Here is a 144,179-nt window from a genome sequence, read left to right as displayed (position 1 = left end):
TTAAGAGGAGCTCTAGAATTTAAGAAAATCAGGATAAAAACATCAATTTCTCAAACCCCTCTGCAAAGACTAGATTTAAAACCTGGGCTCTGAAAGTGCCCAGGTTTAGGATGGCTCAGTTACAGTCCCAGAAATGAAGTGTGCTGCTTAAACTCATGTCAGTTCCCCCCTGCCTGCCCCAGAAGAGTTCTATATTTTTTTTCTACTTGCAAGTGCTGAAAGGATTGTTTTACAATGTTTTCAGTCTAGTCAGTTCAGTAAATCAGTAAATGTGATTACATTTATCACAGTTGCAAGGCAATCTTTAGAAGCAAAACTTTTTTGCTCTTTGAGGTTATAAAGGACCTGTGTGGCTTTAGAGTGAAGGACAGAAGTAAGAATACTCAAGGCAATGTTTCAAGTCTACAAAGACGCTAATAAGTTCTTGTGGGGTTGTTGAAGACGACTGCCCTCACACAGGTATGACAAGGAAAGAAAATTACCTGTCTGAGGTAAATATAAATCACTGAAGAGAGAGTAGGCTGAATCCAAATGTTTTCCAATGTGCTGCAAAGATATACATTACAAAAACATATCTAATCAATCTGTCTCATTACATTAGAGAGAAGTAAGTCATACATTCAGAGACATTCAAGGGCTGATGGAGAATTTGTCCAATCCGACAATTTACCATGGATTAATACCCATGGTCCTTGTGGTCCCAGAATAACCTAATGATTTATGTCTGAGGTATTTTTTGCACATGAAACAAGTCCAGTGGTACTTCTCCTAACAAATGGCAAATATGTGAGAGGATAGAGTCCAATTGTTTTGCCAAAGGAACTTACACTGACTTAATATCTGTTTTGTTGGGTTTTTTTCAAAAGGAAAGCAAGAAGACTGCCATGTTAGAAGGCTTTTGGGGAAGACAAATGCTTGTATTAAAGGGAACTGCTGGAATGGTTAGCAAAGACAGGACTTGGGCTGTCAGAAAACCCTGGAGTTTGCCTGAGGTCCGTTCAGCTGGTCACCTTGGACAGTGCCACCATTTGCCCTGTGACCCTTCCCATTCTCCCAGGCAACATCAGTCCTGGTGAGAAATGGGTGTAAATCAGTGTCCTCTCAAAGAGAAAAATGCAAGGAAACAGGCTTCAGGCACAAATTAGTTTTAATTTAGCTGTTGTAACCCATTGTTTCAGAGAACATGGGAACTGCTGTGTTACATAGAGACCTGATCTATTCTGATCACAGCCTGACTGTATAATTCACACTGATAAATAGCTTCTTTTATACTAAACATCTGTGGGAAAGGCTGCTTCCCATGCTGGCCACATGCCTGCTAAATAAAACCCAGAGGAAATTGGCCAGGCAGTTCTGCATGCCATTGTGAGAGAGGTTAAGGTTCAGCAATGACCTCTGGTCCCTTGCCCCTTGCACTGGTGGGGCTAGATGCACCATGAAGTTGGCGTACTAAGCCTTCGCTTTGCTGTAGGAGTGCCTGACCAGTTAGGTTATTCTTTAAAGGGATTAGCTATCACAACTTTGGAAATGTGTCTTAGATGGACAGAGTCCTGCTCTTCCTTCTCCATCAAAAACAGGGGTTACAAAAATGCAGAGTAAAAAAAAAAAATAAATTAGAAATGTTAAAATGCAGAAGCTAGACTGAAATATTTTTTCAAGCTGGTCGATTTATGGAAGGGAGTTTTATTGATAGTAACTTACCAGTTACATAATTGATTGCATGCAGAAATCTGCAAAATTATAGGCCAATAATCTTTTTTAATAAATGTATTCATCCCCATAAAATAACCAATGATCAGCTGTGAAGCAAATACTAACTATGCTCTAAAGACAGATTTCAGTGATGAATGACCCAATTAACCAGACTGCAGAACTCTTTTAAACCCCTTTTTCACTCTTGGTGAAGTATCTTGGTGCTTTCACAATGTGTCCCATAACAAACCTATCAAAGGGACTGCAAATAGAAAAGTCACGTTGCAGGATGATTTTGCAGTTCAGTGTTTGACGATGGAGAACAATGCATGCTGAGACACATTCAGTGTACCAGAGAGGACAGAAAGAATTCCAAAGAAGGAAAGAAGTACTGTTGTGAACTTAGTGGCAACTCAGACCTCTGATTCTTTAAGTGTTTTGGGACCCATTTACCTTTATACACAAGTAAATCCATTGAAGACAAATATGCAATAGCTAAAGCTAAACTTTTGCATAAGTTTTGAGATGATTGGGTGTATATCTCTATGTGGTTACTCCTGAAGTGGAGTACTTGGAAGTGGTAAGTGAGAAATTCTGTTTCATTCAACTTGAAAGATGTAAATCAAATTTAATAGCTTATGGGTCTTCAAAGAAAGGAGGTTGAAAATTGAAGGAGTGTCCTGTTTGAACAAAACAGAGATTTCCTTTGCCTGCCCTTGTGCAAATTTTCCTTAATGCTTGATATTAGCAAATTGTTTTTCCTGCAGAGAAGTGCAAAGAAACAGAAAATTTTAAAGAGGTTATTTATGGAAAGTAAATATTGAAATCCTTGGTATAAGAGCTTGCTGAGATGCCCGATTTTAAATGTCACTCAGCTCTTAAAAGAAAAGAAAAAGCCTGCTTTATATGTTAGCTTAAATGCAGACCAAAGAGGGTTAGGGGTACTGAACACTTATCATTAGTCATTGTAAGTAACCTAGTGAAAACTGTTTGCTTGTGTATAATTGCTGATGAATTTTACCTATGTACGCAAAAAGTGATCCTATTCTAGGCAAAAAAGTCTAACTTGAGCAATTGCAGATCATCACTTGTTCAGATGTCAGTAAGTGTAATGCTTCATTCAGCAATGTTACCCAATTCATAAGACATCAGAGAATGTACAGAAATGGGAGTTCTCATGTCCTTCTCTGCCTGTCCTTGTTTTTGCGGGTACTTGTCAGACCTTAAACAATGTTTGTGTTTTTCATCAAAGATAAGCTCTCAGGCAAACAGGAAGAGGGTGTAGTAAAAAGTGAACACAAACCATAAACTGGAACTGCTGGCATCCAGAGATTTTTATCAGCCTTTTCTTTTTTATTATGTCTGTATTTGCAATATACAGCTATTGTTTTTTCTTTCATTGCTGTCTCTTGGAGCTAGTAAATATTATATAACACAGGGCATCTTCATGTCCAGACTGAAAGTTGCTACGCAGCAATTCTTTCGTTTGCATGTCCTCTATGAATTTGCACAGTTTGTGTGAGGTACAGTTGACGCGCAAGTGATGGCTTCAGGAGAACGAATATCATGAGGAAAACTCAGTCTTTCTCTACACTTATCCAGCCAAATAAGAACAAAATTTTTCCTGTATGTGTGTTTCATGTACATTCTTGGAGTAAAAAAGCTCTACAGTTAATATGTGTGATCTGAGGATTTGAAAGCAAATCAACTGATACAAAAGCAACTATTTCAACTTCAAAAAAAGTCACTGATCTGCAGAAGCATTCACTGAATCCCTCAGCGAGGCAGCTTTTAACTGTGGCTTTCTCATACAGAATATGGATACTGTAGAGTAGACCAAATCTCCCCAGAGGCTAGAAATAATTTGGCCCTCTGAAGAAATTGCCTGAGTAAGAGATACATTCAGCACTCTGCCATCTCTTAATTTGTCTCTAATTTTGGCTCACCCTATTTCTCTATGAACAAAACTATGCAGTCTTCTGGAAGCTTTTTAATGTAGATGCAAGACAGGCTCTGTCACAGTCCCTTTCTGGAAACAAGGCATTACTAGTAATACTTTTTTTTTGCCTTATTTGTTCAGATTTACAATTTATTCTAGGTTTGGTTTTGTAGTGTGTTCAGCACAGTAGCTCCCCAGGCTCAGTTGAAGCCACCATATAGCGTTGTCGTATAAACAGAGTCCTGCTCCTTCGTCTGCATAGTGCAATTGCAAACAGCCTGCTTTTGGCTGTACCAGCATTGGTACTTGGTTAAGTTACTAGCACCTCAAAAATCATATTAAAAAGTTTCCCAAAAAATATTGCCCACCTTAGCTGGCCAAATGCTGTCTTCCTGTCCAGTTTTACATGTGTCCTTTTTACCTCAGTGGGAATTGCACTCTGTGACATATTGCGCTCAGAAATGTCTGGAGCAATTTACCTTGATTTTGTTGTGCTGAAGATGATTTTGCCCTCAAGGACGTGAGATATTTGCAGGGCAACAGAGCCGCGCTAGGATAAGTCCTGAGGTCAGACTTTGCGTTACCCTTCATTTTCTAGCAGACGCTTTGTTGTTTTCTTGAGGTTGCTGCTACCACTTTAAAAACAAGCATCCCAGGAATTTTCTTTTGAAACAGGCTTCTCCTCTCCAAATCCAATTACACTCTTTCAGCTGGGTCATTTTCAACCCCTACTGCATTTTTGGGTTTTTTACTGAATTTATTAAAAAACGTGGCCCTGCGGTGGGGAAAGCGAGGGGAGTTTTCACCGCGCTGACTCACGGCTCTGCTCCAGCGACCCTCGTGGCTCTGGAGTCTGGCGGGTTCCTTTTGGAAACCGCGGGCGGGTGAGACAGAGGCAGCCCCGCAGGGGCCAAGAGAAGGCGCCGGCTCCCCTCGGCCGGCCAAGGGCTGTCCGGCTCAGCCCACGCAGGACGAAGAGCGAGCTGGGCAGGCCTCGGCCACCCAGGGATGGAGAGGAGAGGTAGCGCCCAGGAAATCCTGCACCTCCGTCGAGCGGAGCCAGGCTGCACAGCCCGTCGGGCTGCTTCCAAGGGCACAGGGAGGCAGGGACGACCCCAAACTGCTGGACTCGCCATCCATGACTCCGGCAGCGCCTGAGCCCGAGCTGTGCTCTGCATAGGGATAACGGCTGGAAGGACTTGACAGAGCGGACGTGGGGGGAAGTGCAATAGGACGAAGGAAAAGGCTGGAGGATGTGGAAGTGGGAAACTGAACTTTATCATTCATGTTAGTTTAGATAATGGGGTATGTTTTAGTTTAACAACAGGAGAAAAAATTCAGCATGCCAGATGCCCTGGTAACACTGCTACTACCCCACCATCTACACATCTTTAAATTAGCAAAAGCAATTTGAAGTTAAGGTTGACAACTAGTATTGCCCTTTGATCGCCTTTGCATCATTTTTGAGCGGAGGGCGCGGTGTCAGTGCAGAAACTCCAGCGTCACAGATGCCATGAAACGTGTCCCACAAGCAGTGACTCTACACTGCGACTGTAAAACGGCACACCTGCTCGCTTCAGGTGCATGATCTGGGAGAAAGTACCTTCAGAACTGACATCGGAATTTTGTACAAAATCATTGCAGTTTAAAGGGAATAAATATACAAGACTTTATTAATTAAAAAAAACCTCTCTGAAGCACTTCCATACAATTTCCCCCTCTAGCAGTGTTACTCTCAAGTGTCAATTAGCATTTGTGTTGTAGCCATGTATAAAGACCTTCTTGTTATGGGAAGTGATGAGGACAATAATGGACCGTGTAGCCTTCCTCAGAAAAGTGGACATCTGTTCTTAGAAGACATTAGGAAATTTTCAAATACAGTAGAATTAAATTTATTCCCTAGCTTCAAATTAAAGTATAACAGTCTTGCGCAATTTGTATTTTTGCTATCTCCAGAGTGCTGTTATCCGGGTTTAAATGGGGATTATTTAACATGGATTTTTTTTTTTCTTATGAAACTCTCAAATTTGTCTTTCGAAGACTTCTCAGTCTTTCCTAATTTAGTGCTCTGGGCAGCCACAGTGGATGTTGCTGCGGCACTTCATGCCACCGGGCGTGAAGTCCCTGCCTATCTCCCTGAGAGCTCCCAGCTACGCCGGGTGACAACAGGCGCTGCGCAGGCTGAGATACTGCAGGAGCCTTTCGGTAAGGCTAGAGGCGCCAGGCGGTTCCTGCAGAAGGACGTGTAAATTGGGAGGATGCCATTTCTCTACTTAGGTGTCTTTTTGTCAGAGCACTCGGCAAATGGCTTGTTGTGTAACATTTTGCGTTGCAGCACGGCTTTGCAGTCAGCACTGCCTTGCTCGGCAGAAACAATGAAACAAATCAAGTAGAGAAGCTTTCAGAACCCGAACACACGTTCATTTCTGTTGTGAAATCCCATATAAATCTCCGAACAGTTGTGCCACACACAGTGAGGGAGGGCAAAGGCGTCTGTTTCTGACAGCTATCGCTGTTTCTTGCTTCAGCACAGCGTTTTATCTCTACAGCTGGAAAGAGGCTCAAAGTTTATAAAATGCCTGAATCTGGGTCAGGAAATAGTTCTGCTTATTGTAAGCTGATTTCCCCATCTGATGTATGCTGGAGGTGTTGAGAGCAAGATATTGCTGCACAGCTGCTGAGTCGTTGCTCTCTCTCCTGATAATGAGCTGTCTGGAGGCCAAGAAGAAAACTCTGAGGCAAAACTGCCGGGCAGGCAAGCAACCCACTCTATTAACTGATAATTCCCTGTGCTCCTGTTGTCATACAAGTGTTTAACCTGAAGGAAAATAACACACATCACGAACTCTTGCATCTGAAGGGGCACCCACCAGCACACAGGCGGGGAGAGGGACACTGGGCATGTGACTGATCCGTCAGCTGTGGGTAGGGTCCCCTGGCATCCCGTATCTCTTATCCCCTTTCTTCCTTTCATACTACCATGTGGCAGCATGGTAAGATCCTGTCCCCACCAATGCTATATTTCTTACACCACAGAGAGATGGGGTCAGTCTGACCGCTGGCAAATCCTGAAAAATGGTGTGTTAAGCCCAGCTGGGGATTGGGATGGTGGGAAGGAGATACAGGGTCAGTTGCAGCTAGTGTGTGTCTTAGAAACACCCTTCAGGTCATAAGCTCTGTCCTTAGAGGATCCGGCATTCTCATTGCCAGGGAAGATGCTCACAGTTTCACCCTCTGAGCTGTGGGGAATAATTCCTGGCAGTTTCTCCTGCTATTTTCCCAGAGAAAACCACAAGGCCATTTTGCATCTCTGTTCCTGAGCATTTAATCCCTCCTAGACCTCACCAGTGTTGGAGCCGGGACAGGCATTAGATGAAGAAGAAGATTTAGCGGTTTAGAGCCTCTGCCTCTACACTGCCAGCATTTCGGGTTAGTGTTGGGCTTAGCAGAGTTGTCCTCAATTCTGTACCATGGAACCAGATCTTACCACAGACAGCATTTAGAGTTTCCCCATCCCTGTTGTCCTCTGAGGTTTGTTCTTCTTGTCCTGATCAGCATTTGTTGCTTCCCATCCTAGAGGCAGCTGTATTTCACTACTGAATGAGCTGCGTGTTTTTATTTCAGTTCATTTTGTACAGCATTTATCTCTTGAGATTAAAAATATACCACAAACTAAGATTTGTAATGTTGTTGTGATTGTTCTTCTTTTTATAAATTGCAAACAGTAAATCACTTAGTCTCGTTTAATAAATCACGTCATCTAAGCATCTATTTTGTTTGTGCTGTTTCTTAGTTCACCTTGGCTCCCTTTTGATTCCAATCATATGAAAATGCTCAAAATCGTATACTGGCTTGGAAATGGGACGTTTTTCAAAGAGAAATCTTTACTGCTGAGTCTAACAAGAAATACTGCTGCATATGGGTGTTTGGTTGCAGATATATTAGAACATCATGTTGAAACAGACATTTTGAACATAAGGGAGTTGAAGTCTAAAAACTTTTTTTACTTTTTTATTATTATTTTTAAAACCAAATTATCTTTTTAAAAGCTGTGGCATGGAAATGCAAGGAATCTTTTTTTTTTTCCTCTTCCTTTTACGACCCTCACTCTTGGATATGGTAACACAAAACCTGACTTTGGCTCAGCCCTCTTCACCAATCTAGTGAGGTTAAAATATAACACAGGTTACCAGTGCAAGCCAGAAAGCTGTGCCTCAGAACGGTCAAAAGACAGTGAGGATGCTCTCTAGAATATGGAAAACTCAGATGTACCAAATGTGAAAGGGACGTTTGAGCCCAAACTTCCCAGCTGCCCTGCTTTAGGCTGTGGAGGGTTGCCTGCTATTTTGTGAATGGAACATGAACCGTGTGCGTGTGTCTGTGTGTCTGTGTCAGGGTTTTTGTTTATGAGCTCGGTCACTGTTTCCATTTCAGAAGAAATAAGATAAATCCTTTTGACATTCCAGCCCCTTCTCTTCTTGGCTGTAACTCATGGTGAATACTTCAGATTTGGCAAAGAGTTTTGTCTGCCCTAAAACTACATTTCTCGACAAATAAATTATTTGCTGGTAGAAGTTTGCCAACTCTAGTCAGGACTGCAAAGGTTTTTATGCATTTCAAACCTGAAGAAGAGCCTGTGCGGGTTTTTTCCAGCTCTCGATTGTTCTAGTAAAAGATATGGCCTCTCTCAACAAGCCTTTCTTACCATCATAGAGCATCACGGTTCTGTATCTGCATATAAGTAATAGTATGCATGCCTTTATTTCTGTAATGTGACTTGAAAATGTTTACCACATGCTTTTCTTCATCATTTTAGAAAAGGGGATTATTTTTTTTTTTAAGATTTAAGGACTAAATAGATGATAGTTTATTACCATAACCTGTTAGCCTCGGTAAGCAAATGGCTCTTGAAAAATCATTCCTCTAGGATGTATATTCATTTTATGGTTTTCTGCACACTTCGGGAAGTTAATGTGAGAGTTGCTCTTTGCATCATTAACAAGTCAGGGCAGGACCATCCACTCACCACTGTTAAAACGTTCTACTTTGGGCAGCAAGTTCTTCAGGCAGGAACACAACAGGGGGAATAGATCTGTTACCAATTTCTCATGTTTTTTTTTTCTTCTTTCTTTTGGGAATTCTCATCAGAGTCTTCATCCCTTGACAGATGCAACATTTTCCACCTCCATTCTCTGTGAGGTGGAAGACATTACGCATGTGATAGGAGTAAGCTTTCAGAGGGGAAGCTTGTTAGTTATGCAAAGCTGCGGAATCTGTGGAGAACGATGATGTATTCTCTGTTAGCTGAGAGAAGCCAGAGGTTGACTTGCTTCTGCCAAACCATGTCATGTAGTAGGCACTAGGATAGGAATGTGATGGAAGCAGTACAGCACACAGAGACATATCTTTCAGGGATTTCAAAGGAATGTATGTATGTATGTCCTGCATCGTCATTTTTTTGTTTTAATTGTGACAGACTAATGTCTTGCTCGCTGTAAGCTGGATGAGGCTACCTGCAGTTTTCAAAAGGAGGACCACTACAAGCTTGTTTGTGAAAGAAAACAGAACTGGAAGACAAGAAAAAATGAGAAAGTAAAAAAGCTGAAGTGCTGACACCTTAGATCTGTTGAGAAATACCCACACATGCACTCACGTTCATTCGCTGTTTCTTTTCCTTTCTAGTGCAGTAACGGGCTTCTTCCAGAACAGCCAGTTTGCTGAGATTGTATCCAGGAGTTTTTTCTGCTGTTGCCTGAGAAACCTGGGCTCAACAGTAGCAGCAGCTCTTAAAGGAATGTCAGGTAAGGTCCTTAATTTGGTTGTCTGAGGTTTGGGTTGTGGGGTTTGGGGTTTTTTTTGTTGTTGTTGGTTTAAGTGCATCTTAAAAGGATTCTATCTTTTACAGTAAGAGCCTTGAGAAATATGTTTAATCTGAAAGGCAAAAATGCATCTGTAGAAATCTGACCAGTGTTGTATTAGATTTCTCTTTACCTGCAGCCAATATGTACATTGTGTATATTATTTTGGATGTGAGTATCAAGAGCTCTGAAAGAGCAGAATAGGACATTGAGATGATGATAGCATTGAATGTTTTGTGGGGTTTTGGTTGTTGGGGGTTTTTTACTGGAAATAGATAGAAATCAACTGTTTGAGTCGACGCTCTGAGTTCTTAATTTTGTAGGTATAGATACTTACGCATCAAAGAAAACCAAAGTCAACCCTGTTCTCTTTTCAAGAGAGAAAGGTGGGGGGGGGGGGGGGAAGAACAAGGGCTGTACCACAGCGTTGTGGCCATCCCTGTCATCTCAGTGCTTCTGCTCAGTGATGTTTGATGGCCACATTGCTGGGTAGTGAGCAGCGAGGGAGGCAGCAACACCTCTAGAACAGAAAAGCCCAACTGGCGTAAAGTAATCTACTCACTAACTAATGGAGACTGGGGTGTGAGTTTTTCACCCAGGTCAGACTGATGGAACATCTGTAAATTGTAGATAAGCAGCTTGCAAGTCCCTAAAGTCATAGGTGGCTCTTCGTTCAGGTGTGAAACAGGGAATGAATGCCTTCACTTTTCTTTCTGGCTTCAAAGTACTTCTCAGAAAAAGTGTAAACAAACTGCTCAAAAATTAGATAAAGGCACAGAGATTCGGGTGATTGTTTTGGATTTTCAGACCAAGTGTAGATTCAACACTTACTTACTATGAACTTCAATAGAACTTCAGTGGCTTGAGCTCATTACTCAAAAGCAGGTTGAACAAATTTGAAAATGTTGGTTGGTTTCCCCTCAGCAGCGCCGGGACAGCAAAACCCTCCTTAACTAATCAATCAAAGTGCAGCATGGCCATCGTTAGCTGTTTCTGTACAGCACCTAATTCAGTAGCGCCTCGGTCTCGGGTGCGGTTAATAATAACGGTGCTGCTGCGGAGAGGTTTGCAGGTTGTGAAAGGACCATCTGGGCTTTCTGAGGCAGCTTCACCAGCCGAGTAGGGGGTTTGTCAGACTAATCACGACCAGTGATGGATGCTCTTCCTCTGTAGCTATTTTTAGCAAAATAATCTGAATACAGCATATTTGGTAAACGTCAGCATCCGATGTTTATTTTGTCAAAATAAAAGCTCCTGCATGATTTGTAAAACTGTAAATAAAGCAAAAGGTTCCTCTGCATTGAAATTTGAGTCATTATTTGCTTGAATGACTCCACAAACAGCACAAAAACCCCGGCCATGAATATGAAGCATATGATAAGAAAGACAGATGTTGTATTTGCTTCTGCTCATTGGCATCTAATTACTGAGCTGGTTGCTCTTCAGCCTCTGTTTGAGGTAGCTGCATGGGAAGTTAATGGTAGCAGCACGGCTTTTAAATCGAATATGAAAAAAATGCTTTACTTGCAAGGTGGACATCTACATTTTCCTGGTTAATTTCCATCTAGGCCCCTCAAATTGCTGGCTAGTTGTGTATTTTGACTATTTTACTACAAAGTGATGAAATATCTGGTCACAATTGCATTCTGTTATTTTGACATGTAAGCAATAAAATACGTTAGTGCAATCTCCGCATGGCAAAGAGTAGAAAAGGAAGGTCCAGGGGAGTGCTCAGGACAGACAGGCAGTGCACAGGTAAGAAATTCCAGCCGAAGGCATCCAGATGCCATGCGCAGAGCGCGCCGAAGCGGGCCCAGACGGTGCCTGGTCCAGGGTGCAAATGGCTGCAATGCATTCAGCTGTAGGGCAACACCACTGCAGGAAGACACACACGTGCACACAGAGCTCTAGTGGTGACGCGTTCGCTGCTTTAGCCTTCTTTAATCTGTAGCATCAGCTAGATGTTACAGCAAACCGCATCCACTCATTCCTCTAATTATATCCAGTACAAATGTAAGTAATCATAAGAAATAAATACATAAATACAACATTTGAGTATTGAGCAAACCGAATCCATTTGAGTACAGAAAAAACCCGAACATTTGAGTATTGAGTACTGAGCAAACCGAATCCACTCATTTCTCTAATTATACCCAGTGCAAATGTAATTAATCATAAGAAATAAATACATAAATACAACATTTATAGGCACAGAAGAGACTTTTCAGTAAGAGTTTCCACGTAGGAATTTGACCGGGTTTTTGCACCAGCGACAAAAGAGTGCATATACAGCATTTTGACGTCGCAACAAGAAGTCGCTGTAGGAGAAGGATACCCGTTCAGAGCTACGGCACTGACGTCCCCGGCTCCCCAAGTCCTTCGTCACAATCCGTGTAGAATTGTTAGCTGAGGCGAAAACAACGTCACAAATCCCGAAGGGGAAGGCGTCACTCGGATCGCGCATGACGGAGGAGGGCAGGCAGAAGCCCCCGGCCCCCCCCCTGCCGGCGCCCACGCGTGGCTGCCGGCCCCTCCCGTGGGCGGCGCCGCGCGGAGCGCGCTGCGGCCGGCGGCCGCTGGGTGGCAGGCAGCGCGCGCCTTGGGCGGGCGCCGCGCGCTGCCGGCAGGGCCGGGGCCGGGGCCGGGTCCCGGCAGCCGCCGCCGCCGCCGCCGCGGGGAAGCCGCTGCATCGGCTTCGGTCTCAATCCTGTACGGCAAGTCGCGGGTGAAGCGTAAGCCGCCTGTGAGTCTGTAATTGAAATCTGCATTTCAAAAGCCTTTGGAATAACGGCTACAAGTAATTTTGAGTTCAGCTGATGTAGAAAATGGTGATAAACGTCACGTGCGTTGAGTAAGTTTAAGTGCGCACTTGCAGCGGGTAAACAAATTAATTTGGGCTTTCAGTTGCATTGAAACATTTAATTTACTTGATGGGAAGGCAGTCCGTTCATATATTTTTCGGTAAATCTTTTCCCACAATACTAAAAATCTGTGAATTAGTTCTGGTATTGCTACTTCTTTGGGGCGCGATAACAAAATCCATTTTTCTCTTACTGTGTACCTAAATAGAAATGAATTCAATCACTTTTATTGGTGGTTGCCTGATGGGAATGCACTGCCCGACTTTGCTGGAGCAAAGCTGGGGCCCAGGCTGGAGGTCCAGGCTGCCCAGTGGGGCACTGGGGTTGCAGCTGGCCGTACCCACCCGTGCAGTGGCGGCCGTCCCAGTACGGCCCCGCTCTCAAGCCCGTCAGCTGTAGTGGGTCTCCCCCATCTGCTGGGCTCTCCATCCCCTGCCGGAGATGTCGGCCCTTTGCTGGCAGAGAAGTGGATCTTGGGCTGCTCGGCAGAGGCGGCCCGGCCCCTGCCCCGCTCACTGGGTGAGCAGAGGAGGAAGCCCGTGGCCACCCCAGGCAGCTCTGGGCCCAAAATTCCTGGGTCTGGAGGGGTTTGCCCTTGATCTCTGCAGGGTCCAGGTTTCAGCTTGCAGTGGTGTTGAGGAGCTACGCAGGGCAATCCTCCTCCATGTCCATTAGTCCCTTCAAGCCCTCAGCCTACTCTTGGCCCCAGGGCTGAGGGCTGCTGCTCCCCTGTTGGGGATACAGCCCACGGGGGCTGGAGACTTGGCATGTGGCAGGGCCAGGCGGCAGCTGGCCACCGCCTTGGCTTCTCGGGGATGCCTGCCCCTCCTGTCGTGCAAGCACTAAACTAACATGGATGTATCTGGGAGCAGCACAGTCATGGAGAGACACCTGGTTCGCTCCCTGGCGCCTTTCTTCCCTTTGGCCTTCCTTCTCCAGTGCCACTAAGTGACAAATAGCTACCCTTTGGGACAGGGGCTGCCTGTCCCAGCAGCAGCCAGGCATGTTCACACCGCGCTTGCATCAACAGGGACCCACCAGGCTGCAGCTTCAAAGAACTGGTTCGAGGAAAACATTAAAAATAGAATAATAATGCTAAATGTCGAAGTATATTGATTTAAGATAGATTGAGAGATACGCATTTTTAATACCAGTGAGGACTTCTATGATTAAATAACATGGCCTCCTGTTTAACACAGCCACTGAATTCCCCTGAATTAATTTGTGCTTCAAGTTCAAAATGAGGTATAATGAGCTATAAAAGTGCATAATTAGGTGGCCCATTTCATCTTAGAGAAGCTGGTGATATCAGCCTCCTTAGCCCAGCTGAGTGACTTGTCTAATTAGGTATAATAGCTGATCAGCAGGCATGGACTTTTGTGGGTTTAGTTTACTCACTCTGTAGGGTCATGCACAGTAAAAACTTCGCTATTCCATACTCTTTTCAATATTTTTCTTTTCGAAATGCTAAAGGTACTACTGCTGGGGAAAAGAGGGGGTTTTAAAAGAATAACAAGAGTAAAACATTTAGCAGTAGCCTTCTGGGAGATCGAAAAGGTGTATATGAACTTTGAGGGGGCTCCTATCTGAAGTGTTGGGACTGCTCTCTGTAATGTGGATGCTTAGGAAAGCGTTTAGGGTGAAAGACCTCGAAAGCTGAGAGACAACTTTTCCCCCCTTTCAGTTTCAGAGTAGATTATGGGTTTATTTATTTTTTTAGTGCATTTGTACTGCAAAATAATGCATGGGGGGCATGTTCTACGGTAGTTGTGGTTATGTGAAAGGTTATGCCTTTCTGCCAGTTTAGATACACTTTCCCAAGCTCGCACTTCAGGAATAGCGTACAGAAAGAGGCAATTCCTTTAAGATTTTCCCACGAGGAAATTAAATCCTAAAACCTTGTGTTCTGTCCCTATTCCAGTATTTTATCTATATTTTCTGATCTAGTGAAAGATGTCCCTGCCCATGGCAGGGGGTTTGGACTAGATGATCTTCAAAGGTCCCTTCCAACCCAAACTATTCTGTGATTCTATAATCTTTTTTTTTCTTTTTTTTTTCCTTTTTTTTTCTTCTTAATGGCCATTTTTTAAATTATACTTTTCCTGCTCCTTTAGACTCAGTTACCATTTGTGCTAAGTCCTTATTTTGTGTGAGCATTCTTCATTGCATATAGACTAAAGAAGTTACAAGATGTTTGATAAGCGTTCTCTACCCTTGTTAGCAGTTCAACGTTACCCTTCCAATACCTTCCAACAGGTGACGGACATCCTGTGACATGGTAGTTAGCCGCCAGACATAGTTCATGGCCATCTTAGGTGCCACTGCTTTTTTTTTTAACTGAAGTAAACAAGTAATTGTGTGTATTGAGACCACTTCTTCATTCTAAAAAGCCTGCAGAACAGCAGTAATGCTTTTTTTCTGGAGTCATCTCATCCTCAGTCTGTCCCTAGCTAATGTATGAGCTGGCTTTTGAACTATCAGTTATTGTCGGGAGCAAAGAGAACTGAGTAAAAAACACATACATATCATTGTGTAGCAAATTTTTCTTGTCCCCCATCTCCCAAAAAGTATTTCATGGAGACTTCAAATATTTCTGTATCCAAAGGTGGAAAGGAAGGATTTACCGTTTGCTTTGACAAACTGAATATGAAATATTTTGACTTTTCAGTTTGAAACAATATTTGGTAAAATAACCTTGCAATGTTTTATTTTCACCTTCCCACCCTGGCTAACTGGCTGGTAAGGCTGCCCACCAGTCAGTCCCCACCTTTCTCCCCTAGCATCTATGCTTCTCTGCAGATGATGTTCTTTGGAGTTGTAGGAAAAGTGACTGAGTGATAGATGAAACCTACTCTCTTGCTGGAGTGGTGATTTCTTCCATACAAAGACATTCAGGAATAATTTAACATTTTACTAAACAACTAATCCATCAAACTCCCAGTCATCAATCTACATAAGGGCTGTCAGGACCATCGCCATGAAGGAGCTATCGGTGTTGACACAAGGGAAACTGAGAACTCCTTGCTGAAATAGAAACTTTGTCAATAGAGCTGGGTGTCCCTGGTATATACCCAGCAGTGGTGATATTCAAAGGACTAATGTATTCTTTCTGCAGTGCTACAGAAACTTTCAGAAAAAAGTTAGCAATAGGGAGGATGGCAGTGAAACACCTGAAAATGTTAGTGGTCTATTGGGAGGCACCTTTCCCCTGTCCACCTCTCCACTGCCAAGAGCAACACTAGTATTGATTGTCAGTTTCAAGAAAATTGTGTAATGAATTTAAGTATATTCATAATTTTCTAAATATTTGATAATTATAGCATCCATCTCCAAGCTTATTACATAGGAGATGTGCCTACAGAAATAAAGTGTGTAATAACTTACATGGAACTATACTGACAGGCAGATAGTGAAGACTGGGGAGTACGAAGCTGTTTCCTTACTTGCCACCCAATCAAGAAAGTTTGGTGCTTGTTGTGTACTCTCAAATGCTTGGTCCATTCTGTACTGAGATGACTCTGGTAATGTGTCTGCCTCTTCTTTTTGGGAAACGGCTCTACAGTTCGATAAGATGTTTTAAGTTTTCTTATAATAATTGCTTTCCTCTTCTGGGTACTCCAGTTGTTTACATCAGCAGAGCTGAGAGAAGTCCTTCCGAACGTTTTTATAACTTGGCAAGTGCAAAGAGGCAGCTTTGTTCCAAACTGGGAGGAGAAATAAATGCATCGCTTAACCAAAATCTCTTTGCTCAAGGAAGAAATTGGCAGTTTGAAACTGTCAGGTCACATCTCGTCCCATTTAATATTTCGGAGGGTTGCTTGTATGACTGACTTCTAAACAAGTGGACATGTAAGACTCCCAGTATAAAATTCTGATGTATGAGAACAGATCATTTTAAACATAATGAGACAGATGCTAAAGATAAAAATGTTTTTGAAAGAGAATTTGATAGGGTTGTGGCAGAGAGAAAGTTAAAACTAATTAATTTGATTCGACTAATATTGAAAATGAATGTAAAGATATTTTCCACAGCTGTTTGTTAGTAAAATGGCTGATTAAGTTGATCAAAAGGGAAAGCTTAGGGAGGGGAAAGGAAATGGGAAAAGTAGCATATACTTCTGGGGGTACATTTTCAAAGACAGCTGTTTCTCATGGAAAATCCTGCAAAACTCCCTTGTTCATTTCTGAAAATCTTCCTTTCTCATGGTTTCAGATGAAGGTTGACTTTGCTGTCTTGAAGCTTACACACACACAAAATGATCCTCATGTTACAGCAAGGTTATTTTTATAAGCTGAACTGTTCTCTCATATTCGGCTGATCACAAGAGATGCTGTGCCAAGCCCCACGGCCTCCCCTGCAGAATGTCTAATATCTGCAACTGCTTTCTTCTGGCAGAGAAAAGCACAGTGGGAACTGTGGGTTTAGTGCTTGCTGAGACTAATGAAAACCCTCTCACTGATATCGGGACTAAGGACGAGGCCCTAAATTAGTTCAATGCAATAAAAATGAACGCATATTAGTAGGCAGGTATGGTAAATTTCATGCCGTATCAGTGGAAATAAACAAAAATCAAGTCTCTTTAATTTCATCTGCTTTCCTTCCTGAAGAGTATACATTTGCCAGCTTCACTGCAGCAAGGCTGATCTCCTACATTCAGTGTATTACACACACCAGTGGATCCAGGTATTTGAGCATTAGGACCACAATGTTCAAACTCGGCTGAATGCAGTGAAACAGGATACTGTCCCTCTCCTCAGAGTGAGGCCTGTTGCTGTAGTGATCAATAGAGCATTAAATATCACCTCTTATTACAGTTAAAGCTGAATAAATACCATGAGTCCAGAGCAACCTCAGCTGGTAAATATTGACCACTGAATGCCTTCAGGTGAAATGACTGATCTGAGAGGCTCTTTTAATTATGGGATCTCTGTCAGTGGTCAGGGGCAGCAGCATGATGGCTAAATTGGAGATGAACGGAGTAGGGAGCTCTGCTGAGTGTGGGTACGGCAGTATGTATGTGTGCAGCGTGCGCCTGTGTGACCAGTGTGGGCATGGCTTGGGACGCAGGCAGGGATGTTATGGGCAGATTTCATGCTTACCTTCCATGCCTAATCAGTGGTTATGTGGTGGAAGGTGGAGGGTACCCCACATTTTGGTTTGTTGAGCCAAGTAGGAAATAACTTGAAGGCTCTGATGTTTGTAAATGTTTGCCTTTCCTTCTGGGATGGGTTAGCTATAGAGGCTATAGCCTAACGGCCTTATGTGAGCAGCGGGAAAGTATGCCTGTCTGCCTCGGCCATGTTAGCATTTCTGTACAGGCAGTCTGCATGACACAGCTTTATCCCATCTCTCTCTCCTGCCTTGTGAAATAGAGAGATTTGCATTCAAGCTGGCAGAGCGCTGTTTTCACTGTTTCTACTGCTATAGTTTCTCTCTTTTAAAATGGTCTTTTCTGAAATTATTGTAATTTCATTTGGAAATCATTAGATTGATATTATCAGTAAGTACTAATGTACGTTTGGATTTGGATATTCACTGCATTAAATGATAGCTGTTAACATTCTGTTGACTGTTTCTGAAGATGCAGCTATTCTGTACAGCTATTGCTTTAAAAGAGTGTGTTTCTCTGTTGTCACCTCATACACATATTTAACAGTGGACGATAGCCTAAAAGTAAACACATGTGACAGTTTGTGCAATAATTATTGGTATATAGCAAAGACTTTTATTACATTATTCATTCAAAAATGTTCTTACAGCTACAAAATTAATCCTTTATAAAATGTGAATGTATTCTTCCCCCTACTGAAATATTGCTGAATGCTCAGTGTTACCTGGCATCATGCTCCAGTGGGAAGCTATTGGACATTTCAGAGAGACTGGAATTTGTCTCTCTGGGTTTAGTGCTTTTGAAAAGCTTCATTGGAAAAGACCCGCATGCTACTTTAGCCCATTTACAGCTGATATTGTTTTAAAGTTTTTGTTTAGAGAGGGGATAAGCAGAATCAAGTTAGATCCACTTGGTTTAGGTACCTACCACCGAACCAAGGTATTTACACACCTCTCATTGCGTATGTATTGTTGGAGTTATTTCATTTTCCATGTGCTTCACTTTATTTGTATTGACTGTCATCTACCCTACCCAAAATAAAATATAAAAATCTATTAATCTTAATATTGGTACAGTTCTGAGTGATTGGTGATGTTAAGAGAGATGATCAGGGCACTGGAGCACAGCTCTGACAACCGGTGCTAGCTGAGAAGGTAGCCCTGAGCAGAGTATTGCTCCACAGAGCTTCTCCAGAGATCACTTCCAACCCAAATTATTCTATGTTTTTGTGATTCTTGTGTTTATTTGCCCCATGGACACGTTTTATTCTGACCTCTGATTTAGGATTTTTGTTTGTATTTAGGCATCATGATTACTAGACCCTTTTTATTTCTTGCTCAGTATTGCTGATTTCCTACAATTTAAGGAGAAGATAAATGCCTTCTACATATAGGTAAAATTGACATCTTAAATGTAGGAGTTATCAATAGGAAACTTAATATAATTCTTAAAGTTGTTAAACTGTAGCAAAACTACATTTGAAAAGTCCCAGCTTGCATCTTAAAGTCAGACATTTCTTTGTGTCCTGTTGTATGTTAGAAAACCAAATGTTTTTCTGCGTATAGAGAATGATTTTTACAAATCAGATGGATTATACCAGCACAATGATGGTCCTTGTTTCTTAACAAAGGAATCTGATGCTGAGACTACAAGTATCTGAAAATTTGCCCTGGTAAACACTGGGAATCTTGTGCCAAGTTTCTCCCACCTTCCTGCTTGGGAAGGTGAAACTACCTGCAAAAAAAACCCTGAGGAATCATAGAATCATAGAATCGTCAAGGTTGGAAAAGACGCTTAAGATCATCGAGTCCAACCATCAACCTATCACTGCCAAGTTCATCTACACCATGTCTTCAAGCACCGTATCTATCCGTTCTTTAAATACCTCCAGGGATGGAGACTCAACCGCTTTCCTGGGCAGCCTGTTCCAATGCTTGACCACCCTCTTGGTGAAGAATTTTTTCCTAATATCTAACCGAAGTTAGGAAGTAAGGAAGTAACCTAAGTAAGGAAGTTTTTACGGTCTGCTGCTGCATCGCCTGAGAAGGCAGACAGCATGGAGCTAGCCTTTCTAGCTAGGAGAGAACAGCCAGAAGAAAGATATCCCAACTGTTATTCATTTCCTGGATGTCCAGCAGGTTGTTTCAGGGTCCTTTTCTTTCCCTACACTTTCTCCCTTGCCAGGAGTGCTGAAGGGTAGGTGCATGAGGCTGAGGACCCATGAACCAGAGTAAATCGCCCAGGGAGATGGTCATTCTGAACCCATGCTCATTACTCTGGGTTACCTGCCAAATCTCTGGTGAAGGCACTGACTTTAAGGCCAGGTATACATCTATGCCTGCAGGGAAAGATGTGGCTTCCTGTCTTGCAGAGGTATTTTTCTGTAGTTGCTAGTAAGCATCAAGTACGGGAAGGCTGCAGAGCAGAACGGTATCTATGTTGGGTTGCATATCTGATTATTTTTAGAAATTATTTGGTAATTACATTGTAGTTTCACTGGTGCTCCCTAGCTGCTCTTGTGACTTTTTTTTAATTCCATATTCAATTTGCCTGTATCACCTGTGAGTTTATAGGCTTTTATCACATCACCCTCCAGTCATCTCCCCTCTAAGCTGCGCTTCCTCTCTCCAACAATGCAAACAGTAGCATAGCAGTGTCCCCTGGTTTTGTTCTCCATTCCTTCCTAAAATTTTCTGATGTTGTGCTCATGTTTTGGTCAATGTGCAGCAATGAGATATATTTAGAGAACGATCTGTACCATCTGTAAGGTCTCCATGAAATGACTATTTCTTTCTTGAGGACCTATCATTGTATATGTACTGTTGGAGTTACTTCATTTTACATGTACTTCACTTTACTTACATTGACTGTCATCTGCCATCTTTTTAAATCACCATGCTATGAGCTTCCTCTGCTGCTCTTTAACTACCTTGAAGTTGATTTTTATATCCTTCATGAATATTGTCAAAATTCAATTTCTTTTCAGGCCACTTATGTCTATGTTGAACTTCACAGAGTCTCTGCATCTGTGCTTGCTCGGCTCTGCTGGCTACAGGGCACCTTGTGGAGGAGACTCCATTTAGGCTACCTGAAGGGTAAAGAAACGTTTTAGTAAATTCACATTGAATTTAATAAAAGAACAACAACTTTTCTCGCCCTTTTCTCTGTTTCACCTGAGCATCAATGTCCTGGTTTCAGCTGGGATAGAGTTAATTTTCTTCTTGGTAGCTGGTACAGTGCTGTGTTTTGGGTTTAGGATGAGAACAATGTCGATAACACACTGATGTTTGGGTTCTTGCTAAGTCGTGCTAAGTTCTTGCTAAGTAGTTGCTAAGTAGTGCTTACAGTGGTCAAGGACTTTTCAGCTTCCCATGCTCTGCATGGTGCACAAGAAGCTGGGAAGGGGCACAGCCAGGACAGCTGACCCAGACTGGCCAAGGGGCTATTCCATACCATAAGATGTCATGCTCAGTATATAAGCTGGGGGAGTTGGCCGGGGGCCAGTGATTGCTGCTTGGGGACGGGCTGGGCATCGGTCAGCGGGTGGTGAGCAAATGTACACTGTATCACTTGCTTTGTATTACTATTGTATTATTAATATTTGTTATTATTATTGTTATTATTACTATTACTACTGTTCTATTTTTATTTTACTTCAGTTATTAAACTGTTCTTATCTCAACCCACGAGTTTTCCCCTTTTACCCTTCCAGTTCTCTCCCCCATCCCACTGGTGGGGGAGTGAGCGAGTGGCTGCGTGGTGCTTAGTTGCTGGCTGGGGTTAAACCATGACAATCAACAAAATGAGTTTGGCAGCTTCGTATTTAAAGGGGATATAAACATTGTAATCTGCAAAAGTTTTGAATATTTGGTAACAGGGAAAGTGCAGTGGTTGTCTCATGTTGCTCCCTGAGAGTCATCAAACGCACCTCTCCAGTGACAAGGGTGCATCCCTTTATCTTGTCTGGCTGTGGGCCTTGAACCACCTCCCCGCTTACTGTCTGATCCAGGCTGGGCTGCACCTTCCTTCCTCCCCACCTGCAGCTTCCAGCCATGATGAGTTCAGCTGGTCCAGCCTCAGCTGCATGTCCTCCTTTTGGAGCTATGACAGTGGGCCAGGTGGTGTAGACAGCTTCTTCAAAACAAAGCACAATAAAAGCAGCACGAAGTGAAAGACCAAGGTTAATATTTCTTTTTCCTAAGCTGAACTCCATAGCAACAGCTGAGGCAGGTTTGCCTTGTCCCACCTCTGTCTCCAAGCTTGCCACCGTCTCCCCTGGCAGCCTTCTGGATTACACCTGCAGCCTCCTCTTCTCTGCAGAGCCAATTTTTAACAGATCACTTTGACCTTCTTTTTCTCAGGTAAATCAGGACTGTTGCAGGGCAAGACTGAGGCCTTCTCGGTGGTTATAAACATCGGGTATTAGACGTATAGGAATGCTCCTCGTGGAGTCCGTTGTTTTACCTTCCCTAGGGGTGCACTTAGGTAATCCTGCACAGCCGCCTTTCATTTAACTCTGTTCATTTTGGCAAAGGGTTCTGCAACACTTAACAGTGTAATCAGATTAGACACGTTATTCCTAAAAGCACCAGAGATGTATAGCACACTTTTTTGGTTGACGTCAGTTCATTTGGGAAATCACGCTACTTAGTTTTGTAAGCGTATCTGCTGCTTGATTGACAATGTTGTGACTGACCACCAATTTTACTGAGTTTTATGGCTTCACTTTTTGCTTTGATATCATGCCTCCTGAATCATGTGGATATGAGAATCTCATTTATAAAAATAAAAATTTTCAAACCTCATGAGTCTGGAAGGAAACTGGAAAGTAAGAACACATTTCAATGTGTAAAGGGAAACAGAAAGACCAGAAAGTTACTAATATACCTAAAATAACCACATTTTCCTTTTGAAGGCAATAAGGGCATGTGGCCATAGGAATGTACAAATTCATAACTTGGAATACCTGGAATTAGCAAGACTGAAATAAGGTGTTTCTTCTGTTGGGCTTCATTTGCCTGTTCAGAAGACACAAAGAAAGTGAGATATTTGGCAATGCAAAGCTTTAGTATGGGAGGGGATTTTGTTTTGTTTTTTTTTTACGGTGCATGTCGGTCTTATGCAGGCAGCCCAAGATGAATTAAACATAGGTTTACTTTTTTCCCTTTAGTGAGAGATGTATCTGAGGAGACTGGAATGAGAGGTATCTCAGAAGGCTATAGAAAGAGGACATTGCAGTGTCTATTGATTGATAACCAGTCCAGAAAGTAATTGTATTGAATGCTCGTAAACCCCCTCAAAATATCACTTGAACAGAGGGAAGAGACAATAATGATTAATATCCTGTTTTCCAGACTACTATTTCACTGTGGCTTATTCAGTATTTTCTCAAGAGGTCTTACCTGTATTGGCTTAAGTTAAGGTATTGAAAATGTTTCAGATGTGCAAGTTATTACTTCTGCTAAAGGAAAATTGACTCTATTATTTGAAGGCTTCTTCCTATGACTTTTTTACCAGTCATTAAAGAAAAATGCAGGCAGAAGAACAGGAAGAAAAATACTTATGAATGCAGCTCCAAAATACACAACTGAATCTAAATACTTGAATGAACAGAATTAGATGTTATGATCTCATTTTTTAGCTGTATGTGGTTTTCTCCATAATGAATAGTCCATCAAACTATATTCAAACCCTATCCTTTTTTACAAGCATTGTAATATGGATTTTTAAAAAATGATTGTGCTAGCACTGCTATATAATAAAGTGCAGAAATACGTGCAGATTATCAAAGACTTTTCATAACTGGGCATAAATAGAGCTTTTGGAGAAAGTCAATGGTGTCACAGCCATGTCAGAATTCACTGGTCTGTCTCTTAATTTTTATCTAAAATATCAATTTTATAGATGATAAGAAAATCTTTGCAGCATACATTTCTAGTAGCATATGCACTGTGCTAGTGGCAAAAGCCGGCCTCTAGTCTCGCAGTAGGACAGTATCAGAAGTATTATTTGATTTTTCAGAAGTGCCTCTGTATATCATCCCTTGATGTCTAAATCTAACATTGCCATTTATGGCATTGCACGCTTTTTCCAGGAGATACTTTTCCTGCAGGGAACTCTCTCTGGCATTATAAAGCAATGATGGATTAACCATCTTCCGTAGTGTTTCTGCAAGTAGCAGTCAATGTGGTTTCAAATATGGAGAACTGGTATTATTCAACCACCCCCTTCTTTTCGGTTTGGGGAAATTTTGCTATTGCTTTTTTATGAATACTTGCATAATGAGGGTGAAAAGGAAAGGAATAGAGTATGTGTGTGAATGCAAAGCAGGAAGATAAAGTATTAGATTTTCACTGAACTCCACCTGTGAAATGATGTACAGCAAAGGGGTAGTCACATTTTAGTTTGTGATCAAGGTTCTTATATGCCATGGCTTTGGCAGTTTCTCTAAGTAGGGTTGTACATACATCCTGCATTTCGGATAGCAACCAGTCACTTTTTGAAATTTGGAGGGAAGGAGGAGGTTGTTTCTCTACAATTTCTTCTTGCTTTTCCTGCCATGCCTCTTTACTTTTTCTTATTTTGCTATAGAAGTGAAGAGAAAGCGAGGTAGAAGGCAAACAATAAAAATGGACCTATGCATAGCTAGCACAAAAAAACTTGTAATTCATTCTGCAGGAGTATTTGCCTCCCCAAAATGTTCACAAAGATTAGATTAAAAATGATTTACTTACAAAGCTATAAAAAGTTGGCACTCTTAGTTCTGTCTACTGTGGTATGCAGTATTGATATTATGAACTTGCTCCAAATGCTAGCTTTTCATTCCTATGTTTTTCTCAACCCCTTTTGAGAGGGGTTTTGACATACATTCTTTAACAATCTACTGCAATCAAAAACTCAGATCTGTTCAGAAGAAAAGGAATAATGCAACTTGCATGACATTGTTATGTTCTTACATTCTCAGTGCTCTCCTCTCTGAGTGATTCACTTCCATTAAATGAAGAAAGTAAAGTTCAAATGAGTGAGGTGATGTGGAGTTTCAAGCCACAGATGTCCACGTCTTTTTACCCGTTCCCTTCAAAGGTCTAGTGTGGAGGCATGCTGGAAATCATAAAAAGGCCTGAATGGACCTATGAACCCATTTATTAGCCCCCAGAGCCACGTAGTAACTCTTGATATGCTCCAGATCTCTGTCAGCAGTATCACTGGTGTCCACATGGATGAGCACCATGTAATAGCAATGGGCAAGCCTCAACAACATCCCAGATCAGAGCTCCCAGCAGCAGCAAACCTGCCAAGAGAGCAAGCCAGGTCAGTAAACGAGTGCCTGTGAGTGCCTAACTGTTACTAATTTACATGACTGAAAACATATAGTTCCCAAAGCTTTTAAAAAAGCTATGGAAAGAGAAAGACAGCATTTCTAGACATTTAACAGGAGTCGGGAAGGGAAAGCAAGTTTCCTTATGCAACAAGGACTTATTTTATTTCTTACTTTTGCTTACATTATCTTTAAGATAGCCCCAAAACTGGGACTGTTACACAAAGCAAAACTATACAAGGCCACCACAACACAGATAAAAATACTAAGGCAGTCAGAGAAAATGACTTTTTTATCTGATTACTCTTTTTTTCCTCAGCTGGGTCAGGTTTTCGCTATAATTCTGTTTCTCCCTTTCTCAGTCTCAAAAAAGGGCTTTGCTGATCACATATTATAGGATCATCAAACTTGTGAAAAAGAATTGTGTGAACTTATGCTATCTGCTGATAAATTTTACTTGAACCTGAAATGCTCCTTAAACAACTTCAGAAAGTCAGTAGGCACTGGATACAGATAGGTCAAGAAATCTCTAATAAGAGCTTAATAAATCATTGTTAGCTCATAGATGAGCCTTGATCTCAGACAAAACTCTTCTTCCCTTCAAGTAGAATATTTCATGCTAGTCCAATAACACTTCAGTGAAAATCAGCTCTTCTGCTTCTTAGGTGTTGTTTTGTCCTAAAAGCGAGGCCATGTTGACAATGTAAATTTTCTTTTCAAGTTCTGCCATGAGCACTTCTCAAGTGGTGCGGTTCCAAGGAAAAACCATCATGTTTTACCTTACAGCCTCACTATGCGGACTCATCAGTGCTTGAGAAAAAGAGGAATTGATTTTAAATTTACAGGTAACAAGTACTTAGAAGCAGAGCTGAAAGCTGATTTGAAGCTTCCAATGCAGTTTCTTAAGAACACAAACTTTGAGTGAATGCCAACTGGCTTGCAGGAGTTGCTCATAAAATCTATAAATCACTGATTAGAAATAGATAGGGTGGGGTTTTTTGTTCTTCATATCTGCACCTCATACTCAGAAATTTTCATGTTCTGTCTGTCTGGGCAAGTTGAAATATCTTTGTCCCCTGTAAAAAATGTTGAAGAGATGTTATAGAGCCTAACTTCTCTTCTGTTCCTCCCACTCCCAGTCCAAAAAAAACGAGAAAAAACAGAGAAAAAATCATCACATCAAATGCCATAAATGATAAAAAAAAGAATTTATGAAGAGGGATTGATGACCCTAATGTGAAACCACGTGCATCTAAGGCAATTTGCAAACCCAGAACAAGCAAACAGAAGGATCAGTTGAGTGCCATTTAAAGTAAAACAACCTGGTTCCACATTGCTCAGTATGGTGCCATTTGCTTTGGATTTTGTTTTTCCAGCCTTTAAATAGTTCACATGTTCTCTTTGAATTGTCTAGGGTTCTTGTTTTACTTTTTCTTTATCAAGAGCTTTTAATTTAGGTCATTCAGTATAGCTTGTACTGAAAAAAAAAGACACTAGGAAATGAAATGCTTTGTTGCTGTAGGCTAGTGCTTGCTGCGTGATCTTTTCTGAAATTAGTACCATAATTATTATTTGTGGTATCATGCCATGTTCAACAAATGAACATGTTTTAAGGCTTAGTCATCTGCACGACAGTGGCATAAATGAGTATCAGGCACTGTGTTCTTTTACAACTTACATGAATACAACAGAAGGGTAATGAGTATAACCAGGGAAGAAAAGACTCAGATTTGAGGCTGCAGCATTATACTGTTTCTTCTTTTTTTCATTTTTCTTTCAAAATCACTGTGGCAGAAGTTATAGCACCAGCAGATACTCACACAGCTATCTAGCCTATGCAAGGTAAAACTGTAAGCTAGACAAAATTTTGCATAGGGTCATAATAAGAAATAAAGATTAGTTGCTTAATGTCAAGTCTGTGCAAATCGCTAACTCTCTGCTAAAGAAATAATTTGGCTGCTTAGAGACTGGGTCTGCTTAGCAAGAAAGAGAAACTGATAAATAGGCATTACTGTCTTATTCCCTGCACCAAAAATGGCACACAGGAAAAGCAGTGCTAAGCACCCTCCTGCTGTTCCTCTAACGTCTTCCTCAGAAGTAATTTCTTTCACTTCTCTTTCTTTCCCCTACTGCCCTTCCTTACCCCTGTGCCGTTATTGTTTTCTGTTGTTCTGCTTTACTCTTACAGCGGCCAGCCATGGGCTGTAATTGGTAGTAGGACCTACCATGCTGGGCACAACACGAATACAGGTGAAGACCACTAACAAGTTAGTCCTTGCACTGAAAAAATTCCGGTGTGTAGAACTACCTGTTCTCTATTTATCTCCCTGACTTCATTCACTTCTTTGACAGTAAAAGTGATAGGCTGTTAAGGATATGTGAGATGAGTTCAGCCCCATATCAGCTATAAGAGATTTTGGAAATTTCTAATACGGTGCTGGAACTATCCTATGAACACAAGAGTAGAAGTAGCCTTTTCGAGCAGCCTTTGTTTTACATTAAATAATCATAACAATAAATCATCTTCTGCATCTTCTCCCATACACCTTTCCTTTTCTAGGCTGTCTTCCCCGTTTTTTTTTCTGTCTGATATGGCTGTCAGTTTTCAAGGTATGGTTAGCATGATTGCATAGGGGGCTGTGTGAGGTGCTTTGCTTATGTAGCATGGAACGGATACTTGTGAGTAATAAAGTTCATGGCATAATCCATGGTCAAAAAGAGCTAGCTTGATGATTTTCACAACAACGAAAGGAAAAACCAGTTAAAAACAGATTTTGCCACAGCATGTTTTTTAAAATATGTATTCAGGCATTGGTAAATACATGTGGAAGGCAGGCATGGCCAAAAGAATAATTTCTTCATTCTCCAACTCTACAATCAAAAAGTTAGTCCGAGGGGAAAACCACTCCTCTCAACGGGAAGTTCACAGAGGGTAAGTGTCCTTATCTGTATCTCTCTGCACTCAGCCTATGGCATCTCAGACACATCAAGCAGCACACGGGCCTCATTGAGCCAGTAGTTAAGAAAGCAAATAAAAAGCAAATGATTAAAATTACTTCTAGTTGTGCCTGATGCCCCAGCTGAGAGAACAGGGTTCCCGTTGTGGCTAGCTCTGGACCACTATGTGGCAAAGAACCAGGACCCACACATGTACCCCCAATGACATTTTCTGGCATTTGTAATGCCTTTGACCTGGTGGCCATGGACAATTTGCTGGAGATGCTCTGGTCAAGTCTCTCACACAGCAGCAGTATTTTGGGACCACTTTCTGCTGGTTGGGCTTCGCCCAGCTGGGACACATGCCAAAGCTCCTGGCTGAGCTTGCCATGAGGCAACCTCACCTTTGGCTGGGAATGGCCAGGACTCCTCTCAGGCAGGGATCACAGCAGAAGCAGATGAAAGTGTGCTTAATTAACACTACCTTTTGGTTCCCTTTTCTTATAACCAGCCCCTTCTACCGGAATGACCTTTTTGCGACAGGAGATCAGACAGACACCCTTACGCTAAGGCATCTGCCCACCTACACAAATGTCTCACTTGGCCAGGGCTGTTAGCTTCTGTAGGGCTTCTTGCCCTCCCTCCTCAGCTGCACATGCATCAAGAGATGTTGACTCTTTCAGATTTGCTTTTTTCCAAATAATCAAACTAACTTTAAAGTAACTTGCACAAAATGTCACACAGAACCAAAGAAATTTGACCACCACAAAGCTGAGACACAGCAAGTGAACAAAATGAAGGGGCAGGGACAGAGGAGCAGATGACATGGCAAAAATACTAATGTGTTAATCAGCAAGAACAGGTATGGCCAGAAAGTGGCTCTCCTCCCACCTTGCCCACGGGAAGCTCTCCTTGAAGCCATGCTTTCACACTGCTGCAGGACCAGCTCATGCCTGCCTTGCTCTAAGGTTAGAGACATTCAGTTCCAAGCTATTAAGTAGGATCTTTTAAGAGACTGTAATATTTTAGCTCTTGTGTTTCCTAGATAGTTATTAAAATTCCTGTAACAGAGTTAATGAGAAGAGGGGGTCATCAACCGTAATGTTTGGGTAGAAGATGCTGACTTCCCTCCCACCTCTCCTAATGCTGTGCAGTGCAGTGATTGGCACAGTTGACTTTGTAGAGAGGGCTGCTTTCCAGTGATAGGGAGAGATTAGCCAATGGCAATAGTCTGGGACCTTCTAGGATGAATGGCAGGATTAAAATGAAGCATTGTGAGAGATTCATGACACGATTCCTAAAAAGTAGATATGACCCTTAATAATTTTATCAGATTCATCAGTAATGTCATGGAGGCCACTGATGTAAAAGAAAGAAAATTATATTTGTAAATTACATATTATTTTCTAAAAGGTATCAATACTTAACACTGTTATGTTACAAGGTCTGTGGCGAAGTTTGTGCCAAACTAGAACTCACCTACAAAGTTGACAAAGATGACTAAAAAGAAAGGAAATTTAGTCAATTTTACAACTTTCCTCAGTCAGAAACACCATAGGATACATTCAGTTGTTTAGTTTGGGGGCAAGGGGTGTGAAATAGCTTTGAAACCAAAAGTCATCCTAGCACTGACTGCCTGATACTCAGATTAATTTCAGTAAACATAACGAGCCTGTGGGAGAAGAGATGAAGTCAGGTATGACTAATCTGAATGTCTAGTGATAATAACTTGTCCCTAGTTAGAGGAGTGAGCTTTATCCAGTCCTGCCTACGTGATGTTTCTACATCCACCATTACAATTTATTGGTATTATTATTATGCTTTTATATGTCTGGAAATGTATGCAGCACCTTACACTATTAAACCTATGAGTTGCTGCTTCTTGCCAATTCAACTGTGAAACACAGAGCAATAATATCAGTGATATAGAAATTATATGATGTTTTCTATAATCTATTTATATGGAAGAATAAAAATCTTCATATAAAGTATTCTGCTTAGTTCCTTCAAAAGACAATGAGGATTCCTAGCAAGATGAAGGAACTTGCATTAATCAAACAGGAGAAAGAGATAATTTTGAAGATTTACTATTTTAACAGTCTAATTTGGTTATTTTTGAAGCGAGAGAAAGGAAACAAGATATTGAGAATGGAAGTAAGAATGGAGTTCATAGCTCATGAATTGGTTAATACAGCTTTTAGATGTTTTTAATGAGGTAGCGCCTTTGGAGATATGGCCCCTGTCTTCCTTCCTTCCCTCGCATCCCCCACATCCGAAAGAATCAGCTTTTCCCTGACAGCTGCGGCCCTTCCTTGCATAACAGCAGTGCATCTGAGTGTGGTGCAGGCCTGGAGCCTTGCCCAGCAGAGGGATGTAAGGAGAAGGGACAGGAGGCATTTACTCACCGCTCTCATAAGCTGGGAAGTTCAGAAGCAAATGTGGGACGCAAAACTTTTGAGTAGATTAACAGCACCAAGCCACTTACCGATTGATCACTTTCGTTTTCCCATCTGTAGGATACCAAACATTTTGGTGTTTATTCATTGACAAACTACTCAATAGAAGACCTGGGAAAATGCCTTTTGAAAATGAAATGGCTTTACCTGCATTCAGACATTTGCAGCCATGAATTTTCTAGTAAATGGGTTTACAAGTGGGAACAGTCACAGCAGCATTACAATTATATGCAGTTTAAGAAGATACTCATGAAAATGATGTTTGAATTCATAAATATCATTAAAAAGTCAAAGAATTACACTTACCAAACACATGAAGAGCAAAGACTCCCTGAGGATATACATCCAGTCTGGACCAAGCAGTGTATGCCTTGATCCTGCATTCAAGTCTCTGTGGCCACAAATGTTCACCCAAGTGGTTTCAGTAGTGAGATCCAGCACAACTGATTGAATTTTGATTGTAAGAGAGTCACAAGAGACTGCTTATAAACTGTCTGAGGGAAAGCTGAATAATGAACAGATTCAAGCAAATAGCATGCTGCTCTTAGGAAAACGAACCATTGCCTCCAAGCTAAGGTACCCTTGTGGCCAATGTTGCTTTCCATTGGCTCTGCAGAAAAAAAGAAGACAGAAGGAGCTGGCCGCAGATGTTAATTAGTTAAATTACTCCATGTTATTTTTACAGTGCATTATCAACAGCTTTTATTATTTCACAGACATCAGTATTTCTAAAACAATATGAGAGCTCTTTCCTTCATCATGTTTTTGTAACCTTCCCCATTGTCTCCCCTGTTGTACCTCCAGCAAAATTGTCATTGATTTCAGTGCGAGTCCCAGCAAGATCCTCCACATTTGGCTTTTATTACTTAGGGTTTAATCTGTGCTCTTAGAAATAAATATGTTCATTTGCCCTTCATGTAATTAGCCTCACAGATTCAAAGTTGCAAGTAATTTTGAACTTACCATAAGTAAATGCATTTAACAGTATGATTACCAAGCTGTTAAATCTGAAATACTAGAACCTGAAATTTTATAACATATGCGTGATTCATAGCCTTGTCATAGCCTAGAAGAAAGATACGTGTTATTTCATACCAATACGATGCCCAAAGATGCTGCAGGCTTCTGGTGTCATAACTCTGTGAAAAGTATATTATCCGGCTGTTCAGTTGCACAAATGCAACAAATTAATGCTGTATTTGATCATTGAGCATTTTATTGCTTCCTTCAGCAATGAAGAAGTGTCAGGGTTTTTTTTTTTGTTAGGCATAGCCATGCATGCAAACTGATTAAGAAAACAGAATATAATGGAAATATATGACCAATATATGACCGACTCTGAACTACCAAATTGCAAGCATTTCTGGCATCCTGATGTGATCACACCTGAGCCATGTTTTCCAGTCCTACTCAAGAGTCCCATGCACGAGGGATGCACTCCCAGCCTGAAGGAAGAGAAAAAAGTCCAGCTGCTAAATATAGCTGGCCCTGTCTCTCCCGCCAGCTGTACTCCAGTCCCAGAGCCTCGCCTGGCCTGGCATGACTGATACAGAAAAAGAAAGGTCCTCACTTCTAATTCTGATTCTGCAGGAATGCTGCAGCTGAACAGAGAAAGCAAACGTTATGAATATAGTTGACTTCTTTAACAAAATGATGATTCTGACCTTTGTAAAGCTCTCTGTGATTCTAGGATGAAAACTGAAACACCCAACAAAAAATGGCTAGAGTGCCACTAACGCTTCTGTCCTGTGCTCTGCCTCCACCCTGGTCTTCCTTTTGAGATACTGATAATCAAATCCTGCGCACATACGCTAGCATCTGGTTCAATGTACAGTAAGGAGAGGGTTAGTTTAATTGCTGTTCAAACCCCTTACAATAGCGCTTCGTCATATTTCTCAGTGAACTTGATCCAGCTCTGCCCATGCTAACCATGGAGCTGGGCGTCCAGGGGAGCAAGAGGCCATGATGCCTGAAGTTACTAAATATGATCCAGTTCAAGTCCAAGCAGACATTTTTATTTGCTTCTTGGTTCAGTTAAGGTGCCACATTGTGTCTTAATTATCACTCTTTCACACCACAGGTTTTAAAGGACAATATTTGCCTATGAGAAGAAATAGCCTGGAAATGATACTGAAGTAGTCTTTCAAAGTAAAGGAATCAAACATGTTATGTTATTTTAGTTGCGAAGCATAAACATACAAGCAACAACACTGTGCTGTCCCCAGTGTCCTGCTGCTTGCCCAGTTATGACAGCCCCTCAGTAGGGACTGTGTGGGGTGTGTACAGTGAAGCGATTTTTTGAGAAAGATACATTATGACGGTTTTTAGGTTCATTAGGTGGCATGTGACTTTGAGATGTAGGGAAAAGTGAAACTGAAGAAGTGTCTGCAATGGAAGCAGTAGAATGATTCCCATAGGGTGCATTGCAATAAAGAAATGTCAGAATACTTTATTGTCTGTCCTTATTCGGCTAAGCTAGTTGATTTAAAAGTTTATAGTTAAAGCTTGTAGGCCTGGTACAGCTTTATGTACTCACAATGTCGAAAAGACCATGAAGGGCGTGCTTTTTGCCATGGCTATTACGAAGCCTTCCCAGCCTCAGTCACAGAGTCTTAAAATATAAACTAAAGATCACGATCATTTCAGCTGAACTGATGCCTGCACGTGATGCCTGTTCAGGGTGTCAGCTACTGTCCCCAGAGGTGGGGCCCAGACCAAGATGTCCACTGCCTCTCTTGGGCAAGCAGCACCTTACTCTGACTATGGCAGAGCGGCATTTCCTTGTCTTTTTAACGCCACCTACTTCTTTTCAACTCCTAAACCTCTCTGACATAGATGAGAGTTAACAGGGTATGACCACACTGAAAAAAGTCATTCTCAAAAACGATGCTGATGGAGGTGTTAAAAATGTAATGAAAATGGGCTGAACACAGAGAAGCAAAATGAATGAGGTGGACAGTTTAGTATTTTTATTTTTTAACTAGTCAGTCCTAGATGGTTACGTTACAAACAAGCCCAAGTTTGATCCTAGGATGGGCAGACCCATGAGCTCTTCTCCCAAGGCATTAGTTGCAGATCGCTTCCCTTTGAATGCACCCAGAGGCACATTTTGTAGGGACAAACTAGCAGGGCTCTGGCACTCTTCTTCTGTGACGGCTGGGTTCTATACTCTTTACTCATCCCAGTAGTCCCAGTGATGGATCAGGGCTTTAAACATTTTGCTTCACCTAAAGGTTCATTGGGCACCTAAAAGACACATTAAATGACTAATGTATGCCCTTCTCTTCATGTCTTAAGGGGAGCAGTGCATAATGTTATCAAGGGCCTCTTTGACTGTACCTTATTAGCATGGGTTTGTAATATTAAGTATTGTTTTAACTTTGATGGACTTGTGCCGTTAACATTTAGTGGAATATTATAAGCACTTTATCAAATCATATACAGGAGGGTGACAGGGCCGTTTTACACCCAGGCCGACATTTTTAACTCTATATTTCCAATGTTTTTGTGTCGCTCACTGACCTTGTAAGCACAAGTAATGTACAGAGTCCTCAACTGTGAACAACAAACAATGTGTCAACAGTTTCAGCAGGAGAGTGGCATTTTTGTTGGACAGTTTGTTTCTTTCCCTCCATAAAATATACGCTGTTAAGCTTGGCAGATTTGGATTTGCAGTCACAAACAAAAGAGAATGAAGAAAAAAAGCTCAGGCATGGTAGTAGGCAATGACTTTGGGTTAAAAAGCAGGTGGGGTGGCAGGAAGCCTTAGATTTCTTTCATTTTATGGCTTTCTTATTTTTATTGCAAGGTTCAAGGCAAGCAGGGGACATCAAAAGCTGTATTTTGTTTTCATATAGTAAATTTTAACAATAAGAATCTGGAAAGTGCCACAGAGCAACATGTTGCTTCAGAAAATCCTGTATTGGAAGTAGCAGCTGAAAAGAAGACTCACCTGGCAGCTGGAGTTATGAGAAGGGGGCTGGGAGGATTAGTTCATTTCTAAGGTGAGGCATAAAACAATTTCACCTTTTAAGATTCCTTCTCCTTCCTCTTCTTTCAGTGAAGAGCAATGAAGAAGATAGGAGGAAGCGGAGAAAGGAGATTAATAATGTATTTTTTGTTGCTCTTGGAACCAGATAGAAAAGAATGCACACTGAAAGTACATACTTTCTATGCTTTGCTATATTTGCTCCCTGGTTTTCAAGCAGAACGTAGTGCACACAATTTCTGTCATAATTCATGTGACAGGAATAAATGCAGCTGTGACAAGCAATCAGAAGGCCTGTGCTGTACTGCCATTCCTCCCCACGTCCATGCTCAGCATGAGCTAGTCCTCTCTTTTCACCAAGGCCTTTTTGTTCCTTAATTCATTTGACTAAGTAAAATGTACAGCTTTATTTTTTTTTTCTTAATTTTATAAACAAGAGCTTTTCTCAGAGCGATATTTGATGCCTGGATAGTGGAAACAGAAACCAGAAGGTGAATAAAAATAATGCTGTATTTATTTTATTTTTGAACTCTCATATTCTTGTGGAGGTATGTTTATGATGCTTGAATAATTGTGTTGGCAAAAGCTAGAAAACTCCAATGATTTTGAGTTCTAGTCTATTGCCTTTAGCCTGACTTCCCAAGTACTCTCTACTTGCCAGGTACAGTCTATATGACAAAAGATTGCAGGACCGAATTGTGACCTGACATGTGTGGTACGACCTGTTAATTCAAATAGAAATGTACGCAGGGGAATTGTGGAGGGAGCAGGATTCTTTGGGAGCCCTTTTCTCTGTCGGTCCTGTAAAGGGTAGTAATTAAAAGCCAGACTGAACCACATGGATTCTCCAGGCATGAGCCATCTCCTCCACTCTCATGGCTGAAACTAAGGGAGGTGCTAGCCTTCATTTCCTGGTTGTTGACCTCCTCAGAAGTGGCAAACGCTGACCCATATGAATCCTAGTGCCCCATCCAGACACTGAGTCTGCTGTAGTGAATATTGCACCCTCCACTTCTGGCCTCATCAATAAGTTCTTCCTCCCTCCTCTCTTCCCCAGCCCTTCCTCAGTTTTAGTCCCAGGCTCCTTCCGTGCCAGTCTTTCCCTTCGCTTAGTTCTAACCTCGCTCTTTGTGGGTCATTAGGTGAGCGTGGCTGGGACCAGGGTGAGGACTGCTGAGAGCACAGGGCAAACACTCGTGTAGCCTCCAAGTTGCGGTGGGGAGTTTTGTGCAGCCCTTGGAGGAACTACACTAGGGCATAATCCACAGCAGATGGAATGAACAGAGATTAACAGCTGCCAAATGCTCTGATGAGCAATATGAACTGAAGTTTCCAAATGCACATAATTTGACCAAATTTAAGTAAGACTTTGCAGGGGACAACCCACAGTGATGAAGCCTTCTCACCACATTTGAACTTGTAGCTCCAAAATTACTAGAACTGTCACATGCAGTATGCTATAGGAAATTTTTAGTATATGACGGGCAACATGTTTGTTCTTAATCTCCTTAGAAATAACTGAGTGATTCTAAATGATCAGGTGTAGGTGTCAGGTAGACAGCACAGCATGTTTCAGCCCAGGAGATTTAAATATGCCAATACTGTGATGCAATATTACCTTATACTTAAAAATCTACCTACCTCCAATGCCTGGACTACTGAATTCAAGTTCTTTACTTAATTACAAACTTTATGTTGTACAGACTCTTTCTGCAGATAAGAAGTATTAATGTTTAGGAAGCTGATCCAGTCCCTTGGTGTTCCCTGGGGTGGGATCCATCTGTTCGACTGTCTAGGAGTTAGGCATTGAATCTCAGTTAGTCAAGGGAGAAACGGGGAGACAGGCATCCTCTAGCAGTATGCTATGTCTCCACAGCCAGCATCTCAGTCACATGGAGTAAATCATACTTAAGCACTGCCTGTCTCTATCAACTGACCACAGTAGGAATTTAGGCAGTGGGTACAGTTAGACATCTAATGTGTAAGTATCTGAAGTGAGGTAAGCTAAATCCTGGCAGAGGAAGCTTTCTATTAACAAATTCGAGCTGGAACCAGCACTATAATACATTCTGGCTTTTCATCTAAGCTTATAACACTTTGAATCTCAGTCTCATAACTAACCACAGTAAAACCCAAAGCAGATTTTAAGAGGAGAGTGGGGGAGGCAGCCTTTCTGTAGCAGAAGAAGCCTGATACCATCTTGTGTGATGATAAACCCAAGCCAAGATCTGTATCAGTCCTGACGGTTTGGCAGGGGAAAGTGTGGAGAGGATGTAGAGGCCTGTTTTTCACTCTTCCACTAAAGAAGCTAGTGTGGCTGAACCAACAGGAGATGGTTACAGCTTTCTCCTGGTATAGGGCCAAAGCAAATTACCTTTGCTCAAGCAAGTGAGAAAGCAAGAAAAGAAGTTTCGGATTAGCTCCAAGAAGATAGTCACCACCCTTCCCACACAATTGTCACTGTGGAAAATGTCACCGGTCTGTAGGACTCCAGGGTTCAGGTGCAATCAGGATACTAAGATGAAAAAGACCCAGTAGGTTGACACATATTCTGGGTGAATGCTAACATCCTTTTTCTCAAAAGAGTAATTTTTGTATTTTGGATTTTGATCTAATTTTGAAGTTCAAGGCATTACGAAAGAACATTAATTGAGTCCAGAATGCTTAATCTCTGCAGGAGGGTACATGAGTCATGTTTATTTCCAGCTAAGAGAAGCTCAGTCTCACTATGACCAAAGATCAAGTGGTCTCAAATGTAGTGCAGGGATTATCATCTTATTCCAAGCTTTTTGGACAGGTGAGATTAAAATTCTTTTAATATGTAACATTTTTTGAGTATTTGAACACTCCCAAAGACTATGAGGGGTATTTTCTTTATTCAGATTTCAAGAGATTGAACTGTAAGCATAATGGATCTATAAAGGTTTGTGTTGGACCCTTCAAAAAATTCAGCCCCACATTTATGCCTTGTATTGTAATGAGCAGTGACTCAGCTAACATTTAGCAGAACAATTCTTTCCTTTAGATTTATTATAATTTGAGAATTAGAGGCCATCAGCCGCTGACTGCTCATGTGCGACAGGCTGAGTGTCTTGCTGATGTTTAGTGGCAGACAGTATCTTCAAATAGTAAAACATGACGACATCAACATTACTGTGATACAGTTGACTGAGCTGAGCACTTCAGCATCGCAAGCTAGAATCAAGGGCACACAGTTTTCACTGCAGCAAGGTCAATTATCACTAATAATCTTCCCTGGAAGTTTATGTGTTATAAACTGTTTCATAGGGATCCTGGGGTTTGGGTCAGAAAGATCCAGCATTACCATCCTGAGATATTTTTTTTTTTTCTAAGGTGAGAAGCTAAGATCAGTGCTTTGGGTATATTCTCTGCTGTGCCTCGTATATATGTGGCTATAAAGCCAGTATAAATGATGCCCTTGCTGCAGTAGTGATACTAAGTAAGGTAGAGGGACTGGCTGGAGTATGGGAGATATACACTATCCTCCACTGCCTCTGGGGAGTAATTTCTAAAGGAATATAACATTGGCCGTGCTCTGGGAATGCAACAGAGAGGAAGCTCCTCATAGCTCTAATGATTTTTCTCCTGTTCTCTTGAGGAGCTCTGAGGAATATGTTGAAAAGTAGAGGGCTGTTGTCCTTCCCGAGAATCTCCCCTGCACTCAAGCAGATTGTTTGAATTCTTGCCTAAGGAAAGAAATAGTAGTAGTTAGTTCTTTTCCTCTGTGTGTGCATCACTGACTGGGTATGGGTAGGTTATGTTTTATTTGTTTGGGGTTTTTTTTTTTTAATATACATATTAAGTTCTTTCAAATTCCCAAATTCTGTTTTACTTTATTTTGTAGGACAGACTGGTTCATCTTTTCCCTGCTGTGTTATTGCTGACCATGTCTGAATGGACTGTTTTGTATTTTGAACATCATTACATTTAAAGTGTACAAACTTAACACTTTCTTTTATCATTTATTTTACCATTTTGCAAGGAAATACTCAATTTTGAAGGTAACTGGTGTGACTCCCCCTGCAGTTTTCAATGGAAGAGAGGATTTACAATATCCTGCATTCACAGCATTAATACGGTAATATTACAGGTAGTTTTTAGTAAGGTAGGTCAGGTTCTGGAAGCAGGCAACCATGGTAGCACAGAGGTCCATGTGTTTCAGTTTGGTTGTTTCTTGTTTAAAAATAGCTAGTGTGTCTCAACATTATGCTGCAACTTGTACAGACACTTCGTTTAACATCTGAACTCTTTGCTAGACTTCTGTATCTCAAAATCAGATACAGTAAGTCTATGTTTCCTTATAGCTTTTAGAATTTAGTTCTAATCTATAAAATCAAGAAAAGGTTGCTATCTTAACACAAGATATAGGATGTGTTAATAAAGCAGTTGATGGGATGCTTTGTTATACAGGTTGGAATAGAGTTTTGGTGTTGTTTGGTAGGATTTTTGCTCCTCAGTTGAATTTTGGAAGTTGTGGACTAAGAAACTGTATTGTTTTCTAGGCTGGTTTTAAAAGAAGAATTACAGGGAAAAGAGTGTTAAAAATAATTAATCTAGACCTATATGTCTTACATGTAATCCCTGGAGTTTCAGAACTGAATCCGAGAGCAGCGAGTCCAGACAAGACAATTTAATATAATGAATTCAAAATATCATTATTTTCTCTCCGGATTACAGCTCTATACTTCAGCAGATTAATAGGAAATATATAACCAAAATTAATCTCAAACTATTAAAAATGGATTATAAATTTTTATATCCAGTAAACCTTACAGATTTCCATTTTAATCTGACTTGCATTTTGGTGAAAGCCTGGAATCTTTTACAATTTGCTAGATGTCAAGGGATTTGGGACACTAAGTATACAAGTAATCTTTTGGACTCTTCATCTCCCTTCCTATGATAATTAATAAATTTATTATGTTTTCATTTATATTCCATGAGGGAATTTGATCATCCACATGTATAGCGATTCTTTTCTTGTTTTCAACCAGTCAAGGAGCATTAATCAAAACTATTCGGAATCTCTTAACCTGCAGCAGCGACAAGTGTTATACTCATAACGAGCCAGTGGACATCGGCAGATCTCCCCATGACAGCACATATGTGGGTGTTTTGGCAGGACTGAGGTTTGCACGGTCCTAATTCTGTGTAATATACCATTTTAGGTACGGAAAAAATTTGAAACAGATTCTGAACTTTCAACCCTATCCATGCAAAAACAATAAGGCAGGAAAGAACATAAGATTCCATTCTTTCCTATTGAAATTACTTTAGCCCCAGTGTTGTTTTTGAGAGACTGATTACTCTTCCTACCTCATTTGGCAGATTGCCAATGCAGACTTACATTACTCTAGTCAGGGACAGAAAGCCAGAACAGGTGATTTTTGTACAAAACACCTATCAGGACCTGTCGTGGTTTAACCCCAGCCAGCAACTAAGCACCACACAGCTGCTTGCTCACTCCCCCCCGGTGGGATGGGGGAGAGAATCAGAAGAGTAAAAGTGAGAAAACTCGTGGGTTGAGATAAAGACAGTTTAATGGGTAAAGCAAAAGCCGCGTGCACAAGCAAATCAAAGCAAGGAATTAATTCACTGCTTCCCATGGGCAGGCAGGTGTTCAGCCATCCTCAGGAAATCAGGGCTCCATCACGTGTAACGGTTACTTGGGAAGACAAACGCCATCACGCCCAATGTCCCCCCCTTCCTTCTTCTTCCCCCAGCGTATATACTGAGCATGACGTCATATGGTATGGAATAGCCCTTTGGCCGGTCTGGGTCAGCTGTCCTGGCTGTGCTCCCTCCCAGCTTCTTATGCCCCTGGCAGAGCACAAGAAGCTGAAAAGTCCTTGACTAGTGTAAACTCTGCTCAGCAACAACCAAAACATCAGTGTGTTATCAACATTTTTCTCATCCTAAATCCAAAACACAGCACTCTACCAGCTACTAAGAAGAAAACTAACTCTATCCTAGCTGAAACCAGGACAGGACCTAATGTGGGGTGACGTTCACTTAGATTGCTTTTTACTCCAAATTTTGAAAGAGTGCGGAGCAAACAATTCCATTTTAGAGAGTGTGTTGAGAAAACAAGGTTGGAAGTTACAAATCCTGGGTTCTGTTTCTACGTCTGTTATTGATTTTGCTTATTATCTCAGTCATGTAATACTGAGATAATGGTGACTTGCATTTTTCTGCATGCTTATTTGAGATATTAAAGCATAACTCAGAAAGGTAGTATAAGGTTAGAGTACTTTTGAGATCCCTGCCTAGAAGGTGCTGAAAAACTGGTAGCTATTGTTAAGGCCCACTGGCCTATTCCTGCTTCATTACCAAGATGCTATGAAATTCCCATCTGTTCTTTTTTGGTCTAACAGTCTGTTGTTATGGTGGAGGTACATAGTAATGCTTTGGAATCTGTAGGGATGTATTTACCATTGTGTAATTGCCATTTCAGTCTCTGAGTAATTAATGAGAAAAAGGAGGAGAAGTATCATTTACACTATCTGTGGTCCATTCACTACTATCCATGTGCTCAGACTCAAAGGCAAGCAAGTCTCTGTGGCCTCCTAGGGAGGAGTTACTTGGATCCAAAATAATAGACTAGTGTTTGGTTTCCACCAGCACAGCCCATCAGGCAGCTTCTCTCATGTGCATGTCAATATTTTCTCCTCGTCTATGTTTCCCGCGAAAAACTCTTTCAGAATTATTGTGTGCCACTACCTCACCACCTGTGATGTCTATGCAAAACCTCCTAGTGACAACAGCTATATAAAAGACAAGCTAACAAGCAACTTCTGATGCTTGCTCGCAATATTCACAATAAAAGCTAGTTAACATAATTTAAGGCTGAAAAACATTTAAAAGATCTTAAAAGGATTCAAAAAAATCATAATTCAGTACTGCAATTCAATATGGTGGTGGCGCTTAGGATAAAACATGTTCTGCATGTTGGTCATTTGCAATACATCAATGGCTTCTGGTGCCACGCACCAGCTTGCTAGTTGAAAATTCTGTCTGAATAAAGACCATAGTTATACAGAGAAGATTAAATGAACAAATGGGTTTACACATTTGTCCACAAAGTTTCTGATGAGATTGTTGTGAGGTTTCTTTTGGTTTTCTCTTTTGCTCACGAGGCAGACTGTCTGTCCTTATCCCAACTGCCTCCAAGTCAGCTTGTGCCTCCACCTCCCTGTTCAAACATAACAACTGACAATTTAACCTCAGCTTCCCTTTCATACCTGAATAGCCCTGCATGATTGTGTTTTTTCTCTCTTTTCCTACAGGTCTTCTTCCATCCTTGGCCATCCTTGTTGATGTTGTTCATAACAGCCTTTTGTAGGCATAACAGAGTCTGATTCCTTATTATAGCCATGGGAATTTGGTTAATGGCTTCATAATTTTTTCTTTAATCAGTGAGGAATCAATTCCTTGTTCCCTGAAACACAGTATGTTAGGAAGAGAATAAGAAACTTATTAATCTGGAGTGGAAAAGTCGCTGTATATTTTCTCCCTGGAACGACCCCGAAAGATGCAGGGGGTGATGAAGACTGGCAATATGTGGGTGTTTCCTGTTTAACAGAAGGAATCCACCATGGGGAAAAGGGCACCACGCTGAGCTCTCAAAATAATAGGGTAGCATATGTGTTTGTAATGTGGAAGCTCTGTTAGGCATTTCCCTCTCCGGAGTAGCATGTTTCCTGCCAAGCACACAATGAGTAAACAAACAAAGCATGAGTGTGACTCCACGCTAAAATCATGCAATGTTCCCTTGAGTGAATTTCCCTGTGTTATAGGAATGACCTATATGGAGAAATGTAGTGCAATGTAGCAAATGTTCTCTTTCCATTTACATGTTTAGGCTTTGCTTAATGATATTCTTGATTATAACGTTTGTGGTTGCTTTTCTCACTCAGACATCTATGCTCCACTGTGCTTTTCATACAGCTGAAGTTACACATCATTGACCACGTTTGCTATTAGGTCTTTTACTACATGGATGCTTGTCACTTCATTAACAAATCCATTGCAGTATCAGCTTCCAGACAATATTCTGCCCATGCAAAGACTTCACTTTAAACCGTGATACACTTATGTGATTCATGGAAAGATTAATACATAAAGTTAAAACTTGCTGAGCTATTGAAAAATGCCCTATGAAAACCTTTTCATCCTCTCCAAGGAACTATAAATCTGTAAGGAAGGGAGAAGTTATTCCAAACAGGGTTTAGCCCTTATGAAGATTAATATTCTAATAGGAGGCCGCTGTCTATATAACCACAACTGTTCTGCAGGAGATTTTCCTTTCTTTATGTGTCTCTGCCTTACCGTCAAAGAATTTTATTGAGGAATACTTTTTATTGTTGGATTCGACTGGGGGAAATGGGATCCCTCTTGCGTTGCTCTGCAGCAGCAATTCCAGTCCCTGCTCTGCTGTCACCACACGCGTGCGTGAGCACACACATCTCAGTCATGAGGCACAAACTTCTGTTTACATGTTTCATAGCTGAGAAATTAGATTTCTCCTAACACATGCAGTGTTTGCATGATCTATCCAGAATAAGCACACTTACTAAGACACTGAAAAAGAGCCTAGTTGGAATTTCCCTAGACAGTTTGAAGTAAGACTTAGAGAGACTACTTCTTTTTCCATATTTATGGTTTCAACAGTTTGGTGGCAATGAAAAATTTTTGCAAATCTTCCTTAACTTTGAAATCTGAGACTCTGACCAAAAATTGCTTTTCATATAGAACTTTTATTCAGAAAGTTGACCCTGGGCTTACATTGTCAGGGCTCTGCCTGGGTCATTGGCTCCTTGGGGGGAAGGGTACTAGGAACGGCGGAGGCTCCCCTGGGATGGCAGGGCCCATCCCACTGCCCCAGCCAGGAGCAGGGCAGCTGGGGGGCATGGGGCAGCCCCAGCCCCAGGCATCAGGCAGCTCCCTGGGGATGGGCCAAGGCTGGGCCAAGGCGTGGGCCCGTGGGTGGGCCCGGCTTGGGGGACCCATGGCTGGGCAGGACAGGGTTGTGGGGAGATGGAGACCAGCCCTGCTGTGGCATTGCTGGGGCTGGGGCTGATGGCCCCAGGGGGCTGAGATGGGGTCCTGGGCCCTGGGCAGCTGGTGGAGCCTCAGGGGGGCTGGAGATAAACTTGGTGACCACCAACACGGCTCATCCAGTACCTCTCCTGGATCTGAGTTGGAGTGGTTTTAAATGGCAGAATTGTGAGTGGGATGGCTAATGGCTTCTACCTGCAGCAGGCAAGATTTTGAATCATTAGGTAAGCTAGTCCAAAATACACTTGTAACCAACCTATATTAGATGAACAGACATGATCACAGCAATCCCAGTTGCTTCTAAACTTTCATCAGAAGGAGCAGTCTCTTTCTAATCATTGCCGTATGACTCAGTTTTCTGCATTTCATGTCCTTTGGAATCGTTTCGAAGAGATTTTACTCCCACTAAAAATAGAATTACGGGTCTTTTTCAGTGTTGTTATTCTCACGATTCTCCTTTTGACACATACTGATACTGTATTTGATATGACAACAGCTTTGTGATAAAAGAAGTTAATATTAGCCCTAAAATTGCATTTCTTCAGCAGCGTATCGCACAGCTCAGGGACCACGCTAAAGCCGTAGTGAGCAGACCTCTCAGCTGGAGGAAATTGTCATAGCTCCTCTGACTGGCAATTAACTCAAACTGAAAAGTCGATTCTCAAGTTTTAGAAAAAATGGGAAAAAAAATCCATCAGCTCTCTTCCTCTGTAGAAACACACTAATGTCCTGTTCATCTCTGCTGGTACTGACTTACGGTCTTTTATGAATATGCTGCTTGTCCATCTTATTATTAAAGAAAGGTGCTGAAAGGCTTTCAGACCTATTTGGAGCCAGGTGTTACAAATAAAATGTCTTTGATGGGTTTTCTTCATTTGGTTGTTGGTACAACTGGAGCTCTCTCTGCTTAGCACTCTACCAACAAGAGAGAGACAATATTTGTATCTTATTTGCACAGCTGGGAAACCAAGGCACAGGAAGATTCAGTGAGGTCTCCAAAGCCTCCAGAGCTGGGGAAAACCAGATAGGAAATCCAAATATGCATCCAAGACTAGTGTTTCAAGCACCCAGAGGCAAGAGAACAGCATGTTGTTACAGTGAGAATTGTGTTTTCTTCTTCCCAACCCCCTTTTCACAATTATGGGAGAATCAAGCGAAGAAAATGATTGGGATGGCTTCTGAATTATGCCAGGGTGCTGAGCAGCTGTAATAAAACAAAACAGAAATTTTGTGGTCTGATAGCCTAATTTAGATAGATACAGGGATTTGTGTGTGGCTGTCCTGTGCTGTCAGCATGAGGGAAAGTTTTCATATATCCTAGTCTGTGGCCCATAAAATACAAAAAGATAATGCATTAGAAAAGGATAGCAGCATGCTGTCAGAATTGAACTGGCTGTTAAAAGTAGTTTTGAAATAAGCATTGCACAATCTTTGTGATTAATAGAAATAAGGGGAGAAGAGAGCTTAAAAAAAGACTTCTTTGGGAACATTAGAAATTCAGCTCTAATCCTTCTGGGCTCTGTGGATGATTTGGAATAGCCAAAAGTGTATTTAGCAGTGTTTTCACTGCTTTTAAGCCAATCAAATAAAATATACTGAAACTCAATTAGCAACATTATTTTGTTAGTGCTTTGTCATTGTCAGTGTTTTGCACTACTCAGTGGCTGCTGAAAAAAAATTCTTCCTTGAATCTTGGAATAAGACCTTCCTGTGCCACAGGGACTTGACTCTGCTATTTGTCAGATCCAGCACTCTCCTTCATCCTCAGCATCAGAGACTGCACAACTGGATCCAAGCAACGGGATCAATTACACATATTTCTGAAAACCCCTGCAATGAAAGCAATCCTGTTTATTTCAGTGAGAGTATTTACCAGAGCAAGGAGCTGAAGAACAGGACCCTGTTGGGGCAGACACCTTTCTCAACATACTTCTAAGTCGTTTACTCTGTGAACAGTCCATTTTGTTCTACTAAAATGACAACTTACTTACTAGGAAATAAAAAGATCTGATTGCCAAAGAAAGCAGCAGTTAATGGGGAAATTCATGGTGAGAAGAGCAAACATCAGGAGGAAACTCATCTCATTTTCCAGTGTGGAAGGTCCTCATTTTAAAACCATAAAATGCAGTGCATAGCTTTGGGAAAACATAAGATCCACATTGCATTTGTGTCTGCCTGTCAGCATTGTTAGTTATTAGAAACTGATTTTATCATTATATTTTTTCTCATAATAGTAGTTTCTGCCACGGTGAGTGCTTTACTCCTGTGTTTTTAAAATATTTCAATGATGTAAAAGAAATCAAGCAGCATTAGGAAATTCACACTCATTGATTGTAAAGCACATGGTGTATAAGCTTCAGCAGATCATTTCAGTAGTGTTCCTCAGTTATTTAAATCCAGGGGTGGGGGCAAGGACAGAAAAACTCAGAGGAACACTTGATGGTTTCTTGAGAACTGACCCATCGAGAAGGAAAAAATGTTATACCTGTGATAGTACTGGTCATTTCTACTTGTTGGGCAGGTGATGGGTTATTACTGTCACATACTTTCAAAACAATAGTTCAAATACCATATGCATTCATATACCTCTACTATTTAGAACCAGATCCTGATACTTTTTCCTGCACTGACTGTGCTCTTAATCTATGAACTCCGCATGAATGCAAGTAAATGCTTGAGGAATAAAATCTGAGTGTGACTGCAGGTAGCAGAATTGGGATTATGCTTTTTGAAAAGCAAAACCGAAATATCCCAGATGTTTCAGATAACTACACCATGCTTGGGAGCTTATTACAGGTATATACCACGAAGTGATACTGGACAAAATCCAAATACAAATTCCTCAGTAGGAGCACTGTCTTTAACCCATATGAGAAAAATTTGGTATATCTGTTATGTCTCTTTGAAGTTGTGACATAGCACACCAGCCTGCACACACCTATTTCTTAAAAAACAAAAAAACTTTTTAGGACATTATAAATATTGTTAATAAATGGAACATATGGAGGTAATGTATTTAGTCTTGTGCAGCCTGCCTGAGTGGCCACTATTCTGTATTTTGGTCAAGAAATTAGAATGATTCAGAATCAACTGTGTATTCACTAAAGGGATCTAAACTGGCTTAAGTGACATTATCTCAAAGTGTAATTGTAAAAAAGGACAAGCCATGGGGCTGCTGGCTCTCTCTGAAGACCTCTCTATTGCTGGCCTTGATTTTGTGCTATTTAACATTTGAAGTGTGACCTGTAAGGCTCTATAAAATCATTGCTAACAAAGTTTGCAGTGAACACAAGTGCTAGGACCGGCAGCCAACAGCGGAAAGGACGAAGTCACTGATTCAGAGTCGTCTGGGTAAGCAGGAGACAAGCTAGCAAACCACCTTCCTCTTGATACGGCATGGTGCAGCCACACATCGGGAAGTGGGGACTGGAGGTGACACTCCAGTAGGAGGCCATGGTAGCAGATGGTCAGCTGAACATGCAATCACACAACTGATGTATCCAATGCAATCTTTGCATCATTGGGGGTAGAGAGGAGTAGGAGATACACCTGATTTTGGGGTTTTCCTTTAATGCCCAGTTTTGGTATCAATGATGTCTGCAAATCTGAGGTGCTTCTTCCTGATTAGAAATCAAAAAGCCAGGCTTTACAGTCAGAGAGCCAAATGTCTTGGGGTTTTTTTAGGTTTAAAAAGGAAAAAGCAATGAGTAACTTAAATACCCTCAGTCAGTTCCTGCATGGGGAATAAGAGGGGATGTGGGACCATCAGGGCAGTGTGATGCCCTCCTTCTCCAGCCAGGTCCCATCCCACAGGCCCCATCAGGGCAAGCCCAGCCCAGCTGGGACACCAGTGTCCTCAAGGGCAGAACTGATAAATGCTGACAGCACACGAAGTTGGATATTTTCCACTGCGGGACATTTGCAATGGCTAGCAACATTCCCGACTTTCTTTCTAAAACACGTGGTGTGCCAACATAGGGAATTGTGCAGGAGAACCTCAATCAGGATCAGACCGATAGCAGAGTGGAGTTAGGTGTCAGAGGCATAACATAAACCACATAAGGAACAAAACTGTGCTTCAGGCAAGCCATGGTCTTTCTACAGTCCCATCTGATACTGACTTCTCACAGCATCCTGCATGGCAGTTCTGGTTTCTTGCTCACTAAATAAAATTTGGCTGCTGACATGGGCTTCCTTCTAAAGGCCAGTAGTGTTACCTGCGCATTTGCAGTGTAATTGCCAACAGGCTACTTGAGCACTGGCACAGTAATATGCCTTCCACGCAGAAATGGTAGGCACAAACTCTTGCTTCTCCTTTCTGTTCAACTTCTGTAAGCCAAAAAAACACAGAATGAATTATACCACATAATAATCCCTGTGCCCCAAATCAAGATCACCGCCTGCAATGTTTGGACAACAAATGCCGTTAATAACCTTTCTGTCTAAATGTATGACAAGAAGATCTCCTTCTATTGACAACATTTTTCTGTGAGTGAAAATGAAATCTTAAAACTCCTGTCAGTAAAATACCCTCAGATAGGAAAGTCTGTCCTATCTCTTATTACTTATGGGTCATTGTAACTCATCTCACTAGCAGTGTCAGGCACTCTGTGGCTGGCTCTCATTGTTTACTGGATCATTTTGTAATCGCTTTCAAGAGAATTCTTCAAATTAAGACAGAAGGACCCTTAGAAATTAACCCAAAGGTGAAATGAATATACAGGGTATGTACATTTTCTATGATGAGAGCTGGTTTACGACAAGCTGTGGACAGGTTCCAGAAATTTGAATCTTATGTTTTGAATTTCTTAATGGCTACACCAGAAGAGCATCAAGAGCAGACACAAGCTGTATGACTGGTGTCAAGTTATGGTTACCTCAACAGCACTCCAGTCACAGAGACAGACTCATGGATGCAGAGACACTCCTCCTCTCCCTCCCTCTCTTGTCTTTCTCTTGCTTACCACCAAATGTTTCCACGGAGATGTAGCTATAATATGAGGATCCAACATACCTAACGCAGCCCTGCATGGAGAGGTCTGACAGCTCCCATCTCCTAGAGAGATTTGTTTCCAGCCTTTCTGTGCTCTTCCCTTTCTATTGAAGCAGCCGACGTAGGGTGCCACTCATATGGGATGAGGCACCCCTCTGGGGCCATCTGGCTCACAAGAACTGCTATGAAGACAAGGAGCAGTGTGCCAGCCACATCATCTGTGGGCACATCTCATCTACTAATTTAGTATCATAGAATCATAGAATCCTTTAGGTTGGAAAAGACCTTTAAGATCATCAAGTCCACCCGTTAAGCTAGCACTGCGAAGTCTACCACTAAACCATGTCCCTAAGCACCTCATCTACATGTCTTTGAAATACCTCCAGGGATGGGGACTCAACTGCCTCCCTGGGCAGCCTGGTCCAGTGCCTGACTACCCTTTTGGTGAAGAAGTTTTTCCTAATATCTAACCTAAACCTCCCCTGGCGCAGCTTGAGGCCATTTCCTCTCATCCTATCACTTGTTACTTGGGAGAAGAGACCGACCCCCACCTCACTACAACCTTTTTTCAGGTGGTTGTAGAGAGCAAATTTTTTATTAAATTAGCAAGCAATTTACCCATAACATGAGAGCAGGTTTTCAGTTAAATAAGGTGCTGTATAAGGTACGGAATAAAGGATTACTCTTTCAGTCTTAACAGACAGGATGAACAAGAGATTGAAAGCAGGAGGATAAGAACAGACTTGCTGATGGACAAGGAACTCCAGCCCAGCGTCCTCAAGGTTTTTGGGCACCTCTTTTCACTGGGTGTCAGGTGCTTGAAAACCCCTTGAGTATATGGGCCCCAAGAAGCTTGCGAGGGACCCAGAAATTGAGATCGCATCCTCTGTTTTCCAGTCCAGGCCCTGCTCAAAAGGCTTCTGGTTAAGGACCAACTGTTGCAGGGAGCAGAAGTGGTAGGGCCTCTGAAAGTATGTTTTTACCAATAGCCTGTTAGTTGTGCTCTGCCCACGGCAGTCTGGCCTCTCTTACCTGTACGCTAGAAGTGACTGCTGCTCCTGAAGTCTGTTTCCTTTTAAGTCTTGACAACTACTTGACACCTTCATTGTAGATGTAAAACTGGACCAGATGTAGAAGGGGAAGCTGAGGTTTGCTTACCTCAATTAGTCTCACAAAAATAAAGTTACAAGGACCGAGTTGCATGGCTTTTATCAGTAGCTATTTCTCCTGTATTTCCACTTCAAAAATAGTAGAGAGGATGGAAGTATACAGGTGAAAAAGAAATCTTGTGACTGCTGGAAGCTCTACTGAATCTCAGATGGAATATCAAAGAGTTTGAAAGGTGATTTTTTCTATGTTTTTTACAGTTGTCCTTAAACTCCGCCTGATTTGTACCTTAGTTTATGTGTTGATGAGGAAAAAAAGACCATTAAGTAAAAGTTCAGCATGAGAGATTATCTTTCAGCATTTGAGCTGAGTTAATTAACATGAATTGAGAACATGTATTACTTTCTACTGACAGCATACCCTGGAATATATAAAACCAGAAATAATGTGGTTTTTTTTGTTGGGAGACAGTCTAATGATTGTTTATTTCAAATTCTTAAGAGAAACACTGAGAGTGTAGAAATTTTAACAGAACCTTGCTGATTTATACAGAACATGAGGTGCTGAAATTAAATAGGTGTTAACAAAAGCAAAACAAAAATTACTTTTAAACAATTGTGTTGAAACCCTATTTCATTGTAATAGCTCATTTTCTTGTCTCTCGTGCAGTCATGGTTTCATTAGTTCTGCAATGAAAAGAATCATCCAGTCCAGGCAGAATCTGAATCCCTAATGATAGACAGGATGGAAGGAAAAAACTAAGTAGCCTTAATATATAAGGCAGCCTAACTTTGGTCCAGTCTTGGAGAGCATCCCAAATGTAAATAAAGAATTATACAGAATTGCAAGAGAACCTTTCCTCTGACTTAAAGCCAACATCCCTTAGCTCTTTAAATATGCAGCTTTATTTTTTTTCAAAGCATTACATTGTCAATGCAACATGTTGCTTTTGGTGATAATCTCCAAACGACAACACATTTACTTCTGCGGTGGCAGGTAAAGGAAATTTTCCAGGTCAGATTTTTGTATGTTGGGTGACTACTAAGCTACCCATGAATTAATTAAAGAGACATTTCCATATCATACATGACAAATTATTACTGATACTACAAGGAAGAGAAGTGTTGGAGAGGAGCTGCCATTTTGTGATTCATCATGTTTCCCGCTTTCCTCCTGCTTTGTATGCATCCTACTGCAAGTAGCTGCTACTGTGTTGTTACTGATGCATTTTTCACACAGGCTGTAATCTCGGTCTTTGCTCGCAGCAGCGAACGTTGTATTTGTATATTTTCTGCATTGTTTCAGAGGTCAGGAAACTGCAGATTTGCATGCCTTGCTCTGTTACACAAAGCATACATATTCACTAGAAAAAAAAGTCGACAAAAGAGACTGTCTTGTAACTCTCATGCAGATGAAAGGAGCTGAATTCTTCTACATTAATTACACCAGTATTCAAGGATGAGAAGTCTCCATGGCAACCTTATTGTCATATGGCACGCATAAAGCTTCAAGTATCCTATGAAACTACTATTTACCTTTTTAAAATACTGAAGGACAGGGGAAAAGACTTATTAAGGTGTGCTTCAATAAACATCAATACATAGCTGTGTCCATAAATAACCAGACCAAATGTGAGGTCTTGACTGGTGGGATTTTTTTAGTCAGTCTTTGCCTGTGCAAAACTTTTATTCATGACAGTGCTTAGGATCTGCATGAGGACTCCAAGGTCAGCCATGTCCTTGCATGAGGAGCTTCCTCATTCTTCTCATTAACTGCATCTCAGATTATCATTGTAAGGGGGGAATAGCTATTGTAGGACCCTATCATACACTACAGCAGGGAGTATACCTACTGCCACAGAGAACTTACCGGAGGTGAGTCACAGCAGAAAACAGAACATGGCCACTTCCTTTCCCCAACAGCTTTTAGCAGCATCATTTTTGTTGTTTCTTCTTTTTATATCGGCAGATGAAGACCTGTAGGCCTGATATCAGTGTAGGGCAAACTGACAAAAGCTGCACTAAAGAACCAAATTCATAAATGCACAAACAAATATGACATTGCGGAACATTATTTTTTTATAGAGACAAGTCACGCATCACAAATCCACATGAGTCTTCTGAAGTGGATTGAGTGGACTGAGCACACAGGCAAGTGTCACAGGCTTATGGTCTACTTCATCTCCAGAAAGCTTTCAGCAAGATTTCCTCCTCCTCCCCAAGCAGAAAGCTCCTCAAGAGACTCAGTTGCTACAGGCTAAAAGGAGAAAGACCTCTCATGGGTTAGTACTTCACTAAAAGGCAGGAAATAAAAGGTAGGAACAAATGATATTTTCGCAAAAGGGGAGGCTGCAGAAATTGGTGCCAGGACCTATGCTGTCTAACATGCCTAAATGATCTAAAAATGAGTAGAAGTGCAGTGTCAATTTGCAGATGATACTAAATTTTTCAGGGCAATGGTCAAAAGAAAAGAAAAAAGTCAACTGTGACAGGCTGCAGAAGGTTCTTAGAAGAATGATGGGTGAATAAAATGGCATATGAATTTCACTGTTTGTGAGGTGATTCACAAGAGGAAAAACAACCCTCACTTTGCATACAGAATGATGGGCTCTGAACTAGCAATTACCATTCAGAAAAGAGATCTTGGAATTATAATAAATAGTTCTGTGAAAATGTCAGCTCAAAGCTTGGCAGCGGTCAAAAAAGCAAACAGAACAGAGAACAAAAGAACAAACATCACTAGGCTGCTGTATAGATCTAGATGGTAGCTGCAGCCTCAGTAGGATGCATAACCTTCATCCCCCCCATGTCAAGAGAATACAGTACTATTAGAAAACGTGCAGCAAAAGGTAACAGAGATGGTTAAGGTTGGGGCTTCCATACAAGAAGAGATTAAGCAGACTAGAACCCTTCAGCCTGGAAGATAAATGACCTTTATGATATCTATAAAGTCATGATAATGCAGAGGTAAATAAAAGATGATTATTCACTGCTTCCCTGTATAAGGACAAAGGGGCATCAAACGAATCATAGAAGCAACAGGCTCAAAGCAAACAAAAGGAGTCACCTTCTTATACAATGCATAGCTCAGGTGTGGAATCCCTTACCGCTGGAAGCTATGAGTGCCATAAGCTTTCTCATGGGTTCAAAAACAAATTCAGACACATTCGTACAAAAAAAAAGGTTCTTCAAGGATTATCAAACAAAATAAATCTGAGTCGCAGACTGAAGAAGCATTGCAGTGTGGTTTTGTCTCTTCCTTATGCTCCATCCTATGCACCCCTTCTTAGTCACCATCAGAGACATAGCACTGAATAAAGCAGACATTCACCCTGGCCTGCACCAGGAATTCTTACGTTAAACTATTATTCCACCACTTCAGAAGTGGAATACACACATTCAGCAAGTTTTCCTCTGTAGCATGGATCTGTGCTTCCTATACAGTTAGGCCACCTCTATCTCAGTTTTGTATATGCTTGCTCTGAAGAGATATCAGCCTTCCCTAAAAAGTCTTGATCCTTGAGCTACAAATCTATCCTATTCCCTTTCTGACCACTGAAGGATATTCCTGAGCTCCTGATGCAATTCTTGATCAAAACAAGGGAAGAGGTCTTCCCTTTCAACTTCAAATTCTCAACAGGTCAGTTGCAAGTAGAGAAGCCAGTCCTCCATCCGTTGCCTCTAACCAGCTGCTGCCAGTGTTGTACATGCCATTCCATAGCAAAGTCTTGGGGAAAAATAGTCAAAAGCCAGCTGTAGATATACTCCTTGTATTGTCTAAATGTAACTTGGCACAATCTAGATTTGGACCAGAAGAGGGATTCAAAAAATCTTAATGTATGCCTTCCTGATGATGATGGAGGACCACTTTCATCGTTCTGAGCTTCTGTGCAGGAACTCACTCTCTTGGTCATGCAGTACTGTAGTTTTTCATCAGAAAAATGACATGTTCAAGAGTGTGCACTTACATAGAGAAACGTACTGAATGAGTAGGGAGGATGGCAAGCTGTATTCTGCAATTATGGATTGCTACAAGGTTCATTTCTTTCTCTCTCTTTCCATTCAGCATCTGTATGAAGTCACGGTATGGACTCAGAGTGATAAAGTACAAAAAACATTTATTATTTCTCATCCTTATAGCCAATTTGAAGAGTATGGACTGGGTGGGTGGACTGTAAAGTGGGTGGGAATCTGACAAAAGCATTGGGCTCAAATAATAGTACTCAGTGGTTCAAAATCTGGCTAGCAGCTGATTACTGTTATCGTTCCTCAGGACTGAGTACTGAGCCCAACTGTTTGACATCTCCACCTGTGACCTTGGCAACATGACAGGATTCAACTTCGTGCATAACAGCAAACCAAGGGTAAGTGGTTGGCAAGGCAGAGGGGAGAGCTGCATGCAGAGAGACCTCAACAGGCTGGAGAAATGGGCTGAAAAAACCCTCCTGAAGTTCAACAAAGACAAATGCAGTCTTTCACCTGGGACTGAACAATCCTGTGAAGCAGCATGGGCAGAGGACTGACCGGTCAGGAGGCAGCTTTGCAGAGAAGGAGCTGTGGGTGCTGGTGGCTGACAGGTCCAACATGAGCAGCAGAGCACCCTTGCAGCAATGCAGACCCACTGCGAACTGGGTTGAGTTAGAAAGAGTGTAACCAGCAAGTCGAGAGAAGCGATGCTTCCCCTATATGCAGCTCTTTTAAGACCCTGGCTGGAGGCCTGGCAAGAGAAACGCCAACACGCTGGAGCAAGTCTGGGGACAGATCGCTAGGACGCTAAGAGGCTGGTGCACATGATGTGCAAGGAGAGGCTGAGGGAACTTGGTTTGTTCAGACTGGAGAGAGATGGCTTCAGGGTGGTCAGGGGACCACTTGCCTTCTTCAGCAGTCTTCTGGGGTTTATAGAAGAGAGAGACTCAGAATGGTTGGAGGTGCACAGCAAAGGGACAGGAGGCAATGTTCACAAGTCACAACGAGGGACATCCCAACCATAAGGTAAAAAGATCACAATTACGGCGTTTACACACTGGCTCAGGTTGTCCAGTGAATTTTCAGAACCTCCATCCTTGGAAATATTCAAAACATGACTGTACAATGCCTGACCGACCTGATCTGACTTTGAAGTTAGCCCTGCTTGGAGCAGGGTGTTGAATTAGACTTACAGTACCTAGTTGTCCTGGGATGCAAAGGGATGCTGGGCATTTCTCTAGCATATTCAAAGAGAACTGGGTGCAGCTGGTCGTGTGTGCTGAACAGGTTGGTGTGGAGCTGCTTATGCAGCTGCTCAGAGCATCTGGAAGGACTGTCTCCTCAAGGTCTCTCTTGATGTCCACCAAGCCCCACAGAACATAAATACCTCCCAGCTGGCAGGCCCATGTATCCTCAGTAGCACAATTTGTCCTGCAAGGAAGGAAATTACTATGTGGGTGTTGGCATTTTAACCATGTAAGGGGAGTTTCCCTCTCACCTGTGGATATTTATGGCTGGAACACTGTATCTGGGGAGAGACTGGAAAAGTGTTACTTTAATGCTTTATTGTCTCTGAAATCTTTTTCATGTGTTTATTTTTATGTAGTTATTCTAGTAGGTAAAAATACCTTATTTTGCCCTTTTTCTGGTTTGGGGTTTCTTTTAATGATTATTCTTTCATGTTTGGGTAGAAACTAACAATTCTTACCTTTCATTCAGGAGACTAGGAAGGCTCCATCTTGGGTAAATATATATTTATTCATACTTAATAGAGCAAAATTACTCCCACTGGAGCTATTAGTCTATCAGCTAAGTATGTAATTAAGCTTTTTTTAAAGCATATTATGTACTCAGCAGACCAGAATGACAATACAGAAGTTACTCTAGAGTATCTGGTAAATAGGCAATTACACCTGTTATTCAAATTTTTATTTACCATTTAAGAGAGTGATTCAAGTCCATTAAATTTTCTACAGACAGTACTTTTGTTCATCTTTGTACGTAACGTTTCATTTATTCAACTGAATTGAACATATATTTTGAGTTGTTAATGGAGTGTGCATGAAGAAATATGTGTTATCCAACATGTCATGAAAGTCTTAGACATATAAAATATTGCATCCAGGGCACATCACTTCTGCTTGTTGCTGCCTCTCTTGGGGCTTCTCCAAGCTTCCCAAATCCCTACCATGAAGCATATATTAGGATTTTGAGAGCTATTAAAATCTGCCACAAAAATAATTTGCCTTAACATGAGAATGATATATAAATCTATGGTATTCCTGTCCTGAGTAATGACAGGATAAACATGCAATACAACTAATAGGAACTGGATATGAAAGCTTTATACTATAGCAAAAGGAACATCCCAGCTTTTCCATTTGTTTTTCAGGACCATTTCATGGAAGCTTTTATGAATTAAGCTCATCCTTATTTAGCAAATACTTACACACGTTTTCTTCCCTCGAAGTAAACCAACATTAAGGATAGGTTTCAGCACCCTGCTTAAGCAGGTGCTCAGTTTATATCAATTTTGAAAACATCAACACTAAAGAGTGATGTCTTTTAAATAATTTCTAGAGACTTCTAAAATATTTTTATTATACTTTTATGTGTTATGTATGCAATTTAAAATGCCTTAAAATGCCACTTAAGTAGTGTAATTTTCTATGAAATATGTAGGACCTCCATTGTAAATGGATCAGTCAATAAGCAGGGATCTGCAAAAGTAAACAATCTGGTAAAGTTATAACTTTTAGGTGTTGATCCAGCACTGCTTTTAAGCATAAACTTAACTTTACCAAACAGGTAGTCCCACTCATACTAGTGGCAATAATGAGATCATTCCTAGAAATATAAAAAATGAGGCTTTTTTATCTTTTAAGTTTTGTACAGAAGAAGAGTATGCCTGAATTGATGAATGCTCAGATTCATCATATCCTAGATACCCGTAAACGGCTTACAACAGTTAGACAAGTCATTTACTGTCAGGAGTAAGAAAAACAGTTATTTTTGACAAACAATTGAAATACCATTGCAGATTTTTAATATTGCCATCCTTATATTGCCATTTATTGCCTTTTAATATTGCCATTTTAATATTGCATAACCAACTGCATTTTTACAGGGATTTTTTTAAAGGTTTTTGTGGAACACAGAATTTAGGCAAGAGGCATTTTTTAAACTAGGAGGATGGTGGTGGTGGTGGTCTTTGTTGTAGAACTTGAAGAAGAGACTGAGCAGGAATCCCTGGACTCAAAGTAATGCTTCTTTTTTCTTTACTCAACAGAGGGAACAGCAATAAAAAAGCAGCTCTTGTAGGAAACAGACCTTTAGAATCCAGGCCTATTAAAATCTGTAAAATGACCTCTGTTCTGGAAAATGTGGATGATGCTGATTCTCTTTCTTCCTCCAAATAACAAACGGCCTTGGATATATTCAGCTACATTCCAGTCTTCAGACGTGGATGCTACCATGAACTATGCATTCACTTGCACAGCATATTAGTAAAGACTTTTATCCTGGTATAATAATGGAACAAAAAATAAGAAAAGTTTAAAAAGCCTCATTCTTACATCCTGTGTTGGCAGGCGACCAAGATTTTTCTTCTCTGAATTTTGGTTATGGTGTTTCTTACTATAGCACAAGTTCATCAGAAATCTTTGTGTTATCAAAAAATCCTTCTTTCTTTTATTGTCATGCTGGCAATGCTGAAAGTGTTATACATTTAAATTTATTAGTTATTGATTTATTATACCTGTAATTATGCCTTTGAGCCATAAGACATAACTTACCTTCTATTGCAGATTCTCATGATGGCTTTCAATGTATATTACAAAACAGTAGTGAACTAAGCACTCTGTGGGTAACTGTTATTGTCCAATTTAATTCATGGTTTGATAAATAAGGAACACAAAGGTTAGGGAGCTCACAAAGGAAATCCTTGCCACTTCTGAGAATAACTCTCATTTTTTACTTTCAGCCCTCTGTTCCTGTTGTTTTTTCCATTTCTGATTGTGGCTTCCAAAAAGTAAATGGGTTCAACACCTCCTCAGTTTATAAGTTTGCATTTATGTTTTCTTGCAGTTTGTACCTTCTGCAAGCTTTGTGCATAAACACCATGAGCCAGATCCTTATTTGCTGTAGACTGGTGTAACTGCTCAGATTTCAGTAGCTCTCCCACAGTTTACAACAGCAGAGGCTCTAGCCATTAATTCAAAACATAAACAGCATGTTTCAAATATCTTTCGTTAATTTAGTGGGCTTTTTAAAATCTGAATGCTAAAGTAGGATTTACCTAATCCTCAAGAACACTGCTTTTTTATGGGCATTTTCCATTTTTTTTTCATTATCCCAGGTGCCATCATGCCCTGTAAGGATCTCTGTCAAACAGGAGTTAGAATATCACTGTTTCCTGAAGAGGTCACTCCTTGACTGCTTGTCATATGGACACAGATATTGTTGACCAATAGTATTGCCTTTAGGAAGCCAAAACAGTATTTCTTTTGAGAGTTATGGTTATGAACACATATGTACTATATGTGCCAAGTTCTTTTTTTAATGTTTTAGTAAAGCTACGTGTGGCCAGCTGGTGTAATACAGTGGTTATAACTAAGACGTCAACTTTTTTTTATAGGTAGAAATATTTTCTGTTCTGAATAGAGAAAATATCAATCATTGTGTGATAACTGTCTGCAAATCCTAATTTTCATTGACAATCACTTTATTGTAACTACTGACATGTAAACTTATGCATAGGCTGTGAAACATCTCTGAGATTCCTTGTATTCATTGCTACTTTTTTTTAATCAGTGTTGCATTACTAGCTGAGTACACAAAAGTAAGAGATCTTTGGAGAAGATTTTCAGGAGAGGAATTGATTAAACATGACCTTTCATAGCTTCAGTTTTCCAGCTGATTTCCCTGGAGTGACCCTCACTGGTCATCAACCAGTTACAATAATTACCTCTGATCACCATGAACAGGTGAATGGCATTTTAAACTCGTGCTTTATCACAGGAATGTCTGACAGGAAGAGAAATAATGAATACAATGTAGAAGGCTGGTGTCTTAGACAGACAGGGACCCCAGACAGAACAAAGGAAATGGATAAGGATATGTTTATTATATATGTTGTGCCTTACGTAGACATCTGGCCCAATTTTGCTCTCAGAAAATCACCCAACCAGAAAAATTAAAAAAAAGAAAAGGAAGCAATGGTTAACTCGGAGCAGTTTCCCATCCTCCTTACCAGGCGATCCCAATTCCCAAGCCAGAACAAGAGAAGGGGATACCAGGAGCAGAATGGGAGCACGGGTCCATAATGAGGTGACTTCTTCTGGAGGAAGTTGTGTAAGCTGTTTGCAGGGCTGAGCCCAGTTACAGCTGTCCATATTGACATAATGCCATTGGTTTTCATGGGAACTGCCCCGAGCTGGTAGGAGAGTCTAGGCAGCTGTCCTGTAAGTGAATTGCATGATTGCATTGGTGTGTTCTCAGTAAAATCCCATACCTGTCAAATTTGGCACATGGACAAGCTAGGTGCTGAAGAGCTGTAGAGACACAATTTTCCAACAGAACAGATTTTTAGCCACTCAGCGTCAATACATGGATATAGAGTTTCCCTATGTCCCTTCCTCCTCCATCGCCCACCTTCCTGGGACCCTAAATAAATCTGCACAGAGCGTTGCTTTCATGACATAGTGAGGACAAAGTCTTGTGCTGCAACAGTTTTCACAAACTGACCCATTCTGGTGTCTAAACGGGATCTTCAGAACGAATGTCCCTACGGGTGAGGGCTGAAGTACTTGACAAAATGTTGCCCCTACTGCATCCAGTGCACGTGGATTAATAGCGGAGAGAAGAGCTCGCTTTTCCCCTACCCTTTATAAAAAAGTTACTAATCGTATACTGGGTAATCCATTGTGTGATCCATTGTAACAGGATAATTCCAGATAGATGCAATTAAATCTAAATGTACATGGAGATGCCTTCTCTGCTGATTAAGTTAGTAATCTCTTGGCTTAACTCCTACAATCCATTTTACCAAGTCTTTCACCACTGAAAAGAGAATTTTTTCAGTTCCAAAACAGAATGTATATGGCTTGATGATAACGGCCCCCCTTATGATTATACGCCTGTGCTGTTCCAGCCCTTTGCTTTTCAGTTCCACATCTTGTGTCACCACATGACAAACACTGCAGAATACAACTAACAGCTGATGTGCTGCTGGCAAGGGTGACATCGCATGCAAGCTGCCTCCCAATTCAAAAGAAAAACCTTAAAAAAATGTTAAGAGATTGAAAACCTTCCACCTCCAAAGTTAAGGCATATCATAAAAAGTGGGCCATTGCTTGGAAGTGGATCACCTGAACTGTTATGGTAGCTGGCCATGAAATCTCTAGAAAATGTTTTCCTCTTCAAAAATTATTCCTTCAACAAAAGCCTCTGAGCCTTGATCTCTGTAGGAGACAGCAGGACCTCCAAAGGCCCAAGTATCTGGGAAGAATGAAGAAGGTGCATTTGTCACTTGTTAGACATGTTGTTATAAATGGTATTTTTTATTTGTATTAACAGCTCTTCAATTCCAGTAAGGCATTCTTACGGCAAGAAGTCATTGTGAGATGTCTGTGGGGCGTTTCTCAGAAGGCTGAGCTTTAATCTTCCATTTATTAGTCCTTGGCACTTACTTCTGAATACCTGCGCTTTTTCTCTCTCTCTAGCCCCAGGACTTGGAGACTGTCAGATCTCAGGGTCTGAGGAGGAGGCCTGTGGCTGCCTCACGTAAGGGCCAGAACACAGTGCCACCACAGAAGAGCATGGGGAGAGACTTTGACAACTGCAGTTTCCTCCTCTGAATCCAGTGCCTCCTATGGACATTGCCTCCTAGCCTTAGCCAGAAGCACTGGTTCTCCACGATGAGCATCTTGTGCAGCTGGTGTACCCAAGGGCCAGACAGGCAGGAACCAGACCAAACAGCTCTGGTTTTCCATGCTTTCTGCTACGGAGGAGATTTACCACTACTCACTCCTCTGAAATCCTGCTCTAATACCTTGTGAGGCCTGGAAGTGAGGGGTAAGGCTTGGGGTTGCCCACCGTCTAGCTAACAGAACGATAATAATATTAAGAGGATAGCATTAGGCTGTGTCCCTTGTCCTCTTTCTGCAACATCCAACCGCCCTTCAGTTACAACACGGGTGATGTGTATGAATTACGCGCTGCACTTCAGTTTCCTTCCTCCAGCTTCACTAGACCTCCAAATCACTGGGTTTTACTGGATGCTTATTTATCAGAACACAGGCTCATTGCCTATTTCTATATATACATACACAAATATATGTGCGTGTGTGTACGTACGAATGTAAAAATATTTATATACACATACAAATACATAAATATATATATATATGCATGTATGTGTGCCTTTAGTGTATTACTAGGAAAAAGAGCAACACGTTTATAGCTTTTATATGGGGCTACACAATCTCTGCATTTTGAACGAGAGCAGAGCCATAGTTCTTGAAGCAGCTTTTTTCATTTACGTGTGTTGCCAGAATGTCATAGCAAGGTATGGCCAGTTTTGCCTTAACTTTCTCACCAGAACCTGTTGATGAAACCAGTCTACCTAATATTTCTCATGCTGTATTTGGGATATCAAGTGCACTTGAAGGAGGAGCTCAGGATCATTTAGATTCAAACCTTGCTTCTGTCACTGACTTCTCATAGCAGATTAGAAAAGCCATGTAGTCTCTCTACCTTATATTCTTCCAGACCAGGGAGCAGAACACCACTGTAAGAATATTGAAAATATTGTTATTCTAATGTCCTTTACTTTATAGGGATCAATACAAAGATGCTTGCATAGAGCACTGAAAAGAAGAGACAAAAGTTTTTCAGCTGAGCTTTTTTGGGAAGCTGAAAAACATCTAGCAATTGTGAGGATGTGTTTTTTTCCCCGCAGTTTATTAATACAAATCACTTGTTTCTATTGCCAGTTCTAGTGAACTAGCAAGCTGCCAAGGTGCTAATGAGCATACAGTCTGAATAGTAATTCCAGTGCCACTGGCCGTGATGCTTAGGAACATTGCTGAATATAGATGGTGCTGTCTTGACCCTTCTCTCTGCCTCCAACTTGAATGAGTTTTACCCTGCTCCAAAACATTTGTCATCTTCTTTAACTGAAAAGTTTAGAACATTCTGTTTTTCAATGAAAGCACGCTGCCACTTCTGAAAGCATCCCTATGTAAGACAGAAAAATAGCCAGATTTGCTTCCACATCCTGAAGTTGCTCAAGGAAGAGCAACTGCATTTTGACCAGAGCAATTCAAATACTGAAGCTAATAAAAGCGGCTGCCTTCAGACATGTGACTTTGAGCCCTTTCATAGCTGCAGGGTTGTGATTATGGTAGTTGGGTTTCTTTCTCTTCCCCATCTCACCAACTCCTCATCTACCATTGCTGTTCCCCTTACCAATTTATATAAGAATTTGAGGTGTAGGCACACAGGCAAAAAGAATTTTGAAAGGCAAGGCATTGAGTCCAATTAACAGGGACTGGGTTCTTTCTTGTGCTAGAGCTTAATAAAATAATATTATCAAATACCACTCTCCTGTTTCAATCCATGGAATAGGATACTGAAAGGAATGACCAGGGCCCATTAGCACAGGGTGTCTGCTGGGCTAGCGACGTTCCACCACCATTTCCACGAGCAGCATGTCAGACTGCCATCCTTTCAGACCAGCAATGACTATATTCCCTTAGGCTTCAAGAGGAAAAGTTAAGCTTTCTCCAATGTAATGGTTCCTATCAAGTCATGCCATGTTGACAACAGCAAGGGAGACACGTATATTTCGTTGCAACCATGAGGATTAAAAGGATGTTATACAAAAGATGGCCTTTTAAAAATAGCAAATAGCTAACTTTGCCCGAGAAAATATGTAAGAACGTAGCACTACAGAAGCCTACCTGTTTCAACCCTTATAACTGTAGGCCAGGGACTAAAGGATCAGCAGAATAACTATTTCCTCCCTCCTAAATACAACAAACTACAATTCCTACTCACTGTGCTCCTCTTCATTTGCCACCAGTCTTAGCTGGTTTCTGCTACTTGCTATTTCATCTTTATTCAAGTAAGTGCGTGCATTAATTTGTAATCCAGTTTACCAGCAGACTGAAATGAGTCATGTATAGCCTGGTGTTTGTTTCTATAAAGCGTTTTCCTATACCCATCTGTTTAGCAAAGAAGAAAAGTAAATATAGCAGTATTTTTCACAAAGACAAAGTTCTCTGAAGGTCACAAATACCAGCCAAGCACCAGTAATTACAACGGACACTAATAAGGGAACTGGAGGCTACTTGCCCTATGTGCTGGATGCTGCAGGAAAAGGGGGCATTTGGCTGTTGGCACTGTATATTTCTTAGGAAAAATAATTTCAGTAGGTTCATTATGGTGGGGGGAATCCCAAAACCCAGAGACCTTCCTACCACCCCTTCATTCTGCTCTTACCATGGGTGCTAAATAACAAAGACAAACTGAGATAATACATGACGTGTTGGGAAAACACAAGATAGAGCAGACTTTGTAAGAGAAAATGCACTATACCAGGCAGAGCTCTTCTTTGGACTCTAACGCATCCTTCACCAGCAACTGCTGATCCAATGAAACTTTCATCTACCTATCCCCAACATAAGCTTTTAAAATCCCGCTCAGCACTAAATGGGGGAGGCATCATGACTGTGCTGTGAATGATTCTGTTTAAAACTAAAAAAGCGTTCTGTTTGGAGCAGAAACTTGAAGTTCACTGAGTTCGTTGTTTCTTAAGTGGGGATATTCATCTGCTTCTTGTAAATAGTTCTTTAATGTTAGCCTCTGCCATGTCTTCAGAGGTCTTGCTTTGTTTGCATTGAATGTGACAAAGACCAACGCTTCCTATGAAGTTTACAGCACAATAACATATATTTGTAATCACCTTTATTAAAGAGGTGATAATATTTAGTAATTTCTAAATATTTTCTACAAGTATTTCATATAATTTAAAAATTCCAGGTGAAATTCTTAGGTGTAGCATCCCTGAATCAACATGAGAGAGAGCTTTAAGTCATATTCATGGTTCCCTGAATCCTGGGCTGCTGGATTTTTCCTAAGGCACAAAACTAAGTGTTAGAATAATGCTAAATCTTGGCTGCTGGTAATAGCCCCTGACGAACCATGGGGATTTATTGCTTTCCGGGGTACATCACTTTTCCTGGCACTGAAATAATTTGGTACAGAGCTCTCCATACTATTTCAATGCTTTCCAATGTAATTGAAGGTTTGGCTGATCATTTAAAATGCTTTGTAGAAGGAATGTGAAAAGTAACAGTGACCAGGACATTGATACCACGTTTTAGCTTGGTAATCTCTGGCTCGTTGCTCATCCCCTTACACACCTTCCTCATTGACTGTCATTCTGAAAAGGGATGCTGTTCACAAAAACTTACCATTGTCTGCTAAAACTACGTGCAGGATAAAATTTGCAAAATAACCCCCCTGAAAGTTTCTTCACTTAAAAGAAAAGAGGATTATTAGCTAGATGGTAAGCTAGCTCTTCTAGTACCTTTTACTTTGCTAGTTAACTCTCTTCAACCACGGATTTTATGTCATAGATGAGTGTTTAATGGCTAATGCTTAGTTTCAAAAGGAAATAAAAGTCTAGTTTGGACTAAGTTCTTATATTTCTGATTTTGATCCTGTCAAATCATACATCCTCAAAAGCAATATAGTATTTAAGAAAGAGTATTTCATTACTCAGATTCTGAATTCTCATACTGAATTATGAAAAAAATTTGATTGTTTGGGAGGGAGGGGGTTTGGAAGGGAAAGCACATCAATGTTAACGCCTAAATCCAAGACTGCTGTGGTTAGTGAATTTTCCCCAAATGTTGTTACTTTTTGCTAAGCTTCACCAAGCACTACCGATTAGTTTATTAAATACATATTTCATTAAGGAAACCAATAAAGCACACAAGTGCCTGTATTTTTAAATAGAGTGTATCAAGTCCGAATGAAATTCAGCCTTTCAGCAGATGCCTACTGTCAACATAGGTTTATAAATCACTGTCTGGTGCTCTACCAGAAAGGATACAGTGTTTTTGAGACACTCCTTGCTCTTAATAGAAATAATGCCAAAGGCGTTCCACTATTTTCCTTCCTGCAGGCAAATGCATGAAGACGGTACGAACAGGGAAATTTCTGACTTGCAAATAATTAAAAAACATCCACCTATATCTTCTTTTTTGCTGCCTTGAGCTTTTCTGTCGGCAAAATGTAGGTAAAGGTTTCACTAGCTTTTACACAAGTTTACAAAAATAATGTCTTTCTACCTGTAGAATTATTCTGTTCTGTAGAGTATAACCGCTGTACTGCAGAGGTTACATCTACCGTAACATGGTAGATGTAACTGAAGGGGCCATGAGGTATGTTGTTTGCTGCCTAGGAATAATGGCATTCCTGCATTATGCTTTTTGCAAGCTTTATAGGGCAACAGGCAGGAGCGTTGAATCATAGAATCATTAAGGTTGGAAAAGACCCTTAAGATCATCGAGTCCAACTGTTAACCTATCACTGCCAAGTCCACCACTAAACCATGTCCTCGAGCACCACGTCTACCCTTCTTTTAAATACCTCCAGGGATGGAGACTCAACCACTTCCCTGGGCAGCCTGTTCCAGTGCCTGACTGCCCTTTCGGTGAAGAAGTTTTTCCTAATATCCAACCTAAACTTCCCCTGGCGCAGCTTGAGGCCGTTTCCTCTCGTCCTATCATCGCTTGTTGGGTAACGTTCCTCATGTGACAGGGACCGGCAGTCCGTGCAGAGAAGAACAAGACTCTCTCGTAGCCTTCTAGGAGCTCTGTGATAAATTCTCCAGTGTCAAAGATACCGGCAGAAATCAGAAACCCTGAAGGAGATAATAAAGTGGCTTGTGTGGAAATAAGTAGCAATGTAATCATAGACAGCCTTTTTGAAAAAGAAAGCAAGCATATATCGTGTATTTTCTTGTGTTATAGTCATCAACAGTGTATGTGTAACTATACACCAATACTACAATAGACCTAATGTGTGCTAATGGAGCGGTCAGGAAAAGACATGGCACTCTGTCAAAGGAGGACAGAGTTTGATATTGAAAATCCATTTTAAATATTGCATTTAGTATTCAGGCCATCCTCAGAAAAAGATGTAGCAGAAAGAGCATCCCAAAGTGGCAATGAAACTGATGAGAAGTGCGAAAAGATTTCCGTTTAAAGGAGGAGAAAAGATTAAGTCTTTTTAACTAGCGATGAGATCAGTAAAGGGAGATGGGAGGGAATCAGAAATTAAAAGCCCGGTCCAGCTAACAGTAGAGCTGTTGGGAAGCCATTCATTAACTTAAGCGGAGGCTGGACTATCCCCTCTGTCAGTTAACCCCAGTTGTTCTTTCATGGTGAAGGAAAAGAGAAGATATGAAATCAAATGTACAATGAAATGATATTTGCCATCTGAAGTACAGTGTATCTGCTTTACTTCCCACCACTGGACATCATTGACATGAGGAACCTACAGGAAAATAAGGGTGAGGTTGACACCTCTCCCAGGTACCAGGGCAGATACAAGCACCACTCCTGACTGAGAACCACGCACCCGAGTCTGGCAGGGCCAGTAGGAGCAGGTGGCGCTCAGAGGTGGCTAACACTCAGAAGATGAGACTACCTCTCAATGCCATTACAGGATAACATGGGGCAGAGATGAAAAGACATCTTCCCAGCCTCCCTTCTTTCCAGAGCCAGGGCTTTGCCCAACTCACCAGCTCCCCTGCTGCCACAAAGCATGCCCAGGCTCTTTTGGAGGTGCTCTGAAGTTGGTCGGCCGGTTACATGCTGGAAAACATGTAGAAGATTTACCATTCCTCACGTTCAGCCAGTTAGCAGCTTGAGTTCAACAAGAGACATTTTCAGTATGTATATAAGAAATCCTGTTAATTGTTTTGAAGTGATTTCTCCAGAGGTAGGCTGGAGGTAAAGAAGTTTAAATGCTTGTCCTAAGCACGTGCTTTTTTCTCTATTAAATTTCCTCTAGTGCTCTGCGTGTGATAATTACTGTTTCTAAACTGCTAATTAAGCTTCTGGAGGCAGAGATGCCTGATTATAGTGAGTTTCGAAACACTAGTGCACTGGGAGCAGGATTTTCTCCTTGAACTGTGCCTGAAGATTAGCACTTCAGGGCTTGTACACTTAACACGATTTTATCAATCCTGCATGCTTTTCAAAACCATCTTTCAAAGAACATCTCTGATAAGATATGATTTTGCCGTCATGTGGTGCTGATATGGAGTTTTCTAAGGAGTATGGCTGTGGCTAGGACCTTAGCTCTAATCTTCTGTTGTTCTTTGCTACGAAGCAATTTTACCCGACAGTTTGGGGAAATACTGAAATGTGACTTGCCGAGAGAGCTATGAAGGGGAGGGGGCTGCAAAGGGAAGGAATCAGCAACAAAAATGGAAGAACAGAAAATAAATACCAACAAAAGGCTTTTCTAAGACAGTCTGGCATGGTGATCAAAGATGATTAATTAAAATTAAAAACCTGGAGATGTCGGAGTTTCTGGGAGTTACCTACCGGATCTGAGTCTCCTTTATCCGATAAATTCTTTTCCTTTACTACCAATGCTATCTATCGGCAAAACCATATTATTTTGTCAGGGATTTGTTCAGTGACAACCTGTGGCCTGTGACCAGACAAAGACACAGGGAGCAGATGCAATTCCTTTGAAATTAAGTTACCCACCTGGTCCAAGTTTTACTCTCAGCTGCTAACATAGAACTGAAATTTCCTTTTATACACTTAATTCAGGCTGTTGCATAAACTAGGATACACCCTGCAGGGTAGTTAAAAACATGAAAAGTTGTTTATCTTTGTTGAAGGTCAGGTTCTGGCATACATTTAAAAAAACACTCAGCTGTGTGTTGATAAACAAAACAACCGGCTTTCAAGTGATCTGGCTTGGTGATGTGGGGTTTTGTGGTTGTCGCCAGTGCAGAATAGCTAAATCCTTTAAAAAAATGCCATTATACGTTTCTGGGCAGCCTTCCCCCCCGCGCTGCCGGCAGTGGGAAGCCCTTCGTGAGCAGAAACACCTGTGGATGTTTCTCATTTTTGTGCGCGCCGTCCAGCGTCTCGAAGGGCATCCCTCGACTCGCAGCCCTCCGTGGGAAGCCAGGGCTAACCCTTTCCTTTGGTGGGAGCAAGGGGTACGTGTTCTGGCCTCCGCGCCCCGTCCGCGGGAATTCTCGCGCGGGGTTAGTTACGGCAGCACGTGCGCCGTTATCAAAAATGACGCTCGAAAAATACTTCTGGACAGAGTGTGGTTCTGGCCTGGTCGTGGAAAATCGTTAGTACTGAGCAGCGCGGACAAGCGTGTTTGGGGTGTTCAGTCCGCGGCAGGGCCCCGCTGCGGCTCCCGGCGGCAGCCGCGGGGGAAGCGGCCCGGTTCCGCCGCCGCCGGTGGGGCTGGCGCCCGCCTCGGCCACAGCCGCGACCCTGCTCTCGCGCTTGCGAACAAATCACGATTTTAATCCCCGTTTACAAACGATCGCGACTGTTAATCCCAGCGGAAAACCCCTCGAACACAGCGCCTGGCCGCGGCGGCGGGAGGGGGCCGGGCGCAGCCTTTCACGCCCCTTCGGGGCTCCCCCCGCCGGCCCGGGCCCGGCCGAGCGGGGGCCGAGGCGGACAAAGGCGGCGGGAGGCGGGGAAGCGTGAGGGGCCGCGCCGCGACGGGGCGGCCCCGCCGCCGCCACCCACGGCGCCGCCGGGACAGCCCGGGGGCGGCCCCGGCGCGGCGGGGGGCAGCGGGCCCGGCCCGGCCCGGCCCCGACGGCGCCGCCCGCCACCGCCACCCTCCCCACCCCGGCCCCGCCGCCGCCGCCCCCGGCCCGCCTCCGCGCTGCGACGGGGCGGTCGGCGGCTCCGCGCCCGCCGCCGGCATGGAGGCAGCGGGGCGGCGCGGCCGGGCCTGGGGGGTCCTGCGCCCCCCGCTCCTCCTCCTCCTCCTCCTCCTCCTGGCAGGTCAGCGGGGCCCGGCGGGTGCGGGTCGGGGGGCGGGAGCCGCGAAGCCGCGGGCAGCGGGTGCGAGCGGGGCTGGGAGGGCGGCGAGGGCCGGGGCCCGGCGGTGGCCCCCGCGCTGCCCCCCGCCGGCCGCCGCAGCGGGGCCGCGGCGGCTTCAGGCAGGCGCAGGGGCTTTTTCTTGCTGTCGGCGATCGAGTTGGCAGCCGGAGTTGGCGTGGGCGCCCCGGGGGGTCGCGGCAGCCCTCCCTGGGGCAGGGAGCGCGGTGGGCGAGTCCCTCCGGGGCTGCCGGGAGGTGGCATCCGCGCCCTCGGGGCGAGGCGCCCCGAGGTGTCCCGGCCCCGGGGCAGAGGCGGGGGCCCCCCTCGGTACCGCCGGCCTCGGTGAGCAAGCGGGGGCGCCGGCCGCCGCCGGCTGCTGCCCTCGCTGCCGGTGCCGGGCGGGCGCCGTAGGGGCACAGACGGAGACACGAGTGCTTGTGCCAAAAAACGGGTGACAGCGCAAAAGCGTGCAGGGGCTGGCGCGGGGAGCCCTGCCAGGGCAGGGGCGCAGCGGCCTCGGCTCCGCCACGGCAGGGCCCGCGCCGCTTGCGGGCCTCCCCTCGCCCTCCGGAGATGGCCGCCCCTCCGGCCGCCCCCCTGCGCTGGCTGGGGGGCTGCTCTGCAGACTGGTGGGTCAGTCGTTCTGCTTTTTTCGTGCGTCTGCGTTTCTTTCATGCAGGGGTCACTGCACAGGTTTAGGGTGCAGCCGCAGGAGCTGACGCATGTGCCTCGTCGCACAGCCCTCGCCAGCCCTCGCCCTCGGCTGGCGCTTGTTTTCAGGCAGATACCAAGCACGAGCAGGTTCAGAGAGCTGACCTGCTGCAATCTAATTGAGCAAGATGACGTTGCTGGGTTTTGGGGGATCAGCAGCCCGAGCCGTTCAGTAGGTAGTCAGCGTGCAAAGGAGCCTCGGTGCGAGGTGGGAGTTTGCAGCCAGAGGTGGGGCGGGAAGAGGAGTGTGGCAGCAGCCGAGGTGAGGTAGGGCCGAAAGCTGGGCTGGCCTGGGTGAAAAGCAGTAGTGGGAAGGGGAGTAAAGCCTATGGGGAGAGCGGGAACCCCGTAGCACGATCTGCTGCCTGGGGAACGGGAGCCACAGCGCATTGGGAACGCAGAAGTGTAGTTTGTCATCTTCAACTTCAGGTCTCCACCGCGGCAGCGTGGGTTTGCGTGACCGAAGAGGTCACCAGGGGTGACGGTGCGCGGGGCAGGGAGCCTGGGTTCATCCAGGCTGCAGCTGAGGTCTTGGCAGCGGGGAAGGAGGGACCGGGATGAGATTCGGGTAGAGTGCGACTCATGAGGATGCTTTTACAGTGCAATAGCAGTACCTAGAGACAAGAGGTCGATAGCTTTAAAAGAGCTTCTTGCGGCAATAAAAGGATGCGTGTTCTTCCATGTTTCTTAATTGTAAGGAGCTCTCTTACTGTTGTTTCACAATTTGCGTCGTTCCTCAGTCCGGCAGAGCATCGCTGCTGGAAACGTTTGTGGCCCTGTCTGGGCAGGACGGTCTCTGGCATGGCAACGGGGCAGAGCGGGCACCGCTGGCCCCCGCGCTGGGCACTGCCGTGCCACGCTGGCAATGGCCCGGGAGCTGGAGCGGAGCGAGGGGAGCCACTGCCAGCTGGCAGGGGATGAGAGAGCCCCAGGCAGCTCTGATTTATGCCTGGGGCTGGGGCTGGGCCGGGCCTGGGGCAGGTAGCCAGTTCCCAGGCATCTCCCTTCTCCTCTCCTGCAGCTCAGCGAGACAGGCAGCCCGGCCTCAGGGTTCTCTCTGGACTCCTTGCTGCAATGGAAAAAGGTGATCTGTGGTCTCTTGACGTTTCAAAATGCTTTTTTTTTATTTTAAATTATTAAATACGAGAAGGAACTGATAGGGCCAGCTACAAAATACCCATACACAAAGCACCCAACTCTGAACTTCTACTGAAATGCAGAATGAGTGGGAACGGGCTGCCATTTGGATTACAGGGTCAGGTCATGCCTCAAGTGAAGTTGTGTGATTGTATAAAACTGTTAGATTGCATTTTCTTTAAAGCTGTGCTGTACAGCAGTTTGTTGTTGCTGCCGTTTGACCGCATGAATGTTATTTTTATTCAGCAGAAGATTGTCTGGCTCAGTGTGATAATGACTGCAAAGCTTACTGCTGTGATGGGACTACTCCCTACTGCTGTTCGTATTATGCCTACATTGGGAATGTCCTTTCGTAAGTATATTTGCGCTTTAGAAAAAAACTGATGTGCTGCCTTCATGGACCTGATGTAAAATTGGGTTGTGGGAAACTGTGTTTTGGCAATAAACAGCGGCAGGGTTTGGGGTTTTTTGGGTTTGGTTTGGTTTTTTAACTTGCTGGTAGCAAACATGGATATTCCTCTAAAGTCTCATGTTGCATGTATTTTTGAAGCATACCAGAAAGCTTGCTAAAATTGAGGGTTACGTCCTTAGCTTGTGTACAGTAATATAATTTGTGGAAGTAAGCTTTAGAGGTAGTGAAAACTTTGTTTCAAACTCTTCAAATGAAAAGGACTGCGAATAGAAATCTTGTGGGTTTTGTTGAAATGCTTTGTTACAATACCTGAGTCAAACCACTATTCATATGACTTGGATTTGAAATCGTTTTTGCTTTGAGTACTTTTTTTTTTCCTTTTGTGTTATTGACTTGTTTGTTTTTGTTAAATGGTGTTTTGGCTTTGTTGAATAGATTCTAGGTGAGGGTAATCTGTCCCTTTAACACTGCGGTATGAACAGCATGTTTCACAGTGTTTAAAAAAAACACGGCAGGTGAAACGGGGTGGATATTGAGTATTTCCTATCTAGAGAAAAATGTAGAAGTAAACTGTTGATTAAAAACATAGGCTCCAGCGCAGCTGCTAGCTCTGCATCGGTGAGGAAGAAGAGAAGCTTGCGTGCTAGTGGACCTGACTCTAAGCTCTGGGCTTCATTTAAGTGACAACCCATAAATATTACATTTGTACGCGTGGACATACCTAAACAAAACATAAAACATTGTTGTTGAAGATAGAGCATGTTACTTTCTGTTTTGTCAACCCCACCAGTAATTTCCTTAACCTTTAGCATGCAGTCTGTGATGAATTTTTGGTTTATACTCTTGACTAAAACCAGAAAAGGAAAAAGAGGTACATCATACGGACTGCTCGGTGCTTGAGGAGGAGCGCGTGGGAAGGTGGTAGTTGCTTTTTCTAAAAAGACTCCTCTGTTGCAGGTTTTGTTTTAGCCGTGGTACCTGGGGAACATGCCGCTGTTCCCTTCTGCATATTTTATAGCACTTTGAAGGAGTGGGCGGAGTGATGGTATTTTAATAGAGAATTGGTCCACAGTTTTTGAAGCAGATCAGACACTTCCTGGGATAAAGTAAATAAAATGATGATACAGCACCAGAATCCTTCATTCCTCTGGAAATAAAAAAGCATGCACTTAAGATTGATTACTGTTGGAGAATGACAAGGGAATTTTTTTCCCCGCTCACCTAGGGAATGTCTGCTTTGATATTTTTTTTCTTTTGTCATTCCAAAATTGCTTTCCCATTTACATGCGTGGAAGGAGGTACTGTTTTTGAATACCTTATCCCAGCTCACATGTGGTTAGGGATGATGGACACAATAGCATAGGATATCACATTATAAGAAGGAGGCTTCCCACAGAGCAGGAAAGCAAGTGGATTTCATGTCCCACTTCCACGTGGACATCACTGGCATTTGTCTAGCCTAACGTCAGAGCTCTGCTTTGGAAAGGATCGACCAGGGGATTCTTTAGAGTGACTGCTGAAATGTTCAAACAAACCATGCCTTCAGCACCAGGTTGACACGTAGTCTTTTTGTGTGTTTATCTAACAAATGTAAGCAGCTGTTGAATTAGAGCTTAGTGCAAGTAGCTCTGACACATTGGAAAGGTTTGTGTGTGTCTGGATGGTTTTGAATACTGGAGGGGCTCTTACAAGTGCTGTTTGCCACAACGTGTCTCGAAGGAGACATTAGATTCTTCTTATTTTTTATGGTTAAGTACTCCAATTCATAGACTTGAAGACCAGTCAGGAGTCATTGTACTTCTCTGACCTGACATTTTGCGTGATTGAGCCATAGATTTTTTTTTTTTCCTCCCTAAAAGCTGTTTTGGGCATGTCTTCTTTCAACATGTGTAATCTCATTTTGAAAACTTCAGGCATTAATGAGTTGACCATCTGTCCTGGTAAATTGTTCTATAGTTCATTTACTAATACTGCTGGGAAGTTTTGCTGGGAAATGAAGGTTGAAATTCCTACTGTCAGCTCTTAACTTATCTGCGAGTTTGAAATGTGGCCGTAAATACTCATCATGACAGCTCTCAACCTTATCACTGAGCTGGGTGAACTCTGTCAGCCTCACATGTAAGTTTTGCTTTGTTTTGCTTTGCCCTGCCCAGGGGTCAATTCTTTGGCCTTCCTTTGAGCTCCCTCTAGTATTTTCACTTCCTTCTTGAAGTGTGGCTAGCAGGGCTGAGCACAGGGTTTTGACAGAAGCCTTGCTAGGATTATTTTTTCCTGTATCTTTCTTTGAGTACCTATTTTGAAGCAGCTATCTGTGATGATCACAGAAGACATAGATGAACTCTAGCAATTCGTTCCAGCTCTAAGTCCTTAAGTCACGCTCTTCAAAGCATGTCTGCTGCTTTAAGCCTGCAAACTGGTCTTTGCTAGGGTTACCGCCTTGCATTTAGTTGCATTGCAAAAGACGTTATTGTGACTTTAACTATGCTCCATAAGAATAACTTTCCCTTTTCATTATTTGGCACTATATTGGTCTTTTTTTTTTTTTATGTGCAAGCTTTTCCCACAGAAGTTTCATGTTGCCTCACCCCCAAATGACAAACTGATGAAATTGCATTAGAAGAAGACACGGTCCCTGAATTTGGAAATGGCCACTAGCGACCTATCTGCTTATTTCTCTCTGTTAACACCTGTGTGCTGAAATCTTTTAAAGAACCATTTTTTAATCTAACAAGCTATGTATCCTGATAATGCCGTGTAATCGTGTTCTTTAAATATCCTTATTTTCCCCTGTCATCATTTTTGATCCTGCTGTCTGCACCTAACAATGGACTTGATCTGCGTGGGCGCTTTCAGAAGTGCCTTTTTACTGTCTTAAACACCATTAGTAGTCCTCAGTGTTGTACTGGCTCCTCTGCTTCTTTAGAGGTTGCCTATGCTTCTTCATTTGTTTACACTAATTTTTCTGCTCTCTCCATTCTTTATAAATCTGCATGTCTTTCTGAAGTTTCTGCTCTTTATCTTCTCCGGGATTTTTTTTTTTCCCATGAATGTAACTCTGTCTTGCAGTTTTGGAAAAGCCTTTTGGCATGCAGTAGGTTTCTTTTAAACAATTCTCTGTTCTGTTTCACGCCTCTCTTCTCTTTCTAGACCCATATGCCAGCAATTGTGCAAACAGACTATAAACACCAGGCAATAATGTATATACTGATTTTAAAACAAAGTCAGTGTGACTAGATCATGATCATTGATACTTGAGTTGCTTGTAGCTTTTAGGTGATTAATTAACTCTCTTCACTCATTAAAATGAGATTCAACATTGGGATATTCCATGTAGGGTTTTAGACTTTTCTATTTTGAGAAATTGTCATCTTTTTAGGACACTGGAGAATTTTTTTTTCTTTAGTCAGATGAGGTTTTCAGCAAACATCCTCCAGGCTGTGCGCATCTGTGATTAGCCTGTTTTTCTTTCCACGTATGAAGAACAGATGCAGAGTTATTGGCTCACTCTAGTATTAGGATTTCAGGGCCTGTAAGAGTTGTTCCAGGACTCCATCTTCAGTTGGACTACAGGTATCATCTGTAGCATTTGAGGTCTGTGACTGAGTCATCTGTAATCCCATGAGCATCTCTAATGTAAAGTAACACATACTTCCTCCTCCTCTCCCCCTCTTCATGATACCCTTTCAGAGCAAGTTGTTACAGCATTAATGTTCCAGCTATATTTCCCTTCCCACTAGTTTTCAATAGCTACAGCCTGTCATTATTTCCTCTGATGCATATGCATTTCCTCCTGTTTATTTGCTCAGCATCTAGTGCTTAATAGTTAGCCCTTCTAAAAATGTTTGTGTTTTTTTTTCTTGGACAAATTACAGATTTATGTTTGGACTTGTGCAGCGTAACGGAGCTGTGTCTGTGGGATGAAGGAAAAGGTGCAGGGCTGCTTGAGTGCTCAGACTGTTCCTCCTGCCCACCTTTTCACTCCCCACCAGAAGAAAGCTTGGAGGCACCCTTCCCAGCCTTCAGCATCATCTCAGCCCTTTGAGTCAAGAAGCTCAAACTGCCCTCCTCCTCAGACACTAGTTTCTAAGCTATTGAATCATTTCTGACTGACCTTTTTATCGGTTTCCCTGTGCTGCGTCTGCTTCTGCAGCTTGCTGCCAGGCTAAGGACTGCGAGGACTGCCACATGTGTTCGCCGTGACAGATGCTCCAGGTTTGCCCACAACAACAGTACCTCCCTAACTAACCAACCGGCAGCGTTTTGCCTTCTGTCACTCAGAGGAATTGGAGACATCTGGGTATTGCCTTCAGCTCCAGCCTCAAACCCCTGAGCTCCTCCGAGGTCGGAGTCGGTACGAAAGGGGTTTCTTCTGGAGAACCCAAATCTGAGTGTGTGTTTCTGACGGTGCTCTTTGTATTGCTTCTGAGAGGCCCCAAATTGCCTGGCCCTCATGCTTATCCTGGTGGGTTTTCTGCAGGCTGATTTCCAGCTTAGTCTTCACCATGTTGTGCCTTGTGTTTATTGTGGCCCACGGGTAACTTTTGAGCCGCGGGGAGCTCTCTGGGCAGAGATGTCAGTCCTTGCATGCTGTTGGGGGTGGTTCTGCATGCTGCCTTTGCTCTTTCACAGCACTTCACAGCCAGCAGCTGTGAGTTCATGTGAAATAATCCCAGATTCCAGGTAAATAATGGAGCAAAGAGGGCAAATAGTCCAGCTGTTCTTTCAAATGAACGCTTCTGGGCCAATTGAATATTCAGTGGAAATGAAGGGACTTACACCCAGATTTGGCCCACAGTATTTAAGAAAACTCATTGATAAAATATTCAGCCCTAATGATTGGTCCGTATTTTCCTGGGTAAGTCTTTAAGGGCAGTAAACTGGAATATTGGCTTAAGCAGAAGAAGAAAGTTAAGATGCAGTGATGCTACATTACATTGCAAAGTGTATGAAGTTTCTTGGTAAATGTCTTCAGAATTACTTACTCTAAGGCAACTTTTATTTAGAAAAAACAAAACAAAATAAAACAAAACATGTGATTCCAAGGACTTCAGAAGTAACTGAAGGAAAAAGCAAATAAAAACTTCAGAGAACTGTGATCTCATTACAGGTAGTGGATGGTGATTTGCAAGAGAGTAGGTGGGAAAATCTTACCAGAGATAATGAGGACGCAACAGCCTGTTCAGTGACTGCTGAAATATCAGGTGTTATTTACATGAACTTAATGTATGTTGTAGGGGGTGAGGTTTTGGGTGGGTTTTTTGTTTTGTTTCAAGTTTAGAGGTTGCACAATGTGGCCAGGAAGGAAGGAAGGCAGACAGAGAGAATGGGAGGAAAAGAGGCAGAAAATACATTTAGCATAAAAATCGCCTGCATGCCTCAGCCTGCAAAACTGAAGAAAAAGTCATGTGTAGTGTCTCTAAGTGTCGCCTTTGACGTGGAGTACTTTTTCTCAAAAGTGCTGCTGGATATAAGCAGCTGACCTCAGAGGATGCCATTTTTGTTTGTGAAAGGAAGAATATCCCTTAAGCTGATTCACTTGATATGAAAATATGGGATGGAGGAGGAGTGCACCAAAGAACAGAATTAACATTTTAGGAGTTAGGAATACAGAGATGTAGCCTCTGGAGTTCATAGTGAATTAAAAAAATTCAGGAAGCTTGGCATTCGCTGTAGATTCCAAATAATTAAAATTAGACACTTTCAGGCATCCCACAGTAAATATGTGAAGCAGCATATGGGTTGGGGATGGTTCTGTGTCTTCACGACAGTTGTATGGTACTCTGCTTAAAATAAAATTGTGTTCCTCTTCATCAATGTAATGTTCAAAATTTCCCATGATCGAAGCTCTTCGGGACAACATGTAAAACTGCAATTTACCTGGCAGTTGCCATTTCATGCCTCTGGCTCTGTGACTGGTATGATGCCAGAGGTGCACCAAAGGCCCGGTTCAATAATTATTTCTTCTGTTCGGCTTGAGTTGTGGCTTCTGATCAGGAGAGTCTTCCTGAATGAGCACACGGAGCAGAGCCTGAGGATGCTTGTGCTGAGTGCTGGGAGCTGGCTATAAATGTGTCATCGATAGGGGCAAGACTCTGGTAATTAGACTAAAACCATTTCCCTTTCGTTCTAAGAGGTGAATAGCAGTTCAGCCTTTTAATCCTTGGCCTTCATCATCTGGAGTACCTGTGGCAGCACGCTATCTGTGATTCAGCCTGGGAAAACAGCTGCAAGAGAGGTATCCAACTCTGTCTGTGGAGGGGGTTGATTAACCACAGCTTAGAGAAAGACCTAGGACCACGTTTTCATTGTAAAATCTGCTGGAGAGAGAACTGGTATTTGAAATGTGACCTTTGCGAAGTGTTTGAACTTCCAGTTGTTTTTTGTTCCATGCCTATTGTCCCAGTTCGTATCCTTCAGCGGAGAATGTGCAATCAGATTTACGACCAGAGCAGTATCTGCTCCTGACAACGGCTGCAGAGGAAACCCTTGTCAGCACCAGAATTAAAACGCAGGGCACCTCTTCTTTAGCCCTTTGTGTGTTCATTTCTGACCCTGTGTTGTGACAAGCAGCTCAAAATGGGAAAAAACTGTTTTGCTTGCCAAACGGCAGCTCTCAAAAGATAGCTCCCGCTTCAAGTCTCCTGTCTCTGTTTTTTTGGGTGTCTGGCTGTTTTGAAATGTTTGGGACTAATGGGACCGGGTTCTTTTGTTTGCTGGGTCGGTTTTGGAAGTGTAGGGTTCTTTACTTTAGTAGGTAGCCATAAGAACTTTTTTAGTGAAAACTGTAAGTCTTTGGAAACATGCAAGTTCAGTTGTCCATAAGAAAAAAGGCTAGCACTGTTTTGTGCTAGAGCTTGAGTTGTTGACATCTCTGTGGATCATCTGTTTTTCATCATTTGGAAGATTGTTAGAATTTGGACTGAAAGTGGAAGCATTAAGGTATAAATCACTGAAATGCTCTCTGTGGCTTACAGAAAACTCTAAGGGGGAAAAATAAACATTCATGAGGAATTCAGTGAAATTAGCTTGCTTATACAGCACTGTTTATTTTGAAAAGATTTTTCAGTGAAAAGGAGAGATAATTTTGTGTTTATCACTTGCAGTGGTCTATTTTGGAAGCCTGTAGGATTTTCCCATAAAGTTTGGTCATGTGAAAGATAAATGTTTTCGTAACACTTAGTGAGACTGACCTAAAGACTGAGCCTGGGGATTATGTTGATCACAAGAGGACTGTCCTTTCTTCATAAGAATTTTACCTTCTGTCTGTTATTTTATTAACCCCCCCCCCCTTTCGCTTTTTCAAGTGGGGGAAAGGTCCACCTCTGAATTTGATAAGAATCTGTAACTTTGTTCAGTCAGCTGTACATCCAAAGCTTTCGAGAGAATTCAGATAGTCTGCTAGGCACCAGTTCAGCAAAGTAGTTAAATGCATTTGTAACTTCAAGGCGGTGAGTAGATGCAATGGATAGACTCCTCATTCTGTTGAAATCAATAAGCTAATTACTTCAGTGGCGATTTCGTGCACCTGGCTCTAACGGCACAAGTTGTAAGCTCAAGTACCTTGTTGAATCCAAGTGTTAGAAAAAACCATTTTTTTCTTTCCTTTTTTTTTTTTTAATCACCACAGTACCTTCCATGTTCACTGCCACTTCATGCTCCCTTGCTCCCAGTTCAAGCACTGCTTCATAAGGTGTGTCACTCCTGGAGCATCAGGAGATACACAGGACAAATCCACCTCAGCTGACTCCTCCACTCCCTGCACATCCAATGCATACGTACCTCCCCTACTCCCAGCAGGAGAATTTCTGGTTTATTGCCTAATTCTGAAATTTCATCGAGCTCGTGGGATTCTCAGAGGATTAGTCTGTTGCATTTTGTACTGGTTGCCCTATAGTAAGTAATATCACACCAACTCAGAGCAGGGTTATTAATGAAGATACTTCTGGGTCAAAAGCTGTGCAAGGGGGCTATTTGATGCTGCGCACAGTGTAATTGCAGCCAATCCAAATACAACCTGTAGCACTAATTCAATATTTGAACAATATTGTCCTAGAAAGATAAACTCTCATTCTAATCTTAATGGGCCTCTTTAAGGGACAGAAACGAAGTTTGGCATATATAAGTGAGTTATTAAAAATTAAAGGAAATGAACTATTAATTCACAGGGCAGCCGCAAGTTCCTTTGAGATTTATAACCACAACTGGATAGAAATTCCACAGTTAATATAATCTTTAGAAATTAAATGAAATTTTCTCAGTGATTTTTCTCTACATAAAAAAGAAAAAAGTTGTGACATTTACTTTCAGAATTACTCCCCCTATCATAAAAACTTCCCCCCCCCCCCCCCCCCCAGTGAATTATTTTTGTAAAATGCAAGATTTCTCCTGGGACTTACTCCATACTTAAGTATTTAGTATGGGATGGAGAGGCATTAATACCACAAACTGGGCAGGCACGTTCCATCATCGTGTCTCCCTCTGTTGGCTCATCCACACAGATAAGAGATTTTTACTGCTATCATTAAATGGAGTTATTCCTTTTGCTCACAAGGGAGGCTTGGTTTAATGCTGAATGTTCCAGCTTCTCTTTCTTTATTGAGGCCCGTGGTACAGTTTGTCACAAGCACAAGAGGTACTGAGGATCTACAGCTATTGTTGAAACATCTGTTCATCAGCCGAGACGCAGTGAACCTTATTTTTAGGTGCCTTGTGGACTTGCTGTGCTGCTATTGAAGCGTAAAGGGACTGTGCAAGCTGTCTCTACTCCAGTCCTTCATACAGTCCATGGTCAAGGTGATCTAATGAAGGGATAATTAGGGTACTGCTGCCCTGTAGCTATTTCCAGCTTCTGAGGAGTCCATAGGGCACCAGTGTTAGTAAACTAGGAATAACGTATAAAATGCCGTCCCAAATGTGTGTGCTTATGCTATCACATTAACTGCAGTTTTGGTCTCTGATACTCTGTACTGCTTATTCCTGTTGTGCCCATGCATTTGACTTTTTCCTTCCAGCAGCAGGGTAAGAGAGGACCTGGATGTAAGCAGTGCCCCTTCCCTCCCCTCACCACTGGTGCTCCCTCCTCCTCCCCAGTAAAAGGAACAGAAAATATGTAATCATTTGGGACAGGAGGGAAGCCGGTAGCCTTGCAGAGTGGCATGTCCCACCGTGGAGGGGGAGGCTCCAGCTTCACCAGCGGATGTCTCGCACTTCAGAGGACAGACCCCCCAGGAGCAGTTTGCAACCCCCTTGGTAAGGTAACATAAACTGGGAAGAACAGGAAAGTTGTCAAGGAGAGGGCAAGGGATTGCAACTGCTGCCTGTTACCTTTTCTACATGATGTATACACGTATATACATCTGTGTATATGTATGTGTGTGTGTATATATGCACACAATTTTTATCTTATAATCCATTTTCTTTTGAAATTCTACTTTCCCGTTTTCCTACAACGCTAAAACCATCTGGAGTACCGGCTGGCATTACGATCCTGTTCTGGTATCTGTATTGTTGAAGCACCACGTCAGTGGTGCCCGTGGGCAGCGGTCGGTGTTCGGAGTTCAAGGCTCCGTGGAGCCTGTGAGACCCCGCCGCCAGGAGTGCTCCGGGCCGGCCGGCCTCTGCGGCTGTGGCTGGGGTGCTCAACGGGGAGGACGCAGGAGCGTTGCAGAGCGCTCGTTCGCCTGTCGCGATGCCTCTGCAATAGACCCCTAAGCGTGGAGAAGCAGAGAAACATAAATATTCTGATGTCACATTGAGGAGAGTTCAGAAATGGAAGACAAGCATTGGAGAGACCCAAAGTTAATTACTTATGTGCAAGTAGCACTTATAATATGATAACGTTTAAATGATACATGACAGTAGCTCTTAATTCTTTCGTTTGGATCAAATCTTTCAAGTCCCTGAGCTTTTGGGCCTCTCGTCATCTGCTGCTTTGGAAATGTAAACCAAGAGGAGAGAAAATAAGCAGGCAGCACAAATTTAATACTTAACTTTTCATTGTTGGGACTAAAACAGCTCTAACAGTATTTTGTACAAGACCTTTTGAAATACATCTCTTGGAATCTTTGAGGTTTTCCTGGAACAGGAACATAAATTTTGTTAGTGCGATATTTTGTATAAAGAATACAGCTTTTTTTGTAATCATCTTTGCTTTCCACTTGTGTAGCATATTATCTTCCAAGGGTTTAAAAACACTTAAGATTGTCAGTTTTTTCAGTCTTACGCTCACAATATCCTGTCAGGCAAGGCTACAGTGTCTGGGCATCGTGTCGTGCCCGCCATCCACGTAGCGTGTGCTCCTGCTGGTGATGGCTCCTCAGTTTGTAGAGCAGTATGAACTACCACAAATAAAGATGAATTATTTGGGTTATGAGCAGAATTTTGATTACTTGGAGCCGAAGTTTGATGTCTGAATACAGACACTGAATATGCCACAGATAAGTATATTCGTATGAAAACCCCTTGGGATGGAGAATGGCGTTGTGTGTCAGGAGTCCTGTGTGCCACGTCCAGCACAAAAGCGCTCTCAGCCGTGAGTGAGAAGCATTGGTGTTAATCTAATCTAAGTAATTAGTAACCTTCCGCAAAACTCTTTTGTCAGAGCATCTCATGTGCAAGCATTGGGTTCTTTTAAGACAGCAGTTATTTTTGTCTGCCTTTCTGTTTGCTGACATCTCTGCTCTGGGGCGCAGCTTCTCCCGCACTGCAGTGTGCCAACCACTTGCTATGCTGTGTGGTCCTAGTCCCCAAAGACCTTGGTGAGGCTGTGTCCAATGATAGCTAATATATTTACATGGCTGAAAGCTAATAATGTTTGTTCAGTCCACGGTGGTAACCCTGTGTTTGGCTTGGAAATAGATGGCCTGTTTACATAAAGTGAAATTATGAAAATGGATGACAGGATCGCCAATCTGCTTACCTCGCATTGCTTTCCTCCGGTGGCTCCTTGCAGGGATAATTTGATATTAAATTCCAGTGGAGAGCGAAAGAATAGAGCTTCAAGGGGATGGGGGATGGATGAAAAGTTATGGCCCTCATTCTCCATTTTCAACAACATTTAAAATTGTCTGAAGTAAAGCACAACACGTCTTTGTTCCTGAGCCTTCATGATTGTTGAATGAAACTTAAAGATTGAATTAGCATATTTCCAGAAATGCAATAAAATGTCAGCTTGGCAATAATGCCTTCAAAATTGCTATATGACAGAGGTGCTGTAAACATAGTGGCATGTCTGCTGTATGTTTCGAAATAATATCCTACATTAAGATAATGTGCTGAGATTAGGAGGGGAGCTATGGTATTTAAGGTCGGTATTTGGTAAGCTTACATTGTTGCTATCTTCTAACATAATTTATTTTGCATTAAAATTCCATATTTTCCTTCCGGAGAGGAAATTTCTCCTGCTCGCTCCTCACGCCCCTCCCCAGTCATCCTTTTCTTCTGAGGTAGGCGTGTGAGGAAGTGCGATCAGCTCCTGAAACGGCCTTTATGGCGCGGCCGCCTGGGCTAGCCGGGGATGGATTTGATGACCTGGGAAAGTCCTTTCGCATTAGCCACGGAAGTAAGAGTTTGTTGCGTTTTGGACCTGGGCTGATCAAACATTTTGAAGCTCTCGGCCAGCTGGTAGATACGGGGTCTCTCTCCCGGATTCTTCTGCGGCACAGGCTGGCAGCAGCTGCTTCCAAGCTGACCTCCAGGCCAGCATCTGCACAGCAGCCGGTAATTAGTATTGTTCATCCAGCAGGGACAGTCACCTCTGCCTGTCGGCTGGCCCATGCACTGCCAGGGAAACACCCCGGTTTGACATCACTCCAGTTTGGCAAGTTACAAAGCAACTTTGGGTTTCTGAGCCGTGCATCCTTGTTTAAAGGGAGGAGGGTCTTTTTTTACCTCCTGCAAGGGAGTTTTTGTTCTGCTTGTCTGTGACCAGTTCCCCAGAAGGATGCCTCAGTCTGAAGAGCCTTGTGATCCCCTCCGAAGGGCTGGGAAGCCGTGCCGGGGGATCCCGCTTGAGCAGACGGGTGATGGGAGGCTGCAGGGAGGCTGTTGTGATTGCCAGCCCAGGGCTTCTCCCTGGGCTCTGTGCTGAGTGTCCACTATATCATTAGATATTTTTAGGAGTCCAGAAAAATAACACCTATAGTTTATCTCCACGTCGCTTTAAATCTGTCAGGTACAGGTACAGTCAGATACCTTTGGGACAGCATCAGTCGAGTTTCTGTATACTTCTGTTTTATTTTCCTTCCAGAGATTTGTCATCACTGCAGAGCTACCTGCAATCCCAAATTACCCCAGGAACTCGCAACGACTGGGTTATACTCTCATTAAAGGTTCACTCATCTCTTCCATGAAGAAGTTGCGTTACTTGGAAGTTCTTGTTGCTTAAAAGGTGGGGAGGTTAATCCCTGGAGGGGGAGGCTTGCTGGCTCATCCAGAAAATCACCAGGACTCCTTCTGAGGAGTTTCCAGCTGCCGGGACTGCGTGGGGGAGAGCAGGGCTGTGTGGAAGATGGAAAACTGCTGCTCGGTACTCTGTCGCTATGCCTCGTCGCATACTGGGGTTTAAAGGAGAATTGCTCACAGCATTTGTGCTGCATAGTTGAAGGGAAAGGGCAGGTTGTACCTCGGTACCATGAGCTCTTCCCCTGAACGTGCTTGCTCACCGAGGGCCTGACCCCACTGCCCATCTTTGCTGGACACCTGTGTTTTGCCCTCCCTGACCTGCCCATGGTGCCGTGCTCTGGGAGGGCACGGTTTTGGGTGCATTGGTCCAGCCCGGTGCTCAGCCTTCGCGTGGCGGCTCGGGGCAGCTGGAGGGGCCCCCTGGGAGAGGCTGGGACCTTGCAGGGAGGACGCAGAGGCCTTGCGGGTGGTGAGGACACGCTCTTGCTGCACGGGTGCCCTCTTGCACCTTCCCGGTAGGCTTCCAAGGGCACCCCATTGGGATACAGCTCTCATGCTGAGGGAAAGTGCAGTGCCTCTTTTAGCTAATATAAAAGCAATTACTGCTCTGTGAGACTGGTAACTGGAAAGCAAGTTACCAGTTAGCAGCTGTTGTTTAAATCTGAAGGAGCTACGACTCAAGTCAGGGTTTGCACTTTCACTTCGTTATGTGTCACTAATTTAATGTACGTTGCAGTTGCTGATAGGGTTTTATAATGAGATGCCGTGTTTTTTCCAGGCTGAATACTTGCTGTGCTTACAGAAAACACTGGATATGTGGATACGTGAAACAAGTCAGCTGATTTATTACTGTTATCTGCCACTTGCATTGAATGGTTTTAATAATTGCCAGAACTAACGGCTCCTTCATAACCGCCAGTAGCACCGCTGTAGCTGTTGCTATATTTCTATCACTCTCATTTTTTTCAACTTGTGTCAGGAGATACAAACTGTCAATTAACTGGGCAAAATCCTCAAGTCAGTTGATTTGTACTGACAAGCACTGGCTGAAAATATGGTCCAGCATGAGACGAGCGATGAGATCTTCTTCCAAAACGGGCAAACAAAATCTTTTGGGCTGTCTCTGGCCCGTCCAGAGGAGCGTTGCAGCAGCTCCACCACTGTAAGGATTTCCTGTGCTCCACTGGCCACGGTCAGGTGTGAGAAGTACCTTTTTCCTTGGTGCTGTCAACAAAATCCTAATGTTGGCTTCACAGGAGTGAGACAAACCTTTCTGTGCAGGTGCCTGTGCCATAAAACGGGGATTGGAGGTTTCTCCCCCTGTGAATTCAAGTCTTTGGCTTTGGGTTTTGTGCTCTGACCTACTTAAGACGTTGCTTGAGGCTGAACATCAAACTGGCCCCTGTTTTGTAGCCAAGTGTTTCCAGTCCTGTTTTATTCTTGTGATTTTTATCTGCTGCTTCCTTAGAAAATAGCCAGCTGATTTTACTTGTTGTCTCTGTCCCACCTGCCTAGCCTGCCGGTGGACTTGGAAAACCCTCACGATGACTGCAGCAACACAAAAGCCTCAGCCATGAGCACATCGCTTGGAAGAGCTCACCTCTCCAGGCATTTGCTCTTCCACTGTAGCATCTCCAAACAGGCCCAGGAGCTAAAATAAAACCAATTTGGGCTAGAAAGTGCAGCTTATCCACTGCAGGACCCTGATGGTTGGGAGGAAAAAGCTCTCCTTTCTCTTCTTTGCACAGGCTCAGCGTCATCGCTGCTGTTCCCCAGGGCAACGATGCTGTGCCTCTCGCGCTGTAGGGATGCGCGTGGGCATGGATCAGCCATCCCAAGGAAGGCCAGGCTGCAGCCCCTGGGTGGGAGCTGTCGCTGCCTCCGCCCAGGGAGCCCAGCTGCAAGCAGGACATCTCTTCAGAGGAAATTACGCATTGCGGCGGTGTTACGCCTCAGCCCTAAATGCCTGCTGCTGCTTCTCCCAGGCTTGGAGCCCCATCCTCTCAGAAGGTGTGTGTCCCAGAGCTGTCCATCCCAGTGAGCAGGATCCCAGCCCTTTTCTCCATGCCATGTGCCAGGGAAGCGCTCTCAAGGGACAGATCGGTGACCTTCCATGGGACGCCACCATTGTGTAACTACTCCTTCATTAAGAAGTTAAAAGGATTAAGAACTGGCTGACATGTCAGAAAGTGGAGGCAGCAAAGAATTATTTTGTAATGAGGGCTGTTTGCAGTGAGGTTCTTCGGGGATTAGTACTAGCACTGAAAATTTTCCAATGCCAGTCAGGACCTAGGATGTAAATGAAAAATCCCTGGTTGTAAATGTGTGTGTGTAAGAAAGATACATTTTAAATCAATGCACTTTGGAAGTTCTCGGATGACAGATTTAAGGGTGTTTCTGTGACCTTAGTTTGGTCCTCTTTCGTGTACTTTGTGGTGCAACCTTCAATTACATGGTTTTCACGGAGCAGTGGGATTGTAATATTCGTATATGTCTTCCATGGAAATGTTTTCAATGCGTAAGGGCATGTACAGATTTAATCTTGGCCCCTTAATACATACTGTGTGCAGCAGTGCAAAAGATCCCCTCTCTGGTCTTGATATGGGAGGTTTCAGACCTCTAAGTGGCTTGAACCTTTGATGGCCAAAATTCTTCACCAGTTCATAGGAAATATGTTGCTGGCCTCATTCCAGCTGCTACTGATTACAACCAAAATTCATCATAGCTGATGCCAAGGAAAATATTTGTTGGATAGCTCAAACCAGAAGCACAAGGGCCAGAGAACTGAGCGTGCCCTCTCCTTGCAGAGGCAGTACCTCCTGGCCAGGGTGAACAGCAACTAGCAAAGCAGTGCAGGGATGCTTTTTTCTTGTTTTCTGTGGCATAACTTTTCTGAACACAAACAAGATGTGTTCTCCTGTGATGTTAGCACGTTAAGAAAAGGCAATAAAAATTTCAGCATTCTAATTAAGTGTCATTTTTATTGTGGTGTGTCAGGAATTCAGTGACAATACAATGAGAAATGATCTATGCAGCCTAATTAAAACCATAACGAAGTGCGTTCCAGCCTCTATGTTCAAAAGTGTTTAGGGATCCCAGTTCCCATTTTCATGTATCCAGCATGAGGCTTGCTTCCAGAGGAAGGGCTCTGGGAGGCCTCAAAAGACTCGGACTTTCTGCAGGTGGTCTCCTGCGGAGCCACCCCTGGCTTTTTGCTTTCCGTGACCAAAATTTTACCCCCTGTATTGGAAAACTGCATGTCTTTGTGTACGCTGACTTCAGTGCACTTACTTCCTGACTTTTTAGTCTCGGCATCTTGGCTCTTTCCTGTTCCTTTTTTTAAAAAAAAAAAAAAAAAAAAAGACACACAGGCACATCTCAAATGGCCCTTGCATCCTCTGCTTGGTCAGTTACTCTGATTCTTGATCCTTCTATACTTTCCACTAACATTGGTACATTATTTCTGCTAAACCATGAAATACAATAAATAAACTCTTAATCAGATGTGACTGCATTCCTATTTTTGAAAGCTGTCCAAGATGGTGAATTAAATGAGGGGGGGGGGGGGGGTTTGGATTGCGCTGTGATCTCTGATAGTTGAATATAGGTTGAAACCTCCTTTGAATTAGTGCCATCAGATGTAATACAAAATACCTAGAGTTTCAGGGCATCTTCTCAAATAAAGGTTAAGAAGAGAGTGAAAATAAGCTGTATCCTGTTTGAAATAGATTTCAGTAGCAATATATTCATTCTCTTAAGCTACTTAGCATATTTTTCATAGCAATGTTATATTTAAGCTATGAAACAAGATTTTTGTAGTTGTATTTTTAGCAAGACATTTTCAAAACTGTCTTTTTAAAAAAAAATTTAAAATCTGCCTTTGTATGTCTGTCTCAGGCTTAATTTCTCTAGTCTGAAAACAGATTTCCAATGGTCATGAAAATGCCAACTTGATTTATCTTGAAGTCAATAGGAATCTTGTTGAGGCTGTAGAACTGGACTGGTAATAAATGCCTCTGGTCCACGTGCACAGCAATGGTCGATGCATGGTTCATGTGTGCCATTTTAATCTCTGAAATAAAATAGATGGAAATGATGGTTGGAGCCCAGTCATCGTAGCAATGCATTATCAGTGTAGTATCTTTGTGGCATTCTCCCATCTCTTTGTGAACCGGGATGTCGTACCATCCAACTTTGTACAGTAAATGGGCTCTAGAAATTTGTCCAGAGATTCTCTGCTGAAGGGGACTACCTTCCCTGTGGTTTACTGCAAAGATCTAGCAACTTCAAGATGACGTTGCCTTGATTTAAAAGCTTCTCCCACCCAAAGTCAGGGTGAATTTACTGTTTTGCTTCTTTTTAAGTTCTCAAAGTGTTTGATTATTCCCTGACAAATCAGTTGTTGCCTGCATTTTGCCATTTAATAGCTCTGTCAAGTGATCTGTTTGGTTACTTTATGTAATTGTATGAGTTCATGGTAAGCTCTCTGTCCAGAGGAGCTCACAAAGGTGGTGGCAGGGCTCAGCAGGCAGATATGAGAAATGAGGGGTGATGGTGGAGCGTATCTGCTCCCTCCAGGGGTGCTTCATGTTTGAGGAGAGGCAGGAAAGGGGTAGCAGAGGTGGTCATCCTCCAAATATAAGCGCTGGTTTCCAGGGATGTTTCTTCTGTCTTGCAGAGCGACCTGCAGAGTGTGGGAGCTGAAAGGGGTTGTGGAGGAACATCATCCACTTAATCCCTCTCTTTCTGGAAGCCTGGCCTGTTGTCAGGATACGAGAAACCAGCCAAAGCCGTTTCATCAGTCACCTCCTCTTTCTGCCAGGTTGCTGGCATGAGCAGCACATGGAAAGGCAGCTCACTCCTCCGCGTGCCCGGCTCGCCCATGCCCGTGTGGAGGTGACCACCCATCCCCAAGGTCTCCCACCATACCTCACCAGGGCAGCAAGGAGGAAGATGAGGAGAAGGCGGCATTTTGCTCTAGTGGGGTCAGCGAGGCAGGAGGGGATATGCTTTCAGATAGCCCACTGGGCTGGTTCTGACAAGGAGCGGGGCATAAGAAAGAAGCAAGCATCTGCTGCGAAATACATGGTGATGTCTGAACCTAAGTGACCCTTCCAGCACTGGTACAAGTTTCTGAAAGCCTTTGTGTTTAGTGGGAACCAGAGTAGTTTTATGCTAAGGCATGTTGTAACGTTTCTTGAATCGTTTACAAGGGCCAAAGTGTTGTCTAAAACACTGTTTATTTTGTAAGTACAAGTGATGGTACTGAGAGTATGGATTTGCTGTAACTCATGTAAGATGGTTTCTTTTTGGTTGTTTCGTTTGTAATGAACTTCTTTTAAAATCTGCTTGGTTTGTAACCTTAGTCCCAGTTTAGCTCCCAGGGAATCAGCAGAAAGTTTCACGCTGTATTGGTGGTAAGGACTGTGGTGGAGGAGAGTGGAGGACTAGCACCTTCTTAGCAGTAATACTATTCTCTCCTCTACCTGAGCAGAAATGGCATTTGCTTTTCAGTCCTACTGCTGAGTTGACCAGTCAGCATCATGGCTGGCACTGGTTATGGTGGCTTAATAGCCAGTTATGGTTATTGGGAGCTGGATCCCTTTCAGTTCAAAAAGCGGACTGAAGCTATCCAATCATTTCGCTGCTGGTCTTACAGCAGTATTTCAGAACTGATCACATGGGTATAAATTTTATTACAGCTCCCCTGGATGACTCAAGCTCTCAAGCAGTGCATTTAAAAATCAGTGTAATCTCCATTTAGCACCTGAAGCGAAGTCGTATACTAAACACAAGACTGCAGAGTTTGGCTCCAAGAGAGGTGCTTTGATGTAACACTGATATATTTTGAATCTATTCGCTTAATGCCAGGAAGCAGGACAGTGAATTTTGCAATCTATAGTCCACATCTGGCAGTTTCCAGTGAATTAGTTATACTGCCACGAAGAAGGCAGTGTGTAACAGAGACAACACCTGCAAAAATAGCTATGTGCTGTCAGCTTTAGGACTCAGTTTAAAAGGCAGGGTGATAATGGAAGCACATAATGTTGCTCAGACATGAGTATCTACTGCCGTGGTCTGCAGGTCATGCTGTAACTGCTCTCTAAATTTAAATAGGTACTTACTGTGTGCATCTGCACCAGATGGCATAAGTTTAGCACAGCCTGTGCTGCACCGAGTGAAATGGAGCCTTTTCTGGTGGTGGTGGTAAGGATACGTCCAGCAAGATAGAAATAGATTAAGTAGAGACTTTGGTTCCCCATGTAGTACCTTTCACTGCAGTATCTGTCAGTCAAGCAGATGATGCTCTGTAGGAATGAATGACCAAAGGGGAGTGATGACTCCAGGTGGGAAAAAGTGGTCAGCTTCAGCAAATGCTTTGTTTCCTGGAAGACTCCTTGTACTGAGATAAGTTGACGTAGCCAGACCAGCTACCTTTAGTAAAGTAAAAGCGTAGTCTTTTTAGCAACTCACTGTAGTACTCTCCTATTATCACTTTAGTAAGGGGATGCAAATGTCTTGTCTTCAGAGAATTTGCATCTGCTAACTTAGCTGTGGTGCATCTGTCCTGCAGTTACCAAACCAGGAATTTAAAATTCCACAGATAATCCAAGTTATAACTAATTTTAATGTTCTGTCACTGGACTTAAGCTTTTTTTGTCGTCTATTTAAACCAGGATGCTTAGGAATTGCCCATTCCCTCTGAAAGCTGCACTCCCCTTAGCTGGCAGAGGCTGTGTGGCATGCTTGGGTGCTCAGCTCCATGCACGTCTCTTGGCTCCCTGGGCTGGATTCACAGTGGTCCTGGCATTTATAAGGATCTCTGTATGCACGGTACCTCCACAGAAGTCTATTTATAGTGCAGGCTTGAAGGAAATGTAATTAAGGCATACACTAGCAGGTGACAGAGATAGGACGTATTTTAGAGCTGAGTGGAAGGCAGGTCAGTTAACCTTTGTTTTGCCAAATCGGAAATACAAAAAATACATATGAAATCACTCCATGTTTCATGAAAAATAAAAGTAGCTAGTTATTCTGTAATCAAACAACTTCAGAAATGCTAGGTAGTAACAACTGCTGTATTCCTGCTTGCGAGGTGCTACGCATCTGGAATTATTTTCCTGATGTTTCAAAGGAAGCAAAATTGGGTTTGTTCTCCTGAGAGTCAATTAGTTCTCTGCTGGTAAATATTTCTATATCTGTAGGTAAAAAAAGAGTAAAGCTTCATCAGTGCTACAGAGAACAGGTCAATTGTGTAACTGCTTCTGCAGAATTCGTTAGCAGAGTAACACGTCAAAGCAGAAGGTTAATTTGCAGAGATTTGTGCTCTTCAGCCCCAAGTCCTCCAAGCTATAAGACAGCTGCGCTCGCCGAGGACCCCGGTGCCCACAGGGGACCAATTTACCTGCAGCTTTTTTGAAGTCCCAGCTTCTGGTTTCCAACTAAAACAGGAGCTGCATTTTACAGGTGTAATCTGGTAGAGCAAGAGAATCCACCCATCAGTGGCTTTTTCCACCGACTGCTTTGTATTATGGGAATACTGGTTTGGCCCTTAAGTTGTCAGATTTGCCACCATCAGTCCCCTATGGCTTTCCAAGGACCAGTTTTGTGACAGTGCGTCACTGTATACTGTGACCACCGTTTTAATTTTAGAATACAAACTGCTGCCAGGGGAAAGATAATTATGATATAAAGGCTGTTATTTTTTCTTTTCTACAAAAAAATATACAGGTGTGGTGTTCAGAGCTAATGTCAAGGAAAGCCCTAAGATGTAAAAATACCTGCTTAGTCTTAAGTTCAGTTTTTAAAGAGAAGTCGGTTACATGGTGAAATCTCGTCTCGTTTTGTATGGATGAGGAGTGGGGACTGGGATGTTAAACCCAGGATGTCAAACAAGTTGCAGATTCTTACAAGTTGCACTCGTGCATTTAAAAAAAAATTCATTACACTTTTTAAAGAAGGAGCCTGCCCCTGTTCTCCAGTTTATAAATATTTCATGCTGAAATAATGCATGAGGTAGCAGAGCTCACACCATGCTGCAGGGCTGGAGTTGCTCTTTTCGGATTCTGATTGAAGTGGGTCACTGGGGAACTGCGTGTACGCTGAAGCCAGCATAGCCAAATCTGCCACTGCAGGGTTTGCTTCTCAGCAGAAGCGTATTAGGGGACAACTTGGCTAGTGGGGACTGAGTGTGGTCTGTGTGGCTTGCTCTCTGGGTTGGTACAGAGGTGGAGCTTCAAGAAAACAGGAGAAAAAAGTAATATTATGTCTAATGTTTTTCTATAATGCAATTACACATGCATTGCCCTTTTCACCAGGTAGCGGGTAAGGGAAATCAGTGCATGACTCATTAAGAAAAAAGCTGCCTTTTTTCCCCTTCTTTTTTCTTTTTTCCCCTTTTCTGGCCCAGAGGTTCACATTTTGGGCTGCTGGTGGTTAAGAAGGGTAATTGAAGAGTTAGTTTCAGGAGGCAGTTATGGGAAAGAAGGAGAAAACCTCTTTTCCTTTTTGTGGCTTTGGGGTGGAAAGGTAGATTCCCTGAGCACCAAGTCGGGAGTGCTTCATGGAAATGGGGTTTGGCTGCAGCCGCATGTGGCGGTGGAAACCACAGGCGGGTGAGCTGCCCCTACCCCAAGCATTGGCCGGCTCCCCCTTGGCAGAGCTGCCCCTGGACCCCTGGGAAGCAGCAGCTGCCGGCCTCCAAGCAGGGCATGGGGAGAAACGAAATGAAGTTCTGGGGAGGCCGTGCAAGGAATGCATGAATGCCCATTACAGCTCATCATTTATCATGGAAATTAGGTGTACAGGGCAGACTATGTAGTGTAATTTAGTACTATTCATATTCCCCAAGTCAGCTCATTTTATCGACATAAAACAATTTCCTGTGCTTCGTCTCTCCTAACACTCAATTTTGTCATAAGCCCCACAGAATATGGGGATTCCTGGAGGTTGTATGTTTCTAGTTATCTGAGGGGGAAGATGTAAAAGAACTGGAGCCGAAATAAACACTCTGTCAATTAAAATATTATATGCGTCCTTTTCTGAATCGCTGGTAATTTGCATGATCTGGTGAGAACTACTGGGAAAAAGCCCGTGGAGAAATATTACAAAATGCCCAGACGATTTGCATATTCAAACAATTTATTCAGCAATCTGTTAAATCTTAAATGATCTGTTGAAACAGAAAATATAAATCACCCAATATTTTAGTACAAATGAGGTTTCTTCGTCAAAAGATAAAACTTAATTGTACATTGTGCTGAAGATAAAACTTAATTGTGCATTGTGCTGTTCTGTTAGCAGGATTTTTTTTCCTGTTAAACCTTTATAAGGTCAGTAATTAATTGTTTTACCAAGCCAGTGGTTCGTTGGGGATTATCTGCATCGTCCCTGTTTCTGATGCGTGGGAGAGAAACACATGTTCCAGCCAGACTATAGTTTTTGTGATTCATCAGAATTATCTCAGGTAATACTGGGATTTCCTCCCTCTTGGTTCATTTTGTGAAAGTATCAAGGAGAGAATTCAGGTCGAAGTGCTGGATTAGGACTAGTGAAAGTTAAGGGTAAATTCTTGGCTCTGGCACTGATGTCTTGGGCAGCCTTGGGCAAACTGTCATCAGCTCGGCCTATAAACGCATTGAAGGAATCAAGTGTTCCCAGATCTGTGAGCGTGTGTGTACAGTCTTTTTTATTTTCTTTTTTTCGTGGCTGAGTAGGTTCATAGTCTTGGTTGAAACCCTGTGGTACTGTTAGTTATAATAAAGAATATTCCCTGTTCACTGGATGCACTTTGACAGAATTTAAGAGTGAAATTAAATCAGAATTACCCCCACATTTTATACTGCCCGCAATCCCAAAGCTGCTAGGAACCGGGTACTGCTTTACAGCTCCTTTTGGAAGTAGCAGAAAATCATTTCTTTCCCTGCCCTGTGTTTGCAGTGAGGCACCATGAGATGCAGTGAGTTGTCTTAACATTTTAAATGAGCAAGGGATGGAATTATATCACCACTCAAAACCCATTTCTCCTGATAGCCAGTCCCTTGCTCCACTGACTGCATCTCAGTGCAAATCTTGACCAGATGCAGATTGGCAGGGCCTGGCATAGCTAATGGACTCGGTCCCTGAACTTACCCTGCAGACAGTTGGCCCTAAGGTTGGAATTTGCTTTCTTTAAAAGTAATTTTCTTTGTTTGAAAAGAAACAGGCTGTTCTAGCTACTGACATGGGAGACTTAGAAACTGACTGGCATATTTGAATGCAGAAAACAGACTCTGGTTAAAATCCAAGCACATATGTGATACTGGTTGTTTTTAACGTTACTGTAATCAACTCATTTCTTGTGGATAATTAAGTACTTGGAATTCTTTTGTCTTGCATTAGCTGTTTCAAACATCAGGAACAGGGTGGTTGTGTTTTTCTCTAAAATGTAAACTTGTAATTAAGTTAACGGGTAAAAATACTGACAGACTGTCAAGGAAGAATTAGGAAATGTGAAACTTTAGTCATGGAAAAAGGATAGCATGGGTGCTGCTACCTCGGCAGCCTGAATTGTGCCAACACCTCCTGTGATTCTGTGGTGGGTTGACTTTGGCCGGCTGCCAGCTGCCCACGCAGCCGCTCTCTCACTCCCACTCTTCAACAAGTGGACAGGTGGAAGAAAATAAGATGAAAAAGCTTGTGGGTCGACATGAGGACATGAGATCACTTACCGATTACCGTCATGGGCAAAACAGACTTTACCTGGGGAAAATTAATTTAATTTATTGCCAGTTAGAATAGAGTAGGATGGTGACAAACAAGGACAAAAACTAAAAACACCTTACCCTCGCCACCTCCCCTTTTCCCAGGCTCAACTTCACTCCTTCATCCCCGACTCCTCTGCCTCCCCCCTCCTCTGAGCAGTGCAGGGGGATTTTGGGGGATGGGGGATTGCAGTCTGTCCATAACGGCTACTCTGTGCTGCTCCTTCCTCTGCACACATTTCCCCTGCTCTAGCGTGGGCTTTCCATGGGCTGCAGTCCCTCAGGACAAACCTGCTCCAGAATGGATCCTTCCCATGGGCTGCAGCGTCCTTCAGGGCATATTCTGCTCCAGTGTGGGGTCCTCCACAGCTGCAGTGTGGATGCCTACTCCACCATGGTCTCTCCAGGGGCTGCAGGGGATCCCTGCTCAGGTGCCTGGAGCACCTCCTCCCCTCCTTCTCTTCTCCCCTCTGGGCTCGCAGGGCTGTTTCGCACACTTTCCCTCTCACCTCTTACTGCCGGGCAGCGTTTTGCCCTTCCTTACCCAGGCTTTCCCCAAGGCACCGCCATGGTGGCTGCGGGGCTCAGCCGTGCCCAGCGGTGGGGCCGTTGGAGCCGGCTGGAACCGGCTGTGTCCGGCACGGGGCAGCCCCGGCCTCTCCTCACAGAGGCCGCCCTGCAGCCCCCTGCCAGCGCCTGGGAAACTCAGTCCAGTAGAGTTTCAAAACCTAAATCTATTTAGGATCTAATTTAGTTTAGGTCCTCAAAATAAACCCTGCAGAGATAATGCAGCATACCTTCTCCAGCTTGGGAAGGCTGACATTTCAAGGATTAGCAGCATCTGGATCTTGGTCTCTTGGGTAGCAATAAGCTTGATGGTAGTGTCCTTACTGAAGCACGAGCATCTCTGGCCTGAAGATGTGCCGGTGGGAAGCAGTGCTGTGGACGCTGTGAACTGAGCTGTCAGAGCTGTCACTTGGTGTGTTTGGGGGTGCCCTCACCCAGACAGGGATAGATGCAGGAGGGAGGTCCATCAGAGCCAGGGTCAGGAGGTGTCATTGGGTTCATCAGCCTGGAGACGGCCACGCTCCACGGACAGCTGTCCCAAGCTGTGGGTTGATCACCCACCAGATCCTTTACTTCCCTCATATCTATTGCCCTGGATGAGCTGGGACAGGGCACACAGATGGGTCTGAAGGAGGAGGTGGTTCCTGTCAGCCGCTCTGGGGCTAAGAGCCTTGGCTGTGTCCCTGTGGTGGCTCAGGAGGGGTGGTGATGAGCAAGCAAAGAAGGTACTGAGAAAAAAGTTGAAGACCTCTGTGCCATCAATGTTTCTTCTTCTCCAGCACCCGTCTGGCTGGAAGCCGTGCTCCTTGTCTCCCCTGTCTCTGTGGTAGGCAGCTGAGGCGTTTGCAGACAACCTCACTCAGTGGCAGGGCACTCCTGCTACTCCAGTGACTCTCACTGATGAGGATGTGACATGGTTCAAAATTTGGGGGGCAGGGTTGCCTGATTTTTAATCATGAAATTAAAATTACATTAATTGGATTTACCACACAAAAATCCTCAAAAGCTTTTATAAGTGAAAAATTAGATTTACAAATCCTTCCATGCCTTTACGGGACAAATCTTGCCAATAAATCCTAAATACGCTTTCAAATATAAATCCTTTCTTTACCCTTGGATGGAAATCACTGATTTATGAATCAGAACAGTAAAAGTCTATCAGGTCTAATCAGCTCAAATCAGGTCTAATCAGGTTCTATCAGGTCAAATCCTGGCATAATTTTTAAATGGAAAATTCTGGTCTTGCGTTTCTGTGTTTTGTATCACTTTATCCCTGGAAGAACAGTGCATGGCTTGCATCTGCTTCTGCTTCTGCGTGCGCTGGCATAGGGCCTGGTGTTTTATTTCAGCCTGGGTCGTCAGTAAGAAACCTCCTAGTAGACATGGTAGGAAGGAGAGGTTTTTTCTTCCCCTGGAGACTTTAAATGGTTACATGTGTGGGGCAATGGAGTGTGGTTTGTTGCTGGCCCTTCTTGGCAGTGGCATGGCTCCCTTTGGTTGGTGCATTTAGAGGTTGGCTTCTCCCAGGGCTGACTGTCCAGGCCACCCTCTTGCTCCTAACCCTGAGATGAGAGGCAGGACTGGTAGAGGTCCTGTGAGGGTCAGAGGGGTGGGGAGCTCAGCAGCAGCTCTTAGCAGGAGATCAGCCTGGCCAAATGCGGAAACCAGCAGGACGAAAATAATCCTGAAGGGCTGCTCAGAAGGAAAAGTCACTTTTGCCAAAACGGTAGTGGAGGCTGTCACGTATTTAAAGTGATTTCTGAGACATGACTAAATTTACTTCTGAATAGAATGGAAAATAACTTTTGCATGTAAGAAGTTCTTTTCTCCTCTTCTGGCAATCATGTTTGTGTCTTCCTGCAGACTGCCCTGGACTCCATCTTCTCCACTGTTTTCCTTTGTCCTTGCTCCCCAAGGCAGGTTGCTTAAGTCCTGACAAAGAGAGAAGAAAACAACCGTGCCAGATAGCTACAACCATGTGTTCACTGTTCACTGATGCAAGCTGTTGCTCAGGGTTGCGTGGCTGGCCTTCTCCATGCGTCCATCACACTTGACTGTTTTCCTTTGAAAAGTTTGCTCCCCACAGCCAAGGGCACAGCCACAGCTCGCGTAACATGACTGGGGGGTACTGGCTCGGCAGTAGCAGCTCTTGCTTTGTTGCTTTCCACTTTGAAAAACTGAGTAACTTTCTGGAACAGCTCCAGAGGCTCTCCATGTGAAACTGTGTTTTCAGAGGCGTTGCAGAGGTGGCAGGCACCTCAGTCAGCAGTGGCTTTTATTGCAGCCCATCCCTGTACAGGAACAGATGCTTTCAGGTGCTGCCTGCCTTCCTGTCCTGTTTAACACCACTACCCCAGGACCCTTACAAAACTGAGCACAGGCGCTTCCAGGGCGTGCAGCACTGTTGCAGCCTGTGAACTCACCTTCCGTGCCGCTGCTCTGGTGTGGACACGGCCCTCCACAGCCGTGATATCCAGACCCAAGATTGCCCTCACTGAGTAGCTCTCATGAAATAGCCGTATCATTTTTCTGTCTTAGTCTTTAACTGAGCAAACACCTATGCACAGGGATATAAACCAGGAGGAAGGAGGTGTAGTGAAAGAAAGGAGAACTTAAACAAAGCAACAAGGAAATCTTGAAATGAGCCCTGTCATTTAAGATTCTGAAGTGAAAGCAAACTGGATTTTGACAATTACTCTGTTTAAAAAATCACAGTGGTGAGGTGGGAAAACCAAATACTTCCCTCCATCAATGGATGTATTGTCACTAATGGAAAGCTACCCTAAAGACCTCTTAGCTCTATTTCCTTATTTTGAAGCCACCAAAAAATTGTCAGGTGATATTTTGCATAATTTGCTAGTACAAATGTCATTGTACTCCCTGTACTATCATTGTACTCCATATAATCCTTGAAAGAAATGTTGACTCGGATATGATTAACAACGGGGGGCAGAACCCGATACACCTGGGTCAGAGGCTTGAATGTTTGGTAGGTCCATGCCAGCAGCCGTTGCCAGCTTGAGTTCTGCTCCACAATTTAATTCTGCATATTTATCATGCTCACTGTACTATTACTTAGTACAAAGCTGAGAGTTTAAATCATACTGACTTCCTCAAAAACACCCTCTTGGAGAGACCTTAAAAATAACTTTGATCAGGTGAATAGTCACACTCCCAAGTGCCCAGTGGGACAACTTAGAAGAATATGGTTGCAGGCTGTCTTTAATTATCTCAAAGGCTGAGTTTCTTTTACATTTGACCCCCTGCTAGCCCCTAGAAATTACTTGAATGGTTTTAAACTAGAAGAGGGTAGATTCAGACTAGATATAAGGAAGAAATTCTTTACGATGAGGGTGGTGAAACACTGGCACATGTTGCCCAGAGAGGTGGTAGATGCCTCATCCCTGGAAACATTCCACGTCAGGTTGGACGAGGCTCTGAGCAACCTGATGTAGTTGAAGATGTCCCTGCTTATTGCAGGGGGGATGGACTAGATGACCTTTAAAGGTCCCTTCCAGCCCAAACCATTCTATGATCTGTCAAACCCGTCTTTGGCCATTCTTCTGTCATGCTTATGGAGATGAGGGGTAGGGATGTGCATACCTGGATCCTGGGACTTCCCATAACCAGGAGGATTTCCATTGCGAACACCCCAGGGGTCAGACTCTGATCATCTGTGCCCACAGGTAAGAACTGCACACAGTAAGGCCAAAATTTCCATAGTCTGCAAACCTCATGAGCAGGCATTATACCATTGACATAGAGACAGTTGGGCTGGCATGGTTTGAAGTTGCTTTTCCTTGTATCTGCAGCCCTGTTGCGTCCAGGATGCACTGCCCTTACCGCATGTATGCAACACAGTACGTACCCACATATTTCTTCCTGGGAACAAGTATTTGTTTTCAAGGTGGTTAATGAGAAGCTTAGGTTCAAAAAGATGACAAAGCAAAGCTCAAATGTGACTGTCTTGCCTTATAAAAGTGTGAAGAATATTAGCAGAATGTAGACTTACGGCTGTCAGAGGAAAATTAAGGCTTACCTCAGAGTTACTTCATTTTTTTGTTTTGTTACGGCTAGAATTACCCCAAGAATGACTGATGCATACCTTCTTTATAACACATGCTGTTACTTGTACTGTAGTTGTGCTTGTTGTAAAGCATGTTCTCTCAATGTTATTTTGAAGGTAGTTTATGAACAATGCAAACAAGTTCAAAATTTTACAAAAAGGAAGAACAGGAGTAACTCTTATACTGTTGCCAAACTTTCAGACAGTGCTCAGAAATGGTAAATAAAAACATAGTTGAGAGGTCTTTCTTTATGAAAGATGTAAGATATTTTTTTTCTGTTTGCCAAGAATGCAGCGCTTCCATGACAAAGGAAACAGGGAGTAATATGTCAGTAATCTTGTGTCCAACTCCAAGATATGTATTATGCATGAATAGTTTTGCCTGGCAGGCAATGAATTTCAAAAAAGGTTGGATTTACACCACACAGATAACATTGAAAGAATTATGTTGCCAATGCCATAGTGGCTTCCAAAGCATTCTATGTTCATGCAGACTCAATGCTGAGGCAAAATAACTATTTCCAATCACCACGTCCTGACCCAAGAGCCTGCCTGGTTCCTGAAATGAAAGAAAATGCATTAACAGTTCCTGGTTTGTTTGAAACATGGGGAAGTTGACACAAAGATTAAAAGAACTGAAAAGTTGAAGGCGGGGAAACACATTGGTGGGGATTTTGATCAGACTTGTTCTACAAAAGCTCACTTATCTTTTATTACATACCTTCTAGACTTTTCTGCCTGGTTCAAAAGTGCACAGCAGTGCCATTAAGATTCCCAGGGGAGCAGGTACTGTCTTCTTGTATTACATTTGTGCCACCATTTCACTCCTGTTTTTTAAGGTCTGAGCATGTAATAATGATCTGAGAAATGCATGTTGCTTGTCAAGTAACTCACCCTTTGCTACAGCACCAGTTGTGTGAAAGAAGGAGCATCACAGAGATTGACAGCGGCTTCAGGCCATGCATAGCCCGTAGGGCATGACAGGGTCCCAGCATAGCAAGGTCTCAGTGTTGTGCTTAAAAGGCTCTTCTACAATCTGCTATGAGGATTTCAAGGAAGCATTACATCTCGCTTTTCCTACAACTTCTACCATGAATGCCTGATTTACTCTTTTCCCCCTCCACTGCATCTTGCATGTTTCTACAGGAGCAAAATGAGTGTAAATGCCTAGCCTTCTAATTTGCAGACTTTTTACTGCCATTTCACGTGAATGTAAATGGCCACTCTAAAGTTCAAAACGCTATGAAGAATGGGATGCGCTACCAGATTTTTTCCTTGTGTATTACCAGATAGGTGAGAAGACCTATGTCTTTTCTCCCAGGGAGTGACTCCATTCCACCCAGCTTCTTGCCCCATGACTTCGTGCCAAGTAAAAGAAGCATTCTGTATTTACCTGGGCCTCAGGAAAGCTGGAGGACTTTTCCCCACTTCTAGACAGCAAGCAAACCTACAGCGTAACTCTTTGCCTTGGATTCACTCCTTCCATTCATTGCCCAGTCAAAGGGGGAGAAAAAATCTAAGGGTTACTGTACAGAAGGGGGGAAATGCCTGAAGTTTACTGCTTCCAGCAAGTACATGAAGCTTATCTGCAGTCCTCAATGCTTATGTATTGAGCAAGCACATCAAGGGTTAGTGTTTCGGTAAGTGTCCTGTTTGCCACAGCGCCTGAGGCAGGAGAAGCACCCAGTAAACCCAAAGTCTGTTTTTTAATAGAGATGCCTGGATGAGACTGAAACTACCTGTAGTACGTTCTGGGGCTGCACTTTTCCATTTATTGCCAGCCTTGCTTACACAGCAGTGCTCTGACCCGTAACTTCTTCAGTTTCGGTTCATATTTAGCCCAGATCCAAACTAATGGATCATGGAAAATTGCTGGTAGCGACAGACTGCTGTACATTTATTTATGACTGCCAGCCTCTTTGGGTGAGAACTCCTTGTGAATAGTGACAGAAATTCAAGCCTGGAGTCGTACTGAATCACTGGAGGGCTCTTCAGCTCAGCACCAATTGCTGGAACACATTCTTTATGTGTTAGACCCTTTGAATGCATATGCTAAGAGAAAGGAGAGGAAAGCATCCTACAGCCTGCATCAAACTCTGCATTTCTCTACAGATCTTTGTGCTCTGACTGTTGAGGAAGCCTCTAGCACTGCTTTTCAGTATCTCCACATCAATGCAGTGAGACACTTGGAAATTGTAAAACTTTATTTTGCAGTGGGGAGATGGATGCCTATGGGAAGCAGCTAATATGTATGAGGACTGGAAATCCTGGGTTCTTTTTCAGGAACTGCTGCAGTTCAACCTCTTGTGCCTCCTCTTCTTTTGTAAAATGGCGTTGTTGTTTACTTACCTTACAGGAGTCCTTTTATAAAGCTAATTTGCTGTCCTAAACAAGATTTGTAAAACCCAGTTAGGGACACCAACATCAACTTCCACAACTTAAAAAATGTGATTTTCCAGTGTTTATCTTGGCAAAGCAAACCTTCTACGTGGGAGTGAATGTATAAAGAATCCATTTGTCTTTTCAGATAGTGAAGACAGGCACTGAAGGCAAAATCCAGCCTGTGACCTCTAGTTTGTCCAGCCATGCTATCCCTTCCAGCATGATATCTCCATTTTATTTGATTGCTTCAGTCAAACTTACTCAGATCCTGTCCCCAGGAGTGGAGACTGGTAGGGTGGGAAAGGACTAAATATCATCCAGTTCTCCCTGTTAGTCCCAGGACAGCAGCAAATCTTCTTTCTGCCACCACTGTAACTTCTAGGCTATGATTTTCTTGGCTGCATTTCCCAGCTTTGCCCTTCTAGCACTGACTGATTTCTTTACAGCTCCACGTAGTAGGATGCTGCACACGTACTAAAAAAAGTGCCTGAGGTTTCCCTGTGGAAGGTTAGTAGGGTGGGCACAGGTATTTGTGAGAGGTGTGATCCAGCTGCATCTTCATAAATTTAGATGATACACAGGTATTTGCTGAGGTTAGCCTTAAAGACAAGAGAATGTGTTTCCTTTTGTTTTGTTGGGGTTGTCTTTATTTTTCTCTTCCCACATTAAATCATGGAGATTTTTGTTTTTTTCTGGAAATTATGATAACCAGCTACTATCAAGTCTTTTTTAATGTTGTTGGACTGCTAAATAGGGAAATTTTTTTGCCCCTCATTCTATTTTTGCTTTCTATTTAAACGATTGTCACTTATCTCCAGTGTTTCAGTATGACATTTTAATGAATGGCCTGTTCCCTCAGCTCAGTTCGCAAAAGCTGTTCTACCTCTGATTTTATGTCATGTCAGCTTGAGACCAGAATAGGTGAGCTTAACCTCTGAGCACCTGTGTGTTACATTTTTAAATATAATGTATTCTTTGCCGGTCTGTGCCAGTTCTGATATCTCTATAGTGATTTGCTTTGGATTTGCTCTCATCATGCAGAAAATTTTGGAAGAGACAGAACTTTCTACTGCCCTGATTCAGAGGTCGCATTAACGTTACCAAAAGAAACAAACAAAAAAAAGCGCAAGCATTCAATGAAAAACTATGCCCCCTGCCCTAAAATGGCAGTCAAGCTTCGTGCAGTTAAGGTAAACTCGATCCAGTTTTGTGTTTTCTTGATACATCAGGCTGTAATTTGTGGCAGTTGAGTCAGGAATTAGCAGAAACTTGAACGGTCCCTGCAGTGTGGATGGGAATCTCTGGGGAGGAGGTGGAGCAGGCAGCTAAGGGCCCGTCCTGGGGGTTTCTAAAATAGATCCTCCCTGCTAATCCGCTAAAAATCTAACTCCTCCTGGCATAGGTGCTGGGTACTTGGATATCTTGGAACATCTCTCTCCAAGAGCCTGAATCACTGAAGAGTATTAGGTTTAGGGCTCTAGATTATTTGTCTGCTTGTGGTGGTGTGACCTTGGATGGCTCCCAGATGCCTACCCAGCTGGTCTCTCACTCCCCCTCCTGAACGTGACAGAGAGGGAAAATAAGATGGCAAAGCCTGTGGGTTGAGATGAGGACAGGGAGATCACTTTCCAATTACCATCATGGGCAAAACGGACTCGAGCAGGGGGAAATTAATTTAATTTATTGCCAATTAAATATAGAGTTGGATGGTGAGAAACAAAGACAAAAACTAAAGCACCTTCCCCTTACTTCCCTGGACTTTATCCTAGACACAACTTCACTTCTTCATCCCCAACTCCTCTGCCTCCCCGCCCTGAAGTGGCACAGGGGGGATGGAGAATGGGAGGTGTGGTGTGTCCGTAACAGCTCGTCTCCGCTGCTCCTTCCTTCTCACGCTTTTCCCCTGCTCCAGCATGCACTCCTTAGTGGCCTGCAGTGTGGGTATCTGCTCGGTACAGTGCTGTAGGAGTTGGAGAAACTACTTCTTCTCTCACTGACCATAATTTGATACGGAGGAAGTACAGTGAGGGTCATTTGAATGCTACTGAGGAGAAATTATTCTGAAACCCTCTGAGCTAGGTCCTTGGCCGGTGAGTATCTGCATTAATATTTGTCAGCTTTCATAGACCTACATTCTCTCAAGCCAGCTGGGGATCTGAAACAACTTTTTTGCCTTCTGGAAAGAAAGGAGAAGCTATTTTCCATATTGTGAATATTGTCACACATGCACGGTGTTGATTAATTAAAAAGAGGTGAGGCTCTTCAGGAAGCTGGGAAGGACATCTTCTCTCTCCCCGCCTCCTGCTTCCCCTCACCCTGAGATGGCTTGTTCACTTGAGGCTGAAGGCTGAGTAGTGGGACCAGCAAAACGCCAGTCAAAACCCCTATCTTGGTGTGCATCTCTGGAAATCCAGCACAGCTGTAAAGCTAGGAAAAGCAGAGTATTTGATCATGACTTCTGTATTGGATACGCATTTAAACTCTCTCTGTCTTCAAATCAGACCTAACTGCTTGCCGGTAGTCTAAACTGTCAATGATTGAGCATGATTTACATTTTGTTTTTGTAGAGTTTAATTCTGTGAGGAACTAAATAAGCCAAATGAAACAACTTTCTGTGCAATTAGTAAATGAGGAAAAGGCAAAATTAAAACATGGCTGTTCCCTTTGACAATTAAATAGGAAAAAAGGAACACCATGGTTTAAATCATATGAGCTTTCAGCTAAGCCTCACATTAGTAGTGAAAACCTTTTGCTTTGAAATCTCCTGTTTCTCCCTGTTTTTGAAAGGGGAAAAATAGGAAAAAGCACTTTGTCAAATTGCTGTTTTGGAATGGAAGGATTTAATTTATCTGTTTCTCTGCTTCACAAAAGTTAGTGTTTACAACAGGGTCTCCAGATCACCCGTAATCTGGTAGTGGGTCTAGCACAACCTTCAGTCTCTAAACAGATGTTTATCTGAGCATTATCTGATTCCCTTGTGGTGGGAGGGTCTGTTCATAATCCCCAAACCCATTAAAGAAATGAGGGGGTTGTAAAAACATTTTGAAATAGATGAAACACCTTTCAGGATAAGTTGCTGATAAAGGGAGGCAAAAGCACAGTGGGACTGAAGTGATTCCTTGGATACTTCATGATACTTCTCTGGCAGCTGCAATGTTTGTATCTTACTGTGGTGACTGTACTATGAGGCATGTACTGAACAGTAGTTCCGAAATAAATATCTTAGATGTTAGAAATACAGAGAGACTACTTTTTATTTTACTTTCTTATATTCACTTTTAAAAATGCAAATTGCTTCTTAAAAATAATGGTGGTTTGTCATTGACACAGTCCTGTTAGAAGCTTTGTCGTCGTTGGTGAGTGCAGGAGATGAAGGCTGAAAATCAAGTGATATCCTGATGTTTGCAATTAAGGTCTTATAAAACATGCAAGCATGTATGTTACTTTATCCACATGAGTTCTCTGATCAGAAAAAAAGAAGCTGTAAATCTCTTTCTTTGCAATTATCTATGTCATAAAGCAGAGTAGAAACACCATGTGGAAAAAAGGTTTATTAAATAATTCCTAAGCAAAATAAACTACAGAAACATTACAATAATTAACTAGGTAGAAGATCACATACTTCATTACTCACAAGCTGGCAGGTCATAAGAAAGGCACAAGTGCATTTTTATGGCAGGAAATAGGTCCATTAAATTACACCATGAAGTCATATACACTGGTCATTGTATTTGCTTGCTTTATGGGTTTCGTATTGACTTTACCTTCTATTCAGTGCTGTAGACAAGAGGGTAGCATTAAAGACAGGCAGATAAAAATGCATTTACCTGATTGTAGAGTCATGGTTTTTGTTCAGGCAGATACTCATAGCTGAAGTATGAAATAGTGAAACTGCAAAAAAGCCACTCAGAGTGTAAGCTGTCCATTGCAAAAGCCTGAAAATGAGAACTGTATGATAAAACACCTTCATATTTCCCCCTCTTTTTTCCAGTTCCTTCATTATACCCACTAGTGGTTTGCTTTCCTCCTTTTTCCGAAGTCTTAACATTTTTCTTTAGTGTTCCTGGTGGTGCTTTGCTTTTGTGCAGTGATTAAAATTCCTTAAATATGAGGGTGGCTAATTTGCTAATTAAAGCAAGCTGACACCTTACTCCACTGCTGTTCTTATTGTCCATGGCCCTTTCTGCAATTTGTGGCTGGATGTATTTTCATCATGTGGCCAAAACATAGTGGCTTTCCATGACAGGATCTCATTCTGCGATGCGAGTATGTGTGTGCCAGGTGATGCAGTCGCACGTTTCTGGTGCATTTCTCTTACCTCTGGGTGCTGTCATGTCAGGCGACCAGAATTTGGGCCCTCCCGTCGCCCCCACCCTCTCTTACTCCCACAATCTGTGTGTGCCATTGCTGTCCTGTTCCTAAAGTGTGCCTGTCCCAAACCACCAGTCCGGTTGAAATATTCACTATTCACGTGAAGGGCAAGAAGCAGCAAGGCCATTGTTTGAAAAGTGAGGTGCAATCCCAAGGTAGAGTGCCACTGCTCGTAAAACTCTGATCCATTTTAGAGAAACCAGTGTGCCTCATTAGCTTCACTTAACTTCAGGATTAGACCTTCTCGGCCATTGTGTCATCTAGGCTGTCGGTACTTAAAACCCTGTTAATTCTTAGCTCTGTTCCCAGCCTCCTTCCGTTTCAGCTCATATCACATATTAGACGCAGTGCATTCTGCCGCTTCTGCCAAGTCCAACATACTGCCACTTATTTTTTCTGTTCCTGCTTTCCTCGTTCCCCTTAAGCGCTGGAGCCCCAGTGCAACAAAGCGTTTAAACATATGTTCAGCTCTAGGTGATGAAGTGTTTTGTCGAGTCAGGACCTTTGCATTCAGCTCGGCCTGTTTGAGTGTGAGTAGCCGTTGAAGTTTGAAAGGCGCAAGGAGAGATCCTCAGTGGCACAGAGAGGACCAGTTAATTCTTTCTTTTATTAGTCTCTTTGGTTCTTCAATATAATTGCTCTTGGATTCCCATCTTTTGCTTTCTCTGACTTATTGTACCATCTGCCTTTTTGCTTCACATCACTCTGTTCTTCTTTCATTTACCACTTGTCTCCCCCAGAGCTGGGAAGCATAATTCTACTTCGTACCACAGAAAATTTGCTGTACAGTACCATTAGTTTAATTGAGTTGGCAGTTCAGATTGGCTGGTCCATGACATGCTTCTGGTACCATCGGGCAGGTGACCAAGAATGCCACTCCCATGCCATGACGAGACCTGTCCAAGGGTACTCTCTCACCTCCGTTTGTCCTGATGGGATAAAAATATCTGTGCTGGACTAAATGTTTGCTTAAAACAAGAGTGTTCCTGTGTTTTGTATGGGAACAGTCGATGCATGCAGCGGCTTCAGAAAGAAAAGAATGGAAAATTTGGAGAAGTTTGGAATGAAGGTTGCTAATTAGATCCTTCTCTCAATCTTTGAGCCCAGAACTTTCCCAGAGCTTTGGTGACTTAGCACTGACTCAGAGACACGCGAGTCCTTTTGATGTCTTTGCATATTTTTTTTTTAAACCTACTGCAGCTTAGATTTGAATTCAGAACTTCTGCTTGCGTTGCACTCCCGGGTCACTGCGACCGGGCTCCCGCTATCACAGGCAACCAACCCATCACGTCATTGCTTTCATAAATGTGCCAAGCTCAATATTCACACCTCTCAAGTAGCTAACCCCTGCTGCACCTACTGGAAGGCTGTTTCAGTGCCATACTCTTCTGATCGTTGAAAATCTTTTATTTTGCAAGCTTCCTCTACAAGTGTGTTAATTCCAGTGATGCGTTTCAAAATTGACCCTGCATATGCTATTTTGATATAAAACTGTGAAATAGCTTTTTTGATCCTTTCTTAAGTGATGGTGTTTCCAGACTGGAGTTGTTCTGGGGAGCTGCTCTGTGGCAGAGTATATGTCCTTGCATTTATCACAGCATTCCTGTCAACTGTCTAGGCTAAAGTGCATTTCTTGAGTCAAGAGTGTAACTCTTGTTTAATCAGTGGGGTACATGGTTTGCTTATGCCAAGGGACAGAAGTCGGTCCGTTTTCCTGGGGAAACATTTTTCTGTGTTACTTCACTGCACTGCTGGCCGGCCTGTCTGCTCTTTCCAACAGTTGCATGTATGTCTAAAGTTACTGTAATGGACTGTGACGCTTGGAAAAAAAATTAACCCCATGAGCATGTATCTTAATGAAAACAGTATTAATATGTGGTTTAGTGGTTGTGGATGCTTTTGATGTTAAATATTTCACAAGGCACATAACGGCATTCAGTCACTTCCTTCACACTGTTGCAAAATGTGTAAAGTTTAGATTAGTAACAGGTCATGACATAACAGCAGTACTTAAAGCCTCAAGGAAAACTTCGCACAATGTTATGTTTACAGATTATTCTGTCAAAATAGCTCAGATCTTCGCTACATCTCTATTTTTGCTGCCAGAGATATTTGCATGGATATGAGCTCTTCTGGCTTGCGGATGCCGTTGTTGTTTCACAGAGCCATGACGAACGCTCAGCCCTGTTAAAGAGCACGGACTTACTAGAGCGTGCAGTATGGCAAAGGACACCTGAAGGTTGGCTGCGCTTTGGTGTTCCTGGTTGTGTTTAACTACTGTCAAATGTGATAATCACAGCATGGGAGAGCCTTCTGCCAGCCTTCCTCACGTTTCCGAGAGGAGGGAGCAGAGCGTTTCTTTTCAAACAGTCGAGCAAACATCAAAGCTGTTACCTTAGGCAAAACTAAAATGGAAGGATAACATTTTAATTGTCTGAGAGGCAGTGGATTTAGGCTTTCATTCTGCAAAGCACATGAAGTCTGTTGACTTCGTTGGGAGTGTGATATTTAAACCGAAGCATATGTTTAAGTTCATTACTGAGGTTTCCAGGAGAGGCCCTTGGGGAGAGAGCTTCTTACCTTCCCTGCACGGGAGGGGAAAAGGCATTGGGCTCTGTGCCTAAAGAAATCAGGGCACTTTATTTCCTACATCCCATTAGCGTAAAAAGCAAGGTAAAGTGACACCAAAACTGTGAGGAAGGGACCAGGGCAAAGAGGTGTCTCTTCTGCACATCTCTACAGGAACAAGCAACGTCCCGTCTCCTGGGAAAGGGGAGAAGGGTCCTTGGTCTGCTCTCCCTCGCTGCTCAGTGGGGTTTCCCTGTCCTTCATCCCAGCCATGCAGGCAGATGAGCAAGGATTTCGTGCACTTGCAAGGAAAGTTATTGCTGATTCATCAGTAACCGGCTCTTCTCCAGCCCCTAAACAGCTCCTGAGGTGGAAGAGGTCAAATCTAGCTCAACGTTACTTAATGTAGCGTGTGCACATGTTTTTATCGTGCGGTGACTTCTGCATCCTCAGCATAGCTGCCTTCAGATAAAGCGACTTTCATCATTTTATGGAATCAGTAAGAGCCACAGCATGTTTTTGTAACTACAGTTTAATTTTCATTTTTTTTTAGTTTTCTGACTCATAGTCCTTTTCTCCAGAAACATAAAATGATTCATATACCCAAGCACTTAACTCCTTTTACATTTGTAAATGGCACTTCATGCATGCTTAACAAGGGTATTCCAAACCACTAAAACCATAATTTGCTTATGCTACATAATAAGGTTTGAATCCTGCAAAGACTTACGTAAATACTTTCAAGTTCATTGTAGGTTTTTGCAAATGGTGACTTAGAGCCAGAATGTCCACTGGCTTGGACTCAGTGGGTCTTTGTGGTCCTCATAAGCTCTGACACAGCACCTGGGAAGAGAGAGTAGGAAAGAAAAATGGAATTGGTGCTATAAATCTGATGCAGAAAAGAATGCAGAAGAGGCTCTTATATTGCTTTCACAAGGTAAACAGCTGAATATTAAAGTACATTAGAAAAAGGAGATGGAAAGAGAAGATGAAAAACATTTTTTTTTCTTCACTCTGCTCCAGTATTTCTAAAATTAAACTCTCAATGTCTTATTATTTTTATTGGAAGATATGAGGGAAAAATCTGGATAATTCAAAGCCCAGATAGATTTATTTACACTCAAAATATACAGTACTAGCTAACACTGCCTTTTTAAAAAGCTATTGCACTGTTACTCAGGCAATGCACATAATTTATGATATTCTTTTTAAAATGGAATCAACTAATTTATCACGCTGGGGTTTAAAACCCTTAATCCAGACTTTTTCTCCCAGATCTTCCTGGAACCACTTCAGATCATTCAATGTCCAGAAAAATTGTACATCTTTTTCATTTGTCCATCTAACAGACAGAATTCTAAAAGCAGTAAAATCTTCCAATTTGAGTTGAAATTTAATAAATCATAAATGCATTTTGGGGCCACAGCTTATGTTCTGGGAATCAGATTTCTGAAAAAGTCAAAAACCTTTTTTTCAGGTCCATAAAGCAGTGTTGTTTGCAGGCATCTGTTCTTTTTCAGATACTTTATTGCTTTGTCTTATTCTATGTTATTTTCACTTTGTTGTTGTTGTGAAAAAGGATTTTTGGTTACAATCTTCCTCTTCTGCATAAAAAGGCAAAATTCTCTCCTTCTTCCTCCCTCAATCTCCAAGAAGAAAAAAAAAAAAAAAAAAAGAAGAGTTAATAGGCTTCTGCTCTGGCATAATTTATAGCTCACTAAAGTCAGTGAAAAAGTACAAATGAAACAACACTATTAGTTAGGAAAGGACCATGAATTGCGTGTCACGTGCATTGAGCTTTGCAGGAACTGGAAGGGGCTTGGATTTTCACCACCAAAGCTGTTTTCTGGTTGCAGATGTTGTCACCAGGTAACTGGCACCAGCCCTGACACTGCTTCAGCAAGTGGGGCCCGGTGCTCCCTCCCTCATGGTGCTGGTGTCCACGTGACGTTCCATTAAAAGGAGCAGGAGCATCGCTGGTCTTTCCAGAAGGTGCAGGGGGGAGCCAAAGCCTCCAATTTGTTTATACTCTTTGGATGCTTTTCCAGTGATGTTCTGTATAAATATGGTTTGCACTCCTGGCGTTGGTGGGTTCAGGTGTCTACTGATCTCTTCCAAGACAGTACTTAGTTCAGGGAGAGGCAATTTATGAAGAAAAAGAAGTGTTCCTGAAAAGAAGTTACTCTGGATGATCTGAGGTCCCGTAGAACTTTTAAATAGGTGATGAGGATATGTCCTAGAATGGCAGAGGAAGATCTGTGATCCCCCTTGAGGGAGAATGATGGACTCCTGAAAAATGGCCTGAATGAGCAGGGAGCATTTCAGGTATGAGGGTCTCTATGATGCTCTTCCAGTTCAGTTTGCACAAGAAAGAGCTGCAATCGGTTTTGTAATATCTGGTCTGTGGCATTTGCTTGGTGGCTTCTCCCTCTGCACTCTGTGGTCTTCATTCCTCTGAAAGCTCATATTTGGCCTGTGCTGTCTCTGTTGGGAGCTGGTAGTGCACTTCTTCGCAGTGAGTCACCAAGTGTTTATTCAGGAGCTACGTTGCATCTAGGCAGAAATCTTTCAATATTAAAAATATGTCTTACTTAGCAATTTACATAAGCTACTAGATTGGCATCTAGGTTACTTTTGTCTTCAGAGCTGACCACCAAGAAGGAAAAAAATGTTTCTGTTGGCCTCAGTTTTTCCACAATTGGGAAGGAGATCTCGAGTCAGCAACATGCAATTTTATATGAAGCATGGACCAAATGCAAGATACCAAGTTTGGGATTTTGTCTCCGTTAGAGTATTTTGAGACTGAATGCTTGAGCCACGGCCGCCTTTGAGAGCCCCTGAGGGGAACCTAGGAAGTCCAGGGTCACAGCCTAGAAGAGCCATGTTTACATAATGCAAACAGGTTTCTCATTAGCAAACCAAATAATAACATTGTCTTAGAGTTATATTCAGTGTCATTTTGCTCCTCAAAGAGAACATTGTCATGGAAAGGATTTAACTGGCAGGGAAATAACATGTTGTTACCTCGATTCACTCAGTCATTGAGTTTGGCATGAATTTGTGCTGCCACCAGGAACGGGCAAGGGAAGCCTTTTCCAGCGCTGCCCTCCTGAGCCACCCAGTCCTGGTCTCTCCTGTGCCAGCGCGAGCGCTTGTGGGAAAGCCTGGAGGATGCCTTGTCCAGGAATCAGGTCCCAGCTCTCAACAGCTGAGGAAAGTCACCCAGATGCCTATCCTTTTTCACCCTGCCACCCAAATGAAACACAGAGAGGGGACTGCTACCGCTATTTTTGTTGTTGGTTTTGTTGTTATTTTTCAGAAACTGCAATAAAAAGGTGTGGTTGTCATGTTAAGGGGCAGGGGGTTTTCTGCCAACAACCAGTTCATTCTTTCATTGGTTTCTTTGTTCCAGCTAAAAGAAATGTGGCAGCAGAGGATGGGTAGCTCGTAGCTCTGCCAGCGACTACAGCTCGTGCCACAGTGCTCAGGGTAGTGGCTAGATGGCACACACAAGGCTGTTGAGAAGGAGACAGTCTTACATGGAGAAAATTAAATACAGTGAGGACCAGCCTTCACCGTGCAAAACTTTGCAAGTGAACTTGATCAGAGTGGGCAGAGTGGTGTGAAACTATGAAGACAGACGTCAAGGCCAACAGCAGGAAAACAAAGGGAGGACACAGACAATGTCCTGGAGCATGGCAGAGCTCTCCTTTAGTTTCCATATTGAGCATTTACTTCTCTGATTAGCTCATTGCCTTGGAAATCATGAGGAACTGCTCTTTTTAATTACAGCCATCACAGTTATTTCTCTTGTAAAATTAATTAATCTGTGGGTCACCTTCATCCTGCCTTGGTGCTCCCCTGCCTCACGGAGCAAGAGTTAAGAGCCCCATCTTTTGGCCCTTTCCCTTAGTGCCTGCTCACTTGTTTCATTGACCAAAAAACAGCCCCGTGCAGGATGTTCGCTGGCACATCAAAATCACATCACGCGTGGCTGGCTTCAGGGTTTGTTACAGGCTCAAAGCAGCCAGCAGACAGGCTAAAAGGTGCGGAACTAACCTTCCTGGCAACCGTGACTCTACAGGCTTGGCTTAAGGTTGGGTAAAAATACACTTTAGATGCAGGCCTGGGTAAAACTAGGTGGGTTTGACTGTCAGTCGCTCAAGAGATTTCAGGATCGGACAAGCAAGAAGTCCAGAAGTCGGCATAGTAAGTCAGGCTCCTAGAGCAAGAACTTCCTAGGAGGGGAGCTGCAGGGTTCTCCTGCGCTGAGCTCATGAAGCGTGCAAAATCAAGCGTTTGCAGAAGCTGGTATCAATAAAATCACTGTCAGAAAGAGTATGTTAAGAATTACCAGAAAGATAATATTCCTGGGATTCTCCTACGTGTTTATACCCAGTAACCTGGCTGCCGAAAGTGAGCTATTACTGGGGGTTACTAACTTTGTGGTATTCTTGGAAGCCCACCATATCGTCCTGACCTCTCGCGCTTTGATGCTCAAAGGGCTGGAAGCTGGGCAGCAATTTCAGCCTCTCCCATTACTGTTGATTCAGAAAGTGTTTTAAATGGCAGGCTCAGCCAGCAATGCAAACTGCAGGCACAAAAAGAATAAAAATCCCTAAATTAAAGCAAAGGCTACGTTAGATACAATTATGCCATAATTTTCTATTTAAGTCAACATCAGGTTGGGCCTTGGATTCGTGAGCACAATGAGGAGCATTTTGGAAAGTGGAAATTGCATTATGGCCTCTGTTTCCTTTCCAGGGAAGCATGTGAAGCACATTACAGAGCGAGGGAAGGTCATGACTGCGGGGAACAGCACAGGATGTCTGAGAGGGAAAGGTGGGGCGAGAGGAGCTGCTGCACAACAAGGACAGAGAAACAGCAGGAGAGCATGAGGGTGAAAAGTGGCAACTGGAAGCCTTGCAGTATCTGAATCAGAATCCTTTCACATAAAAGGTCAAAAAAAAAGCTCCCCCCACTACTTCTGTATTTCTGACTTTTTAAAATCTCTTGTTTTAATTTAAATATGCACTGTTGTTTTTTGTTTTTTTTTTCACGTTCTGGCAACGTTCCGAAATTTTTGAACTGCCGGACAGATAGGCTCAGTGTTTCAAAACCAGCATCTGCATGTGTGCGTGTATCAGTCTGATGAAAATGCTGGCCAGGCTGAAACTGATCAAAATGTATTTGCTTAGCCCTGATCAGTTAATAACACCACTGTGTATTAAGTATTGTGCTTGCTATATTGTAGCATGCGCCGCCTAGCTATATTACATGCATCATTCCCTCTGCCCGTAAAATTATTTCTGAGCCAGCCCTGCACGGAGTCTTAAGCAGGGTGGAAGCGATGCCACCCCTCCCTCCACCCCCTCTGTCTAGGGCAGCGGGAAGGTCTCAGGCCTGTTGTGCACAGGCAGGGGAAGCAGTTTGGGAACCAGCTAGAGGAAGAGCCCGCTTTCTCTGCTCTCCCTTTACTGTAGCAGCTACGTTGCCCTTTCCAGGGTCGCTTATCTGACGCGCTTGGCAGCACTACTGGCCAAGCAGCACCTCCGGCAGAGCGCTGGGGAGAAAAGCGTGTGGTTTGGCATAAAGGAAGTAAGCATAAAATGTCTACATATTTCTCAAAAGGCAAATTGGCTGAAAAGGCTGTCTGATGGTAGCCCAAACCAGAACAAGCTGTAATTACATATCCTTTTGGTTTGCAGTTTATATGATTTTCTCTCTGGTTTTGCACGTGTGCCACAGTTACACTTCAGTGGCTCAGCGGACTTCTAACAAGCTGTAGAAGGTACCCTGTTGCTCAGGCACTGGCAGTACTAAAAGACAGAACCGACTATCCTTTAACCCTTTGCAAGGTTATGGAGCTTAACAATATGGAGCACTCTCCAAGTGATGACCTGTCCACAAGGAGATGGGAGGAGGGAGGTCAGGAATTGAGATCATTACCCACTACCTTCTCTTTGTAGAGCTGCTACTCAGGATATTTTGGTGCTTGAGTTAATAATCTTGTAAATATAACAAGGTAGAGAGGGAACGGCACAGAGGAAACTTATTTGGAAGGAATTAAACATTAACAACACACCTTAAATATAACCAAGTAGGAGCAAAAGAAGGGAAATACTGTTTCAAGTACAGTCTGTACCCAGTTTTAACAGGCAGGTGGGATTTGTTTACGGAAGCAGACAATCACCTCCTTCCTCCCTGCGGTCAAATATGATTTAAAGGAAGTACTAGTAGGAATTTTGTCTAAGTACAACTTGCAATGTAAAGCTTGGTCCATTTGAGTTGCTACTCTGTAAACTAATTATTTAATTTAAACCAGGAGGCAGCAGCTAGCTGACTATTTAACCGATTCCTGAGTTGGATGGCTTTTCAGTCCATGCTACCCTGGTGTTTGCATTCCAAGGCTGTAAAGCTCTGTGGTGAGAAGGCTGCTGGCTCAGCCATGGGGTACCCCAGCTGATTCAGTGGCTCCTCCATCAGCTTGTGCCATGGGGTTCTCAAGGTACCCCAGCCATAAAGCCAAAATGCCCTGGACAGCAAGGCCAATCTCTTAGAGGATCACTCACTACGTGGTTTTGTCCTTATGAAAATAAAGGGACAACCGTGGAGAGGGGCAGACCCCCCAGAATGGGTCTGCCTGCTCCAGCAGAGGCAGGAGAAAATGGCGTGCAACCCCGCTGCACTTCTGCTGTCGGTCCAAGTAAACTGGGGTTTGCCAACCCAATTAAATAAATAGCCCAACACTCCCTCCCTCCAAGTAACATCAAGTCTGATTAAGAATCCAAAGAGTACATTTTTCAAAACGTCAGTGGCTGGATCAGAAGATCAAAAATCATTGATTTTTTTTTATTTTATTTTATCTCAGAGAATGAGTTTTAAAAAATCCCTTATCAGCTTCTTTCTGAATGCCTGAAAGGGGAAAAAATTAAAGGGTGTTTATTAGTATTAGCAGTAGTATTCCAAAATGTATTGCATGCATTATTATTAATATTATTCTAGAGATGCAGTGCCAGCAAATCATAGATACAGAGAGTTGGCAATAAATTAATTGGAGAACTGAAAAAGTACTGGAAATTAGGGAAGATGATGAGATGGAAGAGATCAGCTGAGCAAAGTGAAGACCGAGAATGGCACGTCTTTCTTGCACTAATATGGTAATGAAATATAGCGAAGGCAGAGTGGGAATACTGATCTTCACATGCTTCTAACAACTTCTTGCCATACTCAGTCAAATTTCTGTGAAATTACTAACGTGAGCTATTACAGGATGAAAAGACCTTTATGCCAACATAAATGCATCTCTGGTGCGGAGCTCTGTCAGTTCTGCAGTGATAGTTTCTAAATGGATACAGTATTAGAGAGTGAGCTGGGCTTTGGAAAAAACGGTGGCTTAAGTTCACCTGTGCTAGCTTTGGTCTGTGTCCTCTGGTAGAGGACATGCGTCCAGGCACTGTGGCAGGAAATCCCGGGCCCATAAACACTATGTAATGCATGCAGGGAAAACCAACCCAAACTCCCACACGAATTGATGGGCTCTGGGCTGACGTTACCTCTCAGAAACGAGACATGGTATTATGGTAAATAGTGCCATAAAACTCTTTGACAGTCAAGAAAAAACAGATCTAATACCGTGGATTATTTAAGAAGAAAATAGAGAAGAGAACAGCAAATGTTATTGTGCCCCTATGTCGTGCGTGCTTCTGCTGCAGCTCTCAGAAAACAACAGACGAGGATGAGAAGAAGTGCAAGGACGAGTGGCTGGGGTGACCAAAGGCATGAAGCGGTCCCTCTACGTGGAACAGCCAAGTAGGACGGGGCTCCTGCAGGGAGGGGAAGAGTTGGCTGCCGGCCGTGATGCTAAAGGTCTGTAAAATCACGGGCAGCGCGGCAGAGGTAGCTGGCGTCTGATGAGCTGAGAGCTGGGAGGCTCGGGTGAAATTACTGGGCGTTCAGTTCAGAATAGACCAGAGGAGACAGATCTTCAGATACGTAATTAAGCTGGGGAGCTCTTCGCCACATGAGGCTGTCGATGCTAAAATTTACATGAGCTCAGGATGAGGCTGAGCAGGTTTGCAGAGGAGAAATCCACTGAGTGATACAGTTAAAAAACAAGCCAACCTGTCTGGGTCAGAAAGTTGCTGAGCAGCAAATCATTGAAGGACGCCAGAAGAGAAAGTTTTCTCCCTTTTCTTATGCTCTTCCCAAGGCATCTTTTTGGCTACTTGCCCCTAGTGACTTCTCCAGTTTAAGAAAGCCCTTAAAGGTGTTCCAGGGAGGGAAAGGGCTAAAGGAAAATGGGAATAAAGAGAAACCATCTGCTTGTGAAGGACAACAAATGCAAGAAGGGCAGGGCTGTGAGCGTCGCACAACCCAAAGCTGAAGAGTTGGGGGTGCGGGGACAGCCAGCAGAGTGCCAGGCAGCACCCACTCCCTCCAAGGCACGCGGGGGACAAGGGGTGCTGCCCGGTGGGGACGCAGGAGGACATGCAAACGGCAACTGTCCCCACGGCATCTTCAGAGGAGAACAGCGCCAGCAGCTGGGGCTGTCCCAGCATGCTGAGGAGGTGCAGGTGTGGAGGCATGAGTGCTAACATGAGGGGAGGAGGGCAACCCAGGCCTCAGCAGGAGGGTTTCAGGGGAGGCTGAAGCAGCACTGGGATGCAAGGATGTGGCTGGAGGTCTCTGGTGCAGCGAGGCTGGGTGGGTGGCCATCTGTCCCCCTGTGCTTGCCTGGTTGCCCTGACCCAGAACTGGAGCCAGACCTGCGCTTGCCCTGCTGCTGAGGCCACCTCAGAGGCAGGAGGAGGCCAGGGGGACATGCTGCGCAGCATCTCTCAGCCGCAGTGATGCGGGGAGGTTTTAGGACATGCGCTTCGCTGAGTGGAAAGCAGGGATAGAGGGGGCAGACTCAGGAGGGTCTGTCTTGGTGCCAGTGGGATTGAAACATTTTGCATTACAGTCTGTGGGCTTTCTGGAAAAGCTGACTAAAAAGTTTTTTTCTTTTCTTTGCAGTTTTGTACTAATAAACCAGGCTCCCTGGCAAATTTTTATGCTCCACACCATACTGCGTGTGAAGTTAGGGCAGAACACAAGAAGGGAAAACAGAGGCCAGTGGACTACAAAGTCCCTGCTGTACAGCAGTACAGGCTATGTATACCTGGCTCCCAAATTTTGACAATGCATTTAAAAATTGATGCCTATTCAGTAATCATTCTTCCTTCAGGAAACACTAGCCTGTTGAGCCATAAGATTTTTAGGCCTCCGAGATCCACTGTCCCCACAGTGGAGATGACTGCAGAGGTAGTATTCATCTTGAGCAAATTTGGCATCCACTTTGCTTGCCTAAATGCCAAATTAGTAGCCTTCTGGAGAGGGAAGGGGCACTAAATGAACTCCATTCCTACTCATTAAGACCTGAAGGAGCAGGGCTGCTCTTCAGTCTATCTCTTTTTCTCCAGTCATCTCAAGCCTAGCTGTCACAGGCTGGAGCAACTGTTGGTGATGCCTCTGCCACTTGTGTAAAACACCCAAGTTACCGGTTCCCCTGAGGGATGGGTTCTCTGACCCCGGGCACCTCCAGGTTACCGGTTCCCCTGAGGGATGGGTTCTCTGACCCCGGGCACCTCCAGGTTACCGGTTCCCCTGAGGGACAGGTTCTCTGACCCCGAGCACCTCCAGGTTACCGGTTCCCCTGAGGGACGGGTTCTCTGACCCCGAGCACCTCCAGGTTACCGGTTCCCCTGAGGGACGGGTTCTCTGACCCCGGGCACCTCCAGGTTACCGGTTCCCCTGAGGGACAGGTTCTCTGACCCCAGGCACCTCAGCCACGCTGGCTGCAAGAGCAGTGAGCTCTGCCTGGCTCCAGCATTGCCAGGGCATTAGTGCCACCCAGCAAATGTCCTGATCCCCTGCACAGGGTTCTGCTGGTTTATGACAGATTTCTAGTCTTTATATTATTTATTTATATTCTTTATATTATTGATTTATATGAGATTTATATTCTTTCCAGTGGGATGTTGTTAAAAGCAGGTGGAAAGCTGCTTCTTTGAATATCTGATTTTTACCCCGACAATTTCTCTTGACATTTCCACGGCTTTAAAATTATTTTTCCCCCTCTGTATTTTTACTTTTCTGTGCATTGTTTTTCTGTGGCAGTCTTTTTCTCTTCATTGGTTTTGCTTCTGTAAAGGACTTTGCATAATGTTTTCCTTCAAATTGTTCCATTTCAAAGTTTTCCCTTTATTTCAGACTTCCTAGTTGCTACGTGACTCTGCTGTGTGGTTTCTAGGTCTTACTTTGCTTTACTGTGTCCTTTTTCTCTTAGGCACTTTCTCTTGAACAGCTCTACGGTGGTGATAGCATGAAAAATCTCTGTATCCCTCTGTGTCTCTGTACAGAAGTCTAAAATATCAGTGAGAGAAAGAGAGACAAAGCAAGCATTTTTTAATATAAAATAAGGGATATTTATTGATAGGATATTTATTTTTTAAAATTCCCTAGTAGCATGAAGAGAAACTTCCTCATTTTGTAGAAGATATACATGTTTATTTTTCTTCATATGTTCCAGTCATACCACAGGCTTTCCACAAAAAGAGCAAGCACTTATTTTTGTGCTGTGTGCCCAGAACAGCTACTGCACAACCATCGTCCTGCCAGGATTTGGTACTGAGAAGGTGCAGCCTGATGTTCAGAGGCAGAGTGCTCCTAGTTCTGCTGGGGACCATTGTGAGTGGCAGGGGCTGCAGGTCTCTGAATCAGGATGGGTTTACACTTTGATTCACCATCAGAGCATTATATATATATATATATATAGCATTATATATATTCTGTTATAGATATTTGGGAGAGTACATTTCCTGAAGTCTTCTCAAACAGATCCTTTTCAACTCAAACACTCAATTCCTGGGACAGTTCCACGTGCGTGGCACTGGGTCTGATCTGAAGCCCACTGAGACCAGCAAGCACCTTTCTGCTGGTACTCAGTTAGGCTGTAACCGGATTTAAAAAGTGACCTACATCTTTTGCTCCATATCTCAGGCTCTCTTTGCGTAACCATCCATAGGTGGTCTAAATTTACCACTGCAGTGTGAAAACCTGAATCCACGAGCAGCGGTGGGTCTAGTGCTTTTTGTCCTGATTTCAGAACCACGACTAAGACTTGCACTTATCAGTTTTGTCAGGAGAGCTAAGCTGGTGAATATTTTCTTTGGTGACCATTTTTGTTTCTGGTTCATGGCTATACCAGCAGAAGCTACAGTGGGGACCAGCAAAAGAATTCTTCAGCTGATATTCCTTATTTTGCTTACTGACAGAGGTTTGCTAGCTCGACAGCAGTGGTTTTTGCTTTCAAGTATAGTTGTGTTTAGACTGAGAGGCATTTTCCAGCCTGGAAGTTTTGCCAGTGGACTTCAGCCTTTTTGAATTTCAGATGCAGGCAGATACAGATGGGCTTTCTACAGCTGTGTCTTGTCCTACCACTGTTCCTTTGCAGAGATGAGATAGTGCCAGTCAGCCAGCACCACCAAAGAGTCACTAGGAAAAGCTATAGGACTGCAAGTGAGTCCTCGGATCTCAGCTCTGTCACCCAAAGCAAACTGGCAGGTTTCTAAGTATCTGCTTAATATCTGAGGAAAGGTGGAAACTCCTTTTGAAGATGGTATCGGACCTTTTGTCATCTTTTTTCCTTTCCTTATGAATACTTCTACTTCTTAGGTAAAGTATCACAGAATCATCATTTAAATTAGTGGAGCGATATTGCTTTGGAGCAGTTACTGTTCATGCAGAAGGGGAGAGTGGGCTTTGGGTGTGAGGCTGGGGTGTCCGGTAGACACCGGCACATGAGGAGTGCAGCCCATCGCTCAGGGCAGATGACCGAATGGCATCTGGCTGACCACTTCTGGAACAAATGGGACAACTTTGTCTTTGGAGACAGCTGACACAAACTCTGTTTAAGCTGTGTTTAAAATGGGCTTTCTTAATATAGCACTTTTAATTTAGCACTGGAAAGGTAACGTGTGCTGTGTGTTACCCACTTCTGTCAGCCTTTAGGATGGAGGTTGGGTTTTCCTCAGGGTGCAGCTGAGGAAAAGAAGCTGAGAAGAAGAAGGTGCAAGAAGCAGCTGAGGTGCAAGAAACTGTTGTGGTTTCTCGGATTTGAGCAGATCAGGCAGACAGAGCATACCTGGGATGCAGGAGCTGGGCAGCAGTGGATCATGTACAAAGCAGAAATGCAGTGCAGGACCTGAGGCCAGCGGTCAGCAGTGGCTGGTTCTGCTTCTTCCACCCGGGAGAGGGATTATTTCAGCGTAACAGAGTTCCCTGCAACTCTGCGAGGCAGCCCTCCCAGCAAAGGGCACAGTGATTCATCCACTTAAGCGGATGTAGCAAAAGCAGTAGTGATTCACTGTTGTTTATAATAGGGCTACTGTGCTTTATGCCTGATTTTTTAGTTGTGATATTATAAGAAAACTTTCTGGAATGAAGAAAGCACTGTGTTAAAGTGTCTCCTGAATCAAAACTGTTTTCTCATATGGCATTTTCTCTCAAGGTAGAGATAATGTTCCCAGAGAGAGCAGGATGGGAAAACTGGAGGTCTCTTGGTCACATCTTCCAAGAGCATCAGACTATCTTTTTGTTAAATACAAACTATCGGGGATGTGCAGAGGGTGGGGAGGTGTTTCTCTGTTACTTGTGGTGGTTAATACCAAAGCGCTTGATCACATCAGTGTTTTGAGCTACTGGTTTTACGGCCAGGTGCTTGCTGCCATGAGTTAGGGTTTTGTAAATTAGGCCTTTATATATTCTGCAAGATATTAACAGGTTTACTCTCCCTGCACACTCTTCATTCATTGCTACATGACAGCAGAGAGCAATTTAGCTCCCTGGCAGTGTATTTTAGTAAGACAGCAAATTGTCTGTGTTTACTTATGCTGTACAATTTAGTAATTATACTGCAGGTCTTGGCCAGGTTCCTGAATAGTTGGGGCCTAAAAACAAGCTCTTAAATTCATATTTAGGTTCCTAACCAGAAGGTCTGATTTTTCAAATGTTGAGTCCATCCTGACTCTTGCTGACTTTTTGGAAGCCAGTAGGCTATCAGCATTTTGAAAATCAGGCCTGCTATGTGTTCCCACGCTTGTATGGGGAAGCTAAACTGTGGTTTAGACGCCTTTTAATATTTGTCTTTGCAGTGCCTGTTTTATTCTGTACATTGCAATAATTCCTGGTGGAGCTTATTCATGTTGACAAACTATCAGTTTGGATTGATTAAAATGTCCAGTAAAAAAGTGGCCAGCAAGGTTGCTATTTGAAATCTTTGCTGGAAGATGAAGAGATGCACAAAGTAAGAATATTTCTGGCAAGTCACTGGCTTTTTTTCATAAAAGGGCAGGCTATAAATACCGTCTTTCCTATAACATATGCTTCACAGCCTGTGCCTGACAACAAACCTGAGTGAACTAGGGTTCATCAGAAAGGCTGATTTTGCCCTCAGTATTATTGGGAGCTCTTCAGTGTGTCTTGGTGAGGTTCTTCTCCCATTTGTCAGTGCAATAAAGCTTTCTTTCCTTTCTCTATATAATTTCAGGGAAAGTCTGATTCATTACTTCAGGGGCTGAGCTAAATTCTTTCCTCTGGACCGTTTTAAAAGGAATTGTTTAAGCCTCAAATACTTATGCTGGCTGCAGCAGCAGATGTGTGAAAGAGTGGGCATTCGCTTTGCTTCTTGCTGCTCATCCTCAAGAAAAGGAGGCTCTCCTTAATCTGTGGGCTCAGAAGCACAGCAGAAGGACTTTCTGACCTAAGATAAAACAATGACAAAACTATTCCTGTGGAAGCACAGCATGCAGGCACTTCGGGATGCTTCTGGAATATATTACTGGGGATAACTTACTCTTCCTTTTCAAAAGAAAATCATACCAATGCCTTTAGGAAAAAAAAAGTCTTGTGTGATGAGGGGAAAGGGAAGAAATTATTCTTGGTAATATTTAAAAGTTGTTAAATTCAGAAGGCCCTGGAATGGGAGGATTTAACATAGGGTAAATCAGCGGAGTGATCTGGCATGATTGCAAAGGTGACTTTGAAAGAGTTTCTCATTTTGGTCTTGAAGATTTTCATTTCTTCCATTGAGGTGCCCTGATGGACCAAAATTTGCAGCATTTTCAGTAATCAATATACACTTTTTTTCTCAAATGAGGGCTGCTCCTGAGAAAAACAAATTGTTTTGTAAATATTATTTGGCTGAGACTGACTGCATGTTTCCATTCCCCTTGCAGAGGTACAGCAATAGCTGGAATTGTTTTCGGTATAGTATTTATAATGGGAGTGATTGCCGGGATTGCCATCTGTATCTGCATGTGCATGAAGAGCAACCGTGGGACTCGAGTAGGGGTCATCCGAACCACGCACATCAACACCATCAGCACGTACCCAGGTAAGGAAGCGAAATGCCACCCCTGCAGGAGTGCCTGCGTTCATGGCAGAAGCGTATCTTTGGATAGTTACGGCTCCGCAGCAAATGGGGGATGTGAATACAGCAGGCAGCTCTTCTCAGTCCGGAGGGGAACGGCATGACTCCCTGCTGAGAAACGCAAGACAGCTCAGCGTGCGCAGCGTTCGTCAGTGCAGCACTCTGCCTGGGCTGATTTATTCAGCCACTCAGCGGGCTAATGAGATCTGGCGGGGTGCCATACTCACACAGCTGTATGGCTTGCGGTGCCCGCAGTAGCACATTGAGACCTCGCTCAGGGCGGTGCTGCATTGTGCAGGATAGACCTTCTCCTTGTGCCAGAGGCTCTCTGGCGACGGATCAGTTGTTCTTCTTTTGTGTTCTGGTTCTTGTATTTGCTCTTGGTCACGTGCAGTCAGCTCCCTTTCATTGTCCGATATAATGGGGGCCCGGCATACCACAGAGGGGGGAAAACCTGGACAATAAGGTCTGTGGATCATAGTGCAAAGGCTTCGAGTGATGCCATGTGGAGTCTAATGCAGCCTGAGCTGGCTGGTACTCGGCCAGAGCTCACAGGCCCTGCCGGGTCCTGCAGGATCCCAGGTGACTTCTGCAAAGGCACACAAGCATCTTTGCAGTGTGTTGCTCTCTGCTGTGTGTCCCAGGAGGGACTGCTGGCTAGCACGCGGTGCTGGATCCAAGCTAGCTCTCTGCATTCTCCTGGCACCGTGCCTGAACTGATAGGAACTTGGAGCACGGTGCAGAGATGCCCGTTGTGCCTTGATCAAAGTTAGCTAGTGAGATCTGGCAGTGCTGTTAGCTCTAGCTTAGTGTTGGACGTGCTCAATGCAGTCTTGTCTGTGGGCTTACGTTGGTTTGGTGTCATGGTTTTTTAGGTGCGGGGCGGCACCAGAGAAGGCACAGAGCCTAAGTTAGATCTCACACTGAGCTAATAAGCTGTCACAGGCTCTGGGGTGCCCCAGGGGACAGTAGGGACCCCTCATGGGTCTGCTCCAGTGCAGTTGTGCCCATAGTGAGAGGGAACTGGTACCTGAGCTAGTTCTGTGCAGAGCCACTCTCTGTACCACACTTGTCAACTCGCACCAGTCTAGGATTGGGGTACAGGAGCACTAAAGGTGGATCTGCACCGAGCTAGCTGGGGTCTGCAAGGCTGATTTTTCTGGGCTCCCCACCACAAGAAAGTGGCCACATTGTTGAAGAGCAAAGCTGACCCTGGAAGCAGCATAATGGTGTTTATGCAATGCGGCTATGTCTCTCCTTCAGTGACACTGTTTTACAAATTGCATTACAAATGCAGGAGCGATTGCCTTGGGATAACTTGAGAGTTCACTGTAATAAAAGGCAATGGTGTTTCATGCATGAAGTCCCCTCATCCCACTCTTAGAGATCCCCTCCCTTTATATTCCCTCCTGTTGCAAAGGTTGCAGCAAACCCCAGGTGCATTACGTATACTTATACGAAAAGCTATGCAATATTTATTAGGTGTTCCTTTATCGCATTCACTGCTCTGAGTGTCTGTTTTCTCCCTCATGCTCCTACTTTCCAGTTAAACTAAAACCATCTATAATCATCCTTATCATTGCAACATTGTTTTGCATAGAGAGATGAGTATTGAAAGAGAACTGCAATATTCTCAACTATGAATTGCTGAAGAGCTACTTCAGACTCTAATAATCACTGCAAGCTGTAAAGACAAGAGCAAAATGAAGACTCCGGGGCTGTAGCCTTTTCTTCCCCAAGTCTGCTCCTGCAGTGACTCACCCCTGTCTCTCCACCTCCAGGGAGTTTGACTCTGCACGCTCCCTGTTCGTGGTGCAAACATTAGTTCAAGCAGTTCCTCTCAGCAGCAGCAGGTTTTTGGAGGATGGGGAAGCTCTGAAATTATTTGTGTTCCCCGCTGTCATGAACACTTCTGGAGTAATGACTAACCTGGCTTTGGCTGCAGGGTTTGTGATCAACCCTCCCCCCTGCCATTACCTGTTTTGGACAGGAACGGCAAGCAAGGGGATGCCCTTCCTTTGGCCTCAGCCACAGTGGCAGCCGGGTTTTCAGAGCGCGGGGAGTGCTTTTCATGGCACGCTGGGGTTTGAGTCTCTTACCCCCATCACAAACATCCTAGGTTTCTCTTTTCTCTCTATTCAAGTGCTATTTCACTGCCAGTCTGCCTGAGACATCTAGGGAGGGGATAGGAAAGCATCCATGGTGACATGGACAGAGAAGCAGCAGACTCTGGACCTTAAAATTTGTAGAGAGTACTCTACTGGGGTCTTGATATGGAGCCTTTGGTTCCTAATGTGCTATCATTCTGCAGCATTTACTGTCTTTATGATCACTGAATTAATCCTTCCTCTGTAAGGGTATTAGAAGTAGTTGAGAAAATGTTTTCAGCCGTTTGTGAACATTTTTGTTGTTTCCTAAATGCCTGACCCAGTTTACAAATGCAGGGCTCTCCTCAGATGTCTCTGTTGGGGTGAACAAGGCAAAAGCTTTGTTCTTCTGTCGCCCAAGTCCTGGGAAGATGTCCAGCATTTGTGCAGTGAGGAACTGTCAGCTGTGTTCGGCATGGCATGGCACGGCATGGCATGGCACACATCTCCTGGGGATCCAGAGGGTGGTTGAGAGGTCTGTGGAGATCAGCAAAAGCCCTGGCTGCACCATCAATTTGAAATGACATAAGTCCATGCTGCTGCTGAAGGGGGTGAAAGGGAACGTGTCTGATAAAAAAACAACCTTCCTCCCCTGAGAAAGCTTAGCTCTGCCACATCACCTTGGTATCATCTGCCATATGGCCACTCAAACACTGTTACCAGCACAACGTGTCAGTGGGCGCATGGCTAAGCAGTGAAGGAAAGGGCAATAAGCAAGGACTTGCACTGACATAAAGTGACTATATAATGACAGTCTGAAAAAAAAACATGAGCGCATTGCCAGGAGACTTTACATCTGTTGTATGAAAGTCTGAATGCAACTAGAAAATACCTGGGGGTCTGCATCTGAATAAAAGATTTTTAATTGTATCTTCTTTTTTCTCCCCTTTCAGTGGCTCCACCACCATACAGTTACGAATATGAAATGGAGTACTCAGCTGACCTACCTCCACCTTATACTCCAACTCCACAGACTTCGATACAGTATCCCCCACCCCCTCCTTACCCTGGATATTCAGGGAAATAATTACATGCCCTCACATGGATATTAACTGCCTGTTGAAACAGCCAGCACCATTGGAACAAATACTCTCAGCTCAGGGACAAATAGGATGGGGTCTGCATCAACACATATGGCCAGGTGTTGAAATAACCTGGGAGGGTTGCCATGGCTCAGGATGAAGACAAATACTGTCCGCTCCAGACCATCACGTTTCATGATTAAACAATGCGTGACCAAAGAAACAGTTCCTGTAAGTTAGTGCCTGACGAGTAGTGCTTAGCATCAGTGCTTAGCTTCAGCTGCAGCCCGTTACAGCACATGGGAGTGGGGGCCTTCCCATGTAAGAACATGCAGGTGGTGCAAATGGTTCAACAAGCTGTTTCGAAACCACAAGAGGCAGCTGCTGGGGCTTATTTTCGGGGAAAACTCCCAACTGTTGTCTTCAAGCATGTGTTATGCCTTTTCTTGAAACAAGGGAAAGAAGGAAGAACAAGGAATCATAGAATCATAGAATCGTTTAGGTTGGAAAAGACCTTTAAGATCATCGAGTCCAACCGTTAACCTAGCACTGCCAAGTCCACCACTAAACCATGTCCCTAAAAAGAAGACTGAAGACTGAAGCTATTTTCAGTTTCTACTTCAGGCTGATAATACCCAACGATCAGCAGTGCATATTGGTCTGATATTATCAAGAGAAGTGCTGTTGGAGTTATTCAGTAACCAAGAAATGATGGATATTATTTTTGGCCAAGTGCAGGTTGTTTTAAGTGCCTACTTAGAAACAGTTTGAGACTAGTTTGTAGCCTGAAATGTAAACATAAAGAGCATTTTTATATGTGAAATACACTAATTTATAGCTGATTTACTTTTACCTGGACTTAAATACTGTATACAGTGGACATATGCTACAATGCCTTTTTTATCAGCAAATGATACTTCCATTTTTTTTAAATATACTGAATCAGGAGAACTCACAAATGGGAGAAGAAATACAAACCAAATATTAAAACATCGTAGATTTGTCTTCAATTGGATTGTGTAAAGACTTTTTTTTTAAATCATGTTGTTTACCAGTAATAATGATATTCAGCCTAACCAAAGAGATGGGCAGAGAGACTGTGAGCATCAGATTACTTTTGAATGTTGTCTTGGGCATTTTAAAACTGTAAGTCACCAAATAATATTGTTTGCATTTGTCAGACATATTGTTCAAAATTACTTAATCTCTGCTATGTAAAGTACAGGCCTTCATGATTTAAAATGTTCCATATACTTATGGGGCTAACTGTGATTCAGCAGCAGCTGTTTGACTTCAGAATAGGGTATCCCATTACCTAAAGCATCATCCTGCAATGGTAAGGCTAGTATATTTCTCAGTTTTATATGCGAACCACAAAGACAGTGGTTCTCTTTGGGGATTTAAAAGTGCTGAACATCCTTAGTTTGAGTTGGGTGGCTGGGCAGTTCGAGAACGCTACAGCCAAAATAGCGGAAGGTGACAAAAATACGGCACCTAGAGTTCAGGATGTGGCATCAGGTCCATTTCAGAGGGAGAGACTACAGCTTACCGCTGATTCCTGGAGATCAGAACGCATTTAAATGTTTTCCAGCATAGCCCTCATCTTCTTTTCAAGTGTGTCAGTGTATTAATGAATAAAAAAACAGCTTGCAAAACGTGGTACCATATCCAAGTGAGGTCAACTGACAACCCTTCATTGCCCCCTAAGTCTGATATTTTTTGGCATTCAGTCCTGATTCAGGGAAGAGCTCAAGCAACCTTTTAACTTTGAGCACAAAAGTTATTCAGAGGCTTTCTTGTAAACAAGACCTTATTGACTGTTCTTGATCAGATTCTGTAATTGTATTTGTCCTTTCCAGGCTGACTAAGCTTATCTTCTTGAAACCCCACTTGAAAGCGCGAATGGCCTTAGTCCTCACTGCTGCAAGTTCAGAAGAAGTAAGGAAGAACTGTAAGTTCTGTGTTGTGGCCCTTGGCCAAACTGAGCCTTGAGTCACAGGCCCATTAGCTACCCAGGCATTTGTTACCCAGTCAGAGGAAAACTGAGCTGCATCACAGGTTTTGGTTGCTGCTGGTTCCTTGGAGTCTTCTCCAAGGAAGGACGGTTATATTCTCATTTCTGTTTTGCTGTTCAGAGGTGACAAGTCCTGAACCAGGTTATCCTTACAGTTACTTCTGCTCTGGGCTATGTCCTGCGACATTTCAGCTGGTACTGTGACCTCTCAAGAGACCGATGTTCCTCCTGAAACCCTCCCATGAAGTGCAACCTTCTGCATGCGGTGTTTTGGCAGTCCCTACTCAAAACCATCTGCTGGGGTATTGGATGTGCTTGCCAACGTGGTGGCCAGCATGAAGAACAGAATAAGTATAGTTTTCTCTGCGGGAAATCGTGTTTGTACCACATCATTCTACGCTAGTACCTCAGCACTTGCCAGTTGATCACACTGGATGACATTTCTGTGCCAAAAAGTTACCTATAGATAACGAGTATTGTCATTTCTCCCATTCTTGCATTTCATTTCTTTGTGCTGAACATGCAGACACACAAATCAAAGAGCAGTTTGTATTTAATGAAACCAGTCTCCTGGAAAATACAGAGAAAGAAAACTATCCTATAGATCATAAATCTTCCCTTAGAGGAAGAATTTCTCCAGCTGTGACATTTGTCAGAACAAGTTATAAAGTGGGTTTCTTAAATAAAAAGGCATTTCTGGAAAATAACTAAAAGTCTTTGATCAGAGAGTCCTCTGTTTTTCAGCTTTGTGATTGTGTGTTGCCTCTGTTGATGTTGCATAAAGGTCACGGTGACTGAAGTACCTACAATGTATACATGGTTTATTCCAGGGGAAAATTATGGAAATAGCAATTTGAGAATTTCGTAGTGGTAGCGAGCTATTTGTTTGATATGGAAACACTAATGAGGATGTTGATTTTAGTATGTTGATTAATGTTTTGCAGATCCGTATATATTGGGCCATACCAGACAATGATTTTAATCTCAAAGGACACCACATCCCTTGTCCTTGCGAAGTGCATAAAACATAAAGGCGTTGCCCTTCCAGCAAACCAGGTAAAACCAGTACAGAGTAGCTTCTTTTCGGAAAGAGGCGATGATTGCATTGAAAATAAGCAAGCAAACTGAAGACAGCCAAAGAGTAGGAGGGAGTCAGAAAGATTTATAAAAGTAAAGGAGTAGAACAAAGAAGTTGCTGCATAAACAAATGGGAGCATTTGCTAATACTGAAGTTTTATTAGTTGAATTTAGCTGAAAAAATGGAAGTGTTGTTATACCTTAAGTATTATTTTCTTTGTGTGGAAACATAATTTGTTCAATACCTCCATATTCAAAGTTCCTGCAGTGCAGATATTGCTGGCCAATAGTCATTTATTCTCTTTCACATGAATAGCTTGCAGATGAGTGGGTTAGTACAAAGAGTTTTTACTTAGTCACACCGACTTATTTCAGTCTCATGCCCTACGTCATGTTGTAAAGTAAGAAAAAAATACAAAAATGTAATCTATGGCTGGGAAAGGCCAAATGATCTTTTGCTTTTCTTGCTTGGCAGTGGACAATATTGCTAATTTGGTCAGTGAATGTAGCATTGCCCTGGGCAGTTCATATACTTGAGCCAGGTGCTGCTGATTTTCTTGTGGTCTTGGGTTGCTCTGCCTTTGGTTCACAATTTCTAGGCTGAGCTGGGGAGGCAACCAGGGAAGGTCACCGTGCCAGGAGTACAGGACCTGGTCCCATGGGCCTTTCTCCTTGGTTTCATAGTTTAGCACATTAGATGACTGCCTGGTTTCACGATTGCTGTTATGGATTGGAAGCAGCAGGAGTTGCAGGTGCTTACAAGGGCACATATGCTTGCATATGCGCTGATGCCAGTCCTCTTTTGTGGAAAAAAATAAATTCTGTGTGATGTCTTAGTTAATCATGTATCGGGGATATTTCAAGCCATGATTCATTTCGCAAACTTAATTTAATCTGGCATTTCTTTAACTTTTTTTTCCCCAGAAAGAGCTACTTCCATACCAGTTACCTCTCTGACAGCCTACTGTTTCTTGGGTATATACCAAACAGCAGGAGAAATGTATTTAAGAGCTAATGACCCATTTGGGAGACTTTACAAATTAGGTAATAATCAGTTGGAGGAGTTAAAAGGCCAAGGCAAAGCCAAGGGAAGTTAATGTGCTAGGCTGCCGTTACCTAAATGACACACTCCAATGAAAGGATCGTTAATGCTATTATAAGCCTTTTTTAATTAATGAAAAATGTAATTATTTTCTTTTTTAATGTTTGTAACTTTGAAAGATGCAGTTTTACCAGTGTGCTAGACCAGATTTTCAATAGTGCCACAATGAAAAGATCAAATTGCTCCATAGAGCACCTGGATCAATATTAACACTGTTCTTAGTATAGTAGAAATAGAGTCTTTCAATTTAAAGCAAATGTTCTCAAGACCCTTTGTGAAACCGCAGTGATATTTTTTGGATGTAATGGGATAGTTCATAAAGCACTGATGGCTATCTATTAGACCAGTAAATGTTTGGCATTTCTGTGTTCACTTTCATCCTGGAAGCTCTCCAAATGCTTTAGTAACTAGAAAAATAATCATTTTAGTCACCTTGGAATAAAATGCAACAGGTATTTAATGGCACACAGTAATAGTATGTAACATCCTGAGGCAGAAATTGCACAAAAGAATTAAGAGAAATTTAATATATTTCTTCAGTTTCACTAAAACGTCAGTGCTTAGACAAAACACCTTGAGAAAATAATGACCAGGACCTTTTCTCAAGTGGTCCCTATTGCTATTTTCCAATGGGTATGCCCAGTCTAGTGGTGTTTTTTATATTGCAGCAACATATGAGGTCTGAAAAGCAGAGCCCCAGTCCATGCCTGGATTGTAGTGCACCCATTCTAAAAACACCCCTCCCGCTCCGTCATGATCTTGTGCAGCCAAAAGAGATGAACAGAGGACTAAAGAAAGGAGGGGTGACGGTCCCCCACTTTACAAAAGGGAAAGAGATATGGGGAAAAACAAAACGGTCAAGACTTTCTGATTTTGTATGACCTACAGAGGACGGCTCGCTGATACTGTTGCCAGTGTTTCTTCACTGTAGGAAGAGCGAAAGCAATGAGCACGGACTGTGCTGAAGAGCTGCCACGCAATCAGGAGAACAGCCTAGAGAAGGATCCAGGGAGCTCCAGCTCAAGGGATCATGTAGCTCAAGGTGCTGGAGGCATTAACTAGAGCAGAAATGTTTGTCTGTCCGGTTTGCTGTGAAGATTAGATGGTCAATATTTACACAGCAGTGGAAATGGAAAATGTGAATTATTTTTGTTATGCTGTGCACCATTAGTATTTTGCATCCTTGGTGGAGACTAGGAAAGGGCAGCCATTGCTATCAGAGTGATGACTAAGAATGGACTAAAGCCAACAGAAACAAAAGCAAAGCCAAAGACTTAGGTGTTTCTGAAGAAAGTGGGATTTTTTTTGTCAGCCTAGCATATGGAGCCAGTTCCTTCATGGAGGCGAGCTGGCCTGCTGCCAGTGAAGGCAGCTGATTTTAAACAGCTGAAGCCTGCAGGAGGGAGGCTGAAGTGGGAGCTGTGTAATGCTGGTTTTCCCCAGGCCTGAGTCTTCACCTGAACCCCCTGCTCACTTGCAGGAAACCTGCTGGGGGGAGGCTTCAAGGCAGTTCTCCTTTCTTGCATTAATGCCAAGCTGGCCATCTTTGCCCATAACACAACACATCTTAGCCCTTTGCAACACATCTATAATATGTTCATTTTCAGGGACATGGGCAAAACCATTTTTTCATGGCCAGTAAGCCATCCCCAACTTTCTCTCGATAGATATGGCATCATATTGACGGGAAGTCCTCCATTACAGGAACTGATCTGGACACTGGTACAGCCTTTCGCCAGTTCATCCAAATTGCCCGATCTTTTTTATATTACAGCATATTTACCAGTGACTCATCTCGTTGCCTTTCTTTTACATGCTCCCTCAAGATCCCTCAGGGCTGTGTCCTTATTTTACTGCTGCTTGTCAAAGAGCTTTTCCAAAGAGTGCTGATCACAGGAAAACATTTTCCAAGCAGACCCTTCCCCTGCCCCTCTGCATCACCGCTGCTAGGAGCTGCCTGGGGAGCCTGGGCTCTACGAGAGTCATCCCTACCCCGGTTTTAAACATCACCTCCTCTGCAGGGGAGGAAGAGCAGCTGTCAGCAGCTATCCTGAGATCACCCTCAGCCCAAGCTTTGCTTGTGATGAAACTCCACTCTCTCTCTGTTTCCAAAAATCCAAATGTGGTCAGGAAGTTTAGAAAGAGGAAAGGGAAATGGAAAAAGAAGTCATGCCCACATCTGCTTTCTGGTTTTGCTCAGCTCTGAGGGATGTCTGTTACCCTGCGTACTGCCAGCTATCAAGTTGATAGCAGGTCTCCTCTTTTCTGAATGTTCCTGTTTTCCTTCGCTGTAAAGCATCTTTAACAGGAGGGGAGAGTGTGCTATGGGCATCTGTGCAACTGCAAAGCCCAAATATGCCCTGGGGCTGCTTTGTCATCTTAGTACCTATAGCCCCCTGCTTTGCGTCTGGACCTTTATGAACAAGCACTCAACTGGGAAATTGTTTTTACCCTTTTTGTTGAAGTGTAATACACTTCCTGGCTGAATTTTTAGATATCTAATGACCCTTGGTCTTGTACAGGCAGTAACTTGTTGGTGACAAGGCTGTGCTTAATTAAACAAAATGTTAATCTATGGCTGGGAATCCAGTGAACCCATGTAGTGGGACTCAAACACTTTCATTATACCCTGAAACTTGAACAATAACTTGACAACTACAGATTATATAGATTGTACGGCAAGATATGCAGAACATATACATGGAATAAATCTGTATACTTGGGACTGGCCCTTGTTTGAGGCTGAGGATCATAGCAGTGAGCCGCTTTGTTATGGTAGTGGGCTTGGGGTGGTTGATTACTTGCCAAGGCATAAAGGGATACCAGGGTACCTGCCATTTATTGACAGCTAAGAGACAAGGTTGCTTCTGTACCTGCTGCCTCACATAACAAGAATTTATGAAATCATCTGAGGCTGCCCTTGTCAATTATCATCATCATTATTTCTGTGTTTAAAAAACAAGGCAAAGCTCTTGTGGGCATTCATCAAAGAAGTGCTGTGGTAGTGCAGTCTCCACTACTGTGCCTCAGCTGAGACCTCATCAGGTAAATTCTTGAGATTTAGGAATGAAAATGAAGACATATGTGCTGCATTACTGTTCCTCGTTTGGTGGTGCTCTTCCTCTGAGATGGAGGGTGGGGCATTGGCCATCTGATTCAGGACTGGGAAATCAGCTGATATGTGTGTGTGCACATAGTGATGAACTTGGAGATAAACCATCCCAGCTGGGTGACAGGTTTGGGCTCCTTACCAACAAACTGTGAACCTATGTTTCAGAGGTCTGCCGCAGGCCTTGCTCCACTATCACTGTATATCCCTCTTCATAATCTACAAGAGACTATAGTGAGGTATAAATGGTCCCTGACACATCTGAGAGACCGGTAGAGTAAAACAAGGTTTCCACCAGCTCTCTCTATATGTGATTACGGTCAAACTAGGGCAGTTTAGTAATCCTTCCGTACAGGAGAAGGCTCCCTCCCCCCAGCCGTGAGTCCTCACGCCCCACTGTACAAGTGGCTGCTCCCTGGTTCTGCAGGGGTTGGTGTGCTGCACTTGCAGGGTGGTAAAACAAACGGGGGACATGGCCGTAAGTCAGCTTGGCAAGAGCCAATACTTACTTTCATTGAAAAGTCTGTCATTAAAATCCTTCTGGATGTTGGTGTTTATTGCTGATTATGATTTCTGGTCAGCCTTAGTGAGTGAAATTGAGAACAAGCTGTCACTAGTGATGTGGTGCAGAGAGGGGATGCCGTATGTCTCGAGGATTGAAGTCCTGCAGAAGGGTAAGATTGACCTGATAATCAAGAAGCCTGGGAAAAGTCACAACGTAAATATGTAGGTTTGTTGATGCTTGTCTTTAAAGCCAGAAGAGTAGCATCCTGATGTTCCTATCCCTTCTGCATCTGTCATATCCATTTAAGAAAAAGATCAGGAGCCCAGCTCCTGAAAGAAGTTCTTTCTCTAGCTGATGAGTGCAGAGAATTTCCTTTCTAAGCCTGATCTACTCAGTGGTAAGCTTGGACAGTGATCCTTCTGACACCAGTAAGGATAATAAAAGGCATTGATTCAGACCTTGGATCTTGGCTTGTGGGAAGTGAGGGAAAACAAAGCATCCCACTAGTTGGAGCTCAAGATTCACTGAAGTTTTCAAGCACTTCTGCATCCATGGATAATAGACTTACTTTGATCATGAAAGTCAAGGTACCTGATGAGAGTTTTCATAAATGAAACAGGACAACAGTGATCAGTTCAGTCTGCGACGGAAGAATAATTCTGGTCTAGACAGAGCACAGTGTCTGGTTCACCTGGTGCCCTGTTCACCATGACCCTCACATAACACTTGTATGATAAGGTTGGATTAAGCAAAGTGGGATCTAAAACCAGAAATACACTCACTCATTTTATATCAATTTGATAAGCTGGTATTTTTGACCTTTTCAACTGAAAAGGGCAATTAAGTCTCTGCCATTTGCTTCTTCTGTGCCCCAAGAGTAAGAAAAGGGAGTACAGGCAGACCTCTGGCAGTAGCTCTGCCTAGCCTTGCCCTCCTGTGGAGCCCGGTGGCGGCACAGACGGAAGGAATGGGCGCAGCTCCAAGCATCTGCATCCAGCCTTGGGGACTGATGGGCAATTATATGGCCAACTCTGTGATCCCTGGGCTGTTAATTTTTGAGACAGTATAGTTACTTTGCATAAGTTGTCCATATCTGGGTGCCTACCCAAGAGTTGAGACCTTCCAGCTTCTGAAAAAAAAAATCCTCCTTCTTGTATGAATGATATATTGCTAGGAAAGGCCAATTCCAGTGGATCTAAGGGCTAAACAAACAAAATGATAAATCTTCCCTGGGCTTCACCTGGAGACTTCCTCACTTATGTAATTAGCTCCAGTCGACCCTGGGTACAAAGGCTGGAAAATGACAGCCAAGGATTACTGCTAAGGGGATTTTGTCGTGCTGGGCCGTAGGAGTGACTTCAATGTTGCTTCTTTAAAATATGCGTATGGCAATCTAATTTAGAAATATTTCATTTATCCCGGTTATGAAAAGGAAACAGAACAACAGGAGGTAAGGGAAATTTTCAAGTGCAGATAAATCTTTCTGTTCTTCATATCTTGGAGGCCAGTGTTTAAGAAGCTGTAGATAGAGATCTTCAGCAATTTTCAGTCTTCTCTTGCCTATATATTTCCCAAGTGGCTGTCAAGTGTTATTTCTTCCTGGTGTTGTCAGCTTCTGTTGCCTGGTACATGATATATATTTTAATTGACAGCCAGTAACAGCCATTCCAATCATAGTGAAAACGGTACTTTATAGCCAGTGTGGATGGAAGTCGTAACTTGAGGATGTGTCAGTTACTTGCTGGAAATATGAATAATTGATACTGAACATAATACCTTTTCACAGTCTCTATTTATTAGAGAGAATGCAATCACAAAATAGCTTTTTTTTTTTTTTAAATGGTTTCCTTTACATATGATTTGCTAGTCTCTGTGTAATTCAGGAAGAAAATTACTCAGCATCTAGTTAGGGTCTGAGTGAAGACTTGAACTTGGAAATGTAATCAGGCATAACAAAATACTCAGTTTTGCCCATAGAAATAGTGAATACAAGGTCGACAGTTAAAGTGTCTTGCTAGTGTCGTTCATGGAAGTGTGCCACCAAGACTTCAGGTTAGGTCTGCGTGGCGATATGGAAGTGTGACTGTCACATGTTGGTGCACACCTGGGAGGGCAGCAGAGAGGACACAACATGCAGACCTGCAACGGGGAGGTACGCAGGGGCTTTGGAGAGGCTGCAGCACGCTCCCAGACTGCTGCTGTAAGCCCCTTGCCCCCGCGTCTTTGCTGCTGCCATTACTCATGTCATCACTACTACATTGGAGTTGGGTGTGTTGAGTTGAGTGAGATCTGATATCCCACAAAGGCAGCATGAGAACAGAGTATGGTTGGAGAGATAATGCCTTTTAAAGAAACCCTTTGGTCTGAGCATCCATTTACATGGAAGATGAAGCTCCCGTGGTGTATTGGGTTTCACTGGTGATTAATATGTTTTCTATTACCTATGTGGTATTGCTGAGCTTGACTAAGGCTCATCATTGGCATTCCTCACTGATCTCGAAATTTATGTTTTCATGGGCTGGAGTGTGATACAGAGACTTAATGATCTAAACCTGTCGCTGAGGCCATGCCACCGACATCAGTTCTTGTGACGACTGCAGGCCACCACGCCTGCCCTACGCCCCTTAGTGGAAGGAAGCATCGTTAGCCGTGTGCACACTGCAGGGGTATCGTCAAGACCAGAAGGAATTTAAAACCATCTAAGTGGGTTGGGAGGCGCCCCTTTTTTAAACTTTATACCTGATGTAGGTTATAATTTGCCTTACAACAGACAGCCTACAAGAAGGTTGTCTTTTGATAAATGAAGGGTGAATATGAGTTGGATAGGACGATTTTCTTGAATTTGGTTTGTTTACCCTGAAATGATGAGCTGGCCTGTGGTTTTGGAAAAGGAAGGGTTTTTTCGCTCCTTTGTTTTCCATGGTGGTTGAATGCTGAATAAATTTTCACGACCTGGAGGCAAAAATAATGAAATCACTGTAATAGAGGAAAGCCTTCCACCTACTCTGGGTTTGTAGGCCGCTTGGGCTAAGATGACCTCATCTCCCAAGTTTTCAGGGCTTTTCTCTGTCTTCCTTATACACCCAGAGGGTTTTTCTTGGGGGATATTGAGGACTTTCCAGAGTTTTGCTGGGAATACGCAGCAGACCCGTTGGGGCCACCACACAAGAGTTACAGGCAGGAAGGCTGCCGCTGTTGGGAAGAAACACTGCTGCCTGCGGCACGGCTGCCCACACTCCTTGCGGGCCTGATGGGTCTAGGAAGGCGCAGAGAGGTCTTCAGCTCAGATGCTGCCGATTACCTGCTACTTGTGGTAAATTAATTTTATCTTTGAAAGAGATTTACTGCATCTTCACAGAGCTTTCCAGAAAATTCAGATTTATTGTGCGTGCATTCATATTTCTGTCCAGGAAATCTCCAGGCTTAAATAAAGGTTGCTGAAAAAAAGGAAGAAAAAAAAAAAGTTGTTTTACCACAAGCTAAGCTAATAACCAGTCCTAGTTATCTTATTGCAAAATCAAGTGGAAATAAAAGTCAGGGTTGTTTGGTTTAGTATTGACAGCAACTTTCCTTTCCTCAACCACACTCTGCAAACAAGAGGAGTCAGTCCCCCCTCACCATTTTTCAGTAAGATAATTAGCTATCTCACAGCTTCAAAAAATTAGGCAAATACCCACCTTTCACGTAGGGAGGATAGAGTCTTTTAAAAATCTCAACTGAGCTGAAGAAAGGAAGAGCTGCCTTCCCATTTAAACCTGAAGCAAAGCTGTAAGTTCAATTTTTATGCACCGAACGGGATGGATCCTGATGGTTGCAACACGGCACAGCAGCACAGTGCCTCGCTCTCTGTGACGGTGCCGTCGGCATCTGCGTTTGGTGGGGACCCTGCGCGGTGGGGACGCTGGGGCAGGGGGAGGCAGTGGAGCTGGTCTGCGCTGCCGTCACACAGCCGTGGGGTGGGCTGGGTGCCCCCGCCAGCCCCTCTCCTTGGACTGTCTCCATCCCTGGAGGCTGGCACCTCATATCCAGCTGGGATGCGCCAGCTTCTTCATGAAACATTGCCAGAAATGTGAGTTTAATGAGACTGAAGTCAGCAGGTAGTTTGGCAAATTATCTTTTTGTGTCCATAGTTGATTTTCACACATCAGTTCCCTCTCCCTTTCCTCTGGAAGCTGCCTGTTGAGCAAAAGTATGAGTACACAAGTAAAAGTTCCTTGGCCCCAGCTTTTCTGATGTGAGTGTAATTCCTCCTCTCAGTAGGGTGAGCAGCAGCTCTGAGCCCTTTGTTTCTCTTTTTTGAGAGAGGACAGTGAATGTGCTGACAGGTGAAATCCCAGCACAAGATGACTGGATCATCCACAGATATGGTCCTTCATTGTGTCACAACAAAGCAAGCACAAGAAAATATCAAAAAAAGACCCTTGCAGGTGGAAATAATATAGAGTGAGACCTGTGCCCATTTGCTGTCACTGGGCAGTCTGCTCATGAGTGCCCAAGCCCAAATCGTGGCAATCCCCAGAAGAAGCGACAGTCAACACGTTTGCTCTGGCGAAGAGCCCTCCTCTCCTGTGGAGCAGGAGACCAGCAACTCACTGGTCTGTGAGTTGGGGGCTGCCCGTCATCCAGCATTCAGTTCTCCATGCCATCAAATATCCTCTTTTTGGCTTCATGCTTCATCCTGAGCTGAAACATTCCTATTTTATTTTAATAACTGCTTTAGTTACTGAGATTTTTTTCCCCCTTTTCTCCACTCCCCAACATATAATTAGGGTTTCTGTTGGCATGAGGATGCCTCTTTTGGCTACATCGCCCCGTTCTTCCTGGGTGGGAGTAACTGTATGGGAATTAAGTACCTTATACCATAGTTACAACAAAGGAAAGTTGTACTGCTTCGCATGTACTGTCTATCATTTAGTCGTAAATGTTTCTCAGAAAGACAAGGAAACTACATCCCTCCTACGTTACTCTCCAAGGCAGAGCCCTTTCCCCTTTTGAGGACCTTGCAGACACAAACCTTAAAAAAACAAGCTAGCACAAAAAACATATCATTGCCTTAAAGGTTGTTTGACTCTTCTAGTGAAAACAGTGAAGAAATAACTAGGAACTATCACAGAATTTCAGAAATAAAAGACCGTATTTGTTATCACTAGTAACAGTTTATTGTGGATTTTTTTCTGTAAGCTCCCCATTCCCAGAGAGTGCTGTGAGAGGAGTTTGTTGAGGCACGGTGCTGCTGGGGGACAAGGCGAGTAGTGGAGTAGGCAGAATCCCTCCGTTCCTCCAGAGGGGTGCTTGCCTTGCTTGGAGTTCAAATTCACATGGTTCTCTCTTCTTCCAGAGCCAGCTCAGCCTCCAGTGACTTTGGGTTGATACAAGCCAGATGAGATCTTGCCCCCAAATACAAGGTAGGGCACCACTACAAACACAATATAAGCCAGTGTCTTCCTTAGTGCGGATTTAACCATAAATATTTTTCAAAAAAAAAAAAAAAAGAAAAATGTTCTCTTACCCATTTTTCAAAGAGTGGTCAAATTCTTATTAGGTAGTATTTCCCAAAGGGCAAGATGTTATGTCATTATCTCTAGGCAGCTGGTATTTCTCTATTGTAGGAAGCTTTGGAGAAACACCTAGGCTAAACAGGAGTTCTTAACAGAAACTCTGTGTCGTGAATGGGCACGGGCAAACCTTGCGCACCACAAGGGCACGGAAGGAGTGCCTCTTGCAGGGCAGAGAACAGACAGTGTACAGCATAGTCTACACACCTGCTCTGAATAAAAACTTAGTGCATTTATTTTAGTCATCTTTCTAGGAGGGACAGTTACCTCCACGACTTTAAAAAAGTTTAGAGGATGAAGAGCTTCTCTTATGCTTGACCCTGTTCTTGTCACCAGATAACAACGGTGCATTTCAGGATCTCTGCAGAGCTCGGCAAAGCAAAGTTTTTCAGTTGACTAAAAGAAGAGGAGACATTTCTGTAAATGCCACATAGGCATGAGGTGGTGTAACCTCACTGCATTTTAAGGAGAAAGTTAGTATTTCAGAACCTTCTTTTTTCTTTTTTTTTTTTAATATGCATTCCCCACAGAGTTTCTAGGATAGGAGAGATTCTTACAAGTGAACTGCTAATGACAGCTTTCCTTGACTCAGCACAGGTGGGCAAGAGTTTTTGGTATCCAGGGTAGGCTGGCGGTGTAGTACTAGTCTCCTCAACCCTGATACACGATAGCTCTGGGGCCAACATTTCTGCTCCCTGACACTGAGCTGGCATTACAGCTGGGACTGCCTGCCTGCTCATGCTCCTGCCGGTGCCCCCGCTCCCCATGCGGCACCCCACTTCTAAGAGCAGCCTGTGGAGGGGTCCTTCATCTCTCCCACCTCCCATCACCCCAGCACTGGGCCATTGCCCCAACACCAGCTGCCCTTCAGGTGCTCCAGCCTGCGTAGGTCGTGTCTCAGGAACGTGGACCCTTCTGAGGATTGCCAATCTGTTCCTCACTCTCCTCAGCAGGCTGGAGAAAAGTATTAAGTCAAGGCTGAGGCATTTGAAGGCATGAAGCTGGGGTAACTACGGGGTTGCTGGTGACTTCAGGAGGGGCTTGGGAAGACACGTGCAGACTGGCAGGCTCCAGCACCGTGCACATTGTTGGTTTTCTTGTCACCTCAGCAGAAAACACAGCTTTCTTCAGAGGCAGCCTGCAACAAATCCCTCCAGAGCCCAGGGCCTTCGCAAACCTTGTTTCCATTAGGGATGAAATGTGTGTATGTTAAGTAAAGAACTGGCTCCTAAAAGGCAGCGTTAGCCCAAGAGCAGAATGGCTCAGCCCCGGTAACACTGGCTTGTGCTGCCCTTGGGGGGGGCTGCGCTGCAGAGGGCAGTATCCTGGTCTGCAGGGGAGAATGGCTGAGTTCACCAAAATCAGTGGAAATAGTCTCACTGCAACATGTAAAGCGTGTACCTTGGTCTTTCTTATTACATTGCTTTCTTGATGGCAGTCTTATTTTACATCAATTATTTGAAATGTATCATTCCTCCAGCAGTAATACACAAAGTCCTCTCTCTTCTGCATGCCATTTCTCATAGTTTCAGATCAAAAAGCTTTTGTGATAAGCAATTATTTGTTACACGCACATTACATGCTGATGTGAAGCCTAATTTCTCCGCAGCGCAGAGAAGAGGTGGAATAGTTAATGTCCCCTCGCTCTGAGAAAGGCTGCAGAATAATAACATGGGAAGCTGAAATAATCATTCTGCCATCAGTTGTTCTCCCCTGGGCCTGCCCACAAGAAGTCATATGGAGAACTGCTAGAGGCAGGCATCGCTGAAGATTGCCTGCTAATTTTACTCCCTGTAACATAATCTGTTTATTCAGAAGATGCACTCTTATCGTCTCTGCTGTGATTCAGAAGAATCTTAATCTGACGTGATTTCTTTCATTCTCTCCCCTTAGTAATTAATATTGCTGCATGAAATCTGAGGCTTACTCTTTATTGCGAGCAATATATTATGAAGCGATTCTTTTTGCTCAAGAAAACATAATCTATACTTTATTATTAACTCTCTAAATCTGCTTTTCTTTATAATAATAGTGTTGTCTTGGGAGATGGTAGTTAAATGTCTAGATTTTTGTTTTTATTGCAAGAGAAAACTTGATTAAAATGGGAGCAGGAATAGTCTAGAAAAGTATCGTTTATATAATTATTTAAATACAGCCTTTGTTTGAGTTTCAAGCAGCTTCCCAACGGTGAGTATCTCTTGATAACCCTATTTATGAGATACTCAAGGGACAGTGGCTCTAGCTCACTTTGCAGAATGGCTGGTTTTCCTTTTCTTATTTTTCTGTTCTTTTTTTTTTTTATGTTCAAATTGAGTTTGGCCTGAGTTTCTGAAACTTGAGTGCCTGAAACTCTGAGCCATTTCTCCAGAACAAAAATCTGACTCCAAGTGCCTGAGTTGGAGCAAGCAGTACCCAGAGCTGCATACGCTTGCAGTGTTTAGAAGCAGCTGGCCAGTGATCAGCGTTTAACCTATTTACGGGACGCGTTCTCAAACCACTAACCAGAGGTTTTCTTCTCCCTGTCCTGCTTTTCTCTTTTCTGCTTTCCTCTATTCTGCTTTCCTCTGGGGTCCTGGGTCACAGCAGATATTGCTCCCTCATCCAGTGGCCCTTCTCATTCCCATACATCCCACACTCACAGCAGCACTAAATGAAATATGAAAACTTGCCCCAAATGCCATTTTAGTTATGCGACAGGGGACACTCTCAAGCAGTCAAAATGGAGAGCAATTGCCTGATTACGCAGTAAAATCAGTTGATGATAAATCTTTCTTTCCCGCGGTTCCTTTCTTTGTATTAATGTCTCCTTCCCTCATTATTTTACCCTCGTTTTCCTTTCCAAATATGTAGCTGTTAATAGGATAGTTGAATGAATAGGACACTCACCTAGGATGTACTTTGCTTTTGCTCATAACTGCTGCAGCTGTGATTTTCAACATCTAATCTTTGCTGTGCTTCAGTTCCCTGTCTGTAAGGTAGGGATGGCATTTCTTTGTATCAGAGGGGCATTGTAAAACAGAACCACTTAAAGTCGGCAAGTGATTCAGGTATGGTTCTGGTGAGGCCATTAAAGAACTTGAATAGATTAAAGGAGTGGTGTGCCCCTGTCTGCTAGCCAAATAGCTTTTAGGAGACTGCCACTCACATCATCTGTACTACCTGTAACAAGCAGGGAAACGGGGCTGTGGAGGTTTGTGTGTGTGTGTGTCTGTATTCATGAAAGACAGACCATACAGAGGGCTTTACAAAGTAGAAAAGACCTGTGTCTTTAACCACAAAGGTGGATAGCCCTCTGTAGAAATCTGCCTGTGGGTACAGATGAAGACAGAATGATTCTGACAATTTTAAAAAATTGCTTTTGACAAAAAAAAATTTTGAATTCCCCAGCCCTGGCTTATGTATGATGGAGGAGTTTTGCAGAAGAAATACTGTTCCCCAGTGAAAACTGAACGACACCCTGCAAGCTCCCTTGAAGCCCCCTCGAAGCCCCGTCTTGCCTCAAGGCACTCACTCTAGGATGGACATTTCTTGCCCAAAGGCCAGGAGCGCCTGGGTCTAAAAAGGCTTGCCTAAGTTGCCCATGTAGAAAGTAAAATGAAAGACCTGAGTATCAGTGTTGGAAGAAATAACTGAGACTCCCCCCAGTGCATAACTGAGTTGAGCTCGTAGCCTAAGGGAAACCCATCACCAGCACAGCTGATTCATGGGTCAGGTGCCTGGGCCAGGTAAGTCCCTGTCGTGGTGAGCTGTCCCCTGCTTCACCTGAGACCAGTATGGTCATGGGCCTCCTCAAAGTGCCCTTCTCTCCACTTCTGACACACACAACTGCACACACAAGCGGTTGGCCTTCTGCATCTGCAGTATGTTCTGCCTAGCATCAGAGTGGCAACACCAGGGACTTAATATTTCAGCCAATCCAGGAATGAATTACTGTTCAGGACCATAAAGAGGACAAACGTAGGTGGTTTAACAAAAGATGGTACAGCTCTCTGGGCCTTTCGGGAGAATCACTTGGAGGGTAAGCAGAGATATCCTTGTTTTGCTTGACCTTAAGAGTCCTACTGGGGCAAATAGGTTCCTTCTTTCTTTAGTTCTATGTCATTGTTTTCATTTTCTTATTGTCCCTAATTTTCCTTCAGAACCAAAGCATTCTGCATAAATGATGGCAGGGCAAATAATAATAAAACTGTGTTTTGTGGGACACACATACTAATGAGCTGGGGATTGCTCTGTAACTGCGTATTAGCACTGTAAAATGGCTTGCCACATGGTGGTGTTGGCTTAAATCACCCAAAGAGCCTGAGGAAACAGGCAGGAAGGGGGAGAAAAGGGCCCCTAGATTCAGGTTCAGTCTCCCTTTGAACCTGCAGGAACTCATTCCTTGATGGTCCAGAGAACAGAAGCAGGGAAGAATACAAGGGCTCTGACAGATGCTAAAAATTCATCTTCCCTCAAGGATGGTGATCAGTTAAGGGACCAGACTGGTGCGTCACCTGATGATGAGCTTCTAAATGCTAGAGAGCAATTCATGTGGATGGTTTATTCTCAAATCTTTTTGTGTATCAAAATGGGTCGATCCTGCTTTTCAAAACAATTCTTTGAGTTGTACCACACCGTACATGGATTCTTGTAGGGAAGGCCAGGACATGCCTGAACTCCCGCAGATCCGCTGGATCAGCACAGTGAATACGCACCACACTCGTGTCAAGAGCACGGCCAAAGTGGTCAGAAGTGTGAGGTTGCTCCAGGAGCAGATCTCAGCAGTTTGGTGGAGAGGAGAGATCAGAGTGAGGTAACGCTGAGGAGTTACATACACCTGCAGCCATGCCACATGGGTCACTTGGCTGTGCAGGTTGGTGTAACTCCCGTGGGACCTCATTTCCAAGATGAGTGTTCTCGACAAGAAATCTGAAATTCATGTAAGGCAGGCAGAATTGGTGTAAGCAGCTGAAGTCTTAGAAAATAGGAATGCATATTCATGCAAAAATGTGTTCGCTGTTCGACTCGGCCAAAAACCTTGCTCTGACTTTGTTGTTCTCCTTGTTGAGAAAAATGGGTTTCAGTAAGCACAGCTTTTCAGGCTACGGTTTCCTACATTTGTGTCAGTCTTTGGACTTGTAATTAAATATTGAAGAGACAAAGGAGACTTGGCAGGCAGTCATACACACAGCAGTCTAATGTCATACGGTTTCTCTGAAAGAAAAATGTTCTGAAACAGATGAGATAATGTACTTAACTTTGAAAAAAAGCCACTAAGCACTCACTGGACAAATACTCTCATAGCATTTTATCATCGGTACAAGAAAATCAACATTTCTAAAACATCTGACTGTGGCAACAGCAGCTGAGGGTCCCTGTTAACATTAGACCAGATTTTTGCAGCACAATGTTGAGTTTT

At 43.2% G+C, this 144,179-nt stretch overlaps 1 protein-coding gene across 5 annotated transcripts; it reads left to right on the top strand.

Moving 5' to 3' along the window:
• The first annotated feature begins 68,260 nt into the window (after window positions 1-68,260).
• CYYR1 (cysteine and tyrosine rich 1) lies at window positions 68,261-128,132 on the top strand. 5 transcript variants are annotated; one of them, XR_015705120.1, is made up of 5 exons: window positions 68,262-68,380; window positions 70,514-70,619; window positions 122,057-122,214; window positions 125,291-126,565; window positions 127,279-128,132. XR_015705120.1 is itself a non-coding variant. In XM_087759132.1 (4 exons), exons 1-4 carry the CDS (start codon window positions 68,299-68,301, stop codon window positions 125,422-125,424), a joined length of 477 nt encoding a protein of 158 aa, XP_087615258.1. In that variant the 5' UTR covers window positions 68,261-68,298; the 3' UTR covers window positions 125,425-128,132. The 5 variants fall into 5 exon arrangements, 4 of the variants coding, with proteins under 4 accessions (XP_087615258.1, XP_087615257.1, XP_087615260.1 ...); XM_087759132.1 differs by having other exon boundaries at window positions 68,261-68,380; window positions 70,517-70,619; window positions 125,291-128,132; XM_087759131.1 differs by having other exon boundaries at window positions 125,291-128,132.
• The last annotated feature ends 16,047 nt before the right edge of the window (window positions 128,133-144,179 follow it).

The sequence above is a fragment of the Nipponia nippon genome, unplaced genomic scaffold, assembly GCF_047370975.1.
Source record: "Nipponia nippon isolate SJK-2023a ecotype South Korea unplaced genomic scaffold, ASM4737097v1 scaffold_2, whole genome shotgun sequence".
NCBI classification, from domain to species: domain Eukaryota; kingdom Metazoa; phylum Chordata; class Aves; order Pelecaniformes; family Threskiornithidae; genus Nipponia; species Nipponia nippon.
The sequence above is the reverse complement of the archived record's forward strand: the minus strand, read 5'-3'. Positions and strand labels throughout refer to the sequence as shown.

Coding starts and splice junctions, on each gene's coding strand:
- CYYR1 (XM_087759131.1), top strand. CDS start 68,299: ATGGAGGCAGCGGGGCGGCGCGGCCGGGCCTGGGGGGTCCTGCGCCCC. Junction 68,381..70,513: donor CCTCCTCCTCCTCCTGGCAG/GTCAGCGGGGCC, acceptor ATTTTTATTCAG/CAGAAGATTGTCTGGCTCAG. Junction 70,620..122,056: donor TACATTGGGAATGTCCTTTC/GTAAGTATATTT, acceptor TTCCCCTTGCAG/AGGTACAGCAATAGCTGGAA.